The following is a 144,179-nucleotide window of genomic DNA, read 5'->3' on the forward strand; positions in this document are numbered from 1 at the left end:
TTCTGTTGTTAAAGAGCAGGATGGTCCAAGACGTTAGTCACTGGCCAGATGGTGCCAAGTACGTTTCTGATTTGAAAACAAGTGATCCTATCAGTTCAATGGTAGCTCGAAAGCATTTTAATATTTACGTGCATTTGTTTGTAAAATGCTAAGACCTAAAGTCGAGCACGAGTGATTTCTCATAGCTGAGTATCTTTATTCCCTTGATTACTAAATGGAGATATATGTTGGTTAAGTAAAGATACATGTCACAGAGTAACTATGTTTTATGAGTGTAAGGGGTTTTCCACTGAAATAAGTGCACATGGTTCAAACAGCCTCAAGGCAGCCACACTTGTGGCTAGACTGTAATTTCTACATAAGAAACAGAAAGAGGCCATTTGGCCCTTCAAACCTACTCCATCATTCAATAAGATAATGGCTGATATTCCAGCTCAACTTCACCTGCCCACACTATCCTCATATCCCTTAATTCATTGGAGGAGTCCAATAATCTATCTATTTCTGTCATGAATACACTCAACGATAGAGCAACCATACCTCTCTGGGGTAAGAGAATTCCAAACCACAACCCTTTGAGTTAGATTTCTCATCCCAGTCTTAAATTTAACTGGCCCCTTATTCTAAAACTCTTGACACTTGGATTGAGAATCCAGCTGGGCAAAACGTCTAGTGGCATCTACTCTACTGATCCGCTTAAGAATGTCGCGTTTCGATGAGATCACCTCTCATTCTTCGGAACTCTGGGGAATGTTCCATTGAAAAGCACCAGGATAAGGTCAACTAATGGGAAACTTCCACTGGCCTGTGCAGGCAAGCAGTCTTGCAAAGCCTGGAGTGGTGGCTGTGGGCTCTTACGTTGATTCTCGAGGCACCCACGGTAATCATCCCTTCTCATTAGCCTTTTTTTTTAAAAAAAAGAATTTTCTTTCACAGGATTTGGGCATCGCTGGCTGGGCCAGCATTTGTTGCCCATCCCTAATTGCCCTCGAGAAGGTGTTGGCCAGCTGCCTTCTTGGACCGCTGCAGTCCCAGACTCTCCAAACACAGCAACGCTGCCTCCTGAACTTCACTAAGCTGACACCAACCTGCAGTTGCTGTCAGTGACTTTGCGGTTATGTGGACAGGGTAATAAGTGGCTCAGAAGAGAAGCGAGATTTGATTTGCATCTAGGTCCTGAACGCAAAACTGGTAATGAAATTTCTTCCAATTCCAGCATGGCCTGGTACATCTCCAGTCTAATAAATGACGATCCGTTTAATCATTCCAGTTGAAAGCACTGGCTGGCTCGACTTGCAAACAAGGCTTCACTGATTCCACCGATGAAGATATTCTATCAAGCCAATGGCAGGCAGACAGGTGCGGGGGGGAGGGAGGAGTGAGGAGGGAGGGAGGGAGGAGTGAGGAGGGAGGGAGGGAGGGTGTGAGATGGGACTGCAGCTGAAAAACAAAAGCCAAAACACACATTCTTTCCAGCTTCATCCACCAGTTTATTTTCATTTGTCACCATAAGGTACTCATTTAACACTCGGCAATTCTACCAGATCGTGGCAGCGTGTGGCTGTAAACAGCTGACAGGATAGACAGGCGCTGAACAACTGGGCAAATGCTCGGTTACCTCTGGAAAGACAGTTTGTATCTGATTTTAAAAAAAAAATACAATGATCATATCCAAAAAAATTTAAGACACAATTGTCTGGTCGCAGACGGGAGGGGTGGAATACAACAGCTGAGGTGCAGTTAAAGGTGCCACAAGGCTCCTGGCCGGGTGCTCAAATCAGATTCACCTTGATAGCCTGGCTGGGAGGGAAGCAGATTTCAGCAATAAATCCCCAAGACCGAAACCCATTAGGCTGTAAAATCAGAGTCAACAGAACTAGCCATTTATTATTACAGATCCGCAAGTGTGGTATGCCTTCTGGTTCCTGCCTATCATGACACAACAGCAAAGAGGCAAAAAGAAGAAACAACAATTGTCCCTGGAGGAGGAGGAGGAGGGGGGGAAAAAAAACTTGTGCCTGGAAACCTGTTTTACTCTGCCTGAATCCAGCCAGCTGAGTACCGAGCAACAGTAACATCTGTTCCCCCAACTGCGCTGGTCTCCCATCGAGGGAGGACTGCGAGGTTCTGAGCACTTGTCATAGGACAGAGATTTGGGGGAAGGGTCAAAACATTTTGGGGATGGAGTGGCGATGGGGGTGGGGGGGAGAGAGAAAACCGTTTTCAAAACAAAATGAAACCACTTTGGCAAAGACATCAGTTGGTTGTTATATCATTTTCAGACTTCCATATTTAGGATTTATGTAACATTAACAGATTGTGGGACCTGGCTTCTTTGGAGGGAAGAGAAGGAAATTCTTCAACCTACATGTCACAGACTACATGTCACAGAAGCAGTATACACAGAATCTTGAGCCCAGACCTGAACCACATTTTTTTTTAAAAAATGTGACTTACTGATCTCGTAGGAGGAAGACCAATAGCCAACTGTACACACAGCGGCTCTAACAGCCCCATTGGTTTCCTCAGGTAAATTCTACGAGCATTAAAAAATTCCAATTTTATTTCACCGAACCTTGCAGCATATTGGTTGAGGTTGGATACTGAGCTGAGTCGCTGTGCCTTACAGATTGGGAGGGGGAAAGAAAGACTACATCGTTAAGAAAAAAAAAAGATTTGTAGAGTGGCGATTTAGTAACCAAGTGACCAACGATGGGAGGTCACACCAGATATTCTCGGGGTGAGGGGGGTGGGGGGTAGGAAAAAGGCATCATTTTGGAAAACTGCCTATAGGGGAGGGCTTCAATTAAAGAAAAAAAAGAATAAGAAAACTGGTCCGTGAGGGAAAAGGTGCCTACTGGGTTAACAGTGCTGCAGGCCCCAAAAAACTCATTGCCTTCGCTTCTTCACCAAGAGGTTCCAACAACCTATTCCAGAAAGAAAAAATATCATTCAGAAATCAATGCATGACAGAGTAAAGAAAATAGTAACAAGTTTTTTTTTAAAAAATAAGCTATGTAAATTAATTTGTTCCACCAACCAGGGCACCTTTCTCCCCCAGTTGTCAGGGTCCGATGGGAATCTGCTGAATGTTGGTCAAGACAGCCAGGTAGGAGCACGACCGACAGTGGCTGTCACAGATACCAATTTTTGCTCCCTCACTTTGGGGCTATCCACAGTGCGTCCCTTAAATGGGTTGGTCAGGATTGGGGATACTGGGAAACTGCGTACACCAGCACGGACCTGCCATCCGACATTTTGCAACACAGTTCAGAGAAAAAGTCTACGATTCATCCAACGGCAAGGCCAGTTCTGGCGAAAGGGTTCTCTCTCCACAGGTGCTGCCTGGCCTGCTGAGTGTTTCCAGTATTTTCTGTTTTTATTTCAGATTTACAGCACCCGCAGTGTTTTGCTTTTATGTTAGAAATACAGACACTTGGGTTTCCCCATTGCTCGCAGTCTGAAAGAAGTTGGCTTTGCTTCCCCACTACAACATGGGTGAAATTTGCAGTGTGCTTAACGGTTTTTAAACAGAATGCCATCAGTACAATTTTTTTGGAAATAACAGCAATGAGGCACTCTCTCCTTCCTCGCCGCTGTTTCCCTAGCCGACCCCTTTCGGGTCAGAAGGTCCATACGTGGGTTCAAGCCCTTCAAATCAGGACTTAAGCACACAGTTGAGGTTGATACTTCAGTTATGCACTGTCAGAGCTAATTTGCACAAATAGCAGTAAGTGATTTAGGGAGAAATATTGGCCATGGACTCCTCTGCTCTTCGTCGAATTACATCAAACACGGAGCACAGAAACAGGCCATTTGTGCTGCTTATGGCGACCTGCTTCCATCCGCAAGAAAGCCACATTACAGAACCGCTCTCAAAGACCCGCTTAACAGCAGCAGCGTTAGAAGGATTGAGTACGAGAAGAAAACGGCCCTCGGAAGGGAAACGGGTTAAGGAAGAGCACGAACTGAATTCAGCAGCGCTAGGGCAACTTGTTTCACCTGTTAAGTCCGCTTGCCCGATTCTCACAGTTCATCGTGGTCTGTGCCTTCCCCATCACTTTCCTCCTGGCAAAAAGCAGGTGTCGAAAACTCCATCAGGTATTCACAGCGACTGGGCTCCGAGGTGGACAACACAGCAGTCTCTTTGCCACAGGACAGCTTAACCTGTTGGCAATTAAAACAATATCAAAGCCAGCCTCCTGCAACCAGGTTAAAGGTTACACACTAGCGTGCATCACTTTTTAATGTGCCTGTTCACTCCCTGTTGGAGTCAGTTAGGTGCAGTGTCAGCACTCCCACCTCTGGGTCAGAAGGTCCATACCTGGGTTCAAGCCCTTAATCAGGACTTAAGCACATAATTGAGGTTGATACTTCAGTTAATTACTGAACAAGTTATGCACTGTCAGAGCTAATTTGCGCAAATATCAGTAAGTGATTTAGGGATTAAGTGAATATTGGCCATGGACTTCTCTGCTCTTCATCGAATTACATCAAACATATAGCACAGAAACAGGCCATTTGGCCCAACAGGTCCATGTCAGTGTCTGTGCTCCACACAAGCCTCCTTCCAACTTTCTTCATCTAACCCCATCAATACGCCCTTTCTTCCTCACAGGCTTATCTAATTTTTCCCAAATGCATCTCTATTTGTTTTAACTACCCCTTGTGGAGGTCTTATGGCACGGTCGGTAGAGCCTCTGAGCCAGAAGCTCCAGGTTCAAGTCCCATCCCAGGATCTGATGGCCAAGGAAGGTGTGTTCCTAATGGGACCAAACAGGTTGAGTATCAACCTGCAAATCCTTCCAACACATGCCAATGGCAGGCAGTAAGAGCGGAGAGATTCCTGCTCAGCCACGTGATGAAAAGAAAGTCAGGGCTTCTACCATCACTATTCATAGCTGCAGACTACAACATGCATGTAAAAAGTGCACAACAATTCAGACTTCACACACTTCACACACAATACAATCCTTGTGCTACGAAATCCTTTATGTCCACCTAAACAGGCAGGTGGGATTTTGGTTCAATGCCTTATTGTACAAAGCAGCACCTTAATCAGTGGAGATATGCTTCAGTACTACACTGAGGCAATGACCTGCATTATATGCCAAGGTCTTGTACTCAAAACCTTCCAGCCCAGAGACAAGTTCTACCAAATGAGCCGTAGTGACACCCAACTGACTAGCGACAAAATCGTGATTTATTGTTTCTCGTGCACATGGCAAACTATCCCCACACATCGCACGGATTCAGGTCTAGACGCACTTACCAAAGTGGACCTGCTTGGCCCCTGCCAGCAGCCTGTACCATGTTCGTACTTCATCGCACTAAACTTGTTGCTTTCCGGTCCAGCCCACGAGCCCCATAAACTGCGTGCAAACAAAAAGAAAAGAGAAGCTATAAAGGGTCCCTGAATTAGCCCAGTTGGCCAGCCAGCTAGCATGTGGATCAGGTTAACACCAACAGCAAATGGGGGGTTTCGATCCCTGTTCCTGCTGAGGAAGACTCGGGGCCACCTCCTTACCCTACCTGCTGTAGAGGAGTCACAGCAGTCTGCCAGGGTTCAGCGAATAATCACCGTGGACCTGCCTTCGGGCAGAGAGAAGATGACGGCACCTCAGCTCCACTTACCTGCCTTGGTTCCGTAACTCTTCATACCCTCACCCAACAAAAATCTATCCATCTTAGTTTTGAAACTTTCAATTGATCAAGCCTCAGCAGCCTTTTGGAGGAGAGTTCCAGATTCTCACCTCCCTTTGTGTGAAGTGCTTCCTGACAACAACAATTTGCATTTATATAGTATCCTTAATGTCGTATAATACTCCTAGGTACTTCACATTAAGAAAATTTCACACCGATCAACTTAATGATGATATTGGGACAGGAAAGCTAGGTTTCACGGAGCGCATTAAAGGAGAGGGGGATTAAGAGGGCTGCAGGGGGACAGCAGAGCCCAGGGCTTGAGGAGCTGAAGCTATGGTCGCCAATGGCACAGTGACTAAAATAAATACACAAGAGGTCACACGGAGGAGCGCAGGGATCGCAAAGCATTGAAGGACTGGAAGAGGTTAGAGAGATCAGGAGGGATGGGACCAAATAGGAATTTGAAAACAACGATGAGAATTTTAAAACGGAGGTGGTTAACAACCAGGCCAGGAGCCAATGCAGGTCAGCGAGCATCCCTAAACAACCTAGCTCTGATTTTAAGGTTTTGCTCTCTCGTTCTGTTTTCCACCCCATAGGAAATCGTTTCCATCTATCCTATCAAATCCGATAAGGTTAAACATCTCAATTAGATCACCCCTTAATCTTCTATACTCAAGACAAAGCAAACATGGCTAGGAGGGAGCTTTCCCCAAAGGTTCAGTGGGTAAACGCATCACACATATAGTACTGGAACACCAACACACCCCCACCCATGGGATATGGGTATTGATGGCGAGGTCAGCATTTGTTGCCCACCCCTAATTACCCTCGAGAAGGGGGTGGTGGGCTGTCTTCTTGAACTGCAGCAGTGCATCTGGCGTAGATACACCCACAGTGCTGAGGGGAATGGGGTTCCAGGGTTTTGACCCACCGATGACAAAGGAACAGCGATACAGTCCCAAGTCAGAGTGATGTATAACTTGGAGGGGAACTTGCAGGTGGAGGTGTTCCCATTCACCCGCTGCCCTGGATCTTTTAGGTTGGAGAGGTTGCGGGTTTAGAAGGTGCTCTCGAAGGAGCTTTGGCAAGCTCCTGCAGTGGATCTCGTAGGTGGTACACACTGCTGCTACCAGACACAGGCGGCGCATGGTCTGCGCTCAGCTAGCTGATGTCAGCAGGTGTGCAGCACCTGATCTCAGTGCTGAACTGGGGTTCAGTGGGGGTGGTTTAAATAAACCAGCAATGGTTATTGCTGCTGGAAAGTGTTCAAGTGGGTGCTGGGCAATGGCCAAGGACAGCTTGCACCCAGAATGCATTCCATTGTCAGCTGGAATGTTGGCACTGGACGTTTCTCACACACATGGAGAATGACCGCTTGGATAGTGATGCCAGAGCACTGCCAGCATTCGCGAATGCATTTTCCAGCACAAGTTATTGCGTTCAAAGGAGTGGGGGGGATAACATGTGGGGGAAAAAATAAAACGAGCAGACAAAACTCATCTCATCTGGTGTTCAAGATCTGCGGCAGGGAAGTGCTCCTAATTCACTAAGAGTCGCCACCATGTCCCCCTCCCCCGTTTACAACCACCAATCAGAATAAATGTTCACTGAACGTGTTTCCTAGGCCAGGGCTTCCCAAACTATGGATCTCGACCAAGATCTTGGGATCGTGAGCTCAGAGGCAGCAATGGCTGTTGTGGAGCTCAGACTGAGTTGACAGTTGCAAGGCCTCTTTAAATCCTCATGATTTTGTTTTTGGTGACGGGCATGGTCTAATGGGCTTCTTTCTAAGGCCTGATCGCTGCTCCAAAAAGAAGCCAGCAAAATGGTACGTGTTTGTTTTTTTTGTAGAAATCCCGCTTTTTCATCAACTCCCCCAACATTTAACTCCTGTTGTCTGCCAGCACCCCCCAGTCAAGAGCTAAAATCCTTCCTGCCACCCAACGGCCGAAGCCCCGCCCTCCCCGCCCAACGGCCGAAGCCCCGCCCTCCCCGCCCAACGGCCGAAGCCCCGCCCTCCCCGCCCAACGGCCGAAGCCCCGCCCTCCCCGCCCAACGGCCGAAGCCCCGCCCTCCCCGCCCAACGGCCGAAGCCCCGCCCTCCCCGCCCAACGGCCGAAGCCCCGCCCTCCCCGCCCAACGGCCGAAGCCCCGCCCTCCCCGCCCAACGGCCGAAGCCCCGCCCTCCCCGCCCAACGGCCGAAGCCCCGCCCTCCCCGCCCAACGGCCGAAGCCCCGCCCTCCCCGCCCAACGGCCGAAGCCCCGCCCTCCCCGCCCAACGGCCGAAGCCCCGCCCTCCCCGCCCAACGGCCGAAGCCCCGCCCTCCCCGCCCAACGGCCGAAGCCCCGCCCTCCCCGCCCAACGGCCGAAGCCCCGCCCTCCCCGCCCAACGGCCGAAGCCCCGCCCTCCCCGCCCAACGGCCGAAGCCCCGCCCTCCCCGCCCAACGGCCGAAGCCCCGCCCTCCCCGCCCAACGGCCGAAGCCCCGCCCTCCCCGCCCAACGGCCGAAGCCCCGCCCTCCCTGCCAAGCCTTGCCACCTCCCTTTCTGCCTCCCTCCCCTCCAACTTTCCCCTTTCAGCAAATCTCGTACACACTCCCCCCTCCCCCCAAATTTCCACTCTGGGTTCAAACAAAGTCTGAAGCATTCAAAATGGGGTTACATCAGGGTGGGGGGACGGGGAAGAGTTTGGGACGTACTGTTCCTAAATACTGCAACTGAAGCAATTCCATCCCTTGGGCGTCCAAAATCAAACTGTGCGTCTGTATGAACAATTCGGTTTCACGACGGAAGGACTGGAAATGTGACTCTCAACCTAAACCGCCCTAGGCCCACTGGAGAAATAAAACAACAGAAGATATTGCAAAGATACAGCAGGTATCTGATAGGGGGATAGGTGAACATCTTGGGTGCAGACGCTTCTCAGTTCTGGAGAAGGTTCTCAATGCGAGCCATTAAGTAATGCAGCAGAGTCCGGCTTAGGGTCAGGGGAAGGGGCACAAGGATTAGCTTTGGATTTCTTTCGCAAAAGAGCCAGCACAGACGTAATGGGTTGAATGGCCTCCCCCTGTAATGTAAACCTCCACAGTTAACCAGGTGCTATGCGTTATCATTAATTTTCATAATTATAGATTTCAGCAGCTGTTCTTTGGTTCCACTATAGGGCATAGGTCACAATAGGTGGCAACGCTTTTGTCTCTGCACTCGCTGCGGCGATTTGAGATGATTCCAGCCTATTTTTGATGCTTCTGCCTCGCTTTTTATTTTGAAGATAGCATTTAAGATGACAACCAATCACTAGCATGTTAGCACTGGAAGAGCAAAGTGCATCAAAACTAGGCATTCCCTCCTGTAGCATTCAGGGCTCAGATTCTGCATTCATTTCAAAACGTGTTTCATGTAAAGACTCTGCGCTCGAAATACCTAAAGGATTCTCTTTGTAAACAGCTCGAGAGATAATAGATTCTATTACGCATCTTGGAAATCATCCTACACAAGTCAACAGAAGCGGGAAGGAATCATTCAGCTTTAATGATTGTTCAACTAAGGAGTGATTATGAAAGAAAGATATTAAATATTTAACACCTTTTTCAAAGCAATTTTGAGATACCCTGGACATTTAAATGTCAGGGCACTTTTCTTTAAAATAGAGGACTAAAACAGTAGTTGACAGAAAGAAAAATGGTTATTATTACAACAATATAGGGGATTGACTTTCACTCTACTTTGCCAAATATATACTCTATGCTTTCAAGGTTTAAAACAGCCCTTCTCCTTTCAGGCACCTTGGCTAGCACTTGTTATTCATTACATATCACCCGAACGGCAGACAGAACTAGTGCAAATTTGGATCACTGTTAGGTGGGATTAATTAATTTTTCAGTCTCTGCCTGGCTACAGCTCATCACTTGTACAGGGGCTCACGCGGGGACTGCTTTACGCAGTATAGCCGGCAGAGTGGTCCACATTCACAGGGTCTTTCGGCACACTCTCGGGTTATGGAGCCTTCACTGCGTTGCCAGATTTTTCATGGTTTCCCTCCCCTCTTGCTTTTTGCTGAGGCCATTTACACCTCTGGGCCCATCTTTTGCTTCTTAGCAGGAGTAGACCACACAGCCCATCGAGCCTGCTCCGCCATTCAATACGATCGTGGCTGGTCTTAGGTTTCAACACCATTTTCCTGCCCGTGCCCCGCGTTCCTCAATTCCCTGAGACACCAAAAATCTACCCCAGCTTTCAATGTATTTCAACAATGGAGCATCCACCACTCTCTGGGATAGAGAATTCCAAAGGTTCAACAACCTTTCGAGTGAAGGAATTTCTCATCCCAGATCAAAATGATCGGCCCCTTATCCTGAGACGATGCCCCCCGTGTTTTAGATTCCCCGGCCAGCAGGAATAATCTTTCAGTCCCCGCCCTGTCAGACCCCTTCAGAGTTTTATAGGTTTCAACGAGATCGCCTCTCATTCTTCTAAAGAATATAGGCCCAGTTTACTCAGCCTCTCATTATAGGGAACTCCCTCATCCCAAGGACCAATCTAGTGAATCCTCGATGTACTGCCTCCATTGCAAGTATATCCTTTCTTAAATGTGGAGGTTAAAACTGTACACAGTCCTCCAGATGCGGTCTCACCAAAATCTTGTAAAGCTGCAGCAACTCTTTTGTCATCACATCGCCCTGCCTTCCAACTGATCACAGACCTTGCCCTTGTATTGTTTCCCTGACCCTCCATTGTGTAATCGTTTAAAAGCGGTTCATCTCTACAGCACTTCCAGTTCCGATGACAGATCACCGATCTGAAACTTTAGCTCTGTTTCTCTCCCCACCTGCTGAGTGCTTCCAGCGCTTTATTTCAGATTTCCAGCGTCCACAGTACTTTGCTTTCAATGCTTTTGCTTCAATGCCTTTCAGAGGTTTGCTCGACTAATACTTGGAATGGGTGGGTTGTCTTATGAGGAAAGACAGGCTAGGCTTGTATCCACTGTAGTTTAGCAGTAAGAGGCGGCTTGATTGAAACATAAAGATCTTGAGGGGTCTTGACCGGGTGGACGTGGAAAGGTTGTTTCCTCTTGTGGGGGAATCTAGGACTAGGGGTCACTGTTTAAAAATAAGGGGTTGCCCATTTAAGACAGAGATGAGGAGAATTTTTTTTTTTCTCAGAGGGTCGTGAGTCTTTGGGGCTCTCTTCCCCAAAAGGCAGTGGAAGCAGTCTTTGAATATTTTCAAGGCAGAGGTAGATAGATTCTTGATAAGTAAGGAGGTGAAAGGTTACAGATGATAGGCAGGAATGTGGAGAATTCACATCAGCCATGATCTTATTGAGTGGCAGAGCAGGCTCGGGGGTCTATTACTCCTGCTCTTAACTCATATGTTCATATGTTCTAAGCAGAGTACTTTGAGTTATTCCATAACATGGAGATAAATTTGTGCAGTGCTCATGGCTACTGGGACCGCATGCTTGGATTAGAGAATGGCAATGGACGATCAGTCTGGATTGAAACACTCTGATCTACTGGCATTCAGATAAAACAAGCCAATCTCAGGCAGGTTCCCTTCAACAGGGTCGTTCATGCTGATGGCACAATGTGCTCACATACCAAAAACTGCAATGTTCAGTGCCACAACACAACACAACGCATCTGCCTTTCCTCACCACTGGACCAGGAAAGTCTGGGCATGAGCAATTCAGAGAAACCGATGTTCAAATTTTCCACTCACATTAACCCATGCTATTCCCTACATTTAGAAGAAGAGGTAGAAGGAGAATAAATGAGAAAAGAAAGTAATTTGGAAAAAAAAATGTTAAGGAACATCCACTCTGCACATCTATAATTATCTTACCCAAGACTCGTTTCTGACCCTCCATGTTTTGGCTTCTGTGCCACTTTATTGAACGGACAGAGCTTGTAGACGTACCTGTAAGGAATAGAAAACCATCGTTAAATTCCTGAACAGTTTCTAGCCTAGGGGTGTCCACATACCACCCCACCACCCCACTCCACACCCTTGCCCTTAAAGCCGAGGTAACTCGATCCTGTTTTCTCTCCTATTTCTTATTGGCCGATTTGTCCTGCCTGAATTTTGCCGGCCTCGAGGTATGGGGAGGATTGTTTTGGAGCTGAGTGCATAAGTTTTAAATGAAGACACTAGCAAATTAAGATTTACTGTCCACGTTTCCCAATAATTTCATAAAACTAGAAGCTCCGAGGTTCCCTACTGCACGCTCGGGCGACGCACCAACGTTAAAGCCCGAACACGCAAGTTCTAACCTACTCAGGGGTTTCTTTTACAGGGGACTTGAGGATGCTTTAAAATAGGCAGCATTTAGTGACACCCCTATTCCCGATCAGAATGGAGATGATTAGGTATTTACCCCTGTCAATCACACCTGGAGTAACTACACTGCAGCAAGTAAATAATATCCATTTTGTGTACGTAAATTGTATTATGTAATTCTCCTCCACTCACTGCACTTTTCTGGTGGAATAACCCTGCCTATATCGGAAGACTTTGCTGTAGTTTTGCTCATGAGTTGTGCTTGCTGCACAGTAGTTGGTACAGGCTCTTTTTAAAGTAAATAGACGGTTGGGCACAGTTCTCTGTAAAATAGATCATTTGTTGTTGGTCTTGCCCTAAATTCCATCCTGCCCGTGACCCATGGGCTACCTCGGTGATGACCAGCATTACATTAACATAGCAACATAACAGAGACACAACCCGATCAATGCTCTATCAGAACATCCCAGGAGCACTTCACAGAACACAGGCTGGGAAGAATGTTTCCTGCTCACCATAAAAAGGATAAACTTACATTTACATAGCATCTCCCCGCCCCCAGGTCCTCAGGATGTCCCAAAGTGCTTTACAACCGAGGAAGTACTTTTGAAGCACGGTCACTGTTGCAATTCGGGAAACGCAACAGCCAATTTGCACACAGCAAGCTCCCACCAAACGGCAGTGCGATAATGCCCAGCTAATTTTTTTTTAAAAATTGGAATTGATTTGAGGGATAAATGTTGACAAGGAGAACCATGAAAAGCTCCCTCTGGCCTCTTTTGAATAATGCCATGAATCTCGTGCATCTATCTGGCACAGAAGATGGACTTAATGCCTCATTTAAAAGGCAGTGTCAGTGCACACACACACTTATATATGTGCATTATCGTCTCTGCAAGAAGAATGAACAGCCTTCAACAATGAAGCAAATAAAATGCACTTCAGCCACAGAATTTTATTTATGGTGCCAAGAATTGGAAGTGTTTGCACAGTCCCTCTCAGCACTTATACATAAGCACCTCACCTCCATTTGTAATCGCATTTGATCGAGTGTGGCATCAAAGAGCCCTAGCAAAACTGGAGTCAATGGGAAAACTTTCCGCTGGTTGGAGCCATACCTAGCACAAAGGGAGATGGTCGGAGGTCAGTCATATCAGCTCCAGGGCATCACTGCAGGGATTCCTCAGGGTAGTGTCCTAGGCCCAGCCGTCTTCAGCTGCTTCCTCAATGGCCTCCCTTCCATCATGAGGTCAGAACTGGGAATGTTCGCTGATGATTGCACAATGATCAGCACCATTCGCGACTCCTCAGATACTGAAGCAGTCCATGTCCAAATGCAGCAAGACCTGGACAATATCCAGGCTTGGGCTGACAAGTGGCAAGTAACGTTTGCTAGGTCACCATTCGCCATCCTGACTTGGAAATATATCGCCGTTCCTTCACTGTCGCTGGGTCAAAATCCTGGAGCTCCCTCCCTAGCAGCACTGTGGGTGTACCTACACCACATGGACTGCAGCGGTTCAAGAAGGCAGCTCACCCCCACCTTCTCAAGGGCAATTAGGGATGGGTAACAAATGCTGGGCCAGCCAGCGAAGCCCACATCCCATGAATGAATTTTTTTTTTTAAATTACTGAAAATAACGAGAAAATAGCTCCACATTTTTCAAGTAATGTAAACTTTAAAAAGAAACAGCTTTCAAAACCTTTTTTAACGTGTTCATATACGTGTCCTTTCACCCGAAAGATCCAGCTTAAATTTTAATTTTCTCCATTTGTAACGGTGAAATTGAAGAAATGACTTGCCAGTCGCGACACCTCTCCTCCCACTAACAAGCTGTGCCACCATGCTGACTAGGGATATTTAACAGAAATAGATTCATAAAGACATAGCTTATTTTGAAAGCAGAGAAGATTTTTTTTTTTTTATCAAGTGTTCAGGCAGCTAACAAGTTTCCCTGCCTAAGTACAAACGTATACAAGGAGAAGCAAGAGTGAACAGTGAAAGTAATGAGTTACCGGTTACAGCATCCTTCCAGCTTTGAGAGATGAGGGACACGCAGCTAACAAATCCGTTTCAGGTGGGATGTTGCTGAAGGCTGCAGAGGCCGATCCTTGAGAGGCAGAATCTGCCACAAGTGCTGCACATGGAGCGACTAAGTGTCATCATGGGTTGCTGGTTTTTTCTGGCGTGGGTGTCTGTCGCCAAACTGCCGTAGCCAGTGGTCATCACGGTGATGTCTCCATTTTCCTCTGTCGGCAGCTAGTCGACTCCCAGGTGCGATAATCTGGTGTCCGAGGCCTTCGTGGGCACGCCTGCACGCGTCCCCGAAGTGGAGCTTTGGGCATCTACTGGTTGTGAGGCTCCAGCTACCACACCATACACCAAGTCCTTGGGTGTGTGACCGTCTTCCATCCTGCAGGAGTGCCTGAGCCAGTGAAGTCGCCTGTGTGTGTTAACGAGGGCCAACAAGCTTGGGAGCTCTGCCTTTGAGATGCACAGGGAAAGCAGCTCGGGACAACTCACGAAACGCGCATGAAATAGCATCAAGCTGACCCTTGGGGCCGAGCTGATGGTTCATAAGGCCTGTGTACCCCCGCACTTCGCTGTATGGCTGTGAAACATGGACGACTTGCAGCTATCAAAAAAAGTTCTACAATTTCCACCTTCACTGTCTGTGGCGCATTACAGGTAGTTCCTGGCAGGAGAAAATCACGAACGCAGCAGTGCTCTCAAAGACAAGAGCGCTCAATGAGTTACCACAAACATCATAACTTGGTGATTTTGTTCTGTTTTATTTGGTACTGCAATGGCAGGAGTCCTGTAAGGGGATTTTGGTTTTTATTACATGGGTTATGCTAACGTGAATATATAGACCTGGAAGTGCCGTCCAATTGCTTTTCTCCCCCACAGTGAAATTGACCCAAAATCAGCTTAGCAGATCAAAAGATCACAAAACGTTCAACACAAATTGCATTCAGTGCAAGCCAAGTTTGTTTGACCATTTGCGCTAATTTTAAAACTAATGCACTAGAATCCTGCCTTGCCCATAAAACCAGCCATATCCTACACACACACACACACCCACCCCCCGCTCCCTCCCCAGAGGAAACATCTGCCAATGGGAGTTTTCGCCAATTGTCACAAGCCATCAAGATAGCTTAAAAAAATTAAACTGGATCTTTTGGCTGCAAGGACAGAAACAAGAATGTTTTGAAAGGTTTTTGAATGCAGGTTCTTTTTTCAAAATTTACTAAGAAATTGGCCCAACTAGAAAATACCTGCGCACTTTCTTTTATTAAAAAGTCACGTTCAGTCGTTTTAAAACCAGTTTATTCGCAGGTGCTGGATTAACACGACCATTAAAAACGCTCATCTTTTTGTCATAAACTCATTTTCAGCTGTATGCATCTAACGGTGCCAAGTTACCGCTCCTAAACATATCAAGGCCCATTTTTTAAAAGCAACTTTGTTGAAAAGGAGAATTACATTTACAAACACTGCCTGATTGCAATGTTTTCACAGCAGATTATGCATTTGGCGATTTGGAGGGAAAGAAACAAGTTTCAAAATGGACAAAATTTGTGCCCAGATTCTCAATTGTGCCCAAAGCAAAAAACTGACCCCATAAACCCTAACAAATCATAAAACACTAACCTAAAAGATGAGATTTAAGATTGCAAATACGATTGTTTTGAATATTCAAGAAACATATTTCAAAACAACAGTGCACTTGGGTCTAGAGCACTGTGGTAAACTAACATTAAGGAGATTTGTGTCTGCCCTTTATTTTAGCATGCCCAAATTTCATCGATTTAAAATAATCCGAGTTTAAGTCACTGCTTCTCAGGAACACCAGGGTGGTGTTACTGATGGATAGTGCAAGGGAGCTGAATAAGGGCTCTGGGGCCATTATCTAGCGCTGCATCACCGATCATGACATTTCGACACGAGAGATCCCAGATCAATTCTGCTTCCCCCACACCATCAAATGCTAAAGCTCCTCCAAATCAATTCTTCTAATGATACCATCAGCACCAACTGCTGAAGCAAAAGCTAACGGAAATACGATTTTCAAATGGATGGCAAATGCTCCTCTGAAAGAAACTTCCGCGCAATGAACTGCAATAATGAGCTGATGGGCGAGTGGTTGTACGAAGCTCTCAGCTCACGGGGGTTAATGAACCCACGCTGCAAGTGCCGAGAGAGGATTAAACGAAAAATAAAGCAACGAGCTTCTAATCAGGGCACCGATTATCTGATGAGAAGAAATCAATTGTGAAGTTGAGTGAAAATAAAAGTAATAATTCCAATTCTCCTCGACCAGTTTTGAAGTGAGATTTTCTCCTCTCTTAAATGTCTGTATGCACACTACTCTTATCTCAAATATCAAGAAAAGAATATGCAGTGAAAAGCGGCGTGACCAGTTTTATGAGGTTAAATTTATCTGTACTTGGGGAAACTAGCAAAGCCATATTTAATGCTCATCCCTCGTACCCCAAGGTGCTGGTGAGAAGGTCTCTCATTACTGTACAAAAATTTCAATACTTTTAAACTCAACCCTGAAGCTTGCGTAATGCATATATATATTATATAAAAACATACACAGATTAATTGTGAGCAGCATAAGGATCAAGATCAGGAAATGTCACAACACTGGCTTCAAGAATAATTAAAATCACAGGATTCGTTCATGGCTTAAAAATCGTGGAAGATGTGAAAATCTTATGAGCCCCTGAGATTTCTGTTGTTCCACAGTGTCAACACCTATTAGGAGGGGACAGGTTTGGCTGGGCTGGTGGGGGGCGTTGTGGGCTGTAGGGTGTGCACACCAGAGTTCTGAGTCCATCCAATTGACAGGGGCTGAATCACAAACAGTGCAGCACTTTCTACTCCTGCCATCCTTGGCAGAACCTTGTTTCTGCGTAATACTGAAATATGTTTTTTTTAAAAAAAAAGGACCAAACAAAAGGCGATCTACGTAGTGGCACTGTCAATTCAAATGGAGCTAAGCTGACAAATAACAAGAGGTTGGCAGGTGAGGTTGTAACAGGATGGCATTAGCAGAATCCTGTAGAAAAAAAACCCAGCAATCTTCAACCAGCTGCTGTAGATCTAAATACAAGAGTTTCGTTTTGTGCTTTTCATAAATCATGCAATAACCACAAGTGAGCTCTCCTATTAGATAGGGGCGGGGGGTGCAAATGTGATAGAAAGGAGCGGGGAGGGGGAGAAGAGGGGAAAGAGAGGGTTTGACAGTAATTATCTGCTGTTGCCCTTAAGAATTTGCTGCCCGAAGCTTTGGTTGGGTTGCGCTGATCTAAACGAGCACTGCGGAAGAAACATCATTTAAATAGATTCAGCTGCGCAGGCAACACACAAATATCTATTCCCAAGTACCTGCTTCAGAAGCAGCGAGGATGTAAATTCAGCAAGCGTATTTTAAAAAATAACCTTCCAAAACGAGACTGTTATTCCTTATCCCCGACTTGGTGTTAATATGCGCGTCCGGACGTAACTGGCCGCTTTCAGAGTTTGCTCGATCCTGCTTTCAGATGATCAGCTTCAGGGCTCCCCATTCCTTATACACTGCGAACGCTGCACAATACAGAGATCCGGAGGGGGGGGAGAAAATAAAACCTGCAGGATCAGCTGCCCGCGTTTGCTTTATTGAAGCCAGCAGCTTTAACCGAGAAAGATTTTTTTTTGTGTTTTGCAGGTCGCAGTTCCCTGAACATCGGGGTGTTTATCACACCATGGAGTGCAGCCAACCGATGGAGAACCACACATCTGCCATCAGCGGCTCACCTACCATGTTAAATCACCTATGGACTGAGGCAGCTGCAGAAGCTTAGCGTCCGTCACCCGTATGAGGGGCTTTAGAAACTTAACAAATCAAACTTGTAAAATAATCCAGCACCGGTGATTGAAATGCTGCAGTAAAAACGCACGAAACAGGCGATCTCACTGAAACACACAAGATCCTGAGGGGGTTTTGACAGCGTAGATGCCGAGAGGATGTATCCTCCACCCGCCTCCCTCCACCCGCCTCCCCCCACCCCCCCTCTCCCCACCCCCAACCCCAGCATGGGGGAATCTAGAACAAGGGGGCCACAGTTTCAAAATAAGGGGTCTACCATTTAAGACGGAGATGAGGAGGAATTTCCTCTCTCAGGAGGGTCGCTGGTGTTTGTAACTCCACCCCCCTCCGGCGAATAGTGGAGGCTGGGTCATTGAATGTATTCAAGGCTGAGTTAGACAGGTTTTCGATTGATAAGGGAGTCAAGGGTTTTGGGGGCGGAGGGGGTGCGCAGGCAGTAAAGTGGAGAGAAGGCCACATCAGATCAGCCACGATCTAACTGAATGATGGAGCAGGCCCGAGGGACCAAATAGCCTACTCTTTGCTCCTATTTTTTTAATGTCCTTACGTTCTAAAGATCGTTGATACGTTGGGACGATTTAGTACGTTAAAGGTGCTATTTAAATCCAAGTTGATGCTGCTGGTGATGATTGCTTAATGAGAAAGAAAAAAAACCTAGCTCCCACATTCTCCGTAAGCAGTTCCTTCCATTTACCAGGACAGCATGATGATATATTTTTCCCACCTTGACAAAGTTAGGTCCTCAGGATAACGATCTGTTCATCTCAGAACCTTTTACTGCGAACACAAGCAGCATACCAAAAAAAAAAGGTATGGGGAACAAAAGATACCACTCACTCATTTGTTGTCATTTCATAGCACTGGTTGAACATGTACGCAAATTCTCCATCGGCTCCAAAATCAATCGTAAGCTCCTTCTCAAGGCTCCTGTAAAACATCAGCAGTGAAACTGTAAATCAGGTGGTGCTATTTTCTGGGGTTTTTTTTTAAATTGATCACTCACCACAGAAATGATCACAGTATGCTAAAATAATCAGAATCATTGGATCCAAATTCCTTATCTCACTGTCATAACAGCAACCAATCAAAAAAGGTCAAGAATATAAAAATAAAATGTAGGCATCTGGTTAATCAAAGTCGAACTTGCACATAAAAACGACAGCCTCAGCTGTTAAATGTAACTGATCCCGTCACCCAATGCTGTTATCATCACTGGAAAAAACAGCAGCTAACAGAGGTGACTTCTGCTCCTTAGCCAACGCCCCCTTAAAAAATGTTTAGTTTCAGTGTCAGAGCAATCATGAGACTGTTCAGACCATGATCCTCGCTTCCTGGTCTGTACAGATATGGGCAGGAAAAACTCAGCAGGTCTGGCAGCATCGGTGGAGAAGAAATCAGTTAACGTTTCGAGTCTTCATGACCCTTCGAGGGTCATGAAGACTCGAAACATTAACTGATTTCTTCTCCACCGATGCTGCCAGACCTGCTGAGTTTTTCCAGGTAATTCTGTTTTTGTTTTGGATTTCCAGCATCCGCAGTAGCTTTTAGCCTTTTGTTTTTATCAGATATGGGCAGACCCAGATCAAGGTGGTTGACTCTTAACTGCCCTCTGAAATGGCCTAGTAAGCTACTCAGTTCAAAGGTAGTGGATGGGCAACGAATGGTGGACTTGCCAGTGACACCCACATCCTACAAAAGAACAAAAAATAAAATCTACGCCTCATCTGGAGCAGGACAATCTGCTACAGTCAATTTCTTACCTTTTTAAGTGTTTGGGGGAAAAACTCCATTTGGGTACAACACAGGACATTATATACTGCGCATTTATTGCGCACAATGCCATATCTCACCCATTCTATAAATACATTTCAGAGCAAGATGTTGCCATTTTCAGTAATCCAAGTACTTTACAATTTCAATTTTTCAACCTGTGTTGTGCTACTGGTCCAGTTGGGCCAACAGTAGGGGCACTACAATTGGCCTCAGTCGGTGGGTGCAAGGAAGAACATTAAAGTAAAGTGGAATGGAGTTCCGGTGACTATGCAACAACTCCTGCTGGGAGTATACATGCGAATGTCAAGATGGGGACAAGATCATTCCTAGCTGTGATGCCTCATGCGATGATAACAGCAAAGTGGCCTATAGCATGACCAAAGAACCGAAGGCCTGAAGGGGCACTCTCGGAGCTGGGCCCAGGACACAGTCACTACCTTCAGGAGTGAAAAGGAGAAACTTACTGCTTTATTTTAAAGTTTGACACGCGAAGGAGGAGTTTAAAAAATATAGAATTTATGTCAAAAAGAAACAAATGAATTACCCAAATGCTCTTATCTGGTCCATTCTTATATATCTAAATGTTAGAAGCTATGAAAAAAAACGGTATGGTAGGGCACTTAGAAAAATTCAAGGCAATCAGGCAGAGCAAAATGGTTTCCAGAAACATTTGACAAGGTGCCACATAAAGGGTTATCGTAAAAGCTCATGGTGTAGGGGGTAACATATTGGCATGGATAGGAGATTGGCTGGCTAACAGAAGCAGACAGGAGGCATAAATGGGTCTTTTTCTGATTGGCTGTGGTGTGCCACAGGGATCAGTGCTGGGTCCTCAAGATAGGTAGGAATTCACCAAGGCTCATTCGGCAGCACCCTCCAAACCCATGACCACCTCCATCTAGAACCACAAGAGCAGCAGGCACATGGGAACACCACCACCTGGAGGTTCCCCTCCAAGTCACTCACCATCCTGACTTGGAAATATTTTGCAGTTCCTTCACTGTCGCTGGGTCAAAACCCTGGAATTCCCTTCTTAACAGCACTGTGGGTGTACCTACACCACATGGACTGCAGCAGTCCAAGAGGGCAGCTCACCACCACCTTCTCAAGGGCAACTAGGGATGGACAATAAATGCTGGCCCAGCCACCGAAGGCCACATCCCATGAATGAACAATAAAAAACAGACATACGGAGGCTACAAAGGGGCATAGATAGGTTAAATGGGCAAAGATCTGGCAAATGGAGTATAACGTGCGCAAATGTGAAATTGTCCATTTTGGCAAGAACACCAAAACAACATATTATCCAGATGGTGAGAGGCTGCAGAGCTCTGAGATGCAGAGAGATCTGGGTGCCCTGGTGTATGAAAAGGCTAGTATGCAGGGACAGCAAGTAATTAGGAAAACTAATAGAGTGTTATCGTTTATTATGGGGAATTGATTACAAAGGAAGGGAGGTTGTGCTTCAATTATACAGGACATTGATGAGACCACATCTAGAGTACAGTGTACAGTATTGGTCTCCTTATTTAAGGAAAGATGTAAATGCATTAAAAGTTCAGAGAAGGTTTACTAGGCTAATACCAGGAATGGGCGGGTTGTCTTATGAGGAAAGGTTGGACAGGTTAGGCTTGTATCCACTGCAGTTTAGAAGAGTAAGAGGCAACTTAATCAAAACCTTTAAGATCCTGAGCTGTCTTGACAGGGTGGGTGTGGAGGGGATGTTTCCTCTTGTGGGAAAACCTAGATCTAGGGGTCACTGTTTAAAAATAAGGAGTCACTTACTTAAGTGAGAAATAAGGGGATTTTTTTTCTCTTAGAGGATCTAAAGTCTTTAACTCTCTTCCTCAAAAGGCAGTGGAAGCAGAGTCTTTGAATATTTTTACAGCAGAGCTAGAGAGATTCTTGATTAACAAGGGGATGAAAGGTTATCGGAGGGGTAGGCAGGAATGTGGGGTTGAGGTTACAATCAGATCAGCCATGATCTTATTGAATGGCGGAGCAGGCTCGAGGGGCCGAGTGGCCTAATCCTAATTTGTACGTCTGTATGTTCGTACGGCCAGAGTTTAATTTGTAATGGCTTCTCTTCCCACTCCTGCATCATTACCTCTGGCGTCCCCTAAGGATCTACCCTTGGCCTTCTCGTATTTCTCACCTACATGCTGCTCCTTGATGACAGCATCTGAAAGCACAGTGTTAGTTTTCACATGTACGTTGATGACACCCAGTGCTACCGCACTGCCACCTTTCTTGACTCCTCCGCTGTTGCCAAAATATCAGGCTGCTTGTCTTACATCCAGTGTTGGGTGAGCAGAAATTCCCTCCAAATAAATATTAGGAAGATTAAAACTATTGTTTTTAATTCCCCCCTCCAAACCCTAGCTACTGACTCCATCCTCTCCATGGCAACAGTGTGAGACTAAAGCAGTCTGTTCACAAACTTGGTGTCATATTTGACCTGAGATGAGCTTCCGAACACATGGTTCGCGCCTTTACTGAGAGCGCCTATTTATACCTCCGTAACATCGCCCAACTTTACCTGCCTTAGCTCATCAGCTGCTGAAACCTTCATTCCTGCTTTCATCAGCTCTCTAGTATTCCACTGCGATCCTGGCTAGTCTCACGTTTTATCCTCCATAAACTTCAGGTCATTCAAAACTCTGCTGTGTCCGGGCTCGCACCAAATCCTGATCCCCTATCAACCTCGTGCTCCCAGTCAAGCAATGCCTTCATTTCAAAATTCTCGTCTTTGCTTTCGGATCCTTCCATGGCCTTGCCCCTCCCTATCTCTATAACCTCCTTTAGCCCCCACAACTCTCAGGACTATCTGCATTCATCTATTGGCCTCTTGAGCATTCCCAATTTTAATCCCTCCGCTACTGGTGGTCATTCCTTCAGCTGCTTAGGCCCCAAGTTTCTGAATTACCTCCCTAAACCTCTCCGCCTTGCTTTTCTCCTTTAAGACACTCCTTAAAATCTACTTCTTTGACCAAGATTTTGGTCATCTGACCCAGTATCTCCTAATGAGACTCAGTGTCATACTTTCTGCAAAGCCCCTTGGGACATTTCATTATATTTATGCACAATATAAATATAAGCACTGTCGTTGCTCTTGAAGTGTTCTACTGTTATCTAGACATCCACTTCCCTACCACTGGATTTTCCTCATTCAATATTATTAAGTTTCGAGGTTGCTCGTTTCTATCTGAAGTCTTGCATGTGAAATCTGAAATTGAGACTAACAGCACCCACAATTAATTGATGGATGCAAGACATAGAGTTCGAGTATCTTTATTTGGAAAATCTGTGGGCCGCTGAGATTCACCAGGGCATCAATGAACACCTTCTTGGCTATAATGCAATAGTCAGTCCAGTGCTGCAAGTTACTTTGAGTGGCGATTCCCTTATATTTCCTTGCACACAGAACTCTGTAAGCAAAACACGTGAAGAAAAACAATGGAGCTGGACTTTGACCTGACATTTTTTTTTTTAAAAACACACCTGGTCCCTAGTACCTTATATAAGAAAACTTGATAAAAGGTTCATTATACATGGGTCTAGGTTCACTGAGAAATAATGTACAATTCTAGGCCAGCATGGTGGCATGTCATCACAGGTGACAATCTCTAAATGTTGCCAGCACAGGACTATGACAGGTTCTGCAACGTGCGATGATTTACATGCTGCACCCACTATTCCATCTACACTAATCTACTTGCCAATCTCACTCAGACACAACCCTCCCAAACCAAAATACTTATTTCCTTTCAAAGGAATGTTGCCAAAACCACAAAAATATCTAACGACCTACAAAATAATAGGCAGGTTTCTTTAGTCCAGCAAAACCTTCCTCACCTGACCAGCACAGACACGATGGGGCGAATGGCCTCCTTCTGTGCTGTAAACATCTATGAATCTACGAGCAACCACTTCCCTCCAGCAGTGACAATGTATTGGAATGTCACAGAAACAATCCTGGGGTTTTCTGTCCTCGGTAATAATCACCTCCCTTAACAAAATAGAATAATGCCACATCCTGGACTACTTTTTCCAATATGACAACAGAGCTGAGGACAACAATAGCAACGAAAGTACAAAGGTCAGAACATAAAAGTTATTCAGAAAGGAAATCACACCAAGAGGACACACGCCAAGTTATGTGCACTTAAAAGTCTTAAGAGGTTGAAATGTTTCATTATTGGGAAGTCAAATCACAGGACAAAGGCCCTTGACGTACAACACTATCGAAGTGTAGGAGGAGAAAAAAGTAGCAGTGTTCAGGCAAAGTTGGGTTTAAAATAGAAAGGCAAATAAGGAGGTAAGGAGACCCTCAGCGATGAGTCCAGATTTCAAATTAAAAAAAAACGCAAAACAACGAAAATATCTAGCGAGTCTACAGCATCTGTGGAGAGAGAGAGAGACACACACACAGAGTTAACGTTTCAGGTCTGTGGCCTTCCAACAGGACTGGGAAAAGTTAGAAACATAATGGGTTTTGAGCAAGCGAAAGGGAGGAGAGCGGGAATAACAATAAAGGAAAGGGTCTGCAATAGGGTGGACGGCAGGAGAGATTAAATGACAGGAGGTTTCATGGTGCAAAGCCAAAAGGAGTGATAATGGGACAAGTCAAGAAAGGAAAGCAGTGTCTAGAGGAGGTGTAAATGGCAGGATGCTGAATAGCTGCCACCTGAAAGCAAAGTCAGGGAAATGAGAGTGTGAAACCAGCAAAGAAAAACAAAAAAAGAGAATGGGAGCAGAGGTTACTTCCCAAAATTGCTGAACTTAACGTTGAGTCCAGAAGACTGTAAAGTGGGGGGAGGAGGCAATGGTAGAGTGGTATTGTCCCTTGACTAGTAATCCAGAGCCCCAGGGAAATGCTATGGGGACCTGGGTTCAATCCCACCACAGCAGGTGGTGGAATTTGAATTAAAAGTCTATTGAAAACCATTGTCGATTGCTGTAGAAACTAAGAAAGACTAGGGAAGGAAATCTACATCTACAGCAATGTGGGTGACTCGTAAGTGGCCTAGCAATCCACTCAATTGTATCACAATCGCTACAAAGCCTAAAAGGGATGAAACCAGACAGACCACGCTGCATCGACCTATGCACCGGAAACAACAATGGCAAACTCAGCCCTATCGAGCCTGCAAAGTCCTCCTTGCTAACATATAGGGGCTTGTGCCAAAACTGGGAGAGCTGTCCCACAGAACAGACAAGCAACAGCCTGACATAGTCATACTCATGGAATCATACCTCACAGGTAATGTCCCAGGCACCATCATCACAACCCCTGGATACATCCTGCCCCACCGGTAGGACAGCCTGCAGAGGTAGCAGCACAGTGGTATACAATTGGGATGGAGTTGCCCCGGAGAGTCCTCAAAATCAACTCCAGACCTCATGGCACAGGTCAAACATGGGCAAGGTAACTTCCTGCTGATTACCACGTACCGCCCTCCATCAGCTGACAAATCAGTGCTCCTCCATGTTGAACACCACTTGGAGGAAGCATTGAGGGTGGCAAGGGCGCTGAATGTACTCTGGATGGGGGCATCAATGTCCATCAACAAGAGTGGTTGGAAGCACCAATACTGACCGAGCTGGCCAAGTCCTTAAAGACATAACTGCTAGACTGGGTCTGCGGCAGGTGGTAAGGGAACCAACAAGAGGGGGAAACATACTTGGCCTCATTCTCACCAACCTGCTCGCCACAGATTCACTTGACCACAACCGTACTTGTAAGAGTGACCACCAGCAAGTCCTTGTGGAGACAAAGTCCTGCCTTCACACTGAGGATACCCTCCATCATGTTGTGTGGCAATACTAGCGTGCTAAATGGGGTAGATTTCAAACAGATCTAGCCACTCAAGACTGGACAACCATGAGGCACTGTAGGCCATCAGCAGCAGAATTGTACTCGAACACAATCTGTAACCTCGTGGCCTGGCATATCCCCCACTCTACCATTACCATCAAGCCAGGGGATCAACTCTGGTTCAAAAGAGTGCAGGAGGGAATGCCAGGTGCAGCACCAGGCATACCTAAAAAAGAGGTGTCAACCTGGTGAAACTACAACACAGGACAACTTGCGTGCCAAACAGCATAAGCAGCATGCGACAGACAACAGCTAAGCAATTCTACAACCAACGGATCAGATATAAGCTCTGCAGTCGTAAATGGCGGTGGGCAATTAAACAACTCACTGGAGGAGGAGGCTCCACAAATATCCCCATCCTCAATGATGGGGGAGCCCAGCACATCAGTGCAAAAGATAAGGCTGAAGCATTTGCAACGATCTTCAGTCAGAAGTGCCGAGTGGATGATCCATCTCGGCCTCCTCCGGAGGTCCCCAGCATCACAGATGCCAGTCCTCAACCAATTTGATTCGCTCCATGTAATATTAAGAAACAGCTGAAGGCACTGGATACTGCAAAGGCTCTGGGCCCTGACATATTCCAGCAATGGTACTGAAGACTTGTGCTGCAGAACTTGCCGTGCCCCCTAGCCAAGCTGTTCCAGTACAGCTATGACACTGGCATTTACCCTGCTATGTGGAAAATTGCCCAGGTATGTCCTGTACACCAAAAGCAGGACAAATCTAACCCAGCCAATTACTGCCCAGTCTACTCTCGGTCATCAGAGAAGTGATGGAAGGTGTCATTAACAGTGCTATCCCGTGGCACTTGCTTAACAATAACCTGTTCACTGATGCTCAGTTTGGGTTCCGCAAGGGTCACTCAGCTCCTGACCTCATTACAGCCTTGGTTCAAATAATGAAAAAGGAGCTGAACTCCAGAGGTGAGATGAGAGTGACTGCGCTTGACATAAAGGCAGTGTTTGACTGACTGTGGCATCAGGGAACCCTAGTAAAACTGGTGTCAATGGGAATCAGGTTGGAGTCATGCCTGGCACAAAAGAAGATGGTTGTGGTTGTTGGAGGTTAATCATCTCAGTTCCAGGACATCACTGCAGGAGTTCCTCAGGGTAGTTTCCTAGGCCCAATCATCTTTAGCTGCTTCATCAATGACCTTGCTTCCATCATAAGGTCAGAAGTGGGGATGTTAGCTAATGATTGTACAATGTTGAGTACCATTCACAACTCCACAGGTACTGAAGCAGTCCATGTCCAAATGCAGCAAGACCTGGACAATATCCAGGCTTGGGCTGACAAGTGGCAAGTAACATTCATGCCACACAAGTGCCGGACAATGACCATCTCTTCTTGGCATTCAATGGCATTACCATCGTTGAATCCCCCACTATCAACATCTGGGGTTTACCATTGACCAGAAACTGAACTGGACTAACCATGTAAATACTGTAGCTACAAGAGCAGGTCAGAGGCTAGGAATCCTGCAGCGAGTAACTCACCTCCTGACTCCCCAAAGCCTGTCCGCCATCTACAATGTACAGGTCAGGAGTGTGATGGAAAACTCTCCACTTGTCTGGATGAGTGCAGCTCCCACAACACAAGAAGCTCAACACCAGCCAGGAAAAAGCAACCTGCTTGATTGGCACCCTACCTACAGACATTCACTCTCCCCACCACTAATGCACAATGGCAGCAGTGTGTACCATCTACAAGATGTAGTGCAGGAGCTCACCAAGACTCCTCAGACAGCACATTCTAAACCCACGACCACAACCAGCTAGAAGGACAAGGGCAGCGGGTACATAGGAATACCACCAACTGCAAGTTCCCCTCCAAGTCACTCACCACCCTGACTTGGAAGTATATTGCTGTTCCTTCACTGTCATTGGGTCAAAATCCTAGAACTCACTCCCTAATAGCACTGTGGGTGTACCTACATCACAGGGACTGCGGCCGTTCAAGAAGGCAGTTCACCATCACCTTCGCAAGGGCAATTAGGGATGGGCAATTAAAGCTGGCCTAGCCAGCAACGCCCACAACCTATGAACAAACATAAGAAGTGCCCAGTCAAAAGATGAGGTGTTGTTCCTTGAGGTAGCACTGAACAAGCTGAATCTAGATTTCAACACTGCTCAGATGCAAAAAAAGTTAATAAAGCTCGTTCACTCCTATATTTGCTGCTAACTGCTGGATCACCTATTGGCTTTGCCCACATATGCTCAGGACAAGGCAAGTTTCCCTCCATAAGCATTGGTGACGCTGTTGGTACAAGAATGGGGTTCGAATGCTTATGAAGCCCTACCTGATGGCTGAAGTGTGCAGCTTACTACATGCAGCAGGTTGAATAAGGGGCGCACGCCACGTGTATGTCTACGTCGCAAAACAAAGATTCTCAAGAACATAGGATGGAGCTTAATTAGCAGAGCAGAAATGGTCAGATGTTGTGTTGACAACTTCAGATAGGCAGACTAATAACTGAACATGCCCAATGACCATGGAACTGAACTTCCTTCAGCTCTAACCCAGTAAGCCTCAACACAAATGAAGTATAATCCAAAAACAGAATTGGTAATTCTGTTTTTGTTTTGGATTTCCAGCATCCGCAGTAGCTTTTTGTTTTTACAAATGAAGTATAGCCATTTTCAGCGTAATACTGATCGGACTTTGATTAACAAAAGTATGGCAAGATTTCAAGAAAACAAAAAAAAAAAACGTGTTGCTTTGCTCAATTCTTTTTTGAGACAAAGGCGTACTGTAGGTTCCGACTTGCTTATACAAAGGGAGTTTTCCCTTTCAAAAAGGAAAGGCTGCATTCAGTTCAACTGACAAAGTGTTTCAAGGTGAGAAGTGGCTGATGCAATACTCCGGCATTCAGATGCACCTCATAACGGAGAGCCCAAGTGCTGTCCATCGCGTGCGTTTACACTACAGGCAATCGCAAATACAAACAGTGAACCAACAAACAGAAGCCTTAAAAACATTGCATATCTGGCTGGGTCTTTTGTGGGTCAGATTAGAATGTGGCTTTGTAAAGTTTATTCTGTCCCCTTGGGATAGACTCAGCGATTCTTATATCAGCGCAGCACAGCACAAGAATTCACTCGATTCGCAGCAATTATTTAATGTTAATGTTTTTACAAAAAAAGGGTACCTTTTTCATCCAGATCTTTGATGACAGATCAGGTTGGGGAATTACCTCCCAAGTTAACTACGTCAAATGCCTTCAGTTAGTTAACAGCACAAATAGGTTGTAACATAGATCCTTTACGCTCTGCCTTAACTTTTACCGCAGCTCGCCATTATCCTTTCCTACCTCTTCCCTGCCCCCACCGAACACCAATTAGTCCTTATGAAAACAGGAGTCCAACAGTAATATTACCTTCAAAAGGTCATGTGCAATTCCTCAGCTCCAATGGGAAAACTGGCAAAAAAAAAAGGCAGAGCATTCAAGTTTTTGAACTCTTTCAAGCTCTGAGCCCACAGATGCTATTGTGGCTTCTCAGGGAGAGATTTTCTCACCTCAGAGGATGTTTCAGGATTTTTTTTTTTTTGGAAATGTCAGACACCATGCCTTGAATATCAAACAGCTGATTATCTTTTAAAAGATATATCTGAGGTACATTACCCGATCGAATTCTCCACCTCCTGCAGCGATTTCTCGGCTTCAGAGAACTCATTTCGTGCTTTTTCAGCGGCTGAAAATAGAATGAGATGCAGGTAACCAGGAAGTAGGGTTAATACAGCATTGGGCAGGATTTCAAGAAACACGACAACTTTTGTTGTGACACAGAGGTGTAAATGTTCTTGGAAGGCATTGGTCAGCACCCCTACGTAAATAAAGGTGATGATGCCAACGTGAACAGAACGCCTTCCGCGTCAGAATGTCTCAAAGTGCTTTATAAAACGATACAGGTTCTATTACACAATCTGCTGTGATGGCACAAAACACTGACTTATCCGCGTGCTGCAACCAGTTAGACGTCCAAATATTCCAAAAAGGCAGTGAGTCATCATTCAAGCACCTCTCAAGAAACTGGCGGGGGGGGGGTGCACCGCTCCTGGCAGAGGTGTCAAAGGGAGCCACGTGTCTAGCAGTAGCCTGAAATTCTAAAAATAGGAAAAGCTTTCTCCCCCCCTCTTCCCCACCACCTTACGAAACAGTCACTTCGGAAAGCTGAAATTATTTACTTTCAATCTGGCTTCTGCATGACTAGTTTACGAGGCAGCTCCTAGAAATACGGCCGCACAGCTGCATACCGGGAGACAATGAATCCTATAATGGAACTGCGATTATCTAGCATTAATGTGCATGGCTACATACATGCCAGCACCTCTCCGGCAGTCATACTCCTCCTCTTCTCAAGGTATTCTGCTCGATTTCCATCAGTCATAAACCGATTTACATTGCTGCTCCTAACAGGAGGCTGTTTCTGCATTATTCGGATGAGATGTTAAATGCCTTTCTGCTCAGGTGGATGCAAATGTTCCCACCAAACTATTTGAAGTGGGGCAGGGTCGATTTCCTATTGTTCTGGCAAAAATTTATCAACCAACACCAGTAAATACAGGTGATCTCATTGCAGTTTGCATGCAAATTGGCTGGCATGTTAGTCTACAAGTGACTGCACTCCCACGGTAATTTGTTGGCCGTATTGTTAAACATCCTGAGAACATTAAAAGTGCCATGCAAACATAAATTCATGCTTCCTTACTAATGAACATGTTACTGTGCTCCAAACTCAGATCCTATATAACTAGGAATTGCCTCGAGTTGTCTTCCTCCCTCCTCGCTCCACATCAAGTACGTCTCCCTCATTTATCTTGACTGTCCAGCAGTAAGGAATTACACATGGAGCTTCACGCAAAACGAGATGTTTCGTACCTTCTCGCTTGTAAAGCCAAGGGTAAATACGGTTTCACAAGCCAGGCAGAGAGGGGGGGGTGGGAATCCAGTCAGATTCATTAATGGAATGGGACAATGAGAGTTATCAAAAAATAGTCTTGGGGCTGTTTATGCACCAAATTCCATAGTTCTACACACAACAAGAGACACATCAACCAGAATGCAATGCTAGATCAAGTAAATAAGGTTAAGAATTGAGTACTCCCTTGATTATGCACTGGATAACGATGACCCCCTAGTGCAGCAGCAAGGCAGTGAAGACAGAAAATTTCCAGTTGAATTCCCCCCGTCTCAGCTGAGATAGCCCTTGGTTGGAATTGGCTAAGGTTGGGATGCCCCAGCGCCCATGAACTAAACAGGCCAAAGAAACAGCCACAGGCTTCCTCCAGATCACTAGCCACTGGCCCAAGCTGGAAAATGCAGGTTCACAAAAAGGCCTAGCTCAGAAACAATGCCCTCCACTACCCAATGTTCTACTGGTATTCATTGGGTGCGCATATGAAGGATGGCTGCGAGAGTCCAGCAAGAGTTATGGGAAAGGGGAAGATAGATAACTGGCAACAAAAAAACACAGTTAAAGGGTTAGTCACTAAGTTCCTTAATAATATAGCACCTTTTACCTCAAAACTTTCCAAAGCACTTGACAGCCAATCAATTACTTTTGAAATGTCATCACTGTTCTGTAGGCAAATGTAGCTATGATGAATGACCAGTTAATCTATTTTTGATGATGTTGGTAGATGAGTAAGTGTTGATCAGGATACCTGGACAACTTCCATACACTTCCCTGAATAGTGCCACTGAATCATCAATAGCCAGTGAGGAGGGAGGGGGAGAGGGAGGCTCGATTTGATGTTTCACTTGAAAGACACCACCTCTGACAATGCAGTGCCCAGAGAATGTTCCCAAGTCTAGGCATGGGACTGGAACCAATGACCTTCTGGGTCAAGAGGTGAGAGCGTTACAAATGAGCCAAGCTTGGATCTACAGGTGAATGTTATGACACGGACCGCTACTCCATCAGCATTTACCACAAGTCAACAGCAAGTTTCAGAATTGGCAAAGCAACTGAAGTCTTAAGCAAGATGGTGCTTGATGAGGATAATGAAAGTAGAAAATAATTACGCTACAGACTATTGAATGGTGAAGAGGGAACTGGAACCATTCCATATAAAAAAAACTTAGTAGCTGAGGGGTTAAAAAAAAAAACCTCTGTTAAATGGGTCTCAAGTGTGTAACTACATGCTCACAGCAGGGCCAGGCTCCAGCATGATGTGGTGCCACAAAGGCTGCAGCCTTGAGCCGAGAGCCAGCAATTTAGATTGGAAAATGCTGCATTATCCTCACAGCAGGAACTCGCACCTGCTGTCCTCCGAGACAATGACATCAGCTTTAGGCACGCTGACACGGCCACTTACACAAGCACCATCTTCTCTTCTGGGAACACAGCTACTCCATATTTCATGACGATCGATTTTTTTTTTTATTAAAAAAAAACTACGCAAAGAGAAATTTGGGGGATAAAAAACAACAGGCTAAATCCATTTCTTCATATGAAAATCGCGCACATGTGCACGGAATGATTTTTTTTTTAAAAAATGAAATGAAACATTGCGCTGACTGGAAACGGGGCTAAATTCAATAATTAAAAAAGGTTATCTCGTGCATATTATGTTTCAGGAGCAGTAGGTGCCAGGCTGCCTGCCAGTAAAGTGACAGATTGATGTGTCTCACCCCAGGTCATCAACTGGGTCAGAATTTCAGAGAGGGAGAGAGGGAGAAAAAAAAACAGGTTAAGACATAACACTAATTTCACTGTTTGACAGGGAAGCGACTAAATATACCGAGGTCTTCTGTGATTAACAATTTAGATTTTTTTTTTTCCTCTCTCAAGTTGTTCAATTATAATCCTCAATATGGGGCTCCCTCCTCCATCAAACTGCAAGCGCGCACGCAGAGAAGGGGGAGGTGGGGACGGAGATATACTCTCTTCACTGACGGTTGTCAAGAGTCTTAAGGGATTTAATCCAGTAAGTAGAACCCCGCCACACTAATTTGGCAATGTTGCCGAGAAGCTGACGGAGACCAGGTGCGACTCAGAAGTGCATCGTTACGAAAAATCAGACAGCTATAAATTAAGAAAACACGAACATCGGAAAAAGTCAGGCGCGGACCGTCCACAAAACTTAAGTCCTTCAGTAATATATAATTCCTCCATCCCAGAATCTAGCTGCAATATTTCAGTTTCCAAGGCCCTGATTATTTCAAACATCCATCATTCTCCCCTGCTTCGTTTTCACTTCTGTGCTCTTGTCCTATCTTCTCGGCTCACTTTGAAGTAATAATCTGGGTTTAATTTATCTATTGTTGAATATTTTATGCACAGTGAATAATGCCTCCTTAACCACCTTCTCTCCAGCCTGTAAAGCAGATTCCTGAATGTTCCCCACAGCTCATCCCCTCTGCATTCAGGAGCAGCTTTTAGCCTTTTTGGCACGTCTTCCTGGGACTTGTAATAGCTTACAATGCTTGTAAGTTGCTACCTATTTGGAAGAAGTACAAAATAGCCCTGTCATTACTACCAGCGCTTTGCTAATGCAAGACATAATGAAGTAAATTCTTTATGATTCTGTGGCTTCTTTAAAGTAAAACAGGTATTATTCACGTCCTCCATTTCAAAACTAAAACGTATTTAAGATGGCAGCTGTAAACGAAGCCCACAACTTAAGGAGCCTCCACTTTCTTTCCATCGAAAATAATTTTCCATTACTCGGAGATTTGATAGAAACCAAACAGATATTTACAAGGCAAATAAGCCCAAAGCAGAAAGAAAAATTGACTCCTTCTGTCAAGTCTATGTACTTGGATCAAAAAAATTCAGATAAGCTCATTTTGTAGTTTCAGGCCTTGAACTTCACAGAGAGAGAAAAAAAAAAATCTCCTCGGTTCGTCAAATGAATTGGTATCCAGCGGACTTGCTCTGCAAATCTAGGTCACTTTCAGAGATGCAAGCCTGAAAACTATCCTGGTACAAGGATAAGTGCTGGCAGAAAGCTGCTGGCTCAGCCCTGACCCGTCCTTTGATGTGCTTAAAAATGAAAGATAAAGAGGATAAAGCAAGGAAGCAGAAATAAAAAGGAACACTGCCAGCGGTTTTCTGCTGCAGTAACCGCTTTGCTGAAGTAGAACAGTGAGGCCCGCAGTGGCCTCTCCTTGTCCTGACCTCTCAGAACAAGAGTTTGCTCAGCGAGGAAACGAAACGATAGAAAAGCTGAAAGCGGACGCGTTCCCCTCACGTTCTCCTCTCGCAACGTCCGATTTGGAAACCGGAATTTTTGACGAGCGAAATCCAAAATTTCTTCGAAACTACTCTCCGTGCTGTTTAGGCAAAAATAATCCCGTAAATCACACCTGTGCGATCAATTAAAATGAATATCTAACAGAGAGAGGCCTGCACAACAAAGGGATGTTGTTACTGTACACACATTCGCCGTCCCAAAGCTGTCAGACCGCGTGCCTGATGTCCAGTATCGGGTGAGCAGAAATTTCCTCCAACTAAAAATATTGGGAAGACCAAAACCATCGTGGTTGTTCCCTGCTTCAAAACCTCATTTCCTAGCCACCCAACTCCGTCCCTCTCCCTGGCAACAACCTGCGACTGAATGAGACTCTTCGCGATCTTACGTTGCATTTGACCCCGAGGTGTGCTTCCCACCACATACCAACAGCATCACCAAGGCCGCCTGCTTCCCCCTCTGTAACCTCACCTGACTGCGTCCTCAGCTCAGCTCATCTGCTGCTGAAACCCTCATCCATGCCTTTCTCATCTCCAGACTCCAATGATCTTTTGGCTGGCCTCCCATCTACCACCCCCTCCCATACACTTCTCTTTTGTCTTTCCTTCCCCTCGTCTCTGTATTTGCTTAAAACGTGTTACCTCTATAAGTTTTCCCAGTTCTGGTAGGAGGTCATCAACGTGTAACACTGAAACAAAAGCAAAAATACCTGGAAAAACTCAGCAGGTCTGACAGCATCTGCGGAGAGGAACACAGTTAACGTTTCGAGTCCGTATGACTCTTCAGCAGAACTGTTCAGCTGCTCTGTTGAAGAGTCATACGGACTCGAAATGTTAACTGTGCTCCTCTCTGCAGATGCTGTCAGACCTGCTGAGTTTTTCCCAGGTATTTTTATTTTTATTTTGGATTTCCAGCATCCGCAGTTTTTTGCTTTTATCAATGTGTAACACTTGCTTCTCTTCGTGGATGCTGCCTGATCCGCTACACGTTTCCACCATAATCTGTTTTTATTTCAGATTTCCAGCATCCGCAGTATCTTGCTGTTATAAGACCATCTCTTTTCCGACCCTATAATTCTACCCAACACGACTGCAATTGCCAATTGTCAGTAAGTGAGCTGAGGGCCGTCCCTGAGGTACTGATCTGAGCTGCGGCACAGTGTCACGCTCTCCTGTCTAGCTGAACGACATGTCCGAGAGGAGGCAACAGACCACACTGGTGTTGCAGATTCACTCGAAGCCCGGTACAAATTAATCCTGGAGGCTGACCCTGCCGGAAGCGGAGATTCATTTAAAACTGGAGACGAAATCTAGGCCAAGCTTTGGACGACGTTTGATTGGTTGTTCAAACTTCACGGGTTTGGCCCAGGGTTGATTGTACTGGGCCCGCACTATTCCTGCTTTGCTGTCTTCCTAGAAACCCTACTCGCTCACCACAAATCCAAGCTGAATTCGACAGTGATCAGCTTCACGGCATTAAAAGTCAGGAATCTCTTCTGCCTAAGCAGAGCATTTCTGAAACAAACAGTGCAAACATCCAAATTTGGGCTTGATCAACAGCAGCCACATTAACTGAAGGTGGTGATACCCTAAGCGCAAGGCTATGAATTTTCCAATATCAGAAATCTTCATTAGGGACATTCACGACATTAGCTATTGATGGGGTCCAAAAAAAAAACACAGGACAAATTGTTCATTATATTAACTCTGGGCCGTGCCCTAGGCCCAATATTCTTCATGTGTTTCATTTGCCTGCCCTCCACCGTACCATTTGAAAGTGGGGATGCTCGATGATCATTATAGTGTTCAGATGCAATCGTTAATTCCTCATGTAATGAATCAGTTTGCCCGTGCACACAGCAAACCTGGACAACATCCAGGCCATAGCTGATGTGCAGTGGGAATGTTACTTTCTACCTAAATGGACAGAGGTCATCTCCAACAAGTGTGTCTACTAATCTCCCCTTGATATTCAATGGCATTACCGCCATCAAGTCCACCACCATGGGAAGGGCTGTTGGGGGGTGGCGGGGGGGTTAACTAGACAAACCATAGCATCAAGAGCAGATCAGAGGTTGGTCAACTTGTGGCGAGCGATCCAAAAGCTGACCAACTACAAGGCACAAGTCAGGAGTGTGGCACCCCAATATCCATCTTAAACATTCACTTCCTCCATCACCAACCCACCGTGGTCAGTGTTGCAAGATGTGCTGCAGAAACTCCATTTCCTTTTGAAAGTTAGAATCCTTTTTATTATTTAATCACTCATACCCTCCCATATTATCACAGACTGTCCACCATCTATAAAGTACAAGTCAGGAGTGTGATGAAATGCTCTTCCCTCGCCTGGATGAGTGCAACAATGCTTAACAAGCTTGACACCATCCAGGACAAAGCAATCCATTTGATTGAAACCATCATCCATCACCTTCAACATTCATTCCCTCCACTATAGCACACAGTGGCTGCAGTGTACGCCATCTACAAGATGCACTGCAGCAACTCACCAAGACGCCTTCAGCAGCACCTTCCAAACTCACAATCTCGCCCACCTAGAAGAACATGGGCATGGGAACACTGCACCCTTCAAGCCACAGGCCATCCTGACTTGGAAACATATCATGGTTCCTTCGTCGTCACTGGGTTGAAATTCTGGAGCTCCCTCCCGAACAGCACTGTGGGAGCATCTTCACCACACCGACTGCAGCGGTCAAAGAAGGCAGCTCAGCTCTGCTTCTCAAGGGCATTTAGGGGTGGGCAATAAACGCTGGAGCCCTCATCCCATGAGTAGATGAAAAAAAGATCAAGTTGGGCAGCCAAGTGGGTGCCCAAAGCCTGCAGAATTCATCAGTAAGAGGGTACGAAGCAAGTTTCAAATAAGTAATGACATGTGGGCTTGAAACAAAAGCAGAACGCTGCAGATTCTGGAAATCTAAACTGAAAAAAACAGAAAATGCTGAAAATACTTGGCAGGTCAGGCAGCGTCGGTGGATAGGAAAAGCGTCAACGCTTCCCGAAGGCTCACCAACCTGAAACTTTAACTCGGTTTCTCTCTCCACACCTACTGAGCATTTCCAGCATGTGTGTGTTTTGACATGGATTTGAAACTCAGCTTTACTTAGACCATCTATTCTGCGTTCTGGCATTAGGCTGTAGAAGCAGTAAAAAGTGGATGTGAAATCTGCAATGAGTAAAAAAAAAAGTATTCATACACAGCAATGGAGTATCCAACACTGGGTAAAAGGCAAACATTTCTTCAACCCAGTAGGTTAGCTAGCTCATTGTCAACGCCCGTTTACAGATATCATATAAACTGGCCATGGCATATGCCGCCCCCAACAAAAATAGCCAATATTTGAGGGAATGTTAAAGCGTCCACGCGAGAAAGGAGCTTGTATAAGTGTGCGTAAACAAAAAAGATTTAGCAAGTCAATCAGAACCTGAGCTCTCCTGTGTATTTTCAATAGTGTGTTTAATTTCAGCCCTCTCAAAATTCACTTCTTTCTATCATTAATTTGTGCAACATGTTCATTCGGGCATAGCAGCTTCGCAAACACGATGCCTCCGAGGGGGTCTCCGCTGCTAACTTGCGATCCGTAAAAAAAACCCCTAGATACAGGCGTCACCATTTACATGTCATGTCCTGCATGCACCGGGATACAAAGCAGCGGCGAGGACAAAAAAAAAAAATCACACACGCGACTACCATCCTGCATTTCCCTCGCCCACAAGCAGCTTAACTGGGCCGCCTTCTGGGTTCAGACTTCATCCCGCCAAACAGGTCTCAACCTGCAGCAACCCTGGTTTCAGTTTTGTGCTTGCAGTGTGTAAACAAGCACCAGACACCCCATATGAATTAAACGGCGACACACCTGAAAACCACAAAGAGTGAGATAGCTGTAAATAAAGTGGCGCGGCACCTTCAGCTGCCCACTTATCACAGGTATAACTAAAATGTGTAGACAACTTGCAGCCCCCCTGTGGTGACCCTGCAGGGTTTCACCTTGTGTTTTGTTTCTATAATTGCAGGGACATGCCCTCATGGGAAATGACACTTAATTTTTGATGAATTGTCAGTTCTCATCTAAATCGATGTTGTGACTATTACTACCCAAAGGGGATTTTTTTTTTTTATAAAGATGCTGTTTTTACTTCTGTCTAAACCAAGTGTTTTTTTTTAAAAAGTCGAAAAGGTATCCAACAGCCCAGTAAGTAAAAGGGCCAAAGTCTGATATCTGTACAGGGTGATCTCAGACAGAGCAATAACGGGGACATCAACAACTGGCCTCAGCACCAGCAGACTGAGAGAGGAGAGGGAGAGAGAGAGGGAGAGAGAGAGAGAGGGAGAGAGGTAGAGAGAGAGGTAGAGAGAGAGGTAGAGAGAGAGAGAGAGGTAGAGAGAGAGAGAGAGGTAGAGAGAGAGAGAGAGGTAGAGAGAGAGAGAGAGGTAGAGAGAGAGAGAGAGGTAGAGAGAGAGAGAGGTAGAGAGAGGTAGAGAGAGGTAGAGAGAGGTAGAGAGAGGTAGAGAGAGGTGGGGAGAGAGGGGGAGAGAGGGGGAGAGAGGGGGAGAGAGGGGGAGAGAGGGGGAGAGAGGGGGAGAGAGGGGGAGAGAGGGGGAGAGAGGGGGAGAGAGGGGGAGAGAGGGGGAGAGAGGGGGAGAGAGGGGGAGAGAGGGGGAGAGAGGGGGAGAGAGGGGGAGAGAGGGGGAGAGAGGGGGAGAGAGGGGGAGAGAGGGGGAGAGAGGGGGAGAGAGGGGGAGAGAGGGGGAGAGAGGGGGAGAGAGGGGGAGAGAGGGGGAGAGAGGGGGAGAGAGGGGGAGAGAGGGGGAGAGAGGGGGAGAGAGGGGGAGAGAGGGGGAGAGAGGGGGAGAGAGGGGGAGAGAGGGGGAGAGAGGGGGAGAGAGGGGGAGAGAGGGGGAGAGAGGGGGAGAGAGGGGGAGAGAGGGGGAGAGAGGGGGAGAGAGGGGGAGAGAGGGGGAGAGAGGGGGAGAGAGGGGGAGAGAGGGGGAGAGAGGGGGAGAGAGGGGGAGAGAGGGGGAGAGAGGGGGAGAGAGGGGGAGAGAGGGGGAGAGAGGGGGAGAGAGGGGGAGAGAGGGGGAGAGAGGGGGAGAGAGGGGGAGAGAGGGGGAGAGAGGGGGAGAGAGGGGGAGAGAGGGGGAGAGAGGGGGAGAGAGGGGGAGAGAGGGGGAGAGAGGGGGAGAGAGGGGGAGAGAGGGGGAGAGAGGGGGAGAGAGGGGGAGAGAGGGGGAGAGAGGGGGAGAGAGGGGGAGAGAGGGGGAGAGAGGGGGAGAGAGGGGGAGAGAGGGGGAGAGAGGGGGAGAGAGGGGGAGAGAGGGGGAGAGAGGGGGAGAGAGGGGGAGAGAGGGGGAGAGAGGGGGAGAGAGGGGGAGAGAGGGGGAGAGAGGGGGAGAGAGGGGGAGAGAGGGGGAGAGAGGGGGAGAGAGAGAGAGGTGGAGAGAGAGAGAGGTGGAGAGAGAGAGAGGTGGAGAGAGAGAGAGGTGGAGAGAGAGGGAAGTGGAGAGAGAGGGAGAGAGAGAGGGAGAGGGAGAGAGAGAGGGAGAGAGAGAGGGAGAGAGAGAGAGAGAGAGAGAGAGAGAGAGAGAGAGAGAGAGAGAGAGAGAGAGAGAGAGAGAGAGAGAGAGAGAGAGAGAGAGGGAGAGAGATAAGTATAATGCAATAAACCCCTATGCATGTGAATATTCAGTGAGGGCAGGTTGGGCTCAGCTATGATGCCTCCAGCAGTTGAATAATCTGTCAATGTCTGGACAGACATGCACATAAAAAAGGCTATTACAAAGCTGCTATTAGCTATGAAGCTATACCACAGCAGGGGACAGGAGGAGGGAATTATCAAGGAAAAAAGAGCTATTACATCAGTCCCTAAGCACTGGAGCTTAGAAGAATGAGAGGTGATCTCATTGAAACATAAAATCTTAAGGAGCTTGACTGGTTAGATGCAGAGAAAATATCTCCCCTGGCTGGGGAATCTAGAACACAGGATTACAGACCTGGAATGAGGGGTTAGCCATTTGGAACTGAGATGATGAGAAGTTACTTCACTCAAAGGGTTGTGACTCTTTGGAATTCTCCATCCTAGAGAGCTGTACACGTTCAGTTAGTGAGTCTATTCAACAGGGGTCAAAAGATCTTTAGATACTAAAGGGAGATGGGGATAATGTGGAACGGTGCAGCTGAGGTAGAAGAACAGCCAAGATCTTGCTGAATGCCAGAGAAGGCTCCAAGGGCCTAATGGCCTACTCCTACGTCTGAGGTTATGTACAAAATAATTGCTGGAACCTCCCTTTGAAGAACCAGCACAGATTTGTTGGACCGAATGGCCTCCTTCCGTCCTGTACAGCGCTATGATTTATTGACACTCGAGTTGTCCATCGTTCTGTCTATTCACTTTAACAGAATCTTTGCAAGCTGTCGCCTCATGTCCTTCACTAATTGTGCTCTCCTGGTCTTTACTCCCACCACTTCAGTGTCACTCTTCAGCACGCAATCTGCAAATGCGTGAACTCTCAGGCATCCAGCAAGTTCCATTGTTTACCAAAATTTCATCATGGATAACTATTGCGGTTCCATGTTAAAACCGGCAAGTTTTGTTACTTGCATATAATGAACTTTTCACTATCCTATAAATCTGAGATGTTATTGTTTGTATGCAGATCATGAATGAGACAGGCAGGGAAATGCACCCTGTTTATACTGCCACAACATTGCTGACACTGCATTTTCAAGCTGTCCAGGATCATTTTTAATATGGACTTCAAACGTATTTCATTATTACACCCACTTTAACTCCATCGGTCGTCGGATATCCCAAGTGTTAAGTGGGGCCCTCCCAAATCTCAAGAGAGATTAAAATCACCGTACCCAGAGACAGAAAAGTCCCGAGATTTAGTCCCTAGTTTTCCCCGAGGGCTCGGACTCAGCTGGGATGGTGAAAGGCTAGCTGCGCTTTGGCTGCAGCAGCGCTGACATGGGGAAGGGGAAAAACGGACGTCTTTCCCGCTCCGGGCCACTACTCAGGAACCGCAGCTGGAAGGATACTGAGCGAGGGCAGTGCACCAGGTTTAGTACTGATCCCCTCTGCCATGGAGGTTTAGTTGCAAACAACGACCACCTACGCAAGTTATCTGAGGATGACAGTCACTTGTACACTGCACTCCAGCGAAGGGGCCAACACCAAGGAGATGAAGGGAAAAATTACAGGGGAAGATGCTTGTGGAAGGAACGTGAAAATATTGGCAGCTTATATAAAACACTGTTTGCTTTAAGGTCTGTGCGCAAGTGCAGAATCTTGCATTCTTCCTTTAAATTAGTACTCCCACGATTCCCCAATTTGAGAGGCGAGCACACGGCTGGAATGAGTTGGGGGACAGAAACTTGACAAAGAAAAAAAAGATCAAAAACAAGCACGCGGAAACTCTAATTTTTACCTTGCGGAAGGTAGTATTTTCCTACAGTTCCTGCAGATCCTCTCAGGTATTTCCTTTATCATAATTTACATAGCATGGAATCAAGGATATAGCAAGGCTCAAGCCAATCAAAGGGAGGAAGGCAATAAATGACTTGCATTTGTATAGCACCTTTAATATGGTTAAAAAGTCCCAGGAGAGTGTTAACAAGGCAGAGTGGTTTAGGGAGGGAATCGCAGAGCTTAGTGCCTAGGCACCTGAAGGTTTGTGAACCAATGAAGGAACTATTAAAATAAAAGCAAAAAAACTGGGGATGCTGGAAATCCAAAACAGAAACAAAATTACCTGGCAAAACTCAGCAGATCTGACAGCATCTGCGTAGAGGAACACAGTTAATGTTTCGAGTCCGTATGTCTGGCGAAGAGTCAAACGGACTCGAAACGTTAACTGTGTTCCTCTCCGCAGATGCTGTCAGGCCTGCTGAGTTTTTCCAGGTATTTTTGTTTTTGTTAAGGAACTATTAAAATTGGGTTGCACAGAAGGCCAGAATTGAAGGAGCACAGAGATCTCAAAGGGTTTCAGGACAAATAAAAAAAGGCACATATAGAAGGACTTCTAACCAGAGGTTTGTTAGATTAAAGTCCTAAGGCCACCAGTGCTGAGGATCTAAGCTTCAGAGCTGGTAGCTGTTTCAATTCAATGCTAGGTCAATCTGTGGAACATTCCCCCCCACCCCTACCCCTGAGAAATAAGGAGAAAAAACACACTCTTTTCACAAGCTCAATAATGATCTCTTCGGGTAGAGATGGTGAGGTCTGGAACCTGTAATCTCTCAATGAAATGGAGAGGTTTGCTCTTCATCGTAGAGGGGGAAGGTCGGGGGGTGGAAGAGAGGTGAAGGAGAGCGCCTAAGTGGGAACGTCACTCTCAGGAAAATTTATGACAGTCTTTGTCTCAGTTCAAAGTTTTTTAGATCAGTAAAAGGGAAAAAAAAAAGAAAGATACCATCAATCAGAGCTTGTGTCTCTTCATCATATGCCGGCATTTTGTCTTCTTCTGCATCTTGCTTTTCCGGAAAATATGTGGCTGGTTGGTCCTATAAAGAAAAAGGATCGTTACTTGTCCTGGAGACGAACTGACACATCATGTTAAAAGTGGCCAAAGTTCAATAACTAGGTTGTCTTCAGGGAGACCAGAGTTTGACCAGCAATACACCAGGGACTTTGAGTGGTACCCAATCAAGACTGCGAGTTAAGATTGGGAAGTCCAGTATCAAGTGCATTTTACACATGCATTTAAGCAGCAAGTAAATTAAACATTTATAAAAAAAAAGATGCAGTGGGTTTTCAAAAATACTTGGAAATATATTAACAAAATCAGGTTATGTTTTAACATATCTCTTGAATAAACTGAACTTGGACTCCCAACATCTGATAGTGTATTAACCTGGTACATGTACTTTGTGTACTTTTATTGAAAAAAAACATTAATAGGTAACTAAAGACGACTTCGGAGACAGCATTTCCTTACGTAGCACTGAGGCCAAATTGTTCTTCCTCAACTCAAGCTGACAATAGCTAACTGAAGAGAGCAGGAATCAAGCTTGTGGCCTTAAAGATCTGCATAGCTACATTATTCACTGGGAGCGGAAACTGGCAATGCTGTTATTGAAAATTAATACTAAAAAGTATAAACCTACCACTATTGCCGGCAGCATCCATACACACCTGAATTAATTAACGATAACAGCAAGAATTCTTAATTAAAAAGCAGCACGAGATCATGATTATTCTACTGAGATATAATCTTTTTCTCAAGTGAGATGCACAGAAATCAGGTTCACCATATTTTGATGCAAAGTATTTAGACTTGACAGATAAATCAGATCAAGATTCAACATAACGAAACCAGTGGGCTAAAAGCCATGGTACGCACTCAATATTAATTGTCCCAGGGAGCCTCGACATAATCTTTCCTCTCCCTTATTTTGCTCCTCCGATTCTGAAGGTGCCAACTCATGCTGACATGTAGACGCCTGCGGTCTGTCAGTACCTTGCCCTGGTTGGCATTCTTCACACAAAGCGCCAGCAGGTTATCTGAGCACTGAGGATGTCACAGCCCAGCACAGCCTCACCCTGCTCTCACCCCACATTTTCACAGCCGCACTTTTCAACACTTGTTGGCAGGGACGAGCAGAACCAATGAGGGATGCTCCTTATCTAGCCCAAGGACAATTACGCCAATTGTGCCACCTCAGTCGCTCCCCGAAGCAGAAATCAATTCAAAATACTACAGGAGAGTGACTGAACCAGGAACTGCCTGCTGAGTGGCTTGACATCACACTGTACTCTTACCAAATAAGCCACGTGAGCACTCACTATTACTTTAATGGTCTACACTGTATAAAGCCAATAGTTTGCCCCTACGCCCTACAAGAGGAGGGAGCTCTCCCATACTAATCTGTGAATTGGTGGACTCCACTGGCACAGTCACTGAGGTGCTGCAATTGGCATTTCCCCATCAGGGGAGACGAGCGAGGTATACCAGCAAGGAGGCCAGATTCCAATGCTGTTTGGTGTCTTTGCTGAAAAAAAGTGTGCTGGTGGGTGCCTGCGGAGAACAGAACTGAGCTGCACTATGAACAGACACAGACACAGAGAGGCGCGCATCCACAGACACAAAGAATGGCACGGCCCTTCCTTGAGTTTTCGACACGAGGTGCAACTGAGAGTCAGCAGCCTCGAGCCAAGGCAGCGAGGAAATCTGGTCGTGGGGCATTGGCAGGGGTGGGGAGGCGGGAGGGGGGGGGGAGGAATCTGGGTAAACAGCAAGGATTCAGAGTCGAAACATAATTTTCTTTGACAGCTGCAAAGGGTGCAGGGTGAACAGGTACTCAAAAGCTGCCTTAAAATTCGATAAATTTTACTGCTGGCCTTCTAGAGGAAGCACATTCGGGGTTGATGTGGATGAAGAAAAATTATTTCTATTTTCAGAAGAGCTATGCTCCATTTTTAGTTGACAAAACTGAACACGAGTGGATATGGTGAACATTCCCATGGATATCCAGGTAGCTTATGCTAGTCTTTTTTTTTCCTTTTCAAAAGGAACGCCCTCAGGCACTCATTTGAATTATTATATAAAACTGAATTACTGACTGGGAGTGAATTCAAGAGAGATTTTTCAATTCATATTGAACTGTAACAATATCACAATGAATTAGGCGCTCAGGGGATTGAGGTTTATAAGAGAGCCCACTCCATCACTCACACAGTTGGATTTGACGGTAGGTGAGAAAATACTTGGAACTTTCAGCTTTGTCCGCCACCGCTACAGTCATTGGTGAACAGTCATTGCACAAGCACTGAGCTTAAGGTAGAAACAACGTTAAAAACAACTTTTATTTCAGAGCCTCCCATTAAAAATTGACAGGCGTGCAAGAAACAGGCATATTCCTCACAGGAAGGGCAAAGAGATTTCAGAATAATTCCTAGGAATGTGAAGTGACACGACAGCCCTTTTCTTTTTGAAGTGGCCAAATTCCCTATTTTCTCTCCAGGCTGCCAAGCGCCAAGAATTGGAATGGGCAGAGCAATGATACAGGGGGTGGGGGGAGAACAGAACTCTGGTTATTCACCCTCTACCACTGCCGCTAAGCATTTGAAGGAATGCTACAGGATGGGGAGGGAGAAGGGCTGGAATCTGCTCTGTCTGAGGTCCGAGGCTGATCAGAGACAGGACTGACAGAAAGAGAAACAACACTGCGCAGGTGCAATGACATAAAAACAGAAAATGCTGGAGAAACCCAGCAGGTCTGACAGCATCTGTGGAGAGAGAAACAGAGCTAACGTTCAGAGTCCGCGTGACTCCTCTTCAGAGCATCTGCTGAGTTTCTCCAGTATTCTGTTTTTATCTCAGCTTGCCACCTTCCGCAGTATTTTGCTTTTATCACAAGTGCAATGATATTCTTCTCTATCAACAAGTTCCAGCTTAAGAACAGTCCACTAAAGAAATCACAGCAAAGGACGCAGCCGAGGGAACACATGGGTACTTTGTAACTGTCCTGACTGTAGAGAAGAGGTTGCTGATAGTGCAGAGGGGTAAAAGGAGGTAGGAGAAACATCAGGTAGAATAAGAATAAAGAAGAGGTGCTTAAAAAAAACAAAGTACTCAAAGCAGAAAAAGTTGCCTGGTCCAATTGGGTGCATCCTAGGTTACCAAGGGAAGTATGGGTGGAAACCACAGAGTCCTGGGCCACAATATTCCAATATGATTAAGTGTGAGAGTGGTGTTAGAGTACCTTAAGAATTCAAATGCTGCACCGCTGCTTAAAAAAGGGGGAGGGATAGCGTCGGCAATTACAGGCCAACTGGCCTGATGTGGGGGGTAGGGTGATTTTTAGAGGCAATGAGCTGGGGACAAAATTAATTGGCATTTGTAAATGAAAGTCAGCAGCAATTTATTAAAGGCAAATCATGTCTCACTAACTTGATTGAGTTCTTTGATGAATTGATGGAGAGAGTTGGGGCAAAAAAAAAGATTAGCGGCGAACGATTATTCTTCAAACTGGAAGGAAGTACACAGTCGCGGACCCCAGGGTTCGATATTACAGAAATAAAAGTTATTTTTATGCTTTATATATATTTTTTTTTATTTTACATTTATGGCATCGCCCTTGTGGGAGGATGTCAAGGGTTTAGAGGGTACTTGCTGGAACAGTACCAGGAATGAAGGAAAGACTAGAAAAGCTGGGATTGTTTTTCCTCGCAGCAGGGAAGGTCAAGAGGAGATGTTAAAGAGGTGTTCAAAACTATGAACGGTTTTGATCGAGTAAATCAGGAGAAACTGTTCCAGTGGCAGTGGGACAAGTGATCAGAGCACAGAGTTAAGGCACTTGGTAAAAGAACTAGAGACAACAGTGGAAGCAGATTCAATGGTAACTTTCAAAAGGGAATTGGATAACTCCTTGAAAAGGAAAACATTTCCAGGATTATGGTGAAGGGGCAGGCGCGGATAGTTGGATAACTATTTCAAGGAGCTAGGCACAATGGGCTGAATAATCTCCTTCTGTGCTGAAGCATTTTCTGATTCTATAAGCTGCTCCAGTACAGCTACAACACTGACATCTACTCAGCAATGTGGAAAATTGCCCAGGTATGTCCTGTACACAAAAAGCAGGACAAATCCCACCCGGCCAATTACCGCCCCATCTGTCAATTCTCAAGCAGCAGTAAAGTCATGGAAGGGGTCATCAACTGTGCTATCAAGCGGCACTTGCTTAGCAATAACCTGCTCACTGACACCCAGTTTGGGTTCTATCAGGGCCCCTCAGCTCCTGGCCTCATTACAGCCTTGGTTCAAGCATGGACAAAAGAGCTGAACTCCAGAGGTGACAGTGACTGCTCTTAACATCAAGGCAGCATTTGACTGAGTGCGGCATCAAGGAATCCCAACAAAACCGGAGTCAATGGGAATCAGGGGAAAAACTCCACTGCTTGAATTCATAACTAGCACAAAGGAAGATGGTTGTGGTTGTTGGAGATCAATCATCTCAGTTCCAGGATATCACTGCAGGGTAGTGCCCAAGGCCCAACCATCTTCAGCTGCTTCATCAATGACCTTCCTTCCGACATAAGGTCAGAACTGGGGATGTTCACTGATAATTGCACAACGTTCAGCACCATTCGCAACTCCTCAGATACTGAAGCAGTTTATGTACAAATGCGGAAAGACCTGGACAATATCCAGGCTTGGGCTGACAAGTGGCAAACAACATTCGTGCCACACAAGTGCCAGGTAATGGCCATCTCCAACAAGAGAGAATCCAACCATCGCCCCTTGACATTCAATGGCACTACCATCACTCAAACCTGCACTATCAACATTCTGAGGGTTATCATTGACCAGAACTGTACTAGCCATATAAATACTGTGGCTACAAGAGTAGGTCAGAGGCCAGGAATCCTGCAGCAAGTCACTCACCTCCTGACTCCCCAAAGCCTGTCCACCATCTACAAGGCACAAGTCAGGAGTGTGATAGAATACTCTCGACTTGCCTGGATGAGTACAACTCCAACAACACTCAAGAAACTTGACACTCTCCAGGACAAAGCAGCCCGCTTGATTGGCACCCCACCCACAAACATTCACTCCCTCCACCACTGATGCACAGTAGCAGCAGTGTGCACCATCCACAAGGTGCACTGCAGGAACTCATCAAGGCTCCTTCGACAGCACCTTCCAAACCCACGGCCACTACCATCTAGAAGGACAAGGGCAGCAGGCACATGGGAATACCACTACCTAGACGTTCCCCTCCAAGTCACACTCTATCCTGACTTGGAACTATATTGTCGTTCCTTCACAGTCGCTGGGTCCAAATCTTGGAACTCCCTCCCTAACAGCACTGTGGGTGTACCTACACCACATGGACTGCAGGGGTTCAAGGCAGCAGCTCACCAACACCTTCTCGAGGGCAATTAGGGATGGGCAATAAATGCTGGCCTATAGCCAGCGACGCCCACAACCCATAAAAGTGAATTTTTTTTTTAAAAAAAGGACTACCATTTAGCTGACAGTAGTGATGGAGGAAGTACAGTTTTCTTTTTCTGGATCTGTTGCGCAGTGCCAAAGAGGTGTTTCGTTTCTCTGCTGTTGACAAACGAGAATGCTTCGGGGCAGTCGTTGCAAGTCAGCTGCCATGGTTACAGTTAGTGCTTGCTGATTGAAAGAGTGAGTGTGCAGCTCTTAAATGCTGATGGCATGTGGTAAACTAGATCTAGCTGGACCATTATCTCACACAAAGAACATCTATCCTCTGCTGTTCTTGGCCTCACATACTGCGCAACATTCCCAACCGAATTCAATATGTCCAATTCCAAGGCATTTAAATCCTGCTGTGCAAACCAACAACTACCTAGTCTTTCTTTAATTACCTTATAATCTTCTTCGCCTCCATCATCTTCCTCCTCCTCCTCCTCATCCTCTTCATCATCATCATCATCGTGCTCCTCACCACCACCATCGTCATCCTCATCATGGTCATCCTTCCTCCATTCTTCATGCTGTGGCTTAGGATGGCTGTCCTCTGCCTCATCCACAGGGATCTCTGGGGGTGCTGGGCTTTCAATTACTGCCTGCGGAGCAAGGAAAGAGATGCTCTGAAAAGAAAGCCTTGGGTTCAGCGAGGTACCAACAACGCCGTTAAAAAGCAGACATACTAAACGATCATTTTTTTTAATAGCTTGAGTGCCAATTTTTTTTGATGGCACAGCAGGTAAGGACACCTGCCAGCGTAGGATTAAACCATATGAAACAGGACGTTCCAAGTATGACTCCCTGGGTTTGCTGATCTCAGCAGATCTCAGCGCAGCGTAACTGGTCTCAGTGCCTATAATGAGGAAAAAGAAAACTTCCACAGAATTCCCACTCCCAGTGTCAGACGGGAACAAATCAGGCTTGGTTATGAAGCATCCCACATCCAAACTGCTTCCTAACTCTTGCCCAGCTGGACTCCAAGCCATTTGAGCGAGGTACCAGAGGGCAATCAGCATCCAGAGAGCCGTGGCCCCCAACAAGAAAGCTTAATGTCTGCATGGCACACAGAAAATCCAATACATTATATATCTGTAAGAGGAGCATCTTGTATCTAATTTGTAATCAAATGAAAGGCACCCACCTCAGACTTGTACTTGTCCTGGATACCAGCCCAGACAGTCTCCTGGAAGCTGCTGACATCAACCTGACTGACACCTCCCAGCACGCTCTGTGGGAAAAGGATTCACTTTTCTTCAGTTATTGTATGGTTAGTTATTTAATAACCCTAAAAAGAACTGGTCACCTCTGTCGCTATTCTCTTTGCTTGTTTAATATTTCCAGGGCTCAAGTTTGGCCTTATTAAAAGTTACAATTTAAACATCTTTGATCCTTCCCATTCCTTGGAGACATCTGCAAAAGTGCAAAGCACCCTGCAGCTCGCCATATTTCCCGAATTTCATCTTCCAGTACACAGCATTAAAAATTTAACCAAGTCTTTTTTTTTGCAGGTACAACTCGCGGAAGAGAGAGAGAGAGAGAGAGAGAGAGAGAGAGAGAAAGGGAAATTCAGCTCAGAGTGATCAGTCAGTCTGCCAACCCACAGACCCACTCGCCAGCCAATATTGCAGTAGCTCCCTTTGCCACTCTTAGTTTTATTAATCATACACTTGCAGGCTGGCCTGGATGGGTGGGTGGGGGAGGGGGGCTGGCCTGGGTGGGTGGGGGTGGTGGGGGAGAGGGGGCATACATCCGCAGACTTTTTGCTTTGGGCGACGTTGGGAAAAGAAGAGTGCACACAAGGAAAAAACCGAAAGGAAAATAGGAGCACACAAAAAAAAAAAGGGCAGCTATGGAAGAATTTTTGGAGCGGGGGAAGAGGCAAAAAAAAAAACCACCCGATGCATATTTATGCTGGTTAACAATTCTCATAGCAGTGAATGAATGAAGGAAGGAGGACAAGGAAATGAAAGATTAAGATCAATTCCCAACTGCAAGAGATGTGAGCCGACAGGGTGGGGGTGAGGCGGTACCGCTAGCTATAGTGATGAAGACACTCTCAGTCCAGATCCACCCCCTTCCCTCTCCCTATGCCTAAACTCAAGAACAACTGGGTGAAAGGATATAAGAGAATGAAGCTACAGCAAAGCTACAAACACATTTATGATGTACCTCAGCTTCTTGCTCAGATACCACACCATCTGCATCGCTGTCCAACTCTGGATGAGTCTGAATTTCACTTGTCGAAACACTGAAATGGAAAAACAGAGATTCCATTTACTCACTCCTTTTCTTTATACAGGGAAGTTAATCTCGAAATCAACGCGCGAAGAAACCACTCGTGCCTTTTGTTGAAAGACTAAAGCTTATCATGTCTGAACCAAACGTGAGCTCGGTTGAAATAGAGGCAAAAATAAAATTTAAAAATTCGTCCAAATTGCACTCTGAAATTAATTTGATCCAATGAGATTATGGTCTTTAACCTCGGATACTAACTTCACCATCTAATAGGGAAGAATACTGCAAATAAAAGAAAACGCTTTGTGTTTCACTTCTTGAATCCACCATTTCTTTTTGTCGATTCCAACCTTTTCCACAAATTAACTGAATAGGTGGCACAGCAAACCATAGGCTTTTTCTCAAGAATACGCTCAATTTTACTTTCCCATCACAGAAAATAGTGACTTACGTGAGACACACCATTTGCATTTGCTCCTTCTCAATCCAGAACACTTGACATCGATGACAGCACCTCCAAAACCCACAAGCCTCTACTCCCCGAGAGGAAAAAGGCAGCGAGCGCTCATGGGAACCCCACCGCCCGCAAGCTCGCCCTCCAAATCACGCACCATCCTGACTTGAAAACATCATCACCGTCCCTTCATTGTCCCTGGGTCAAAACCCTGGAACTCCCCCCAACAGTAACTGGGGGAGTACCTTCACCACACGCACTGTGGGGGCTCAAGAAGGTGGTGCAGCACCACAGCCTTGAGGGAAGTTAGGGATGCCTTGACAGCGACCCCCAAGTCCCATAAGAATAAGAAGCTATCATCGGCACAGTAGTGCAACACAAGTAAGGGAGCTGAACCACTTGCAATTCATCCAAAGCGTAAGGGAGAAAAGGAGAGGAAGGAAAAAAAAAATCAATATTGCCAGACCATGTTTCAAAAGCATGCTCACAAAGCTGAGGGGTTCTAAGCACGAGTGCCACAGACCCAGGCATCTTTGACTGGCGAGCTTGCTGAAAAGGATTACGCAGAGGATTTGCGAATGCTAAGCAGGAAGAAACACTGCTGTCACTTTTGAGCAATGTGTCACTCAAGGTGGAAACCTTGGGAAGTCAGGGGAGCAGATCAGTAATCAGTGCCAGTAAGTCAGTGAGGACACAGGAGTGACTAATGTATTTAAGTGGCCTTTTTTTTACAATAGAAAGCTGTAGAAAGCTAGCCAGGACACAGGCTGATAAACTCACAAGCCATCTTCATTGTCGTCCAGCTCCTTAAAGGTTTCAGAAGCCTTGGCTTTATCCTTCTCCAACTTACGTACAGCTTGGACCTCTGTCAAAAGAAAAGGGATGTTAAGAGCCACCTCATGTAAATTTGGGAATATGTGGCCAAGACCCAAAATTCTATTATGAGTCAAGGCCACTTCCACCCTATGTTGTTGTTTTTTTTTAAGTACAAGCTTTTGTTTTATTTTGTCGGTTATTGCTAGGGAGGTCAAAATATTGTGTCACTGTTTGGAGTACAATAAATTTGGGTAAGCCATCATAGAATAACACTAAATAAAAGTCTTTTGTCATCATCGGAAGGCATTAATACTCTTTGCTGTGTATTCCCATATCAAGGACATGTAGCGCAGCAACAGCTGTGGCTAACAAAAAAAAAAGCAACAAAACTGAATTGGAAAACACTACAAAGAAAACCACATAAATCAGAAGGAGTTCAAGGCCGTTTTGCAATCTTAGTTTAGATGCTGACTTTAAAACCAATCCACCTCCACTCCTGCAGCTTAGGGTGTCACCTGAAGTACGAAGGTGTCAAATTTTATTTTGTAATGTTCCTGTGAAGCGCCTTGAGGCGTTTTATTATGTTAAAGGCGCTAAGTTGTTGTTGAATGCAACTCCCCCCACCCCCCCACCACCCCCCCACCCCCCCACCACCCCCCTCCCTCCCCAACCCACCCGCCCACCGCCCCTCCAATTATACTGCAACCACGGTGTTTGGCCAAGTATTCATTATCCACTTTTCAGAAACATGCGATCCCACAGTACTAAATCCTATTCTCCTCTCCACTGTGGAGTGACGGTTCACGTTAAAGTTTAAAAATAATTTGCTCACATGAATTATTTATCAGCTGGCAAGCTGCTCCTCGGTTTCTGGAGCACTAGTGGCACGCAAGGATTGGAGGTTTTTTTTTTATTTGATGAGTAAAGAGAACCTCTCACCAGTGACCGTGATTTCCAGACACTTTCGCACTAATGCAAATGGAAATCAGTCACTCGGTTTTGTAAAAAAGGTTTTTCATAACAAAGGCTAAACAGCAGTAACTTGTCACTGCTAAGCTGCATGGACGCACTTTACCAACCAAGCTCTATCCCTTCTCAGTCGTTGACCAGAGCTGCTCAATCAGCAAAAGATGGCTAGCTGTTTGCAAGCTCGCTACACAGCTAAGGCTAAAACCAACAGAGAAACCACAAATAGAGAGTGCTGCAGAGACAAAGAAAAAAAAGGAGAAAGGAAGAGAGCTCCATAAAGGAAGGAGACAAGAGTCGACAAAGAGAGAAAGTGAGACATAGCACGAGAAAGACGGGATCGTGTGTAACCCTGTTTAAGTTTAGTCCTCAATGTCTTTTCAGATCATCCCAAGGCATTTTCAAGTATTTTCTGTATTACGTGAAATCAAAAGGCTCATGGCAGTGAGATTTCTGATTTGCAGTTACTTAAACAGCTATACGTCTGACATGAACGCACACATTACCATTGTGAGAAAGTGATTGGTGGCCCTCAAACAATTTTTCCCCATGCAAGAACATTGCTGTAAGACTGTAATCAAGTCAAGAGCCACTACGGCATAAAAGGGGTCCATTTGGCCCATCAAGTGCATGCCGCCACTCTGTAAAACAATTCAGTGTCATTCCCCACTTCTTTGCGATGCATGTGTCTTTAACATTACCCAGCCAAGTGGGCACAGAAGGGGCTACCAAGATTCTGCCTGCAGCAGACACCCTTAGTCCTTCACACCAAGCATTTTCCATCTCCCGCCCTCAATCAACTTGCTCGACATTGCAAACTCGCCCGGTTATGAAAGCTGAAGGGATGTCAAATGGACACGTCCTGCCGCTCCGTGTATTACCCTACTTGCTGGCAAACGAAGACACTTTGCTGATGTGCCTGCAGTTTTTAAATCAAACGGGGAAGAATATTATTTTGTTGTTGGGTGTCGAGGCACTTTGAAAAACTATACCCAAGAAGGTTTTATCTACAAGGCTGCAGAAGACATTTGCATCTAACTTACACAGATAACAGGACAGGACTGAACGTCAGCTCTGGAGATAAGAGTAAAGTAAGCCACAAGATTATGTCACTGAAACGAACTCATTTGCTATATAGCCTGTGAAGATAGAGGCAACATCATCTGCTAGCCAAGTTCACAAATACACTGACTTTTATCACTGATAAAGAAAGGAAAGATAATATTTTGAATGGTAACATTTAGTCAGATGTGCAAATAGTAGGGTTTAGCACCACCATGTGGCTAGACATGAAATATATCTGGTAAATAAATTCAGCTGATGGCTCCCCAAGTGGCTCAGTAAATGCAGCCAGGGAGTAACATCAGCACACACAAAGCTGGAAAATCCCAGGTTCAATCCCAGTCTAGGCAGTGTTGGTCTGCACACATGACAACAGCAGTCGAGCTGTAACAATTGTCCAGCGGGTCTGAGAGTTGGTCACTCCTGGTGGCTATTCAGCGGCTGCGACTGAGTCAATGCTCGGGACAGGGTTGAGATCAGCTGTGATGCCCTTCATAGTTGAACAGGTTGCCAAGAGTCGCCGCTGAACTCCACATTGGGCACAGTGCTACAGGATAATCCCTATCTGTGGAACCCTACCCCAGAAACCATGTAAGTCTTTAGCAGAAAGGAGGAAGGGATAGCAAAGAAGAAAGCCCAATAAATAGTGCTTAATATTGGACGCCCTGGGGAGTTAAGGGTTAATAGCTGAACTCCCTTGCAACTTGGAACAAAAGGCTTCCCAACATAAACAAAATCGCTTTGGGATGCCAGAGGAGGAAGTAGAGCTTGTCCTTTGTTTCTGATGTCTCAGTATTACCTATGAACACATGAGGGAGAAGTGAAGAGAAGGCTATCTTGATGGGGTGAGATGAAGGGTGAGGGGAAGCCTGTGGACTTGTTGATTGAATTACCTCTTTCTGTGCTGTAAATGCTTCGCAATATCTTGTAAATCCTTGCGCAAGGAAAAGGTGACGGGGAAGACATCCGCCATCAGTGATCAAAGCATAACTTTAGTAACCACTTAGGCAAAGGGATTTAGTGGCAATAGTGTGGGAAGGTAACAGTTAATAAACCCAAGGCTTCGAAGGATGCGAGAGCAGTAATCAGGAAGACTCGAGAGATATATCTTTGAAGTAAACAACTACAACTACTTAAACGAATAGTTTGTTTTCAAAGGATTCAGGAACAGATACATCACGGGGTCTTATCTGTGACATGCACCTTTGATGTACGCAAAATATGGGTATGAAGGAACATAGTTTTCATTGGAGGGCTCAAGACAGAACAAGAAACCAAAAACCAGTTACCCTGAATGCACTGGACATCAATAAAGTCTGCTGTGTGCACTCCACCAACTAGCGTCCTGCGCTCACTCAAAGCATGTCACGGTGAGTCAGAGAAGGAAGGAGTTCAAAAGAGTCACATTCAGCTCGAAACATTAACTCTGTTTCTACCCCCACAAATGCTGCCAAACCTGCTGAGCGTTTCCAGCGCCTTTTTTTTAAAAAAAAATTTCAGATTTTCAACATCCGCGGTATTTTGCTTTTATATCAGAGAAGGGAGGGGGCTCGCTAACAGTCAACAATGAATCAGGCACTCAAGGCAGCAGCTTTTTTGGAGCAACAGCAGATGTTTTTCACAGGCCTGGCGCTTGTGTGGTATTCCAGGGAGCTGTGAGGGTTTCGCCTAAAGGAAGCTGAAGGTTAAAATTTGTGTTTTTAAGATTCCCCACTGAGGAAAGCAGAGGCAGGACACAACTGAGAAACTGCAGTGGACATTTACATTTTGCTTATTTAAAAAAAGAAATCAGCTGCATTCTCAATTTGTATGCAAATACCACGGGATACCTTTAGGTCACAGTAACTCCCTCAATGAACTCGTGGATAAAGACGGCACTAAATCAGATTAACCAGAAGGCCCCATGGTTCAGTTCCTGGTCTGTGGTGGGCAATGTTCCCTTTAAAGTTTTGCCATTAAGCGCAGCCAGCCTCTTCAACGTCAATGTTATTTTTGTGCGCCCGTACATTTAACATGGAACAAAGCTGCATGGTACCTTCCCCAGGCTGCTGTACAGCCAACACACGCATGGAGCTTAGCAGGAACGTTGGCATCGAGTCAGTCAATCGCAACTGGGGCAATAGTCGAGGAGCGACAATTGACGGTGATTCAGCCAAGAATGCGGAGAGAAATCACCTACATCAGATTGCTACCCAGCGATCCCACTCCATGTACGAATGCCGAGCCGGGGAAAGTTTCAGACTGTGCTGCAACACACTCCTACTGTCAGATATCCTACCTCGAATTATGGAAGCAAGTTAGCTCCTTAGAAAAGTGGAGAGCTACTGGTCACCACACAATTACACCGGAGAAACTGGCTTGTTCCCCTTCCAGCAAAGCAGGCCAATATAGAGGATTTGAAAGGGATGCTTCGAACGGTGAAGGGTTTAGATCAAGTATATAAAGAAAAACAGTTTTCAATAGCTGAAGGGTCAATAACCAGAGGTATTAATTTAAAGGCGACTGGCAAAAGAAACCAGGAGTGACATGAGGATTTTTTTTTAAAAAACACAAGGGTGGTTTGCACGGTCTGATAGGTTGGGGAAACAGATTCAGTAGTAGCTTCCAAAAGGGAATTGGATAAATACTTGGGAGGGAAAAAAAAATTCAGGAATACCGGAAAGACAATGGGAGTGGGACTAACTGCATTGCTCTTTGAAAGGGCTGGTACAGGCTGAATTGTCCAAACGGCCTGCTTATGTGCGGTAGTGTTCTACGATTCTATATCTCTGCAAGAGAAAGAATGAAGATTGACTGGTTTAACACGACTACAGTCCATTAATTTTTCTCTTTGCCATTTTTACGAATGGAATTGTTGAGGCTTTACAACAGTAAAACTTGAACTTGTGCAAAATGGTTGAGAATGCTCAAAAACCTGGCTCTCAATCTTGAAACCTATCTAATGTCAAAAACAAAGACAGTGATTCATAAGTCGGTAATGCTGAACACTCTTCTGCGCAGAGTGTTGCTGAGCTAGTTAACAAACAAAAAGCTCCAGGGCAGTGCAACAGGCAGGAAGACTTTACAGTCTGCAGCGAACAAACAGCACCAGCCATTCATTACGCTTACTCACACTAGCCCACAGACTCGCTTATAGGATTTTGCAATGCAGGGTGCAGTAATTAGAAACCAAAGGCAGCACAACAGCCTCTACAGGGTATCTGGGACCAGTGCGAACTGGGCAAGCAATGGTGGGTCTCCTTAATCAATAATCAGATTGAAGAATCCTAACTGAGGTACGCAGAGTCTAAATCAGGAAGTGTACATTAGAATAGTTAATTCAACAGCAAATCATGAATAAATGTGGAAAAGAGTAGGAGGGAAAGGTGGGATTAAGAGAGACAAAAAAGTTAAAACAATTTAACTGTCTTAACTTTTTTTTTAAAAAACTACGATAATTAAAATCTGAAGGAATGGGACCCATATACACCAACTTATCTCCATTCCAGGTACTTCGATGCAGGGTCTCTTAGGGAGATACAGAAGCATCGAGAGCAGCATGGCAACTTGGGCAGTAACTTCCTGATCTCTGTGTTTAACTGTACCTGTGGGGGTTGCCGGAAGTCGCTGTCTGATTTACTCTTGGATAACAGCGAGTGCAGTTAGTCTTAGTGTTCATTTTATTGCAAAATCCGGATAATCACGTCTAAATTAACAGTGCCTGAGTCCTGAGTCGCTCATGGGGAAAATCTATACATGCCATGGTGATGGAATTGAGAAAGTCAACCTCAAGAACAAATAGATCACACTATGGGTGTGTTACACAGCTACTGAATTAGCAGTTCTTAGGAAATGATGAATAACCCACAAAATTAATATGGTCAGTATATAATTTGAAGAATTTTAAAGAACTGAAAATTAAACTGAGTCATGTGGAAATATCTAAGCTGGGTTGGTTGAAGGGTTTAATTAATCATTCGCACAAATGTAAAGGTTTATGATTTGAGGATCAGCGCTTTTCTGGGCAATGGGCGACTGTGAGAATCAGAGCTAGGAGGGCCACACGTTCATGTGGAAGAATAAGTGAACCATAGAGTGGAAGAAACTTGGGTTAGATCGGAATATTCTTGGGTCCAATTATAATATAAAATATCATTATGATTAATGAGTGACGGTAAAATGCAATAGAAAAGTTACCGGAAATGGCGCTTTAGAAAGTGTGCACCATATGCAAAACAACAGTAGCATCGCCCACAGTCATTCCTGCAGCAGAATGCAGTCAACGGAGGAAAGTTACATAATACAAGCAAGTGAAGAGGGCACTTAGTAGAGCACATACCTCCACCACGCTGTATTAACTCAACATTATTACAATTACACAGTTCTTCCTTGAGGCCTTTTCCTGCCTAGTTGATGCTCTGCACTACAAAGCTGAAAAAAAATATTATTTTTACGAAGAGCCTCCATCTCACTGAAGAGGCTTCAAGCCACTGCGCATCCAATAACCTGCTCTGAAAACTCTGCTCACATTTTGACAGCTGTCACAAATTCTACCACGGCAGCTGAGACAATCCACAACATACTCAAATCAAAACCATTCTAAAGCAAACGGCCCAAAACATCCAAAAAATCAATTCACTCTATTCCCCCAATGTGAACGGATCCTTTAAAAAAAAATTCCAGGATCCGAATCTTTGACAAAAACCAACCAGTTTTTTTCCTTGGGCAATACCCTATCTGTGCACTGAGCTTTGCTGAAATCCGTCTGTTAGTTTTTGAGGTATACTGCTTATCTTTAAACAAGCTAACAAATGGGTGAAAGCATTACCTCTGCCTACCTTCAGTGGCAGAGGTAATTATGTAATTATGCTTTGTTAAGCCATATCTCATGAAAGAGAGGAGGAAATAATTGGGACAGCAAAGGGAGGAGTGGTAAACTTTGATCAATCACATTTTGCTGTTGGTCATATGCCAGTCTAACCACACGCTCCCCATTAATTAATGGTAGTTAATAGGCTGTGTATTAATTAAGAGTTTTAGTCATTTGGTAGCATAGAATGTCAGTACTGCTGAATAAAGAGACATAAGCTCTTAACTTGAGTTCCACGGCAATGTATCTGTGGGGCACCCATGCAATGGGAACCACCTGAAAACGTGATTTGAATCACAAACTTCGGATGGTCTTGACTATGTTACGTCAACAGTTACCCAGAGAAAGTTAGAAGAATTAAAACCACTCCTAGCATCTGGGTAACTATCGTACTGACCTCCCACAATCCCCTCCAAGGGATTCCCAACCATCCCACACAGCCCCCAACACTCCCATGAGACCCCCAACACCCAACCTCCCCACAGGGGGCCCCTGGCACCCCACCCCTCGACCCGCATGGGATCTCCCGACTGCCACCCAACCCCTCAATCTGAACCCCTCCACAGGCCTCCCACACCCACCCCCGACTGATCCCTGCACACCCGCCTCTAATTGGCCCACCCCCAACCCCCAACTGACCCGCCCCAAACACCCCTCCCCCCACTGACCCGCCCCAAACACCCTTCCCCCCACTGACCCGCCCCAAACACCCCTCCCCCCACCGACCCGCCCCAAACACCCCTCCCCCCACCGACCCGCCCCAAACACCCCTCCCCCCACCGACCCGCCCCAAACACCCCTCCCCCCACCGACCCGCCCCAAACACCCCTCCCCCCACCGACCCGCCCCAAACACCCCTCCCCCCACCGACTAATCCCCATCCCTGTTGACCCACCCCTAGCCCCCTCCCCACTGACCCACCCCTAGCCCCCTCCTGACTGACCACCCCAACCCCCTCTCTACTGACACCCCCCCAACTCTAGCCACTTACATTATACACTTTCTCCCTGGCCTGGACCTTTAAACTTAGCTGGTTTACGGCAACTAGTGCTATAAAAAAGGGAGCACAGTTTACTTATCTTTCACTCTACAGCCCTAGGCTGTAGGCCCCGGGAGCACACTGCGCTGCATGGATCTCACCTGGCGTGAATCGGAAGGTCTGGCGAGATAGGAGCGCCTGGATTTGAAGCTAAGAAATTATGAACGTAGTGGCAATGGGACTCAGTTACCACCCCTTCGGAAGTTATGGCCCAAGGTAGCAAAGCTTTTTGTCTTGCGCTCAGCAGGATAGATTCGCAAGAATACCAATTGCAAAGGGAACAACAATTTATACTGCATGAGAAGAGAGTGCTAATTGGTTGGCAAGTGGACGCTGATTGGTAGGAGCATTGCCATGGAGAATGCACCAGGGAACAGTTAACTGCCAAGAGAGTTTTCTTAACCACATTCATTGGAGAAGCTCGTCAAAAATCTAACTGAAAAGGGATACAATACCGTCCCAGGCTTTCTTATGAATTTCTTTTGCCTCCTGTTCAGGCTTCTCTGCTGCTTCCTTTACTACTTTCAGTGATTCAACCTCTGCTTCCCAGATCTCCTTCTTCTTCTGTAACTCTGTGAGTGTTTGCTGTTGAAAACACAACAAATAAAAGCGCATGACAATTTCTATTTGGCAAGTTTTGTTTCACCGAAGTCAAGTGATGCCGCTGTTCAGCAATGGGACAGTTACCCACTTTTGGCATCTTTTCATGTAGATACAGCAATGCTCCTCTGGCTTTGTTTTTTTTTTAAAAATGTTCCTTACACATTTCATGACACATTTCAAAGGTGGATGCAAAGGATCCCGCATCACAGTCTGAAGAGAAGCACAGAGCTCCCCTGGTGCCCAAAGAACAATTCATCCTTCAACCAACATCGCCAGAATAGATCAACTTGTTATTATCTCATTGCTGTTTCTGAGATCTTGCTGGGCATAACTGGTTATTGCACTTGCCCCAAATGACAGTGGCTGCATTTCCAAAGTAGGTTTTCAGGAAATGTTGAGGTGCTTGGGAGACGCTAGGTAAATGCAAGGTTTTTTTTTTAAAAACATGCTGCATCAAACCAGGATCATAGTTCTCTCCCTCATTTCCACTCACCCGCAACACTCACCACCTCCATCACATGCAGCCTGCTGAAGTGCATCACCTAGACTTAAACACGACAGTCTAAGAGAAGTCACGGAGGACAAAAAGGCCATGCGGCCCATCAAAGCTCAACCTTTACGAGAAAGACCAAAGATAATTCTTTCTGATGCAGCAGCTTAGTACACAATCATACATAGACAGTTGCCATGCCCGTGAAACCATATATTATAGTGAGTTACCACCCTCAGGTGTTAAGTGGGGCAGGGGTGGAGAGAATTCATAAGAAATAACAATGCAAAAAAAATAGCTAAACCAACAGGTGAAGTTCCCTCAATTCGCTCACGTTCTGGAGCTGCGAGAGAAGTGGGAGGGGAACCAAAGCACTTTTTAAAAATCTTCATAAATAGAAACCATTTCTGACATATTTGTAGCCGCACATGCCTCAGGAAAGGCTATGATAATTTGTGTCTGTTTCCAGTGAATCAAAAGCGAAGTGCTCATGGTTAATGTTAATCCAAATATTAAAGCAAGCTGGTCATGCCTTTCTAATAAAATACCGCACAATTGAAAACTGGACATTTACTGTGCTCATGAGCTGGTGATGTAATCTGGAACTCAACTACTTAGATAGCATTTCAACATCCACACCTCAAAGTGCAACAGGTCAGAGGTGTCGACAGTCACCTATAAAAGAGCTCGAATGCAGAGTGAGGGGCAAACCTGTTTATCTTCCCTGCTTCTCTTTGCTTCTTCGATGAGCTGCTGTTTGAGTCTGAATCCTTCTTTTGCAATTTCCGCCATTTTCTGCAAGGTTTCCTTCTCCTTCCGCCCTTGCTCCCTGTTTTGTGGCAAAGAGGGCACAAAGATTTCTTCAGCTCTTGGGATACAAGGGGCCAACAGCTCAACAGTATTGATTACAATTCTCAGAGACAGGCGTGGACCACAGAAAAGTTACTGAGTTAACGCCCCCAAAGGGCCACAGTTGCCAACTTCTCTAAAATATGAAAGGGGTTTCTATCGGGTTCTGCAATTTGTGTCTTATTTATTCATTCATTCATTCACTCACATGACCTGCACCTTCCTGGAAAGGCCAACATTTATTGTTCTATCCCTTATGAAGGTGGTGGTGAGCTGCCTTTGTGCCTTGTTAGGCCATGTCAGAGGGCCGTTAAGAGTAAACCATATTGCTGTGGCTCTAGAGTCATTTATAGGCCAGGCCAGGTAAGGGCGACAGGTTAACTTCCCCAAGGGTCATTTGTGAATCGGCTGAGGTTTCTGACAATCCAGCAGTTTCATGGTCACCATCACTGATACTAGCTTGCTGTTGCAAATTTATTTTAATGAACTGATTTCTACTCGCAAAATGTCATGGTGGGATTTGAATTCACCTCTCCAATTATTAATCAGGCCCCTGGATTACTAGTCCAGTAACATATCCAATATGCTACTGTACTTAATGGAGTACATCCACAATCAATTTCTACAAATGCTCCTCAGAGTTACATAAGATCACTGAGCTATTCAGGCAAGGGAATCCCCAAACACAATACGCAAAGGCTGCACTGCGCTTGTTCATCCCAACTAAGCCAACCCGTCAGGATGTTTTAATTGACTGTCGCGTCAGTGAGCCAGGGTGGAGGAAAAAATAAAAGATCCAGGTTCTTATTTATCAGGCACACAGTCATTGTAAGTCATTCAACGGGCAGAACTAGGCACAGCCGTGGTGCTTGTCACAGCTGATAAGCTGAGCAAAACACATCAAGACCCAGAAAGCATTAGCCACAAAGACAAGTACCCAAGGTGCTCCAAACAAGGAATCAGCGCCTTCAGGAAAAGGAGGGGACAAAACTGACAGAAGTACAAAGATGGTGAAAAAAGGGCTTCACATTCAAGGTATTGACCCTCCTTAGAAGGCATGTTAACGAGTTAGCTGGGCAAATCAGACATTATAGAGATGACAGAGGTTATGGAAAATCAGCTAATTGAAAAGAGGAAGGGGAAAGGAGGAAAATAAAAGAGTGGGGGGTGCCTTTTGTTGAAAAATATTTATTTTATGCTGGCAAAAACGCGCCTGGAGAGAAAAAAAAACTTGTTCTTAAATTATCTATTTTCTAACCTCCAGGGTCAAGTTTCACTTGTGCCTGGCCACACAATCCTAGCACTATGAGGGCTGACAGCCAGTCTGAAATCAAAGACCTCTTAGCAATCCTGAGGCTAATCCAAGACACTGTCAGTGTGTGTGCGTATATATATACACATACACGCACGCACGTACACACGCACGTACACACGCACGTACACACGCACGTACACACGCACGTACACACGCACGTACACACGCACGTACACACGCACGTACACACGCACGTACACACGCACGTACACACGCACGTACACACGCACACACAGGTCAGCAGCCAGATGGCACTCCTTTGCTGATGAAAAAGCAGTCCCTGCTCGAGCGTCCTATGCCTTTGGCAGTGCACTTACTCATTTCGATTGAATTGGTGTGTATATAAAAAAAAAGTTACCAATAATAATGTAAAGCACTTCACAAAACGATCCCTAAATTTAAAGAACAAAATTTTTTCAACGCTCTGGCACGTTGTGCGCACAGAATTTGGGAAAGTTGCAATGTTATCCTGGTCAGCAAGGGCGAGAACGCAAGAGCTGGCAGAATGGACAGGCAAGGGGGAAATCAATCAGCAGTTTACTTGGGTATGAATCTGACTCATCAGCAAGTTTATCATCCTGAGGTGGTTCCAACTGGTACGGTCGAAAATGCAGAGTTTGGCTGACTTATCGTTACAACAGAAAGCGCCCTTTTGACCAAAACTGACCTCCATTCGTTTGGATAAATGCAGCATTCTTGAAGCCTATCGGAAAATAGGTCCCTTACGCTGTTACTGACAATGACAGATCAACATGGTTACACTCACTTGCAGGTATTTTCACACGAAGCACCACTGTTGTATTCATCTGTAGTATCACAGCAATCTACAAAAGGTGACAAGAAAGGAACACTGTATTTATGCAATGAAAATAATGTTCTAAGCAAGACAACGATCAGGAGCTCTGGGGATTTAAGTCTGCCACAATTTACTGGCGAAGATGCATCAAATTGACTGAAGCCTCATAAGCCGAGCAACAGGCTCCCCTGTCATGAAAAGGACTGTTCGTGCCATAAGATCAGGTGTGATCCAAATGCACCTTCCATTGCACCTTCCAAATGCAGCTCCCAGCCGGGTAAGACCGAGCCACACAGACCAGCAAAACCCAAGGTTTCAGGCTAAAGCACAAATGTAGGAAAAGCTAACTCTCCCCTGATGCTAGTTTTTTTTTTGGCTATGCCCCAAACAGAGATAGATAACATCTCCCCTAATAGGGACGGGGAAGCAGGAAGCATTGCCCAGTAGCTCGCACAGAGGAGATCATCGCCAGGGAACTCTAAAAGGACAGGGGAAAACAATGAATATTAAAAAGGAAAAATAAATAAACGTACACAAGTGGTGGCAATCTAACTTGGCACGAGACGTATGAACATCTGGTCATTTAATCAAAAAACTTGGGTCTGAATAATGAGAAGCCAAAACAACATTAATAAATTAGTTTTCTCAATATTAAAAGGGTAATTTGTCACATCGTAGCAGAGCTGCTACAGTATTTTGCTCTTCCTATGTTATAGCAGGCACCATCCTCCTATCACACAGCCCCACCCACAGCCTGAATGGAGCTACACCCGGGCTTTCTGCAGCTGATAGCTCGGTTTGATACTCCTATAACTGTGCACTTCATTAGTACAAATCACTGGTCTGAAATTCCCCCTCATTTGGAAGAAAATATGAGCTATCAATTTTAGCTATCGGTATGATTTCCATTGTACAAATCTTTGTATCACGCGCACGGCTAAGACTGCAAGCAGCAGATTGGTAAATCCCACGTTCGATGTGGGATTTGTTTTTTTACCCCCTCCCCCTTCCTGGAAAATGTTAATTCAGACTGGTGAAAGATTGCTCAGGCACCAGCACCGAACAGCACTCAGGAGCGGGACTGCTTTCCACTCCAGGGACGATGATTCCAAATGCAGTGCCCCAACTGCTGGCTTGGCAGAGATTAGCTAATTCTGCTCCATGCAGAAAACAAAAATCCAAGATCTACCGCCCCCTCCGCATCGCTTAGTTCCGCACCAGTGGGTGCATCTTCTCCGCCGCAGGCCAGAAAATTGACGATAACAACCTGACTTGAACCACTTTCTCAAAAGCTCTGGAGAGCTTTTACTTTTGCGCTCTTTTCCTTTCTAAAAAAGGAAAAGAAATTCGGACAGCTATGCTTCACTCAGCAGCAAGCGCCATCTATAACCACATCAGCTGGCACTGAACTGCTATTAATCTAACAGAATCACCCCAGCTAGCAAAACGTACAAATCAAACGATTCAACCCATGTCACCGAAGTTCAAAGAACTTGGTAAAGCCAATGCTTGAAATTTTCACTGTATCTAGATTTTACCTTCCTAAACCAGGGTTGTGTCTTCGTCAGGCTATTTTGGATGACATTACACAGGAGTGAAGCACGGGCAGTGGAAGCAGTAGTGTAAACACTTTACAATGTATTTAAGAGTGCCACATAAGCAGCTCACCGGTATACCATTAAAATAAATTCATTTACGTCTTACTTTGGTACCAATATGCCAAATGGCAACATCATTATGTCACTCCAGACAAAGTAGGTGAAAAATCACAGCACTAAATCAAATTCTCACACTAAAGAAACATTTATTCTGATTTTCAAACAAAATAGCTAGACAAGAGGTACATACTTGGACAGTTAAGTCACGAAAAGGATGTTAACTGCAAGAGTGGAAATCAGCATTACATAAATATGTTTCTTACGCTTTATGTATATCAGGATCAGAATCAAATGCTGAATTGCAACTATGGCAGCGTGAGGGGGTTTATATACTGTGATATCATAGCATTTTTATAATTACCAGATCCACGTGGGCAATGTCTCAGCCTTGCAACACACTATCACACTACTTTAGGTGGACAAAAGGTCACCTGTGGCTCAGAGAGAAACAGGGGCAGTTTGAAAAAAACCTTGAGATCCTAACAGGCCACGCGGAGAGGGTGCAGCCTTAACAGCAAAGTGGGAAAACATGAATAGTTAGGAATATTCAAATAGTAACAGTAGCAACAATAACTAAACATCAGCTTATTGGCAACGTGAGCTATGATATCAGATTGGAAAAAATACTGAAGCAAACAAGATTCAAAGATTCCTCCACACCGAGAGCACGTGGTGACGTGATACTCAAGTAGGCTGGATGGGCAGAAAATATAAGTGTCAAGGGCCTTTATTGAATGATGAACAATCCATCACAAGCCATACTTTGTCCAGGAGCACGCCTGCGTCATCACTATCAACGTCCAATTACGCTGAGAATCCCTCCCCACCAATATGGCATCCCTGTATGTGGTTCATCCCAAGGTGTCCCGGCCACAATTATGTTGTCGGTAGTCTAAAAGAGGCGGCCAAACTCGCAAACGTTATTTTGCCAGAACCTAGAAGTAATCAGAATCTTCCCGGACTGAATAATTTTCTAGAACAAGGCCCTAGCACACTACACAAGCTACAAGGGGATGGCCTACCTTAAAAGAGTATCGTGATGAATAAGCAAATAAATACCGTGTTATCTTACAGCTGTACTAAAACACACGACGAAAAATTAAAAGCAGAGAGCCAGTATCGATTCCCATACATGGCAAGCTAGCCATTTCGACAGAGACCCAATTGCAGTTGACCATTGTAGAAGAGCTCTTACCACAAATGCCATCATTCACACGAGAAGATGGAATGTACCGAGGTCTGTGGCCAGCGTTAGTGCAGTGGAAGCTACCATTTGGACAGGCAGATGTTCCTAGGAAAAATAAACCCCAGTCAGACATTACAACAACAACTCTCACTTATCCAGCGTGGTGAACCTTCACACGTACTAGACAAAAGAAGAAACCAGAGACTCAGCAGGGGCTGGTCGCACAGTGAGTCAAGGTGACTAAAGGCATGGTCAAACATTCATTTTTGGGGTTTTTGAAGGTGAATGCAGACATTTCAAGGCAAAGGGATTGCAAAAGGGAATCCAACAGTATAGGGAGTAATGACTAGTTGAAGCAGCGTACAATCAGAATGAAGTGCGAGTTGAGATTTGGGCCGAAGGAGGTTCATGTCAGTAGAAAGAAGAAAAAAAAAAATGTATTTATATAGCACCTTCCATGACCTCAGGGTCTCCCAAAGCAATTCATAGTCAATTAAATACTTTCGAAGTGCAGTCACAGTTGTAATGTAGTATATGCAGTAGCTAATTTGTGCAGCAAAGTCTCACAAATGTGATACTATTTTCCGTGATGTATAAACGCTGGCCAGGAGATCAGAGAGAACTTCTTTGCTCTTTGTCAAATCGCACAATGGGATCTTTCACATCGGCCCGAGGGGCTTCAGTTTAATGTCTCACCCTGTAACTAGCCTATCTCCTGTGCCATCACATATGGGGGCACCCCCAACAATGGAGGCTGTTAGCAAAGGTACACAGGTACAGGAGAATCTAAAGTCACATGGACCGAAAAGCTGGGAGGGGAGAAAGCACACAGCTGGGAGATGGCAAGGACAACATGAAGTGAGCTTGGTAACGAAAGGCAAGAAGAGCAAAGGTTCCAGAAATGATGCAGGAAGGTTAGCAGGTAAGTGCTGAAAAAGTGAGCTCTGTGAAAGCAAAAGCTGACACACAAACAAAAAGTCAGGACAGGGAGCTGTATTGGAAATTCTGTCTGGCTCTTGAAATTCTTCGATGATGTATATATGTTGTTACATTATTAGGGATATATAGTAAGCTTGGGAAGAAAGCAGGAGCCACTGGCAGCTTTTCCCAGTGGTTCTATTTGGCAAACCACATGCTCCTTTGACCTAACCAGAATATTGTGACTTTAGAACACATTTGTGTTCTAAAATCATCTCAGGGAGACACCGAGGGGCAGGGTGACAAAAATCACAGATTGATCCTATAGTAACTTGAAGTTAACTTGGGTATAAAAATGGATTATGAACAACAATATGCTAACCTACTCCTTCACCTAGTCTCTGATGTGAAGTACAAAACAACTGCTTCCTCCTGACTTTTTTCAAAAATTCATTCATGGGATGTGGACTTCGCTGGCTGGGGCCAGCATTTATTGCCCATCCCTAGTTCGCTTGAGAAGGTGGTGGTGAGCTGCCTTCTTGAACCGTTGCAGTCCATGTGGTGTAGGTACACCCACAGTGCTGTTAGGGAGGGAGTTCCAGGATTTTGACCCAGTGACAGTGAAGGAACGGCTGATATATTTCCACATGCAAATCTGACAAAGATTCACTCGACTGGTTCCTATGAGAAAAGTTCGAGTGGACTAGGCCTATAATCCCTAGATTTTAGAAGGACGAGAGATGATCTCATTGAAACATGAGATCCTTAAGGAACTTGATAGGGTTGATGTTGAGAGGATGTTTTCACAGGTAGGGGAGTCTAAAACTAGGGGGTCCACCGTCTCAAAATAGGGGATCGGTCGTTTAGGACTGAGGAGGGGGGGAAATTTCTTCACTCAAAGGGCTCTACCCCAGATTGCTGTGCATGCTCAGTCTTCTGAATATATTCCGGACAGAGATTGATGGGTTTTTGGATACCAAAGGATTAATGGGATAGAGCAGGAGGGGACAGTGAGGCAGATCAACTTTGATTGAATGAACAGGGGAGCAGCTCGAGGGGCCAAATTACCTGCTCCTATTTCTTAGACTCTTAAATTTAATTTGCCTCATTCAGGAGCAAATCAACACACCTGCCCAGTTCTACAATTCCTCTGCACTAGAAACAGTTGAATTTTTCGTTTTGAATCTTTTTTTCTAACATGTAAGGCGACTTGCACACCAGTTATTACGTTGCACAGTCGACACTGAAAATTTCAGAAGAGAATTAAGAATTATGAATGAATGAGCTAAGTACTAACGAGTTGGCACGTGCCAAGCAATATCTCAGTTAAAATGGTTCACAACTATTTGAATTTTGAGCTATCACAACAAAATACTATATGAAGCAGCAAGGTAGTACAGTATTGAGTGCCACAACCACACAATGGCAAGAAGCAGCTTTAACCCCTGGACGGAAAGAAAAAACACCAAATTAAGCCCTGGTATGAAGGGCTTATCCTGTGAAGAAAGGTTGAAAAGACTGGGCCCTACACCCCTTGGAAGAATGACCGGTGATCTTATTAAAACATTTATGATCCCAAGGGGACCTGACAGACTCATGGTGGGTGTGGGGGGGGGGGGGGGGGGGGGGGGGGGGGGTGGTGGGTGGGTGTGTGTGTGTGTGTGTGTGTGTGGAGACTAGAACTAGGGGACACAGTTTAAGAATAAAAGGAGTCCCTTTTAAGTCTGAGATGAGGAGATTTTTTTCTCTCCCTCAGAGGGCTGTTAGTATGTGAAATTGTCTTTCCCAGAGAGCAGTGGAGGCTGGGTCACTGAATTTATTCAAGGCTGAGTTAGACAGGTTTTAAATCGACAAGGAAGTCAATGGTTATGTGGGGCAGACAGGAAAGTGGAGTTGAGCTAGATCAGCTATGATCTTTTTGAATGGCGGAGCAGGCTCGAAGGGCCAAATGTTCCACTGTACTCTTGCTCCTAAGTCCTATGTTCCCATGTTGCTCATTTGTGCTTAAGATTCATGGGTCTTTTTAAACAGCAAGGCCTGGATCCAAGAATGTGACATTTCTTTTAAAGAGGTAAAGATGTATGTTTGCAGTTTACTTCTCAATTTGAAATAAGAGTCAATTCAAATCGCAATACTTGTATACAAAGCCTCCTGCAACACTATTAAAATAGCTTAATTTGCTACTGGATTATCCAAATAACTGAATTAATTAGATGTTGCTCGTTTCTGAAGTTAGGACTGCTGATAGGTAGGTGGCAGCATAAGTACATGATAGGTGACCTGACTCTGTGAACAGCACTGATTGCCCATCGCTCGTGATCAATTGACTAGGCCCACAATCTTACCAACATCCCAGCAAAAATATATGGTTGAACTCCTGCATACGAAGCACACTATAGCTGCGAAATGCCAGCACTTCAAGACGCTGCAGGCAAAAGACCAGGCAGAGAAAAAAAATCACTCGCACCTCCATTATTTCAGCCAACATAGCATAAGTACCGCATGCGATAGGTTAAGTCTAAAGTCGATACAACTGCAAATTTGTGGGTAAATTAAATTTGTTCTTCTAAGCAGTGACAGCCTCTTAAAGCTCCCTTTTGACCTTTGGCTAAAACATAAAAATGCAGCATAGACTTGAAAGGTAACAGCACAAAAGCAGGTTTCCTGGGAGGAAAAGATGGCGATTTAAGTCAAGATGGAACAAATTACTATTTGAGCAAATCAGTTAACCTGACAATGACATCCAATGAACACTTAAAGTGCAACCATGAAATGAAATTTTGCATAAAGGACATCACTGCCCCATCAAGGAAGTAACAGCAGCAGTTTGAGCAATAACGAATCACTTGCCCGAATTATTGTTACCAGTCCAAGTGATGTTAATCTCTTCACCTTCCGTAAGATATGGCAGCTTTTCTCATAGGCTCCTTTACTGGCAAACATGAATTCTCTTTTACATAGACCAATGGAGAGGAGAATTTCTGTTTGTAAAGTTTTACAACCGGTGCCATCTGAGTAGTTTGGTGATATGAGTACATTTTAATTGCACACAGTATAGGAGCAATGCACAGCACGAAGTAACAAACCTGTCTTGTCTTTGGTAAAGGCCCAATGCATTGCAACTCACTAATAAAAACCTGTGCAGTTATACTTCCTCTGGTAGTGCACTAGTTAGCATATTGCTGAAAAAAGAGACTCGTTGAAGCTTTGCACATTTACACAAATGAGTGATGTGGTATATGAATTTCAGTGCCAGTGTGATGCCAGGTACAAAGGCCATACATCCCTAAGACTGGTAGGTCATATCAAACAGCATGTCCCAGCCACTGTTTGCAACGGGCAAGGTACAGACCATACCCAACCAGCCCGTGCTTGCAAAACTCAAAACACATTGTCCAACATTAGACGCAATTCCGCAATTGGACATTTGCTAAATGTTGCTCAGCGTGCTAAGAGTTACGCTGACAACCAATTTAAGATTGTCAGTCGAGCTCACAGTGTGGCACATTTGCGTGTACTGGAAGCTACATATATTAATACACGGGGCCCTGTTCTTTGTAGGCAGAAAGAATATGTACACACATTGTACCTGTTTCAGCTAAACAAAATAAGTGGCAGCCATTCGCTGACTCATTCCTCAGGGGAATGCCTTGACCAATCGGGGTCAAGCTGCCTGGTTTAAATTTCAAACAATGCTTGACAGTTAACTGTCAGTCAACATCACAGGTGCATTCTCCATCCCAATGCCTCTACCAATCAGAGGCCACTTGCCAACCAATCAGCACTCTCTTCTCATACAGTATAAATTGTTGTTTTCCCCTATATTATTATTCTTAAGTGTCCTGATGAGTGCAAGACAAAAAGCTTCGACACGTCTCTTTTTTCAGCAATACTCAAGTTCTGTGCTACCAAACGACTAGTTAGCATATTTGTGGAAAATTCCTTTGGGCCCTATTTTAAACAGGTTAATGACTACAAAATAGCGCACATAGCCAGTATAATGCAACTGCATTAACCGAGAAGATGAGACAAGAAATGAAACCTTCCTCCTGGTTAATGCAGAAAAAAATAACCTTCTTATTTTCAACTTTATCTCACTTTAAAAAGAAATAAATATACAGTAGAATGCAAAACACTGCAGACGCTGCAAATTTGAAGGCTAGAAAGTGCCGGAAATACGTGAGGTCAGGCTGCAGACGCGGGGAGAGAAACGTAGATATGTAAGAAATTGGAGTCTTTAATAAACGGGTATTTTCTAGATTTTATGGGATTAGCTAAACAACCTTGATTTTCTCTCTGGAAAGAGGATTTCTAAACACTTTGACCTCTGAACAGTCTTAGTTCAGGCTGCCATGTTGACATTCCTAAGCTGATAAGGGGGTCCGCAAGACACCATTCTATCTATGCAAGCGTTTAGAAAGGGCCAGGATATGACCCTCAGCAAGATGTAAACTAAAAAGCTGACCTCGAGCAGGGTTACCCACAAGATGGGTGGTAACCAGCCTGACTTTCTGAGTGCCTATCCTGTATCCATTGGTCAGAATAGTTAGACAGATGATTGACACTGGGTAAGCTACCAGCCCCCTGAAAAAGGATATGTATAATCGGTGTCATACTGACGGTGGGGAGTGGCTGAGGTGCTGGTGAAGTGACAGTGCTTGTTGGGCAGCTGCCTTCTCCAGGTGGAAGATAGACAAGAGGAGGAGGAGGAGGAAGATCGAGGGAAGAGTTTCCTAACACTTCGACGAGAGAACGGAGTGCTGTCATGGGCTGCATACATTAACTAATTAGGCAGAAAAAAAGTATCATATCTGAAAAGTTGTTTCTTAATAAACCATATTAAAATTACTCATGAGTAGTCAAATGCCTATTTAGGGATCAGCAAAACACTGCGGATGCTGGAAATCCGAAACAAAAATTGCTTCTTCAGTTCTGAAGAGGAGTCACACGGACTCGAAACGTTAACTCTGTCTTTCTCTCCACAGATGCTGTCAGACCTGCTGAGTTTTTCCAGCAATTTTTGTTTGTGTGCCTATTTAGGTATCTGTGGCCCTGAACCCTGAAATCTTAGTTAATGCTTCAGGCTGATGACCTGGAACATTAACCCGGTGGTTCTTTCTCCACAGATGCTGCCTGCTGCTTACACTTAACAAGTTGTTTCCAAAAGATGGTGGTGGGGGGGGGCGCTGTTCGAAAAAATAGCGGTGCTGCCTCTGGTGGTAAATCAAGAAATAGCCTTAGCAGCTCCCAAGCTAGGATTCTGACCTGGTTCATCCGAGCCATCCTTGCAATCACAGTAGTCGTCATTCACCTCGTCAAATAGAATGGTTTTGGAGCCGTCCAAACATGTAAATGGTTTGGTCTCATCATAGAAGTGTCGATCTACAAGGAAAGGGATGAGTTATTGGTTAAAAATCAGGATCGCACAGATCTTTAATTTTAATTCAGCTCATCTGAATTGCGATGTAGAATTTACAGCACCAGCCTAACTGACATCTGAATGGTGTTGATGCTCCACACCCACCTTTTCATTTCACTCTATCACATATTCTATTCCTTTCATGGACTTACCCAAATTCCACTTAAATGCATTTTAAACCTCTCCCCTCCCGCTATCTAAATCTATTTTCATGCATTCGATGAAGGGAAGCGTTGCCTGAGCTTGTTTTGTTCACACCTGGAATGCAATTACTAAGACACAGAACAGACTTCACAATTGCAGTATTTAAAGGCTATGCATCCATTAGCTTTTCACACATATAAATCAGTAAATACAGTGCATTTACAAAGCACAAGCTTATTGAACAACCTACTGAACTGTCTGAAATAGCTAATACATTTAAATAAGCACCACTTTTGTAACGTGTAGGTGTTCAAAATCAGGAAAGGTCTGGAGAGTAGGCAGGGAGAAACAGTTCCCATTGGCGTGGAAGGATCAAGCATTGATTTAAAGCGAATAACAAAAGAAGTCACCGTGGCCCGAGGAAAAACTCCTTTTTTTATTATTCAGCAGGTGGTTAGGATCTGGAATGCACGCCTGACATTGTGGCAGAGGTAGATTCAATCGCCGTTTTCAAAAGAGAATCAAGACTATTCTCTGAAGAGAAAGCGTTTGCAGGGCTGGAGGGAAAATGCAGAGGAGTAAGACTGAACGAGTTGCTTTTGCAGAGAGCCAACACAGACCCAATGGGATGTACGACCTCCTCCTGTACTGTAACCATTCCACGATTCCTCTGGTACCAGCAGATGATTAGTGCCAAAATAAAAACAAAAATACCTGGAAAAACTCAGCAGGTCTGGCAGCATCGGTGGAGAGGAGCACAGTTGACGTTTCGAGACCGCATGACCCTTAGAGTCATGCGGACTCGAAACGTCAACTGTGCTCCTCTCCACCGATGCTGCCAGACCTGCTGAGTTTTTCCAGGTATTTTTGTTTTTGTTTTGGATTTCCAGCATCCGCAGTCCTTTGCTTTTATCTCTGATGGTTAGTGCCATCTGCCTGAAAGAGACTGCGACTCAGTGATAAGCTTGAACAATGATAAGTGGTGGGCATTGTATTTTTGAAGTGGAGTCATTATTATAACAAAAGGAACCACATCAGCCAATTGATATACGGCAAGGTCCCAAAACTGCAAGGAGATAGAGACCAGATAATGGAGACACAAAATGCTGAAAGACTCAGCAGGTCTGGCAGAGAAAGAATGGACGGTTCAGGTCGATGACCTTTTATCAGACTCAGTGATCAGATAACCTGTTTTAGTGATGTCAGTTCAGGAATAAATATTGGCCAGGACACCTGGAGAATTGCCCTGCTCCTCTTTGGAATAGTGGCTTTTGGAATCAAAAACGTGATTTCTAAATCTGCGGACATCATCAAATTGGAGTGGATGGTCAATACTGAGGAGGACTGTAACAAATTATAGGCAGACATTAATAAACTTGCAGAATGGGTAAATAACCAGCAAATGAAGTTCGATGCAGGTAAATGTGAGGTAATACATTTGGTAGGTAGAATAGGGAGGTCAGTTATTACTTGGAAAGTGAAAGTTTAGGTGGGGCAGAGGAACAAAGGGAACTCCGTGTCCAAACACATCAATCACTAAAAGTTGCACCACAAGTTAACAAGGCCATATAAAAAAAACAAGTCAAGCTCCTTTTTAGGTTCATTTTTAGAAGGACAGAATCGAAAACAATGCTAAGGTTGCATCAAACCTTGGTTAGACCAGGCTTAAAGTGTACTCTATACAGGTTCTGGTCACCATATTATAAAAAGATATAGGGACACTGGAGAGGGTGCAATGACTTACAAAGATGCTACCAGGAGGACTTGGGTATAGTCCAGGGTGGGGGGGGGGGGGGGGAGGAAGAGAGAGAGAGAGAGAGAGAGAGAGAGAAAGAAAGGAGGAGGGGAGGGGAGAGGGAGGAAGGAGGAGGGGGGGGGAGAGGGAGGAAGGAGGAGGGGGGGGGAGAGGGAGGAAGGAGGAGGGGGGGGGAGAGGGAGGAAGGAGGAGGGGGGGGGGGAGAGGGAGGAAGGAGGAGGGGGGGGAGAGGGAGGAAGGAGGAGGGGGGGGGAGAGGGAGGAAGGAGGAGGGGGGGGAGAGGGAGGAAGGAGGAGGGGGGGGGGAGAGGGAGGAAGGAGGAGGGGGGGGAGAGGGAGGAAGGAGGAGGGGGGGGAGAGGGAGGAAGGAGGAGGGGGGGGAGAGGGAGGAAGGAGGAGGGGGGGGAGAGGGAGGAAGGAGGAGGGGGGGGAGAGGGAGGAAGGAGGGGGGGGGGAGAGGGAGGAAGGAGGAGGGGGGGAGAGGGAGGAAGGAGGAGGGGGGGAGAGGGAGGAAGGAGGAGGGGGGGAGAGGGAGGAAGGAGGAGGGGCGGGAGGGGGAGGAAGGAGGAGGGGCGGGAGGGGGCGGGAGGGGGAGGGAGGGGGAGGGAGGGGGAGGGGGGGAGAGGGAGGAAGGAGGAGGGGGGGGAGAGGGAGGAAGGAGGAGGGGCGGGAGGGGGCGGGAGGGGGCGGGAGGGGGAGGGAGGGGGAGGGAGGGGGAGGGAGGGGGAGGGGGAGGGAGGGGGAGGGAGGGGGAGGGGGAGGGAGGGGGAGGGAGGGAGGGGGAGGGGGAGGGAGGGAGGGGGAGGGGGAGGGAGGGAGGGGGAGGGGGAGGGAGGGAGGGGGAGGGGGAGGGAGGGAGGGGGAGGGGGAGGGAGGGAGGGGGAGGGAGGGAGGGGGAGGGGGAGGGAGGGAGGGGGAGGGGGAGGGAGGGAGGGGGAGGGGGAGGGAGGGAGGGGGAGGGGGAGGGAGGGGAGGGGGAGGGGGAGGGGGAGGGAGAGGGGGAGGGGGAGGGGGAGGGGGAGGGGAGGGGGAGGGGAGGGAGGGGGAGGGGGAGGGAGGGGGAGGGGATGGAGGGAGGGGGAGGGGAGGGGAGGGGGGAGGGGAGGGGGAGGGGGGAGAGGGGGGGGGGAGGGGGGAGGGGGGGGAGGGGGGGGGGGGGGGGAGGGGGAGGGGGGAGGGGGGGGGGGGGGAGGGGGGAGGGGGGGGGGGGGAGGGGGGAGGGGGGGAGGGGGGGGGAGGTGGGGGGGGGGGAGGGGGGGGTGGGGGAGGGGGGGAGGGAGGTGGGGGAGGGGGGGAAGGGAGGTGGGGGAGGGGGGGAAGGGAGGTGGGGGAGGGGGAAGGGAGGTGGGGGAGGGGGAAGGGAGGTGGGGGAGGGGGAGCGTTTACTCACTAGAAAGGGAGACCCCCTGGGGCCGCTTCACCTCCACGGCGCTGTTCAGAGGGAACAGCAAGAGGCCCAAAGTCGCCAGCATCGACATCAGCACCGCCATCCAATCAGCGAGCGAGTTCACGGTTACCGAGGTCCAATCGGAGAGCGGGTCTAACACGGCCAATCAGCGAGTACCCGCCAAACGACCGTCGTCCAATCAGCGAGCGTGTTCCAGTCGAACGCTGTCCAGTCAGCGAGCACCCTCGCGGAGACCGGCGTCCAATCGGCGAACCAGCGGCGACGGGCCTCCAATCAGCGAACGGGTTGGATTCGTGCGGCGTCCAATCGGCGAGCGCGTTTCAGCCCAACGGCGTCCAATCGGCGAGTCCGCAGCGACTGCCGTCCAATAAGCGAGCGGGTTGGAGTCGAAAGCCGTCCAATCAGCGAGCGAGTTTCCAGCGGCGGGCGAACTGCACCAACGCACAGGCAATTGGAAGAGAGATGGAGCGAGAAAGGAGACGTCGGAAAAACGGAGGCAGGAGTTGAGAATGAAATTAAATAGAGCTAAACTTTAAAAACTTTTTTTTTAAAAATCCCGAAATGAATTGGAGCGGCTGTCTCCCCCCAGCCCCTTCACACAGCTCCGGCCCCGCGCGACGATCTGGCTCCTCAAGACTGACCCGATGCCCGGGTGACGCGTCACCTCAGCCGCAGCCTGCTGATTGGATGGAGGGTCGCGGCCGCACCGCGCATGTGCCAACTTCCGACCACACCCCCCCTCCCGGTGCATTCTGGGAGTTGTGTTCTTCTCCTCCAGTGACTCATTCAAGAGTGGGAGGCAGGGGCTTCTGTGCTCAGGACTGGATTGGAGGTGCAAGAGTAGGGGGAGGGGGGTGTAAAGGGGAATTGCAGGGCAAAGGGGAATTTATTTAAGGGAATCGAAGTTCATGTGGAAATAGAAGTTTAGGAGCAAAAGGGATTTAGGGGAACAAGTGAGTTAATTTTGGGGAAAATGGATTAGAGGGGGTTTATGGGGAAAAGAGGTTTAGGGGAACAGGGGAGTTTATCTTGGGGAAAGAGGTGAGAGATTTTATGGAAAGGAGGGACTTAGGGGAACAGGGGAGTTTAATTTGGGGGGAAAGGGATTCGAGAGGGAGTTTATGGGGAAATGATATTTAGGGGAAAAAGGAGGTTTCGGGGAACGGGGGTTTATCTTGGGGAAAAGGGGATGAGAGAGTTTATGGAAAGGAGAGATTTAGCTGGGAAGAGGGGAGTTAATTTAGGGGAAAGGGGGATTAGGGAGTTTATGGGGAAATGGGATTTAGGGGAACAGGGGAGTTTATTTCAAGGGAAGGTGGATTAGAGAGTAAGGGAGTTTATGGAGAAGGGGGGAATTGGAGAAAGGGGTTTATGTGGAAGGGGGAATTTAGGAGTTTAAAAGGAAAGAGGTGGCTATAGGGATTGGAGGATTTGATGGAGAGGGTTATGTTGAAAGGGGTTAGATTATAGTGTCACTTTATTGTTAGAAATAGAAGCCAAAGAAAAAAATCTGACACCAGGATTAAAGTTATCCTTTACTAGTTTACATCTGTGTCTGCTTGTCCTAATTTTGCAGTTAACTTTATACCGATATTCCAGATTTGCTTTTTCCATATCCTTAACTCACATGATCACTTAACTTCACCTTGAAAAGCACAAGTTTCCCCTCATTATTTGGTCTTTTAAACCAGGAAGAACGCTTGTGTTTCTTGTCCATACTGCATCCAGTTCTTGTGTTGTCCCACATGTTTCTCATCTCAGTGTAACGGTTTTACCAGAGAACATTGTACAGTTTGATCACAACTTTTTCCTGACCGTATTGCCATTCCATATCCTACACGCTTTGTTTTTCCTTTTATTATTTCATGGGATGTGGGTGTTGCAAGGTCAGGAATTGTTGTCCGTCCCTAATTGCCCTTGAACTGAGTGGCTTTCTGGGCCACTTCAGAGGGTAGTTAAGAGCCAACCACATTGCTGTGGGTCTGGAGTCACGTGTAGGCCTGACCAGGTAAGGATGGCAGATTTCCTTCCCCAAAGGGACATTAGTGAACCAGAGGGATTTTTTTTAACTACAATCGATTATAGTTGTCATGGTCACCAATACTGAGAATAGCTTTATTGATAAAATTTATATTCCACCAGCTGCTGTGGTGGGATTTGAACCTGTGTTCCCAGAGCATTAGCCAGGGCCCCTGAATTTCTAGTCCAGTGACATTACCATTACACCACAATCTCCATCGATTGCTGTTCTGAATAGGTCAGAGGCAAGAGTACAGAAATTGAATTTGCTAAAGGAAAATTTTCACTAAGCATTGAACAGCAGTATCTTTAAACAAATAATTCTGCTTTTCTAGAACAATACAGGACAGAAGGAGGCCATTTGGCCCATCATGCCTGAACTAGTTCTGTGAAAGAGCTATCTAATTATTCTCCCACCACCACCCTACTCTTACCCCATATCCCTGCATATTGTTCCTTTTCAGGTATATATCAAATTCCTGATTGAAAGTTGTATTTGAATCTGTTCCTATCACTCTTTCAGGCAGGCCATTTGAGTTCATAACAACTCACTGTATAAAAAAAAACCTTATCCCCTCTGTGATGCTCTTGCCTTGAATCTGTGTCTTTTGGTTACTGACCAGTGGATACAGTTTCTCCTTCTTTACTATAATCAAAATACTTCATAATTTTGAACTATTAAATCTCCCCAGGAGAACAATCCCAGCTTCTCTCGTCTCTCCGCATTGCTAAAGTCCCTGGTACCATTCTGGTAAATGTCCTCTGCATTCTCTCCGAAGCCTTGGCTTCTGTTACAGAGTTGATCTTCAGACAACTTTTCTTAGTGGAAACATTTAACTTTATTTATAAGACAGCAGCAGCAGCAACTACATGTGTGTATCAAACTCCATAACGAAAGAAGAACTCCACTGTAGAGGTTCCCCGTGCTGCTAACACATTAGTTTACACAGATCATGTGATCTTACAACACAGGATTATTCTTAAAGCTACAGTCCTACATTTCCCAAAACTACAATTACTACGTTCCTCCTCTACCTTTTCTGCACATTTTGTATTTATAAAGCTATTTATTTCATGATGTTACACTATTTACACAGGTCATGAAATTACAAGTTCAGTCTTTCTGGTGGTTTCCTGATCCGTGTGGAATGTTGTAGCTCCACGACTTCCGATTCTTTTGTAGGAACCACATTCTCTGGAACCACATTAACATCAGGTACCTAATTAGGCACAGGCAGTTCAGTATCTTCCACTCTGACAGAGACATCTGACATGTCTGTCCTTGATTGAGCAACTTCAACAGGAACCACAGGCTCAGTAATGGTTACAGGTGGAATATCATTTTGTTGGGGTAGCTCCCTTTTTCTCAAATGATCCACATGCTTACAGGTGATCCAGCCTTCCACTTCCACATGGTACGACAATGGTCTGGTCACAGAGCTTACTTTACCAGGTAACTACTTCGGTCCCCCACCGATACTCTTTACATACACTGCTTCTCCAACAGGAAATTGTCACTCACGACGATGCAAATCATGAGGTCGCTTTTTGGTTCCCTTGACTTTTCTCTACCTTCTCCTCCAAATTGGGAAGTATCAGGCTCAGTCTTGTCCGAACACGGCGCCTCATCAGTAACTCTGCATCTTCTTTCTTTTTACCACAGAGTTTAGTCTCAGCCTTCTTGTTGACTTCACTGTCGGCCAGACTTCCCTCAGATGCAGTCTCAACTTGTCTTCGTTCAGTCGTTGAGCTACCCATGACTTCATTATCTACTCGCATCTTGGAAAATTCTTCGACTTTTGCTTTCAAAGACTCTTTAGCTTCATTTAGCTGATTCTTCAGCTCTTCTGTCTCCTTCTTACATCTGTTGGCTTCCTCCTGGGAACTTAAACATTGCTGAGTCTTCTCTGCCAACTGGTTCTTCAGTTTGTGCAGAGAGGTGTTAAATTCTTCCTGTTTCTCCTCATACTTTTTCAGAGGCACAGACTTTGACCTGAGGGAATCTTGTCATGTGTGAAGGTCTTTCAACAGGTTCTCCTTTTCTTTGCAAAGCTCACTCACTTCATCACTCACCTGTGAACGTTTTCAACTTGGCAGATGTTCGTTCCAAATTTAATTGGTGATCACTTCTATTTAAATATCTGAAAGTGTGTTCTCTTATTACTGTGGTAGAAGCACCCATGTCTGCTTTCATTCTTAATAGTTTACCATTCATTTGCACTGTAACAAATATTGGCTCTGTCTTCCCAACTTTCATGTTGAATAATGAATAAATGTCAGAACTGGTTGTTTCTGGCTCTTCTACACTATAGACTTCAATGGACTTCGATTGTTGTTTGGAGGCCTCGCTTTGCATTGTCTCATTATGTATTCACTTCTGTGACAAAAAATAACATTCTACTTTTTTTAAATTGCCAATCGCTAGAAGACTGATTGTTTCCACATCGATGAAAGTTATTTTTCGATTTAGTTGCTAAGCTGCTTCCTCTCATCTTTTGGTTAGCTTCGCGATGGAGTCCAGGCTTTTCACTCCACTTTCGGCTGACTGTTCGGGCCCCACTAGGAGAACATTTTGCCCCGCCTTGAATTGCTTGTGCATCCCTTACAGCGTTTTCCATCGCCAGTGCTGTTTCTAACACTTTCTTAAGATCAATATTCACTCCAGCCAGCAATCTTCACTGAATAGTGTCTTCCTGCATGCCACATATTAAACGACCTCTGAGCATGTCATTCAATTCAAATCCAATTAATAAAACCTGGAACTGACCATGAAACTATCACCAATCGTCGTAAAAACCCATCTGGTTCATAAGTGTCCTTTAGACAAGGAACCTGCCCTCCTTATCTGGTCTGGCCTACATATGACTCCAGACCCGTCTATTTTCTCTATTCTCTATTTCCTTAGTTCTGTTGAAGAGTCACACGGACTCGAAACATCAACTGTGTTCCTCTCCGCAGATGCTGTCAGACCTGCCGAGTTTTTCCAGGTATTTTTGTTTTTGTTCTAGATTTCCAGCATCCGCAGTATTTTGCTTTTACCACAATGTGGTTGATTCTTAACTGAAGTGGCCTAGCAAGCCACTTAGTTCAAGGATGAGCAACATATGCCAGTGATGCCGCTTTCCCATGAAAGTATTATGAAAAATGCTCCACATGAGCCTCCTCCCACACTACGTCATCTAAACCCTATTAGCAAATCCTTCTTTCGTTATGTACCTATCTTGCTTCCCCTGAAATGAAGGTTGCCAGTCCTGTAGGATTAGCCTGGTGTCTCCAGGAACTGGAGGTTAATCTCCAGAGCACTGCAGCGGACAATTCAGGAAATTAAAACGACGTTTTTAAGATAATTTTTGCAGCTTAATCTTCAATTCCTGCAGACCCTGGAGGATTTGGCGACCCCTAACTTAAGGGGAAGCTACATTTTTTTAAAAAAGAAGTTTCAAACATTTGAACATATTTACAGATACAGTGGAGATGGGGGCGTGGAAAGACAGATTGACACTCAAGCATCACCCCATTGGCTAATGAAGTTCCGTTTTGCTTCCCAGTTGTCTGGGGAAGGCATGTTGTGCGACCAATGGGGGGTAGTGTGGGGCGGGCCATGTAATGAAGCCTTCCAAAAATATGCTCAGAGTTGGCAACTCTACATCCTTAAGTGTATTTAGGGAGCAATATTCCAAACTTGGACCCAACCAGAGGACTTATAAAAGTTTAGGATAATTTCCTTTGCTTTTATACACCAATTTGGGATTGGGGGGAGGGGGGAGCTTGAAATTGGATACATTTCAACTATCCACGGGAAATTGCTACTTGTGAACCAGGAAGTGAATCAGTTTTGAATGAGGATGGTTGAGATTTTACTGCATGTCCTGAATTCATTCAGTGGTGTAGAAAGCAGGACAGATGTGACCAAGGGTTGGGGCACCAGGGATCTGGGGGCTTGCCTGCTGCTGGGGGAGGAATCCTGGGGCAAAACCTCCCTCCTCTTCCTGGCAGCAGCCACAGCCGCTGGCCAAGAGGGCAGGCGGGTGCTCTTCCTGGCCCCCAGCCCGGTGCAGGCGCTGCCCTGGCCGCTTCTCGGCCTGGAGCCCGGCAGCCTGCGGAGGATCCAGTTCGCCTACCCCAGGTCGGCGGAGGAGCTGCTGGGGGCGGTGGCGTCCTTGCACGAGAGCCCCGGCAGCCTGCCCTCCCTGGTCCTGCTGGATGGGCTGGACAGGTACCTGCGGGGGGCCCCCGCCTGCGGGCGGGACATGGCTCAGCAGGTGGCGCTGATCGCTGCCTTGCTCCGGGACAGCGCTACCTGGCTCAGTGAGAAGCTCCGATCCAGCGCACAGATCATTGCAACGCTGCAGGTGGATAGCTCACTCCCAAACTGACAGGCTGCATTTCCTTCTATTGTAATAGAATATTTAAATGTCCCATTGTCACTATAGCATTAGATGGAATTATAGACGGACAATTTATTCTAACAATTTTTAACCATTAAGTGTTCTAGTTTTATTTTATTCTAAGAATATTTTTACCATTGTTTTTATATATTCTAGTTTTATTTTATTCTTAAGGTTTTTTCCTATTGTTTTATATATTCTAGTTTTATTTTATTCTTAAGGTTTTTTCCTATTGTCTTATATATTCTAGTTTTATTTTATTCTCAAGATTTTTTTCCTATTTTTATATATTCTAGTTTTATTTTATTCTCAAGATTTTTTTCCTATTGTTTTTATATATTCTAGTTTTATTTTATTCTTAAGGTTTTTTCCTATTGTTTTATATATTCTAGTTTTATTTTATTCTCAAGATTTTTTTCCTATTGTTTTTATATATTCTAGTTTTATTTTATTCTTAAGATTTTTTCCTATTTTTATACTAGTTTTATTTTATTCTTAAGGTTTTTTCCTATTGTTTTATATATTCTAGTTTTATTTTATTCTCAAGATTTTTTTCCTATTTTTATATATTCTAGTTTTATTTTATTCTTAAGGTTTTTTCCTATTGTTTTATATATTCTAGTTTTATTTTATTCTTAAGATTTTTTCCTATTTTTATACTAGTTTTATTTTATTCTCAAGATTTTTTTCCTATTGTTTTTGTATATTCTAGTTTTATTTTATTCTTAAGGTTTTTTCCTATTGTTTTATATATTCTAGTTTTATCTTATTCTTAAGATTTTTTCCTATTGTTTTTCTATATTCTAGTTTTATTTTATTCCAGGTTTTTCCTATTGTTTTTATATATTCTAGTTTTATTTTATTCTTAAGGTTTTTTCCTATTGTTTTTATATATTCTAGTTTTATTTTATTCTTAAGATTTTTTCCTATTGTTTTTATATATTCTAGTTTTATTTTATTCTTAAGATTTTTTCCTATTTTTATATATTCTAGTTTTATTTTATTCTTAAGGTTTTTTCCTATTATTTTTATATATTCTAGTTTTATTTTATTCTTAAGGTTTTTTCCTATTGTTTTTATATATTCTAGTTTTATTTTATTCTTAAGATTTTTTCCTATTTTTATATATTCTAGTTTTATTTTATTCTTAAGGTTTTTTCCTATTATTTTTATATATTCTAGTTTTATTTTATTCTTAAGATTTTTTCCTATTGTTTTATTGTTTATGAGGGGAATAGATAGAGTGGACAGAATAAAATTGTTTCCCTTGATGGAGAATTCTAGAACCAGGGGACATAGATTCAAGATAAATGGCAGAAGGTGTAGGGGGGACATGAGGAAGAACTTTTTTGTGCAGAGGGTTGTGGGTGTCTGGAATTCGCTGCCCACGTTGGTGGTAGAGGCAGAAATTTTAAACTCTTTTAAAAAGTACCTGGATCTGCACCTAAAGTGCTGTAAGCTGCAGGGCTATGGGCCGGGTGCAGGAAGGTGGGATTAGAAAGGGCACCTGGGTGTCCTTGGGCTGGCATGGACAAGATAGACCGAATGGCCTCCTTCTGTGCTGTAACTTTTCTATGGTTCTTTGGTTTTTATATATTCTAGTTTTATTTTATTCTTAAGATTCTTTTCCCATTGTTTTTATACATTCTATTTTATTTTATTCCAAGAATTATAATTATTGTTTTTATGTATTCTAGTTTTATTTTATTCTTAAGAATTTTTTTTACCATTTTTATATATTCTAGTGTGATGTTGATTGAGAGGTAATCATTGGTCAGGACACCAGGGATAACTACCCCGTTCTTCTTCGAAATAATTCCACCCGAGAACATAGATGGGGCCTTGGTTTAACGTTTAATACAAAAGACCACACCAAGCCCTGCCCCGTTACCCCTGTGCTTGTTGATCTAGATGGGGTCCTGATCTGGCAATGCCTCAATCTTAAAATTCTCATCCCCGATTTCGAATCCCTCCACGGCCCCGCTGCTCCCCAATTTCTGTAACCTCTTCCAGCCCTACAACCCTCCCACACCTCAGTCTCTTCCAGTCCTGGCCCCTTGCAAATCCCTGATTTTCTTTGTCCTGTCATTGATGGGTTTTAGCTATCTAAGCCCTAAGCTCTGGAATTCCCTCTCTAAACCTCTCCAGCTGTGTGAGCGCGTGCGCATGTCTGCATGTGCGCGCATGCATGTGCATGTCTGCGTGTGTGTGCCTGCGTGTGTATGCCTGCGTGTGTGTGCCTGTGTGTGTGATTCTGCATGTGCGTGCATGTCTGTGTGTCTGCATGTGTGTGTGTGTCTAGGTGTGTGTCTCTCTCCTTTAAGATGCCCCTTAAACCCTCCCTTCTTGACTAAGCTTTTGGACACCCCTCTTAATATCTCCTTATGTGACTTGGTGTCAAGTATTGTTTGATCATCCTCCTATGAATGCTTTTAACCACATTAAAAGTGCTATGTTAGCGCAACTTGTTGTGGTAATATCCTTTAGGAAATGGAGAACCCACTTAGCCCCCAGATCTGACTCCAATCCACGTGACATGGTTGATTCTGGACATGCTCTGCAGTGGTTTAACGAGTTGTTTCATTAATCTCCGGATTATGTTACAGCGAGCTTGATCCATTTTACTCCAGATGAGAGGTTTCCATAAGGTTTGTTGGATAGTGCCTGGTGAGTGGGAGCTCTTGCCAAAGTCTCTCTAACCCAGGGAGGAAAGGGGTCACTAATTCCAATGCCCCTGTACCTGAGTTCAGCTAATGCCGCACAAAGCAGAGATCGACCCCAGTTCTTTCTCCATTTGTATGACTCAACATTTACCCACTTTACAAATGAAGAAACCCTTGCTTGCTGATTTTTTTTTATACTAACAGATGCATTGACTGATGAGGGCCTTTCATTTTATGCACTTTAGACGCTAGATCAGGAGGAAACTGCAGTGGACTTGGGTCTGTCTATAATTGAGCGCTATTTCCCAGTGAAGTGCATGGTGAAGGAGGAGCCGTGTAAACTGGAAGGGGCCCAGAGTTATCTCATTTCGTTCGCCGGACTGACGAAGAGTGAGGCCAAAGGGCCTTCTACATCGCAAAGCATGGAGGACTGTACCTGGGAGCTGCTTTATGAGGCTGATCATGTGACAAGGATCCACCGTGTGACAAGAGAGAAGAGGGAAAGTGAAGAGTCACGGGACACTTGGGGATCAGAGGAAGGAACTTCCAACTAATTCTTAATCTGCTTTCATAAGTACCAAAGAACAATCCTAGCTCATCATTCCTTTGGTGTTCCAACCGCACTTCCAATGCAACTAACGTCTTTATTTCCACTATTCTACTCAGCACGTTATTCAAAATGCTGTCGGAGCTGTCACCCACTGGATGTGATGCAAAGTCAAGGCCCTGTCTGCCCCTCTCGGGTGGCCAAGAAAGGTATCGGTCAAGGGAAAAATGTTCAGGAGCTTGAGGGGAGTCCCCTGCTCTTCTTCACCTGGCGCCTCTTCTTCAAATATTGCATCCACCTGAGAGGGCAGGTTTAACATCACATCCAAAGGACAGCGCCTGGGTTGGATCACGTGCTCACGTCTCTGTAACTCTTCTGAGTCAAACAATTAAACTAGATTAGCAAAATCGGGGATAAAAGTGAAAGGCAGCCCAGTGAAAGGGAAACTGCAAAAACAAAGACAAAATTCCAAGGAAACTTACCAACATTAAATCAAAATGTGATCAAAAGGGTCTGGAAGTGCCCTAGTCCCCGCGGTGAGCATGGAAGGCCTCGACGGTGCCAACAGACACCAGTGGGGCTTGAATCTATAATCTTCTGACTCAGAGGTGAGAGTGCCAGCACTGAGCCAAACCCTCCCTCTTCTAATTTCCAGCCTATGCCATCATGGAAGACGTGTGGCTCCCTTAAACATATTGACGTTTATCTTAACAATACAGGGGAGGGATCGTAAATACATTTAGCAGGTTACCCTCTCTGGTCAGGGAGGCTTCCAAAGGTCAACGTTTAAAAACTAAGGTTGATTGTGAGGAAAAATGAAATAAGCCTATCTTTTTTTATTTTTCACAGTTTAGCTCTATGAGGAAAGTGTCCCTAACTTCAGGAAAGAAAGTACTAATTGGTGTCCAGAAGTTAAGCCCAGACTGATATCTCACGGCTAGCCAAGAAGGTCAGGCCTGTGGAGTTTGGAATATAGGACGATTGTTGGGAGAAATGTGGTCACTGATGAGCCTTTCTGGACAATGTAATCAAAACAGTAGCAGTCCGATTGCAATTGGATTTTATAATTGGAGAGTGAGGTTACAAGAGGGAAGATCTTAAATGAGCCAAATGGCCTTTCCGCTGACGCTTTTTATCCCACAGTTAAGAATCGAGAAGATACACTGTGCTGAACATTAAATGTTGCTTATCTCAGCTCCCACTGGATGGAGCTCTGCTTTCTCAGTTGACTAAGGACCCCACCTGGGAGGTAGAGCCAGCCCCAGTGCTGGTGCTGGAATGAGACCTTAGCTTCAAGCGAGATAAGGGAAAAGTCTACATTTTTGGGGTGCTTTCAGCTCTGAAAGTTTGCAACTTGGACATTCCCTCCCAACGGGGCTGACTTTTATACGTCCCCATCAAGCTCCGCCATCAGTCTGAATAAAAATATATTAGCAGCAGAACACCAAAGGAAATCAAAATGGCTTCCAAAGGTCATAGGTAGATGAATGAGCGCGATAGGCACCACAGTGCCCTAGACCAATCATTGGCTTTGAAGCCCAAGAACCAAAAGGTGCTATAGAATAACAAATTGTTGTTCATTTTTATAACTCGGCCTCCATAGCTCTTCTCCACCTCATTTCAAACAAACAAGGATGAGGGTAAAGAGAGCATTTTACCCTCGGCCCTTTGCAGTCAGCCATAAGGATAAGCCAGTCACTTATCTGTCTCCACTGTTGGGAGTTGGCTGACCAAGGTCAGGACTCCATTGGCCCCAGTTTAACTCCTCTTGCCTGGCAGAAACCAGGATTGTGGGTGGGGGGGTGGTTGTGTGGGTGTAAGGGGAGGAGAAACAACAGTTAAAATGGGGGCAGTCTCTGATTCCCGCTCTGATCCAGCTACATTCCGTCCCTGCCCCGATCATGAGAGGGATATCCACAGGAGGTTTGTGGGGTCTTTAGAGATAAGGTCCTATCCCAGCGCCGTTACATCGAGGCTGGAGTGGGGGAGAGGGAAGCAGTGCCAGTTTCTCCGTCAGGTTCGGTCTGTCGGGAGGCGGGTCCACGGGTTGGACGAGGCCCCAGTAGATAAGTTTAATCTTAGATTCGGTAAGTGCTTACCCAGGCCTGACAGAAAGGCCTTGGGCATTCATGGGGCCGGGCTCCCACCCCACTCACCGATTACCTCATGAAGCCTTCTCCCCCACCCCACTCTGACTCTTCCCACACATCCTCGGATGAGGCCCATCCTGAATCCCCACTCCCGCCCGCTGGCCTTGTGTTGGATCCGATCGAGTTCCAGCGGGACTCTGAGAAAATTTACGGCAGGGAGGCTCAAACAGGTCCCCGGACTCCCCCAGGGTTTACCACCCATTGTTGGGGGTCGTATGTGCCATATTCTCCCAGCCACCCCCATTTAAATTCAGCGTCGTTGTGCCAGTGATTGGTCAAGGCAGGTCTGGGCCTTGTTGTTCTGTAGCCAGCGAGCCAGTGGACATTATGCCATTCGAGCATTCATTGCTGTGAATTGTTCCCTTGACCGTGCAGATGTTTAACTGCCCCCTCGCTGGCTGCGTGAGTTCCCCCTTGGTCAGTTCGCTGAGCTGTACACTTTAGGAAGGCCAACAGGTGATCTTGGCCCTGTAAGGGTGGGGGTGGGGGTGGGGCGGAGGAGTGAGATGGGACAGCAGTTTCCCTGGGTTCTGGAAGGGTAAAATTGCTTTGTGGTTTCTGATTGGTCACCGGTGATTCCTGACCGGAAACGCTTGAGCTCATATATCGATTGAGAATGTGCTCAGGCGGGGCTGTGACAGTCCTACCCCACCCCGGTCGAATGGCCTACTGACGCTCAGTATCCAGGCTCAAAGATGTATAGCGGCGATTCGGATGTCGTGTGGGAGCGAACCAGTCAATCCCTTCAAAGGGGGAATTAACTTTTACTGTTTTCTCTAACCTGATGTTTGAATGGAAACAAAATGAGTTACACTTTGGAAACGTTCTGAGAATCCTTGTTACGGAATTGTTTTTTTTGTTTGTTGATATTATTGTTTAAACAGAGGCTCCATACGGTATAAAAATGCGTTGAAAGTCGTTTTCCGCCTGTGTATTTGTCAATATGCACCTTGCCCTCTTTGCTGGGGGGAGGCAGGCTCCAGGGAATCCTGATGCAGGAGGAACATCCTCTCAATACAGAGGAAACACAGATCGGTCTCGCCTGCCACAATTCCCTGCAACGTACATCGCTAGAGGTTGGGAACCATCACTGGATCTCTGGTTCAAATTGATGCCGTTACTCTGTACCCATCGGAGACTGAGGTAACCTTTAGCTCCCTTTCTGAGGTGTGTCCCTATGCACAGGTGGAAAAACTCTCAACCCCCAAGGAATTGGGTTTACAATCCCACAACCATTGTAACTCTCACCGTGTCCTGTTCGTCCATCACTCACTCACCTACATTGGCAATGCCTCAATTTTAAAAGTCTCATCCTTGGATCCAAATCCCTCCATGGCCTATCCCTGGAATCTCCTCCAGCCCCACAACGCTTGGAGATATTTACGTCCCTCTAATTCTGGCCTCTTGCACCATCCTCGATTTTAATCGCTCCACCATTGGTGGCTCTGCCTTCAGCTGCCTAAGCCCTGAGTTCTGGAATTCTTGCTCTAAGCCCCTCTACCTGCAAAGGGATATAGATAGCTTGAGTGAGTGGGCAAATATTTAGCATAATGTGGGAAAATGTGAGGTTGTTCACTTTGGCAGGAAGAATAGAGAAGCAAAATATTATTTAAATGGAGAGGGAGGATGAAAAATACTGTGGTACAGAGGGACCTGGATAGTTTGTACATGAATCACAAAAAGTTAACATGCAGGTACAGCAAGTATTAAGAAGGAAAATAGAATTTTGGCCTTTATTGCAAGGGGAATGTAGTATAAAAGTAGGGAAGTCTTGTAACAACTGTACAGGGCATTGATGAGACCACACCCTGAGTACTGTGTACAGTTTTAGTCTCTTTACTTAAGGAGGGATATACTTGCATTGGAAGGAGTTCAGAGAAGGTTCACTTGGCTGATTCCATGGAGTGAAGGGTTGTCTTATGAAGAAAGATTGAACAGGTTTGGTCCATACTCATTGGAGTTTAGAAGAATGCGAGGTGATCTTATTGAAACATACAAAATTCTGAGGGGGGCTAGACAGGGTAGATGCTGAGGGGGTGCTTCCCCTCATGGGGGAATCTAGTACTAGGGAACACAGTTTAAAAATGAGGGGTTTCCCATTTAAGATGGAGATGAGAAGGAATTTCTTCTGTCAGAGAAGCTTTTGGTCATCATTCCTAATGTTCCCCTCACGTGTCAACGTTTGCTTGATAACACTCCTGTGAAGTGTAATGGGAAGGTTTGCTGCATTTCAAGGAGCTGGATGAATTCAAGTTATTAATGACCCCATCACAACACCACATTGCCTAGGACTCGAACAGTTAAACTGCAGTGGCATCATTGGAAGCATGTTTACCAAGCTTACTTGGGCAGCTGTAATTATTAATGTGGAGATAGGAATTTATAATAGGAAATATGTATGGCTGTAAAATGGGGGCTGAATTAGTCCTGTGTGCCCCCGATCCAATTAACCTCAGTTCACCTGAAGATGACCTGTGGTTTTGACTCCCCAGGTGCAATGCCACGGGAGGTTGACTAATGCTATTGCAACCGTGGCGCTGGGTCAGAGATGAGATTTGGACACAGGATCACAGAATCGCACAGTGCAGAAGAGGCCCTTCGGCCCATCGAGTCTGCACCGACACGTGAGAAACACCCGACCTACCTACCTAATCCCATTTACCAGCACTTGGCCCATAGCCTTGAATGTTATGACGTGCCAAGTGCTCATCCAGGTACTTTCTAAAGGATGTGAGGCAACCCGCCTCCACCACCCTCCCAGGCAGTGCATTCCAGACCGTCACCACCCTCTGGGTAAAAAAGTTTTTCATCACATCCCCCATAAACCTCCTGCCCCTCACCTTGAACCTATGACACTTCTCTTCTTTGTGTCTGGCCAGAAGCACCAGTATACATGATTTTCTCTGGACATGGTCTCCTTTCGCGCCATATCTGTGTCAGTAGGAGTGTGTGGAGGAGCCTCTAATCTTATTGCCCTGATGAATTTGGCTGTGTGTGTGTCAAATATTTGGGCGAGAATGTCAAAAGTCCAGAGGGAGATGAGCTTCCTCTGACTAGAAAGAGATAAACTTATCGTGCGTACTAACAAGAGTTTCATCTTGGCGCCCACCCAAGTACAGCCTGTGCACAACAGATGAGAGCTCTCCAGCATTGAAAGCCCTTGTACAAAACACTGCACACTTAAAAAGATGGCACAGTCTCATTTCTGAATACACACGTGCACGTGGTTTAAAATTCTTACCCGTTTTTAGGTCTCATGTTCGGCCTGTACACAACATTGGCTGCAACCCAAATTATCTGCATTTTCTTGATTTCTGTGCCTGAAACTGAAGATGGTTGATGAGGAGAAACCAGCTCCCAGGAAGGGAGCCAAGAAAGCCTTATAAGAAACCGGCAGCAAAGAGCGGCAAGTGGTTGAGGAAGGAGAGTTACCCCATCGACATCTACAAAGCGATGAAGCAGATTCACCCCGACACCGGCATCTGCTCCGAGGCCGTGAGCATCATGAACTCGGTCGTGAGCGATATTTTCGAGTGCCTCGCGGGTGAGGCTTCCCACCTGGCCCATCACAACAAACGCAGCACCGTTAGACCTCTGGAGATCCAGGTCGCCTGCGCCTGGCAGTTGCCCAGGGAAACTGGCCAAGCACGCCGTGTCAGAAAGGGGCAAAGGCGGGTGACCAATTACCACCAGCTCCACTGAACCAGAGAACACTTATCCCAACCGGGTGATACTCCGGGTCAGCCATTGGGAAACGTGGCTGAGGAGGAGGAGGAGAAATTTCTTGACTCCTAGCGGGTTTGGGAATCATTGGAATTCTCTAAGGGCTGTGGGTGCTCAGTCTGTGTGAGTTCATTCAAGACTGAGAGCCATAGATTTCTGGACATGGGGATATGGGCGTAGGGTGGAAAGTGGAGTAGAGGTAGGAGGCTAAAATTCCGGGCTCCAGTCAGGAATGGTGGCAGATGAGGCACGTAAACACTGGCAGCAGCTGATGTGCTGGTTTCCCCTCACCCTTTACTGAGGTCAGTTTGGGGCTGGCGGGGCTGCTAGCTCCCACGAAGCAAGTAACTAATTCGGCTCATCAAGAACCTAAAGTTAACTTTAGCTAATGGAGGCTGACTGGGATTTTCCAGTTGGCCTCCAGTTTCCTAACCTGTTTAAGGCGCCTGGAGGTAAGTACCTAGCAGCAGGCCGGGGGAGCCAGAGGTCCAGGCAGGCCTTCAGCCACCACCTCCCCCCACCTATCTGGGGCCTGGATGGGGATGCAGCCAAAGTCCACCCCTTAGGGGGATTCTAACACCACCCTCCCCCCCCAACCCGCCACATTGGTGAACTCGTTGCTGTTCCTGTTTTTTTTATTAATTTTAAATACTGTTGCTGAGAGGGCACCTCCATGATGAAGCACCCTCTCAGTCACTTACCCTCTACTGCAGCCTGCTGCTCCTCTCCAGCTCTTAGTGGGCCTCTGAATGGCCTTCTGGTTTCAAAAGCCTGCCAACCGCCCTTCATTGGACAGGGAACCCACCTTCATGCCAATTAACGGGGGTGTTTCCCAATGAGTGACAGTTATCCTGCCAGGGACGGGATTGGGACCTGGAAACAGGCCCAATTCCCGTTTCCCACACCCGAGGTGAAAATCCAGCCCAGCAGGTCAGCCATCATCTCATTGTCTGGTGCGACAAGGGCGAGGAGCTTTATGGTCTATTCTGCTCCTGTTTCTTGTGTGATAAAGAAGCCTAGTTCTCTGAATTTTTATTGAAGCTGCATGTGGGTGGGAACTGGGTTCCCCATTGAATGAGCGATTGTACCTGACTCCAAGTGAATGGAGCATTCGTTACAGCCTCACGATTATCCCCCCCAACCCACCACTGCCTTCGCTGAAAGGGGGCACTCCCATCCGGACGGCTCTCTGTAGGAATCTTACTGATGTGCAATACCTCGACAAAGTGACTGCTCCTTGTTTGTGAGTCCAGGAAGTGAGTGCTGGTGATCGATTTGACCATTGTTCAACCGACTTCCCCTCTCCAACGGGAGAAGCTGGCTGTTGGCCGTTTCTCCCTCCCTAATTGAGGAGCCAAACTATCTAACTACACCAACACCAACATCTGTTACCAAAACATAACAAAAAGGGAACCAGAGTAAACCATGCAACCTGTCGAAACTGCTCAGCCGTTCAATGGCTAATCTTTTGCCTCCACGAACTCCACCAACCCAATCACTTTAGGGGCAGGTGGTGGCAAAGTGGTATTGTCGCTGGACCAGTAATCCAGAGACCCAGGGTAATGCTCTGGGGACCCGGGTTCGAATCCTGCCAGGGCAGATGGTGGAACTTGAACTCAATAAAAATCTGGAATTAAGAAGTCTAGTGATGAACATGAAACCATTGCCGACTGTTGTAAAAACACATCTGGTTCACTAATGCCCCTTGAGGGAAGGAAATCTGCCTTACCTGGTCTGGCCTACATGTGACTCCAGACCCAAAGCAGTGTGGTTGACGCTTAAATGCCCGCTGAACAAGGCTAATTAGGGATGGGCAATAAATGCTGGCCTATAGCCAGTGATGCCTACATCCCATAAATGAATTTTAAAAAACTCCCCATATCCCTGGCCTGCCTGAGAGACCAAAAATCTATCTATTCCCAATGTTAAATAGATTAAATGATGGAGCATCCATAACCGGGGTAGAAAATTCCAAAGATTGACGATCCTTTAAAGTGTGGAAATTTCACCCCAGTTCTAAAGTGATTGACCACTTATCCAGAGACTGTGCCCCTGTGTTCTAGATTCCCCAGTTAGTGGAAACAATCCCTCCGTGTACCCTGTCAAGCCCATTGGGAATTTTAATTCTAAACTCCATAGAATATTGACCTAATTTACTCTGCCTCTCATCATTGGACAATCCTCTCATCCCAGGGATCAATCTAATGAACCGTGGTGGCTGTGCCACCTCCAATACAAGTATATCCTTCCTTAAATATGGAGACCAAACTGCACACAGTACTCCAGATTTGGTCTCACCAAAACCCTGTACAATTATAGCAACAGAGTAGGCATAAACGGGTCACTTTCTGGTTAGCAGGATGTGACACATGGTGTAATCACAGGGACCAGCGCTGGGGCCTCAGCTTTTTACGAATTATATAAATGACTTGTATTAAGGGACTGAAGTTATGGTTGTTAAATTTGCTGATGAGACAAAAATAGGTAGGAAAGCTGTGAAGAGGACGTACAGAGGCTACAAAGGGGTATAGATAGGTTAAGTGAGTGGGCAAAGGTCTGGCAAATGGAGTATACTGTGCGAAAATGTGAAATTGTTGATTTTGACAGGAAGGGAAAAAGGAGCTTGTTATCTAAATGGTGAAAGATTACAGAGCTCTGAGATGCAAAGGGATCTGGGTGTCCTAGTGCATGAATCACAAAAGGTTAGTGTGCAGGTACAGCAAGTAATTAGGAAAGCTAATAGAATGTTATCATTTATTGTGAGGGGAATTGAATACAAAAGTAGAGAGGCCATGCTTCAGTTATACAGGGCATTGGTGAGACCACCTCTGGAGTATTGTGTATTTAAGGAAGGATGTAAATCCGTGGGAAACAGTTCAGAAAAGGTTTACTAGACTAATACCAGGAATAACTCAGCAGGTCTGGCAGCATCGGTGGAGAAGAAAAGAGTTGACGTTTCGAGTCCAATGACCCTTCAAAAGAACAGTTGAAGGGTCATTGGACTCGAAACGTCAACTCTTTTCTTCTCCGCTGATGCTGCCAGACCTGCTGAGTTTTTCCAGGTAATTCTGTTTTTGTTTTGGATTTCCAGCATCCGCAGTTTTTTGTTTTTATACCAGGAATGGGTGGTTCTGTTCTGAGAAAAGGTTGGACAGGTTAGGTTTGTATCCACTGGAATTTAAAAGAGTAAGAGGTGACTTGATTGAAACATATAAGATCCTGAGGGGTCTTGACAGAGTGAGTGTGGAAAGGATATTTCCTCTTGTGGGAGAATCTAGAACAACGGGTCACTGTTTAGAAATAAGAGGTCGCATGTTTAGGACAGAGAAGAGAACTTTTTTCAGAGAGTGGTGAGTCTTTGGACCTCGCTTTCTCAATCGGTGGTGGAAACAGGGTCCTTGAATATTTTTAAGGCAGAGCTAGATAGCTTCTTGATAAACAAGGGGGTGAAAGGCAATCGGATTAATGTGAAGTTGAGGTCGCAATCAGATCAGCCATGATCTTACTGAACAGCAGAGCAGGATTGATTTTATTTGTTCATGGGATTGTGGGCATTACTGGCTATTTATTGTCCATCATCCCTAATTGGGGGAACAGTTAAGAGTCAACCACATTGCTGTGGGCCTGGAATCACATGCAGGCTAGATAAGGATGGCAGATAAAGGGGACATTAGTGAACCAGATGGGTTTTTACAACAACGGCCTGGTCATCATTGGACTTAATTCCAGATTTATTAATCGAATTCAAATTTCACACCATGGAGGGATTGAAACCCAGGTTCCCAGAGCTCCACCCTGGATTTTCTGGAATACTAGCCTAGTGATAAGACCACTATGCCACCACCTCCCTTTGATGGGTAGGTGAGTTGAAAATCTCTAGAATTTGCTGGTTGGTTGCTGTTCCGGGCGGAAATGGCTTCTCGCACTTCCTGTTCCCATTATTTTTAAGAGCTTGCTGGATTCTCACATTAATTACTCATTCAACTCACCTCAGTAAGTAAGGACCCATAGCTAACAGCGTAAGCATGAATTTCATGGTGTGATCATTGTTGATGCCAAACAACCTGGCCTACAAATGCAATTGCTTAATCCAGTCAGTCACAATCCTACACGAAGTAAACTGTTGATTTAAAAGAGAGTGAAACGCATTTTTTTTTTAAATAAAAGGGTCACAAAAAATAGATGCGTATAAAATAAATCAATCCATTTTATTTATAGAAAAACACCTGACCAAAAGAGGAGGCAGTCGCTTAAAAAAATATACAAAATATATATAAAACTTTTTAACATTGTTAAAAAATAATTTTGGTAAGAATAAAATTTTATGTACATCGGTTTGAGTATTTTACAGTGAAATAAAAATAAAATATGGCAGAAGGTGGAAATCTGAAATAGAGACAGAAAAGTTTCTCCCACTGACGATCTGAAACATTAACTCTCCACGGATGCTGTGTCCACCCTACAGGCTATTTTCTCTCTTTATGTTTTACAGTAATGTGAATTCTAAGCCAGGTGGCTCTCTAGTTAATGACAGGAAAATGTACGGTCACTTGAGGGGGCTGGTATCACGGCAGTGATAAAACGCACGGTTAGGTCAGTTTTACTTTACCTCACAACTACGGGACATGACTTATCTTGTTTTGCAATGACAAAGTTGAGTTTCTTGTTCCCTTCTGCATAGCATCCCAGCAATTGGTCTAGGAACCCCTTAGTTATAATCGTGTGAAACTTGTGAAAGGAATTGCACGTGTGATATAACATTACAAAAACTCATCGCACCTTCTCCACCTCTTTCCAGGGCTGAATGGTTTTTACCCCCATTCTTCTTTCTACAATCTTACAAGAACTTTTAAGACCAAATGGAAGAAATTTAGCACAGAGCGGAGAAACTTTCCTTTCCCCCACCTCCCCACCGCCCAGAAGGAAAAAAAACAGTTCGGACCAGTACTCTTATTTCCCAGTTTTTACTGGTGTTCCATTTTAAGGGAGACAAGAGCAGTTCGGACCAGTACTCTTATTTCCCAGTTTTTTACTGGTGTTCCATTTTAAGGGATACAAGAGCAGTTCGGACCAGTACTCTTATTTCCCAGTTTTTTACTGGTGTTCCATTTTAAGGGATACAAGAGCAGTTCGGACCAGTACTCTTATTTCCCAGTTTTTACCGTTTTCTTCGACCTGGGCACACAAAATGCTGTGAGCCTCTGTGGAACATGAGAAGGTTGCCTAAATGATCCAGCCAGCCGTGCTTGGGATGGGGCAAGCTTAAAAATGGTATCGTTTTGAATGGTGAGGTTTCACCAGGGTGGAGTCCTGCCACATTGTTGATAAGTCTCCAGGAATTAAAGTGAGAGGGGTGTACGTTCCAGTCACATTAATTTGCTGCAGCAGTGATCATGGGTAAGTTTAAAATACTTTAATATCAAAATTGGGAACAGGTTTCACTGTACCCGCTACATCAATATAAAACACCCAACTGCAGTGAGTGTCCAACGCAAAAAAAATAACATATTGGACAAAGTCATGGCCTACCCAGCAAAGGCCCCTCAAAATTCTTTGCAAATAGCCTGTGGGTGTGTTGTGATTTGAAGAACACACCATTCATTCTCCCTTCTCTATCCACCAACACAGACTCTGGTACTGATACTGTCTAGTCATCGATGTGACAGCACTTTTAAGAACGATAAGCTGTGCGGTTTATCCAGAAATTCATTTGTCTCATGCCATTCAAGGGGTGTTCCTGTCCTTGCTAACGTTTAGTCCTCCCTTCCTCTCCTGAAGGCATTGACTTTTCGCAGACATCCAGCACCTCACTGAATTAGTCCTTATTCGTATTTTGTGTCGTGACCACCCATTTGAAGCCAGCAACCATCACAGTTGAGTGAGAGTCCTGGCATCTTTGCATATCTAATCAAGTCTGGAGAGCAAAACCATTTTCCCCTCCCTAGTCCAGGATCACCAAAAAAAAAGACTTGCATTTATATAGTAACTTTCATGTCTTCAGGATGTCCCAAAATGCTTTACAGCCAATTAAGTACTTTTTGAAGTGTGGTCACTTTTGTAATGTCAATCAATTTGCACACAGCAAGTTCCCACAAACAGCAATATGATAAGGACCAGATCATCTATCCTGGTGATACAAATTGAAGGATAAATATTGGTCAGGACACTGGGGATAACTCCCATGCTCATCTTCAAAATAGTGCACTGGGGTCTTTTACATCCACATGAGAGGGTAGAAAGGGTCTCAGTTCAATGTCTCATCCAGAAGGTAGAAGTTGCTTAGTTCTGCACTGGAAGGTCAGTCTGGATTTTGTGCTCAAGTCTTTGTGGGACTTGAACCTGTGACTTTCTAACTCAGAGGCACCATGGGGTTAGCCTGAGGCTAATTAGACACTCCTTATCATCACTTCAACTGAGGCCAACTAATGCTGTACAGTCTGCAATGAAACTTGGGAGACTTCATGATCAGTGTGGCTTAAGGCACTAGGTGAACCCCAGTAAAGCATCAGGTGGCTTTTCTTGTCTGTCATATGATTACTAAGTAAGATTTTTGTCATAACTGCTTATTCTGTTTATATGCAGAGAGATTATGACTCTCTAAGTTCACCTCACTGTGGCATAATGGGTTGGAGTCCTTACTTATCTCTACGGTAAATGTCCAAACATTGTGTTGTTCTTCAAGGTGAACTTCAATTTCCTAGTCTTCACCTTAGTCATAGTGAGTCTCAACCATCTGGCTTTCGCCTTCACGCACCACCAAAAATCAGACAGGCATTCTAGCAATAAGTGGCTAGTGTTTGGATCGATGTTCTGTTGCTTCTTCTTTGAACTGAACGTTTCCAATTGGCTGACCTTCTCACCTTTCCTATTTGTCTGCCATCAACCCACCTGTGTGTATATGTGTGTATATGTGTGTGTGTGTGTGTGTGTGTGTGTGCGTGGTGTAATATGTGTGTGTGGTGTGATATATGTATGTGGTGTGATATATATGTGTGGTGTGATATGTGTGTGTGGTGTGATATGTGTGTGTGGTGTGATATGTGTATGTGGTGTGACGTGTGTGTGGTGTGATATGTGTGTGTGGTGTGAAATGTGTGTGTGGTGTAATATGTGTGTGTGGTGTGATATATGTATGTGGTGTGATATATATGTGTGGTGTGATATGTGTGTGGTGTGACATGTGTGTGTGGTGTGACATGTGTGTGTGGTGTGACATGTGTGTGTGGTGTGTGTGTGTGGTGTGATATGTGTGTGTGGTGTGTGGTGTAATATGTGTGTTTGGTGTGATATATGTATGTGGTGTGATATATATGTGTGGTGTGATATGTGTGTGATGTGACATGTGTGTGTGGTGTGACATGTGTGTGTGGTGTGACATGTGTGTGTGGTGTGTGTGTGGTGTGTGTGTGTGGTGTGATATGTGGGTGTGGTGTGCATGTGTGTGCATACACAATCCCGAATCTCGAACATCCTCAAATTCCTCATGGAATAAGACCGACGTTCTTTCTCAGAAAGAACTGGCTCTTCGCAATCAGTACCCATCTCCAAGTTGCTGCATTGACATCAAACCTTCTTGAGCTGAGTAACGGGGCTTTGTTTGGGTTCAGACATTGCTCCTGATCCAGATCCTGCTGCTTGCTTATCTACAGCTTTGTGTGGCATTATAAATTATTAACCTTGCACGTCGATGGATTTGCTTGCTTCGTTCCTTCCACTCAAATGAAGCAGGCGATGGAATACATTACCTCAAGTCTCTACCAAGATGAAATTAGCTGCAGCTCACCTCTCTTTCACTCACAAAAGTTTTGAAGGTAAGTGAATTTGTAAAAGATTCTGAGTTCGAGGCATGTATGCACTCTGGAAAATCTTCCCTCCTGTAAAGGTTTGTGTAAGCGCCTGTATCCACTGTGTTCCTGCGCGACTGAAATTCTGTGATGCTGAAATCAGCAGAAACCCCAGAGTCCGACATCTGAAGGTAAGGATAATATCTGTCTCTCTCCAGCTTGACTCTTAATGGATTCAGGTAAAGCAACTGCCCTCCAGAGTCACACTTGGCGTAGTCAAAACATGTTAGTGTCACTGGACTTCCTTGCTCTATCCCACTAGACAGTGACGACTGACGTGATATTGAGGCATTCTGCAAAGAGTCTTCCTCTCTGGTGGAAGACTTATCCTCCTGAGAACTCATTCCAGAGCTCTCAAACAACAATTGCAAAGGCATCTCTTCGTCCGAGACATCATTGCTGTTCTGAGCGAGACTACATGCATCAGACAGAGAGGTGTTACCTGATAAAAAATTCTGATTCAAGACAACATAGGCCTCCCTGTTGTCAGACGCCACCTGCACTCTGGCAGGCAACTTGCCTTCATCCATCAGGGTCTCTTGCTGCAGCTTAAGCGGGTCAAATTCAGGGACCAGGAAGCTTTGCTCGTCCAGGAAGACTTCCTGATGTTTGATTTTGACCAAGTCTGGTGGAAACGTCTTTATCTCGGACAAGATCTCCAGGGCGCTGGCTGGCTCGTTGGTGCTGAAGAATTGCAGGTTCCACCAAATTTGCACACTGCTTCGGCCCAACCATTCCTGCAAATTACAAACGAGATTGTTACTCTCGGTACCAGACCTGCCAAACAGATTCTGATGAGGAAAGTCACTCAAAAGAAGGCTCCCTCATCTAACAACTTCTTAAATTACTCCAAGGTTCCTCTCAGCACTTCTTTATTCAGGGCTCTATCCTACACGTAGGTTCTCCTTGTATAAAGGACTCATGTTTATCCAGTGCTTTTTATATCGGTGGGACATCCCAAAGCGCTTTACGGACAATTAAGTTGTATTTTGAAGTATAGGCCCTGTTGTGATGTTGAGAACAGGGCAATCAATTTGTGCACAGCAAACTCCCTTAAACAGCAATGAGATAATGACCAGATGTTCTGGTTTTGTGACATTGCTCAGGACACCGGGGAGAATTTCCCTGCTCTCCTACGAAATGGTGCCACAGGATTTATTACCTCCACCTGAGAAGACAGACGGGGCCTCGGTTTACCGTCCCATCCAAAAGACCGCACCACCAACAGTGCAGCCCTCCCTCAGTAGTATGCCCTCAATGGAGAATGAGGTGAGGGATACATTCACCTGTGTTTGTTGGAGTCAGGTGAGGGAGAAATGGTGACACTGAGGAACCTCCTTATGTTTCTTTGGATAGTGCCTTGCGGCCTCAAACGTCCACCAGACCACTGGAACAGCCAGATGTTCCCTGGCAGATCATTTCATCCAGATGCCCTTCTCATCCGATGGACAATGTAGCTCTACCTCTGTACTGCGCTGGAGCGTCAGCCTAGATTATGCTTGGTTGAACTCCAAAACTGCACCAGAGGCAACTGTGCTACCAAATGAGCCAAGTGGAGATACAACAACATAACCTAACTTACACTAATGTAAAGACAAACAAATATGTTCTTGATCTTAATGTGTCATTAAACCTTCAATTAGGGAGCAGGAAAAACCTAACCATCTTGAGTCCCCAAGGAGAATATTTGAAATTCTGGCTCAGTAAAAGACTGGAAGATTTATGTTAAAATGAAACGACAGTTGCTCCCCTGTCAGAGACTTGGCACTGAGCTGAAACACTCAGTCCAAGTCATCTTCGGGAAGGCTTTACGATGATCAACAGCTAACGAGCTTTCCTTGATGATTGAACTTGGCAAACTCAATGTTTCATTCAAGATATTGCCATTTTTTTGTTTGAGATTTAATTAATTTTCAAAAGGCATTAACTCAATGATAATGTCAACAAACTCCACTGATGTTACTGTGGAGGTCGTGGCTGTCTTCAGGAACAAGTGCATATTTGCAGTTCACGGCCACCTCAAGTATTCCTGCATTAGGCCAGGGGTAATGCCTGATGGTGTGTGTGTGTGTGTTGTGTGTGTTGTGTGTGTTGTGTGTTGTGTGTGTGTGTTTGTGTTGTGTGTGTTGTGTGTTGTGTGTGTGTGTTTGTGTTGTGTGTGTGTGTGTGTTGTGTGTGTGTGTGTTGCGTGTGTGTTGTGTGTGTGTGTGTATGTGTTGTCTGTGTGTTGTCTGTGTGTGTTGTGTGTGTTGTGTGTTTGTGTTGTGTGTGTGTGTGTGTGTTGTGTGTGTGTGAGTGTGTTGCGTGTGTGTTGTGTGTGTGTTGTGTGTGTGTGTGTTGTGTGTGTGTGTGTTGCGTGTGTGTTGTGTCTGTTGTGTGTGTGTTGTGTGTGTGTGTATTGCGTGTGTGTTGTGTGTGTGTGTTGTGTGTGTGTGTGTTTGTGTGTGTGAGTGTGTTGTGTGTGTGTGTTGTGTTGTGTGTGTGTGTGTTGTGTGTGTATGTGAGTGTGTTGTGTGTGTGTGTTGTGTGTGTGTGTGTTGTGTGTGTGTGTGAGTGTGTTGTGTATGTGTGTTGTGTGTGTGTGTGTTGTGTGTGTGTGTGAGTGTGTTGTGTGTGTGTGTGTGTTGTGTGTGTGTGTATGTGTTGTCTGTGTGTGTTAACTCTAGAGGTGCGATGATTTTTTGTCTTTATTTTTCCCTGGCTTTTTGTAGTAAAACAGCTGATTTTCTTTTTTTCACTTTTCTCATGGGGAGTATGGAAGAGCCCAGAATAACCTGTCAAGTGGATTTGGTCATTGTGCGGGTGCACATCTAGCTGAAGAGATTCTCATTACCCCAGTCAGACGCTGGTCTTCCTTTGCCCTGGCACAACAAGAACTTGCATTCATCGAGTCAAACCACCGCAGCGCGTCACAGGAGCGTTATCAGACAACTTAAATCATCAAGGCCCCAATTAGGGGCAATTTAGAGGGCTCGCCGAGAGCTCACCCGGGGCCAGTGTAGCCCCTCCGCCTCCCCTCTCACCTCCCCCCTCAGCATGGGGTGGCCGCTAGTTCAACGAAGGCGGGGGGGGGGTTCTCCCTGCGGCAGTTGTTGGGGAGGGGGTGGGGTGGGTATGGTATTCCCTCAAAGGGGGAGGGGAGGGTCCACCAGCAGCAAAGGCAAAGGCACAAAAGCTTCCGCCAGAAGGTTTTCTCCTCCAATGGGAGGAGCCTGCCTGCTTGGACCCTCTAAAAAGTAACGTAATGATTTTCACCCCTCCGAGGGCTCCCTCATTTTCAGGCCCCCTCACGTTCTCGGACCTCCGTCCTTTCCCATTGGGGCTGCCCCGAGGCTCTGGAGCTGCCAGCCCTCTGATTGGTCTGGTAGCACCGGGTACCCACCTGCATGGTGTTGGGGGCATCATGACAAACTACGACTTCCCTCCCCTGCCCAAGATCCCATACGCTTTGCTACCTACTGCTCAAGGTGGCAGCAGAGGTCCCAAACTAAACTAGAAGTATTGAACGTGGTCACGGAACCATATTCTAATACGATTCTTCACAAGAGAAGACTTTTTTTTATAAGTCTTATGGATTTGAACGTAAAGTCAATAAGAATGCAGACTGCAACGTGATTTATAAAGCTATGTTTTACCTGGAAGTTCCCCCTGTACACAGTGAACAATCCATCGAACATGTTCTCAGGGGAGGGCACCAGAGGCCAAATCTTTTCCTTTATCACTCTGAAAATGAATAAAAAGGTCCAGTTGGTGTTGAGTTGAGATAAATATGTTATTATCAAAGGGTTTCAAAGGTGTTTCTTTGCGCTGATCAAATGAAGAGTTCAAAACGGAACTCTTACCCATCTTCTGTCGCATCGAGCACCCTAAGATGAGGTATAGTTCAGTCAGATGCTCTCCCACTCATTCCTACTGCACAACAAGACTTTGACTCCTATCTGTCGGGCAATGTGCCCATCCAGCCATCCAGGTGGCCTGTCCATGTGAGACTGCCAATCGGTTCTACATTGTGGGCAGCTCTGATCCTTGGGCACAGGTCAGAGTTCAGGAGATGGTTCTATGGCCACTTGGACCCGTGACACTGGCAAACAGATGGTGCACCACAATGGTCTGTGTCACATTCCAGGCCGGTCCCACAGATGAAGGGATATAGCTCCCATCTCCCTGCTCAAATCTCCAATCCTCACTAATATTTCATTAAAAATGAAAAAGACCAAGGGGCAGGATTTTGGGTCAAATGGGGGTCCTAAGCCTGCCCTGTGTCAGGAACAGTCACCCACCCGTCAGTGACTTTCCCTATTAGCGACCAGAAAGTGAGCTTGCCGTCCAAGTAAGGATGGTGGGTGGGTTCTGGAAGCTGGGGGGTCAATAGGAGCTCCTGCAGCACAGATGCCAGTGTAGGGTGAGGGAGAGCGAGAGGCGGGGTGCCTCCATCTTGAGGACCTCCTCTCAGCAACTCTAACAAATGGGAATTGAGAAATGGCCACCTCTGTTGGGCCACCATTGTGGATGGGGAAATCCCTTCACAGGGCAGCCTGTGGCCAAGTAGGCAGTGGGGTGGGGGTGGTGGGGGGGCATGTTGGAGTATTGGCTGGCCAGTCTGCCACCGGGAGGCTGTCGCCAGGCAGTTGGCCTGTTCCTGACACTGTGGAGACCCGCAGGCCAGGTGGAAAATTCCACTCTGCCTCGAGTATTTGCCCCCAATTGGTCTTTAACCCACCTCCGATGGCTAGTCGCCACTTGCAGGTGGGTAGCCCTCCCAGCCATCATCCTGCCTCAGGGGAAGTGGCCCCAGGGGCCGTGTGAAATTATGCACTCGCCTCCGTCCCATAATCGGGGCAAAAATTCAGCCCCAACTGTCTCAGTGCGACAATTATCCTTCAGTCGATTTCATTCTATTCCATTGAATTCACCTTAAATATTACTACCAGCCCAGGAATTCGCAATCATAGAATTTGGCTGTCTATTCCTGCTGGTAAAGGTTAAACACCAAGTCCAAATATAGATACTAACTATAAGGTAAGTTTTTTAAAAAAATACTCGACTCCCTGTGCTCTTAAAGTTGGGAAATGTTATAAATGGGGTGTCGGGGAGGGGGAATAACTGTTATAAATGGGGTGTCGGGGAGGGGGAATAAATGTTATAAATGGGGTGTCGGGGAGGGGGAATAAATGTTATAAATGGGGTGTCGGGGAGGGGAAATAAATGTTATAAATGGGGTGTCGGGGAGGGGGAATAACTGTTATAAATGGGGTGTCGGGGAGGGGGAATAACTGTTATAAATGGGGTGCCGGGGGTGATTGGAATTTTTAACCAATTTCATGATTCTGCCATTTTTTCCACGGAAACTGTAAACCAGTTTTTAAATTATTATTAAAGAAAGAACTTGTTATTATATAACACCTTTGATGACCCAAGGATATTAATGCACTTTACAATCGGTCTAGTCGCAGTCATAATATAGGAAACGCTGCGACCAATTTGTGCACAGCAAGCTCCCACAAACAGCACTGTGGTAATGACCAGGTAATCTGGTTTCGTGATGTTGATCGAGGGATAAATATTGGCCAGGACATCAAAGAGAGCCCTGCTGCTCTTCAAAATAGTGTCGTGGGATCTTTGACATCCACCTGAGAGCAGACAAAGTCTTTGTTCGATATTTCACCTGAAAAGCAGCACCTCTGGCAGTGCAGCACTACACTGGAATGTTTGCCTAGATTTGTGTTCAAGTCACTGGAGTGGGACTTGAACCTACAAATCCCAAGGCAGCCATGCTACCAACTGAGCCACTTGTCTTTATCACTCATGCACTTTTCCAGAACCGTTTCATCCAATTCAGGGCGGTGGGGAGTTAGTCTATCCTGACAGGCAATGGGCACTAGGCAGGATGCCAGTCCATCACAGGGCACACACTCACACACACACACACACACACTAAGGGGCAATTTACTGTAGCCAATCCACCTAGCCAGCTCGTCTTTGGACAGTGGAAGGAAACCAGAACACTCAGCAAAAACCCACACAGACATAGGGAGAACATGCAAACTCCACACAGACAGACACCCAAGGTCAGTTTTGAATCCAGGTCCCCGGGGCTATGAGGCAGCAGCGCTAGCCACTGCCCCACCTCCCCCCCAACCCTTATCAGTGTGCGGTGAATTCTTAATTCTTTCTTTCCATTTGTACCAGAGTTGTGCTATACAACAAGTTGGTGGGAAAGGTTACATTAACTCTGCCAACAGAAAGGTAGAATACCTGTGGTTGGTCATGAGGAGAGTCAGAAACAGCAACATAATGATCATGACAAGGACCAAAGACAAGCTTAGAATCAACGGATCCAGGTCTGGAAAACAGGAGAATATAGGAATTCAGCAAAGTTCTTAGAGGTTTCTCTACAAAGCATCATCAACACATTTTTCTTAACACGAGCCCCATGAAGAACCACTCGAGGAATATGTTTTCCAACACCCCATGTGCGGACCGATTTAAAAGGGCAATACTGCCGACTTGAAGGTTCACACCAGATAAAAACTTCCCCTCATTGTAAACACTGCACATAATTCTCATGATAGTTATATGATTTGCATGGCGCCAACATTTCCATTTCCTGGTGGTTGCCATGGTGTCCAGGTTTAATGGAGCTCTTTCAGTGCCGAAGCCATTTTGATTTGCTATTTGTCCATGCGCACTCTCATGGCCATTTTGGGTCATCTCTCCAGGACTGGATGTCCGCTGGCCTGCTCTTTAAGCTCAACTGCACTTTGAACTCCCCTGATATTTTTGAGGTGGTCTTGTGGTGCAGTACATTCTCGCGTACTTGATTCTTCTGTGAGTCATTTGGAGCCAAATTTAAATGGCCAGTCTCATTTAAATAATTTATTAATTATGATCCCTGATGGTATGGTAACATAGGGCAGAATTGTGAGCAGGGGGCGGGGCCCACTCGCCGATGCGTAAAATGACACGGGATGACATCAAGGGGAACTCCCGATGTCACCCCGCCCCATTCAAATTTTCAGGAAGGCGGGGGCACAGCAAAATCAGCTGTGGGCCCGCCGACCTGTCAATGGCCAATTGAGGCCATTGACAGGATCATTTAAACAATTAAAGGACCTGCCCGTCCTTAAGGTTGGCGGGTCGGCCAGGAGCCCCGGCGGTAAATAGAGAAAACATGAAACCTCATCCAGCGGCGGGATGAGGTTTCATGTAGGGTTTTAAACAGTTTAATAAAGTTTTACTGTAATTTATGAACATATCCCATCTCATGTGACATGAGGGGGACATGTTAAGGATTTTTTAAAATTTCTATTTTTAACGTTTTTAAAAGTGTCAGAGATCAAGAGACAAGTTTTAAAGAATGTCTGAAAAGGAAGAAAGGGAGGCGGTGAGATAAAGAGAGAGTGAATTCCAGAGCTTAGGGCCTAAGCAACTGACGGTAGAGTCACAAGTATGGAGTGATTATAATCAGGAATGTTCGAGAGGTCAGAATTGGGAAGCACAGGGTTCCAACAGGGGCTGTAGGGCTGAAAGAGGTCATAGAGATAGTGAGCGGGATCTGAAAACAAGGATGGGAATTTTAAAATCCAGAGGTTGCTCAACCAAGAGCCAACGTAGGTCAGTGAGTGCCAGGGTGAGAGCAGAACTTGATGCGAATCATGACATGGGCAGCAGAGTGGATGGTAGAATGTGGGCAACCAGCCAGATAAAAAGCAGGTAAGTTGCAATAGACAGTGGAAAATGTCAAATTTGCATGAGTAATTTGAGAGAGGCACCTTTTGCATTTATGTTCTGCCCTTTTCTGCTCCAGCGGGTGCATAATAGATGATTTATTTCAGAACAGCAAGGTATTCCCAGCCATCAGAATCCAGTTAATCGTCTATTGTATGTCCAGCTTTGGTCATCAAGGCACAAGCCCTAACATCAGAGCAATGAAGAGTCTCTGAAGCTTAGCATTGGAGGTCTGAGTTGTTAATGGTATGTTAATTATATTGTTAAGATACAAAGGTAAAGTACCAGTGCCTAGTTTCATACTTCACCAACTGGTTTGGGATTAACATTTGTAACAGACTTGAATGGAGTTAACAAAATGGGTACATCAAAGGAATGTAGGGTATAGGAAAGGTATATTCAGAAGAATAATTCAAGTTAAACTGAGACAGTAGGACAAAGGAACACAGGTGTAAACTCCCAACACTGACAGGAAGCTCATCTTCACTTGCATGGACCATAAATGCTGGCATAGACCTGTTGGGCTGAATGGCCTGGTACTGTGCTATAAAGCTCTATATAATTCCATTTAATGTTAAAGAAAAACATGAGCTTGATTTATGGGCAGGACTGTAGACCTCAAAAAATCCAGAATAATTTTAGAAACAGACGGACTCCACGATGGGGGGAAACTCTTGCCTTTTCACTGCATGGATGAGCTAGAAATGGCTGAGGGCATATCTATCTCCTAAATTCTGGTTATTTGTCTTCTGTTTCTAACATGAACATTGATCTTCCCAATGGAACTTGTCTGTGTCACAGTGTTAGATGATACACTGAGTGGCACATGGTTTGGAGAAATCCCACTCCATAAACTCTAATTCTGCAAAGGGGAAGAATGTCTGGTCAGAAAACACAGAGATAATTCAAGTACCTGAATCTGTAACGACAGACACGGGCTTGGACCATACAGTCCAATAGCCATCTATGGAGAGTCCATCGGGTTTCGCACGGATACTGACAAGGTACTCAGTCTGGGATTTCAGCTTCATAATGATGCATTCTGTCTTCTTTTTGATGGTCTCCACCTACACAGTCAATAGAAGGTAATATTGATACATGTTGCACAGTGGCTAAGTTCATGATAGTCATTCATGCAGCAATTTACGGGACTTAGATATTGGTTTAGCAACAAAACATACATAGCGTGATAGCACTAGTCGCAGCTAGAATGGAGATGATTGGTTAAGTTCCCCCAGCCAATCGTGCCTGGAGTCCGCACTGCTGTAAGTGATTGCGATCTATTTTTTACCCTCCTAATTTGTGCTATCCTCCACTCACTGCATTTTAATGGAGGCATCACCCTGTTATTATCAGGGAAGATGCTGCAGTGTCGGCCATGAACTCAGTTAGTTGGCAGACTCTTTTTCAATAAACTTCATAATGCTGAGTAAACAATCTCTGCTTGCTATAAAATAAATGAGCCCTGCTAAAAGTCCCTCCCTGCCTACTACTCATTGGCAACTCACCAGCTGGCAAAGTGTTTCAAAAGACATTCTCAACATAAATTGGGACCAGCCTCATCGAGTGCCAGCACACATGTGATGAGGAACAGGAACAATCTTTGGACTTTTCATCTCTAGGCCAAGTAGAATCATGCAAGCATTGAACTGTTACAGGACAGAAGGAGGCCATTCGACCGTGTCGTGTCCGTGACAGCTCTCTGCAAGAGCTACTCAGCTAATCCCACTCTTCCCGCCTTTTCCCCGTAGCCCTGCAAGTTCTTTTATTTTCAAATAATGATCCAATTCTCTTTTGAATGCCTCGATTGACCCTGCTTCCCCCACACTCTCGCTCACTGCATTCCAGGTCCTAACCGCTCGCTGCGTGAAAACTTTTTTCCTCATGTCCCCATTGCCTCTTTAGCCAATCATCTTAAATCGGTGTCCTCTGGTCGCCAATGGGAACAGCTTCTCTCTATCTACTCTGTCCAGACCCCTCATGATCTTGAACACCTCTATCAAATCTCTTCTCAACCTTCTCTAAGGAGAACCACCTCAGCTTCTCCAATATATTCACGTAACTGAAGTCCCTCATCCTTGGAACCATTCTCAGAAGTCTTTTCTGCACCCTCTTGAAAGCCTTCACATCCTTCCTAAGATGCAGTGTCCAGAACTAGAACCAACGCTCCAGTTGAGGCTGAACCAATGTTTTACACAAGCTTATCAGTATTAACACCTAGACTCATGAAGCAGGCACTGCTACTCATGTAATGAAGCATGAGTTCTGTTACCTTGTGTACATTGGAACCAACTGAAGAAAAGTTGACTTCATATATTAATGAGTTTTCCAGATACTTCAACTGAGGTGCTGACCACTTGACATGAAGCTGGTCAGGTTTCCCAGTCCGCTGCACTGTGACATTAGATGGTGGATCTAAAATAACTGAGGGAAGAAAAGGAAAGTCAAGGTTGAGATCTTTTTTGCTCTAAGCTGTGAATGTAGGAACAGGAGGAGACCATTCAGCCCCTTGAGCCTGTTCCACCCGCCATTCAATGAGATCATGGCTGATCACAGTGGTTAAAGGAGACATTAAACTGGGGGTCAGCTGGATCTTACATAACCGAAGGCACCTGTTTGAAGAGGAACAGATGTTTATCACGATGTCCAACATTCTGTCCTCAATCGATGTCAACATTGAATAGATGAGCAGGATAGGCAATGCAGTACCATTTGTGGGACATTGGTAATTCAGAATGGCCCCTATTTATGGCACAGCAAAAGTCACTGCACTTCAAAAGGTAATTCATTGTAAAGATTTACCTGCACGGGTTGAGAAGGCTTAATGTGAAAGATGGTACATAGATGTACGTTTTCTTATAGTACAGAAGCCATTGCCTTAGTCTCAACCAACCCCAACTTTACATGGAGCTTCAATGGGATCTTTTTTTATTGACCTTCAAAGTAAAGTATTGGAAGTCTGTATTATGAGGTCTGTATTATGAAAAAAAGATTTGCTCTTCTCTCTGCATCTTTCACAACCTCACAATGTGGCACTGCACTCTAGAGCCAATGTGGTACATTTGGAGCATAGCCATCATTGTATTGTAGGAAATACAACACAGAAAGCAATGTGATAATGACCAGATCCTCTGTTTTTGGTGATCTTGTTGAGGGGGATTTGGCCAGGACCCCGGACAGGACTCGCCTGTTCTTCGAACAGTGCCATGGAATCTTTTATGTCCACATGACAGGACCCCGGTTTAGCGTCTCATCTGAAAGACACAATTTCTGACAGTGCAGCAGTCACTCAGTGCTGCGCTGGAGTGTCAGTCCGGGTTATATGCTCAAGTCTTTTGCGTGGGACTTGAATCAACAGTCAGAAGTGAGATTGCTACCCACTGCACCATAGCTGCTGCCATAGTAAGCTCATAGGTTATACTCACCTAACTTGTTGATGTAGATGTCCTGTCTGCTCGTTATCACACTTGAATTTAGTGACACCTCGATTTCCAGCGGAGCAAACAAAGAAACATCCATCATTGGAAACGTACAGATGTATCGGGTCATGTTGGCGCCAATCCTTTCCATGGATAGTGGACATTCTTTCTTCTCCCCATCATCCCTGTAGGATCAAGAAACATTGCAGAAAGATCTAGATTGAGTGGGGTAGGAGTCCATAACCAGTGAGTATAGACTTAGGGTAAGAGGTAGGTAGTTTAAGAGGGGATTTGAAGGGGAATGTTTTCACCCAGAGGGTTATGGGGATCGGGAACTCACTGCCTGTAAAATTGGTAGAAGCAGACACCCTCACAATATTAAAAAAAAACCTACTTGGATATGCACTTGAAGTCCCATAACCTGCAAGACTATGAGCCTGAAAGTGGGATTAGGCTGGGATGATTCCTTATCAGTCAGCATGGACATGATGGGCCGAATGGCCTCTTTCCATGCTGTAAATTCCTATGATTCTATGATAAGAGCTGCTTAAAATTGAAAGTAGGGACATTGGTGGGTAAGTCACCTGGTCGATTTTAACATGCCTCTTCATCGGGTTTCTAACGTGAAATTGGATTAAAATCAATGCCCTCGGGTCATTCGTTATTTGTATGGTATTGTGCAACAACAACCTGCATTTACGTAGCAACTTCAGTGTTGTGAAACAGCCCAAGGTGCTTCACAAGAGAATAATCAACACAAACTGCCCCCGAGCCACAGGAGGAGAAGCTGGGACAGTTGGACCAAAGTTTGGTGAAGGAGCTTCTTAAAGCAAGGGTCGAGGAGCAGAGGGGTTTAGGGAGAGAATTCCAGGTTTCAGGGCCCAGGCTGCCCAAGGCTCGGCCTCCAAAGGTGGAGAAGTTGAAATCGAGATGCGCAAGATGCCAGAAATGTAGGAAGGCAGAAGTCTCAGGGGGTTGTAGGGATCAAATTGCTACAGAGGTAGGGAGAGGAAAGGCCGTGGAAGGATTTGAACATTTTGATAATCACGACATGCATGAAAAAAGTCCAGAAAGATTGGTTGATGAGAAAGAAACAGAACAATTTATTTTCAGCGATACCACACACAAATGACAAAAGTTGTGCATTTTCAAGCAGAAAGATCTTGCAGCACATTTTTCATGAAGACACATCTCTATTGAGTATGGAATCCAGGCAAAAACAATGGAGCCTTTAGGAAGGTTTGTATAGTGGTCTTACGTGGGGCGATGGTTGCATAGCGGTAATATCACTGAACTGGTAATCCAGAGTCCCAGCCTAAAGCTTTGGGGACACGGGGGTTCAAATCCCACCGCGGCAGCCGGTTAATAATAATTAATAATATTAAAGATAATAAATCTGGAATATCAGTAATGGTAACCCATGACAACTATCATCAATTGTTGTAACAACCCATCTGGTTCACGAATGTCCTCCCTTTAGAGAAGGAAATCTGCTGTCCTTACTTTGGTCTAGCCTAGATGTGACTCCAGACCCCCACAGCAATGTGGCTGACCCTTCTGAAAGGGCAATTAGGGATGGGCAACAAATGCTGGCCTGGCCACCCACATCCCATCAAGGAGGAAAAAAAAGAATAGATAAATAATTGACAACGTACTGGTACAGGTACTGGTAGGACAATCTGTATTGGTTGGTGTTGCGGCCATCCCGTTCATCCCAGAAACAGAAGAACTCTTCCAGCGTTTTAGTGAAGCAGCTCAACGATTCTGATCCTCCTACTGCTACCAGATGCAATAGATAAAAAAAAAAGACTCCATCAGTCACTTCAAACAGGTGGTGCTTGGGGGGCTGGCTTAACCCAGGGGGCTGTGAGCTGACTGACTGATCGCTGTCAACCCTCTAGAATAGGAGCGTGCGGTGAGACTGTTAGACTCAGGGGGTGGGGAGGTCTGAGTAATGGTCTGTTAGCATTGTACTTAGATACTTATCAACATCGGCTGAATCTCGAGAACCTTGAGTGCGCCACCATTTATGAGTACCCAATTGCTTTTATATTTTGGATTCCTTGACTTTGCTCCTGCTCCCAGTGTTAGCTTGGCTCATTTGCAATGCTGTCACCTCTAAGCTTCAAGTCCCACTCCAGGTGCACGAGCACATGATTCAGGTGGACCCGCCCGCGCAGCACTGAGGGAGTGCTGCATTGTTGGAGGTGCCATCTCTCAGACGAGACATTAAACTGAGGTCTCATCCGCCCTCTCAAGAGGAAGTAAAAGATCCCACGGCAATTTTACAAGAAAAGGAAGGGAATTCTCCCAGTACCACAACACAAGTAAACACCACGTCCCACACACTTCAAATTGAAGGCTGGCAAGTACTGATTGACGACATTAGCACAGAAAGGCCATTCAGCCCATTGCCCTGTGCTGGTGCTGGCTTTACAACTGAAGCTATCTACTTTATTATTGCTGAGAGAAGAGATATACTGTCAAAGGTTTTTGTCCTGCATGCACAAGGAAAGACCCAAGAATGCCAAATTTCAAAGGGAGGAAACGATTGTTCCCTTTGAAATTTGGCATTCTAGCGCCTGTCCCGATGAGTGCAAGATGAAAAGCTTTGACAGCATGTCTCTTTTTCTCGGCAATATTCAAGTTCTGTACTACCAAACAACTATCGACTTTAATCTAATTTCCCTGACCTTTTTCCATAACCTTTTATTATTTTTCCTTTTCAACGACATAACTGATTCAATTTTAAAGAATGTTACAGTCTGTACCTCAATACCACATGTGGTAAAACAGTATTTTTCGATAACCCGACCTTCAAAAACCAACAATTATTCTCCTGGAACGATCCTCAATCTATATTCCCATGTCAATGATTTGTCAAATAGTCGTTTGGTAGTACAGAACTTGAGTATTGCGGAAAAGAGAGGTGTCGGAGCTTTTCATCTTGCACTCATCAGGACACTTCGCAAGATTACCAATATAAGGGGAAAACAACATGTCTATGTGAAGAGAGTGCTGATTGGTTGGCAAGCGGACTCTGATTGGTAGAGGCACTGCCATGGAGAATGCACCAGTGATGGCAGATGACAGTTAACTGCCAAGCATTGTTTGAAATTTAAACCAGGCAGCCTGACCCTGATTGGTCAAGGCATTGCCTTGTCAAATAACAGGGACAATCTTTTATTGTTTACTCTCTCTGAACTTCCTAGAAGTTTGTGAATCTCTATTGGATTCCCATCCACAGCCCCTCCGCTCTTCCAGTGAAAATCACCACCAATTTAGAGCGTTCTTTCATAACAATGGGATCCTATTATATGATCCTATGATATCTCTGCTTATTGAGCTCGCTTCTAACTCTTTTATTTTAACTGAGTCAATTACCCATTTTAAAATAAACTGTGTTAACACCTCAGTTAAAAAGCAGAGAGCATAATTTGATATAGGCCTCTTAATTGCTCACATTATCAACAACCAGCAAGGTAATTTTCCAGTTTAAGATCCTCGATAAAAGGCTGGGAATCAGATGACCAACTGAAATCGCATAATATCTGCTCCACAAATGTTAGGCTTTGGTCTATGTTATTTAACCCCTAACTTGGCCCATGTCTTTGAAGTCACTGATCAGGTCCCCCTTGTTGTTGTAAGAGTTTCTTCAGTAGGTCTCACAAAGAGGTCCAGAGGTTTGTAAGGTTGATCAATCGTGTTTATTGGTAACACATAACTATTTACATATATGCAAAGTATAGCCCAGACTATGAGCTAATTCCATGCTGACTTCTACACAGGTCTCTGCATACTCTTAGACTGACCCAGGTCCTGTCCCACATTAACCCTTGCTATGCCAAACACCCTTATGCTACGTTTGTAGAAAGTGCTTTACAAAGGCACATCCTGAAGCCAATTTTAGGCTAATTATTGTTACAATCGAAAGTGTTTCGAGATTGACAATAGTCCTCTTTGGGAAGAGGTCAAGTCACCCCAAGTTATATCAGTCAAATGCCTGACCTTGATCACAAAGTCAGGAAAACCAGGAGGAAACGGTTAATCTTCTTATCGTATTATAGATTTGTTTTAAAGAAAAGAATGTTCTGTTGTGATTTATTGGTGCTTAATATAAAATGTGATAGCTAAAGTATGATGGATACCTCTCAAAATTTTTTACACACACACGCACACACACACAAGAAGACTTTCATTTATATAGCACCTTTCCTGACCACAGGATGCTCCAACACTCAATGAAGTACTTTTATGAAGTCTAGTCACTGATGTCATGTAGGAAACACAGCAGCTAATACTTATCCCTCAATCAGCATCACTCAAACAGATTACCCTGTCATTATCACACTACTGTTTGTGGGAGTTTCCTGCGTGCAAATTGGCTGTCAGGTTTCCTACATTACAACAGAGACTACACTCCATTGGCTGTAAAGTGCGCTGGGACATCCTGAGGTTGTGAAAGGTGCCACAGAAATGCAATTTCTTTTTCCCAGATAATCAGTGAGAGGTCCTGCCCTGCCATCCAATCCCTTACATTCTGACCTCGCACGTTATAATATTTACCAAGCTAGGGGACAGATCCACCAGATGACCTTTGACCTGCTGCTCGCCGGCTGACCAAACAGGAGCAGAGGTCACGGAAAAACCCGTACAAAAATTAAAGGTAGCAGAACAGGGGCTGCAACCTCTGTTGCTGCACTCATCTCTCTAGTTTCACGGTGACTGCTAAACAGACAAGTGGTCATGGCATTGGTAACGTGTTGCTAATCTTCAGGGAGTCGCTTGAAGTGCCAATATTTCGTTTCAGTCTGAGCAAGTGTAGATAGCGGCTTGCCAGTCAGGGCAGGGCTTTCGGGCCCTGCCGAGGTCAGGAGTGGAGGCGGACAGGGCGCGAGAATACTGGAACCAACCAGTGTGCCAGTTTCCCGACCCCACCCCCAGTGTCAGCCATTTTGGCCAAGCTAGGGTTTGCCAACCCTCCAGGACTGGCCTGGAGTCTCTGGGAATTGAAGATCAATCTCCAGATTGGAGGAAAATCATAGGGACATTAAAAAGGTTGTTTTTTTATCGTCATTTTTTGAGAACGTTTTTCTTTACTGGATAAAAAAAAATACTTTGAAAATAGGGAAAGAGAAGGTTGTTTGGCCGACAGTCAAGGATCATCCAATTAGGCGATGAATCTTTTTGCTTTCCAATTGGCGTAGGAGGGCAGTGCGTCACAAGGATGGATGTTTCGGCCGACTAATGGCTGGAGCGCGGGGGCAAGTCATGTGATGAAACCTCCAGGAATCCATTTAATCACAGTTGGCAACCCTAGCCAAGGCAGGTTGGGGGCCAGCAGGGCAGCCTGCTCCCACAAGGCGGCAGCCAATTAGGCGTTAAAGCAAGTTTGGGAGGATATTCCATGCAGTCAGCAACTTATTTCCCGAAACGACGAGGAGGGAGCTCAACTAACCTGGAGGTGGGCACCCGGTGGTAGGCTCGGGGAGGGGGAGGCTGGGGGGTGGGGTGGGTGCAGCAATGGGTCTCCCTGTAAAAGGCCACCCTCCACTGCCCACATTGGTGACCTCACTACTTTACAGAGTACTGAGGGAGGCAAGGGAGGAGATTGCTGAGGCCTTGACAGAAATCTTTGTATCCTCACTGGCTACGGGTGAGGTCCCAGAGGACTGGAGAATGGCCAATGTTGTTCCATTGTTTAAGAAGGGTAGCAGGGATAATCCAGGAAATTACAGGCCGGTGAGCCTTACGTCAGTGGTAGGGAAATTATTGGAGAAGATTCTTCATGACAGGATTTACTACCATTTGGAAGCAAACGGGCGTATTAGTGAGAGGCAGCATGGTTTTGTGAAGGGGAGGTCGTGTCTCACTAACTTGATCGAGTTTTTCGAGGAAGTGACAAAGATGATCGACGATGGAAGGGCAGTGGATGTTATCTACATGGATTTCAGTAAGGCCTTTGACAAGGTCCCTCATGGCAGACTGGTACAGAAGGTAAAGTCACACGGGATCAGAGGTGAGCTGGCAAGATGGATACAGAATTGGCTTGGTCATAGAAGACAGAGGGTAGCTGTGGAAGGGTGCTTTTCTGAATGGAGAGCTGTGACTAGTGGAGTTCCGCAGGGATCAGTGCTGGGACCTTTGCTGTTTGTGGTATACATAAATGATTTGGAGGAAAATGTAACTGGGCTAATGAGTAAGTTTGCAGACGACATTAAGATTGGAGGAGTTGCAGATAGTGAAGAGGATTGTCAAAGGATACAACGGGATATAGATCGGTTGGAGACTTGGGCAGAGAAATGGCAGATGGAGTTTAATCTGGACAAATGCGAGGTAATGCATTTTGGAAGGTCTAATACAGGCAGGAATTATACAGTAAATGGCAGAACTCTTAAGTGTATCGACGGGCAGAGGGATCTGGATGTACAGGTCCACAGGTCACTAAAAGTGGCAACGCAGGTGGATAAGGTAGTCAGGAAGGCATATGGCATGCTTGCCTTCATTGGCAGGGGTATTGAGTATAAAAGCTGGGAAGTCATGCTGCAGCTGTATAGAACCTTGGTTAGGCCACACTTGGAATATTGCGTGCAATTCTGGTCACCACATTACCAGAAAGATATGGAGGTGTTAGAGAGGGTGCAGAGGTGGTTTACCAGGATGCTGCCTGGTCTGGAGGTTATTAGCTATGAGGAGAGGTTGGAGAAACTCGGATTGTTCTCACTAGAGCGACAGAGATTGAGGGGCGACTTGATAGAAGTTTACAAAATTATGAGTGGCATGGACAGGGTAGATAGTCAGAAGCTTTTTCCCAGGGTGGAAGAGTGAATTACTAGGGGACATAGATTTACGGTGAGAGGAGAAAACTATAGAGATGTGCGGGGCAAGTTTTTTACGCAGAGTGTAGTGAGTGTCTGGAATTCGCTGCCAGAGGAGGTGGTGGAAGCAGGTACGATAGTGGTGTTTAAGAGGCAGCTTGATAAATACATGAATAGGATGGGAATAGAGGGATATGGACCCCGGAAGTGCAAAATGTTTTAGTTGACGGGCAATATGATCGGCGCAGGCTTGGAGGGCCGAAGGGCCTGTTCCTGTGCTGTACTTTTCTTTGTTTGTTCTTTGTTCTCTACTTTTTATAATTGCTGTTTTTTTTTAAAAAAATGGGTTCAAGCAGCAACTGGACATTTCCAGTGAGTTACAGAGAAAGAGATGGAGAGATGAGAAAACCGGGGCTGAGATTTTTCCAGATAGCTGATTCGGCCTGAAAAGCCTTCAGATCCAAATCACTGTTATCATGTGGTGGACATTTTGAGGGAGTGAGCGGCAGACACGGCGGCTGGACAGAAGTTCTTGAGTCCAACAAGGAAGACCTTGCGTTAATCTGGTGCCTTTCACGACCTCAGGACATCCCAAAGCACGTTGCTTTTTGAATTGGAGGCACAGCAAGATCCCACAACTGCCGCATGACGTTGACTGAATAAGCTGGTTTCCAGCAATGTTGGTTGAGGGACGATAGGACACCGGGTAGGACACCAACTGCCCCTCTTCAGAACAGTTTCTCCAACCGAGGGGCCCTTGATTTAACATCCCATATCAAACCTTGAATTCTTTGTAGTAAGTCACGGCGGGGGGAGAGGACTTGTTTATGTTAATGGCTGGTGCATGTGCTCTTTTTGAAAAAAGTTGGGGCAGAATGCTAATCTTCTTCAACCATGAATCTTGAATCAATAAATTACACCACGCTGCACAAAATGCCCGCTCTTGGCCCCATCAATTGAAACACATGTTTGGAAAGATAAGGCACACTCCTAACATCACTGCTCGTAAACTCTGTGATAAACAACAAGGTCAGCTGACATTTTGTACCATGTTTGCGCTCAAGAAATGTTATCTTGAGGTACCTGGGCAAAAACAGCTTTTGCAAACCCAATGGTTCTGAATCATCCAAAGAGACTGGACGTAAAGTCTTTTTTTTAAAGTTAGATTTTACAACTGCACTCCGGAATAAAATGTCAGCTCGTTAAATAAATGCAACTGCTTCACTGGCGAAGGCTGAATCGTGCTCAAGCCTACGGAGCCTAACTGTGAATATAAGCACTTATACGGCTTGTTTTATTCCGTTCAAGGGACCATTCAGAGTCAGATCAGCAGAGAAGGAGGCCACTCAGCCCATCGAGCCCATGCAAGGCACTCTGCCCATCAATCCAATGCTCTCGCTTCTCCACTCTATCCATAGCCCAGTAAGTTTATTTCGATCGAGTGCCCATTTATTGCTTTTAAAATCATTGATCATCTCCACTTCCACCACCATAAAGAGTCAACCCACATGGAGGCCAGACCGGGTAAGGATGGCAGATTCTCACCTCACCTGGGTGGTCAAGGTCAGTGAATGGATCTTCAAGTGACATCCCCTACCCACCATCACCAACCTCTCATTCCGTCCAATGCACCACACCCCCATCGCTCACTAAACCGCAATCAGGACTCCATTCAACCCAATAGCTAACCAGCTATTCGACCACGGCAAGCACAGCACCCAAATGCAATCACTGTCATTCCTCCTTCTCTCTTGAAGAAGGAGAGGGGTAACCCACAACACAATGGGACAGGCACTTCTGCATCACCTGAGCCCTCTGGAAGAGATCAAAGGCTGGATTTTACACTCCTCCCGTGCCCACCCCCCGCCCCCCCCCAGCCGCTGGCAGGCTTGAAGGTGGGTGGGGGGCGGGTCTCGGAAAAATCCAGTGGGTGGCCTTTTCACCGCCTACCCACGCACCCCCATCCTGGCTGAAATTTTACAGAGGGCAGGGGAAGCGTTGGACAGCCCATTCACCCTTGGGTCGATTGAGGTCCTTAAGTGGATAATTAATGGCCTCTTACAGGCCTCCCTCCACTCCCACTCTCTTATCCATGGCAGGAGAAGGTCCGCACAATGTGGGAAGCCCAGCAGCTTTAGCTGCGCAGGTTGGTGTCAGGCAAGTTTGGGGGGGCTGGGGGCCATCGTTCCTACCCAGCGTCATACCTGCCCCTTTACTCTCCCTCTTGGCCTCTCAGACCAGGTCTCCACCCCCTCACCCATCCCCTTACCAGGGCCTGCCAGCTAGGCCCTAGCGATGCCCCAGAGTTACCTTGGTGTCTAGGCTCCTCTTCTTTGGGGGTCCAGCAGTGGCAACAGCTCCTGCCTGGCACTGTTGGGACTACAGAGCTGACAACCATGCAATTAAAGACACTCCCGTCCATCCAGTCTGTACCACACAATTGCTTGGGCTAATAATGGGCAAGTGACACAAGTGCCAGGCGATGACCATCTCCAAACTTGAGAGAATCTAACCATCTCCCCTTGGCATTCAACAATATTACCATCACTAAATCCCCTACCAACAACATCCTGGGGAATTAAACAGAAACTGAACTGGACCAGTCATATAAATACCGTGGCTACGAGCAGGTCAGAGACTGGGAATTCTGCAGCAAGTAACTCACCTCCTGACACCCCAAAGCCTGTCCACCAGATACAAGGCAACAAGCCAGGAATGTGATGGAATACTCCTCCATTGCCTGGATGAGTGCAGCTCCAACAACACTCAAGAGGCTCAACACCATCCTGAGCAAAGCAGCCGCACTTGATCGGCACCCCATCCACCGCCTCTACCACCGACGCACAGTGGCAGCAGTGTGTGTACCATCTACAAGATGCACTGCAGCAACTCACCAAGGCTCCTTCGACAGCACCTTCCAAACCTGTGACCTCTACCACCTAGAAGGACAAGGGCAGCACATGCATGGGAACGCCACCACCTCCAAGTTCCCCTTCAAGTCACACACCATCGGGACTTGAAACTATATTGCCATTCTTTCCCTGTCGCTGGGTCAAAATCCTGGAACTCCCTTCCTAACAGCACCGGGGTGTACCATGGACTTCTCAAAGGCAATTAGGGATAGGCAATAAATGCTGGCCTAACCCACAACCAGTGAAAGAACTTTTTAAAAATGATTCTAAGATTTGATATAAATTCCAATAAATGTATGTCTAGTTCAGTCAATTTGAAAAAAAAGTGCCACATTTGTCAACAAAGAAAAATGAATAAATTGCAGGGTTGTTAAATCACTTAGCAATGCAACTAAAGATCAGCAACATAATTCCGGGTCACAATATTGAAATATTTATGCTGTAAATCTCTCGAAAGGACAGTTGTCACACTCGGGTGAGAAGCACAGGCTCCCACAGGTTACAGAAGGCTCAGTATATCAGGCAACTCATGTCACTTTACTCACAGTAAAGCCAATTATATCTAAAAGTAAATAATCAAAATTATGTTTTTCTTCAAAGAGCATAAGAGCTGGAGTTGGCCATTCAGCCCCTTGAACCTGTTCCTAAAATTATCAATAAATGTCAAGTCCTTTTTTTGCTTACACAGTATGCATAAGAGACTTGTGACCGAAAATCTTAAACAGGCGCAGTAATAAACATAGAAAGCCTTACAGTTGTCTTCCAAATTCAATGATCTTGCTTTAAGGACAGCAGCAGCGCTTAGTACAAAGAGGTAAGATCCTATTTTCTGATGGCAGTGAGGATGAACCATGGTGCGAGTTTTCCCAGTTGTGAACGTGAAGTGTGCCCGATAACTCCTGGAAGTGTTCTGAGACCAGTAAACACACACCAACGTGAGGCTGCTTTCGTTAATCTTACAAGATCTGGCGGGGGAGGTGGAGAAAAGCACAGTCACTTCAATCTATTACCAAGGTCTTTGGGAAATAGCCTAAACACACTCCCACAGTGGTAAAGCCCGTATGATTGGACTAGTCAGCTCCTGTCTCAATTGGAAGCCAATACAGTTAGTTACATTTTTCAAACCTTTTTTTTTCTGTTTAGAATGAACTTGCTCCTTTCACCTCCTCAGCACACCCCAAAGCACTTTGCAGCCACTGAAATGTTTTTGAAGTGTAGTCACGGTTCCCTGACATCGGGATCGCCAGCAGCCAGTTTGCGCAGAGCCAAGCTTCTACAAACGGAGATGTAATCGTGACCAGCTGTAATCTATTCTCCTATAAGGTTGACTGAGGGATCAACATGGAGCGGGACACCGGGGATAACTCCCCTCTGCTCTTCTTTGAAATGGTGCCATGGGATCTTATACGTTCTGGGCAGCCAGAGGCCGGGGAATGAATTTTCGCCCGCACTTGGCCAAAACCAGACCCTGTGCGCTTTTGGCGAATCACAAAATGCGCACGCGGCCCACACGCGACCTTAGGCGGGATTTTTGTCTTTTCGCGCAGGGCTCGGACTCACAGTGCATTTTGCAAGCCATGGTGGTATGCGTGTGAGGAGCGTGGGGGCAGAGGCAGGCCCGTGCAGAAGGCCCACCTCCCTTCTTCCAACACCGCAGCCCAGCTCTCAACATCGTTTAAAGGCCCCTAAACCCCCCACCCACACCCTATGCCTCCTCACATTCCCCATGTCACTTCAATGGCCCTAATGTATCATCCGTAGCCACTCACCCAGTGTACACTAAGCACGGTTCTTGGGATCCATGCAGCAGCAATGGGAATTATTTTAAAATAATTGAAAACCTCTAACAATCTAAGAAAGCCCTGAATTCAACCTCACTCTCATCAATACCGGACCAAAAAGCCCAAAGGAAAAAAAAAGTTGTAATCCTTTAAGTGCCTATAAGGTGTGTAAAAAAAATGAGAAACCACATCAATGATGTATTCTGTTTTTATAGACTTGTAAGAATGTCAATAGTTCTTGGGTCAATAGGACCACCTGCTGAGATGAAGCTTTTGAAACCCAGCCAAGCATTCATAATGGATTGGCTGTCATAACAAAAGCTTCCAGCTACACTACAGAACAGATATCCATTCCCGTTTCAAAGCAGAGTGCCTGTCAATCAATGGAGGGTGAGCAGGTGCCGACCATTTTTTCTACCTTCACAAGCAGGTTTTTTTTTTAACAACAGTTAGACCTGCCAGTCCAACTAAATAAGTGCACAAAAACATGACGGCAGTGGACTTTTTTTTTCACACTGCCCAATGCATTATAGTACTTTTTCCATTGGAAAACTACTGTAATGCATGTGAACAATTATACAATACTGGTTGACATAAGGGTCAACTCACCTTTGCAAGACAGATCTCTATGATGAATCATTGCATTAAAAACACATCAACATTAGCATACAGCATCTAATAGTGACATGTAGAGGTGTCAAAATATTTTACACTGACCTTTCAGAATGTTCCTGTCTCCCCAGCAGGCTTTCCATTTTCTTTCCAACGTCTCAAACCTGGCATGTTTTTAATGGGCTTCCAGACCCCATACCACTAGATAATGGTGTGCAGGAAGAAATTTAATATTCGTTCCCCCATTTAAGATGAGGAACCCAAGCTCAGCAGTGCGTTTTGCATACTAGGCATTCCCAACCCACAAAAAGGCCAGAGGAAAATGGCGCAGGGTTGGGAATGTGGGGGAAAATCAGATTTCCTCCAAAAATAAACTAAGTGTGATCACTCGCGCACCGAATCACACCTCTGGGCAGCCAGACGAAAATTCGGCCCTTGGTTTAATACCTTATCCGAAAGATGGCACCTCTGATGCTGCAACACTCTTACATTCACCACAAAGCCTGTCCACCATCTACAAGGCACAAGTCAGGAGTGTGATGGAATACTCTCCACTTGCCTGGATGAGCGCAGCTCCAACAACACTCAAGAAGGTCGACACCGTCCAGGACAAAAGTTGACTATACCTGCAGTATTGCATTCAGTTCTGGACACCACACCTCAGGAAGGATATATTAGCCTTGGCAGTACAGACTCACTGTAAAGATCCTTAGGCTTGGCAGTGGTATATTACAGCTCAATCGGGGAGTTCTAATTGCTGTGGAAACGTGCACTTTTTGCAGGTATGTTGTAGTTTGGAGCTGTGGATAGTGATGGTAGAGGCTCCATTTTTCTCTCCATCAGGAATCTCTCCCACTCTTACAGCCTCCCATTGGCGTGTGTGTTGGAAAGATTTGCAGATACCAACCTGTTTGGCCACATTATAAATGCACCTCTTCCCTGGCCATCAAGTTTTGGGGTTGGACTTGAGCCCAGAGCTTCTGGCTCAGAGGCAGGGATGCTACCCACAGCACCACAAGGGTTGGGGTGGTTAAACTATGACGACCGGTTGCATAGGCTTGACTTGAAGTTTAACAGTGATCTAACTCAGATGATTAAGATGATTAAAGGAGTTAACAGAGTAGATAGGGAGAAACTGGTGGGGGTGGGGGGGGTGGGAAAGAGGGTATGGGGGGGAGAGGGGCAGGGTGTTGGGGGGGGGTTGGAATCCAGAACAAAAGAGACATAACCTTAAAAGCTCGAGCTAAGTCATTCCGGGGTGCTGTTAGGAAGAACTTCTTCACACAAAGGGTAGAAGGGTAGTGGAAATCTGGAACTCTCCCACAATAAAAGCTGGTAGTCAGGGGATCAACTGAAAATTGAAAATTTGATGGGTTTTAGGTAAGGGCATTATGGAATATGGAACCAAGGAAGGTAAATAAAGTTAACATAGAGATAAGCCAAGATTTAATTGAATGGGAGAGTAGGCTCGAGGGGCTGAATGGTCTACTTCTTTTCCTATGTTCCGATTGAAAGAGCTTTTCCCCTCTGGTTACGAAGGATGACATTGGTCACTAGGCCGGCACATCGTGTCTCAATGGTAATGAACCCTTGTGGGTCCTTGTTCTACCTCAACTGGCTAAGATTCTCATTAAGCAAAGACCTTGCAATCGGCAGCCTTGGAAACTCCGCTTCGATTGAGAGTGAATGTCATTTCAAACAGGGACAATAAGAGAGAGTAAAATAACAAACTGAAGTTACCGTGTGGTGAGTGAAATGACCTGAGCTTTGATGAAAGACAGGAAGCTGTTTATCTTGAGGCAATGGGTGGGGGTGGGGAGGATGGTGGTGGTGGGGGGGAGACAGAGAGAGAGAGAGAGAGGGAGAGACAAAGAAAGTTGCTCTCGATAATTCAATAGGAGTTAGAGATAAGATGTTGAAGGACTATGCCTGCACTCTCTGATAGTCCATCTAGCTCATTCAGCACAAACATGGAATCATAGAATGGTTATTGCACAGGAGGCCATTCAGCCCATCATGTCCCTGCTGGCTCTCTGCAAGAACAAATAAACTAGTCCCACTCCTCAGCCCTTTTTCCCATAGACCTGCAATTTTATTTTCTCTTCAAGTTCTTATCCAATTGCCTTTTTGAAAGCCAGACTATCTATCTTCATACCCATCTGGCAGTTTAAAAATCATCCAAACGTTCTTGAAGAAATGTTGTGCAATCAGCACCATTAGCTTGAAGCGATCTCATTATATATCTGCCTGGTGATGCACTCTCACAACCCTGCCCCTATCCTCATACCGTGGATCAGCAGGAATCCAATGAACATGTTAGCAACCCACTTGATTGGCACCACCTTATATGTGCACTCCCTCCTACACCGATGCCCAGTGGCAGCGGGGTGTACCATCTACAAGACGCACTGCAGAAATTCATCAAGGCTCCTTCGACAGCACCTTTCAAACCTGCAACCTCTAGCGCCCAGAAGGGCAAGGGCAGCATATGAATGAGAACACCACCACCACCTGCAAGATCCCCTCCAGGCCGCGCACTGTCCTGACTGGAACTATATCACCACCTCTTCACTGTCACTGGGTCAAAATCCTGGAACTCCATGCCGAACAGCACAATGGGTGTACCCACATGTCAAGAAACGATCATATTTTTCCTCATATTCCTGCGGGATATTTTGAAGTAGGCTTGTGTGTGTGCGTGGTTGTGTGTGTGGCTGATTTAATTGGGCTGAAGATGGGTAGACTGGAAGGTTTAAGTTACCAAAGAGGTGAGGTGTAAAACAAGCGTTTAAAATGAAGACGAGTAGAGCTAGGGTGAGGTCAACAGATACAGTGTGAATGATATCTGCATTTTTAGATAAGGTGGATAAGTGTTTAATTTTCAAATGGGACATGGAAGATTTTTTACGGCTGGCCAGATAAATAAGGCAAGGTTAGCACGTTGATTATGGCCAGCACTTTTGGGAACAATGATAACATGAACGATTTTTATATTCTGGGAAAAGTAACTTCTAAAATGGAAACAATGGGATTTACAAATCAAAAGGGATAAAATATATTTAAAGAAGGATGGAAGGCTGTGTGAGGTGTGGCTGTGTGAGATCTTGAAAGGTGACGGTGTCAAACAGCCTTGGGAAAAAAGCCTGTAGCCACCCTGCAGAATTTTGCTGCTCTTGCAGCCAAAGTTGTGTTAAAAGCCTTTGGAAGTCCATTCTCCAGTGGGTGCTTCTGGTAATATGACTGGATGACGTTATAAATTTGGTATCTATTTGGACTGTTGCCTTAAAGGGGGTGTGTAGTTCGGAGTCTGGTTAAGTAGGAATTCTGGGAACTGTTATAACTAAGTAATCTTGTGTGTGTTTAAGTTTATCTTTAAAACCTCTAAAAGGTGGTAGCGGACCCATTACTTCTGACTTCAGTGCACAAGCCTTCTTGTAATAAATACAAATTGCAAAACAGTTGCGATGGCGTGGCCTAGTTTCCCGTGTGGACTGGGTCAGCAACTACCACCTACCATATCATAACGCCGCACCACACGGACTGCAGCGGTTCAAGAAGGCAGCTCACCACCACCTTCTCAAGGGCAATTAGGGATGGGCAATAAACGTTGACCTAACAGGTGATGCCCACATCGCGTGAATGAGTAAATAAAAAATAAAATAAAATAAAGAATAAAAACAAATTTATTGAGATTTATTTCTTTGGTTGAGCACTGCACATCATTCTTACACAGTGGGAAAAGAGCTGATCTGAAATATAGCTCACAGGTTCTTTCAAACAATTGAATTTAATGAATGCTAGACAATCTCCCATGAGGAATCAGCAGTTCAGCAAAATTGATTTAAATTCTGAAGAAAAATGGGAACAATGAAGTATTTTTTGAAGCATTGGCACTGTTGTAGGTCTTGTGGTGCAGTGGGTATTGTCCCTACCTCTGGGCTAGAAGCTCTGGGTTCAAGTCCCACTTCAGGTACTCGATTGTCATGGAAATTATGTTAATAACGTGGCCAAATAAGCTCATTTTAAGCCTGTAAAACCATCCAATGTGCCTGATGGCAGGCGGTAAGAGGGGGAGAGTTTCCTGGTCAGCTGTCCTGCAGAAGGCAATCGCAAACCACTGCAGTGATTTGCCAGGTGTAATCATGGACCAACCCTATGTGCGTCCATAGTAGCTAATGCTCCCTTAGAGCATGTTACCTTAAGGACTGGGTGCTTAAGAAAGCCAGCGTTAAGGGGAACTTGTTTGGGGCATTGATATCAAGGGAGCTTAAATATTTTGGATGCATGATGCGAACAGGAGGGGAGTGTTTGGAAAAAGAGGCGATGCAATGTGAAACATCTGGAAAACGTGCACAAGGAAGACCCAAGATAACCTGGGTAGATAAATCAGAACATGGACTGGCCTCCCTATGGGACAGGCAGGGAGGGCTGTGGAGAAAGATTGTTCGTAGTGTGGCCAACTCTCGGAACGAGGACAGATGCAAAACAGGACAATCTGAAGGAGGAGAAGTAGCCAAAATCCACGGTGCATAATTCCACAAGCAGCAATGTGATAATGACCAGATAGTCTGCAAATTGGCCAGGATACCGGGAACAACTCCCTTGCTTTTCTGCAAAATGACGCCATGGGATCTTTTACACCTACCTGAAAGCAGGTGGGGCCTCGGTTTAATGTCTCAGCGAAAAGACACCTCAGCACTCTCTCAGTACTGCACCGGAGTGTCAGCCTTGATTTTCACTCAAACCCTGGAGTGGGACTTGAAACAAGAACCTTACGACTTAGAGCCAAACATGCTACCAACTGAGCCATGGCTGACACAAACGTGAAAGCTGTCTGGTTTTACGGCAATGAGTGTCATTTTGTTTTCAACATGACCAAACAGCCAAAGTGAAGACCAAACATAATCTTCTGGTGAATTGGGAGTCAGAAGGTGGGGTATAATTGGACCAAGCTTGGCATACGAATGTAATTCATACCCTATTTTAAACTCTTCCAACTTTCATGTTTTACTTTTGTATTTTATTTATTTTTTGGACATTTAACCTCCATACGAATGGACAAGACGAATAGTATTTCCCTGCCCTGTTCCCAAATCCCTTCAGAATCTTTTCCCACATCTACCTATCCAATATAATCTTGAATATTGCCATCCCTTTAGCCTCAAACACCAGGCCCATGAGTGAATTTCAAGGCCTCACAGTTCTGTGGGGAGAGTTTTCTCTTGCCCGCTTCCCCCACCCCGCCCATTTTTTACATTTCAGGAAAAATAGACAAAAAAGAAAAGAACATAACGCAACATGAAAGAAAAACACAGCATAAACTGAAAGGGAAGGGGCCCAGTCAACACTCGGCCCTCATTGGCCATTTATCTGTCTTAGGGATCTTGATGATGCTGTTCTTCAACATTGGTAGATCTTCAAAGGGAAACAATATCATTCGCTGGATGAAGCACTTCGTGGAAGATTTGCAAAGATTAATTATTAGGAAAACAAAAACAAAAAAAAAGGACAAATAAAAGGAAGTGAGATAAAATAAAGTACATAACGCGGCAAGATACTGACCGTGCTGGTTTTGAGGACATTTATCAGATCAGCCCAGCTGGCCTCTTCTCATATAAAAAGCAAAATACTGCGGATGCTGGAAATCTAGAACAAAAACAAAAATACCTGGAAAAACTCAGCAGGTCCGACAGCATCTGCGGAGAGGGATACAGTTGACGTTTCGAGTCCATATGACCCTTCATCAGAACTGAAAAATATAGAAATGAGATTAGATATAAGCTGGTAGAAGGGGGTGGGACAGGAGAGCTCGACAGGGGGCCAGTGATAAGTGGAGGCCAAGAAGAGATTGCCAAAGATGTCATAGACAAAAGGACAAAGGGATGTTGACGGTGGTGATATTATCTAAAGGATGTGCTAATTGGGACATTAAGGGTAGCAAGCAGGACAAGCTAGTGGCAGATGGCCCTAGCGGGGGTGGGGTGGGGTGGGGGGAAGGGATCAAAATAGGCTAAAAGGTGGAGATGAAACAATAGATCGAAATAAATTTTAAAATAGGTGGGAAAAGAAAAATATATTTGTAAAAATATTATAAATTATTGGAAAAGGGGGGGGATCGGAAAGGGGGTGGGAATGGAGGAGAGAGTTCATGATCTGAAATTGTTGAACTCAATATTAAGTCTGGAAGGCTGTAAAGTGCCTAGTTGGAAGATGAGGTGCTGTTCCTCCAGTTTGCGTTGAGCTTCACTGGAACATTGCAGCAAGCCAAGGACAGACATGTGGGCATGAGAGCAGGATGGGGTGTTGAAATGGCAAGCGACAGGGAGGTCTGGGTCATGCTTGTGGACAGCAAAGATCTTAAAGAGAGAAAAGTGAAAAAAAAAGTGAAAAGCAAAGCGGTCACCCAGTCTGTGTTTGGTCACTACAATGTAGAGGAGACCGCATTGGGAGCAGAAGGTGTTCCACAAAGCGGTCACCCAGTCTGTGTTTGGTCACTCCAATGTAGAGGAGACCGCATTGGGAGCAGAAGGTGTTCCACAAAGCGGTCACCCAGTCTGCGTTTGGTCTCTCCAATGTAGAGGAGACCGCATTGGGAGCAGAAGGTGTTCCACAAAGCGGTCACCCAGTCTGCGTTTGGTCTCTCCAATGTAGAGGAGAGCGCATTGGGAGCAGAAGGTGTTCCACAAAGCGGTCACCCAGTCTGCGTTTGGTCTCTCCAATGTAGAGGAGAGCGCATTGGGAGCAGAAGGTGTTCCGCAAAGCGGTCACCCAGCCTGCGTTTGGTCTCTTCTCATGGTGTTTGACATTAAATGCACCTCATCCATTTACCAACATTGGACACAACAACAATAACTTGCATTTATATAATCGCCTTTGATGTAGATAAACATCCTGAGGCGCTTCACAAAAATGTTATCAAACAAAACTTGGCACCACAGTCACATAAGGAGATATTAAGACAGGGGAACAAAAATCTCATTCAAAGAGGTAGGTCTTAAGGAGCACCTGAAGGGAGGAGAGGTTAAGGTAGGGAATTCCGGAGTTTAAGGGCCATGGCAGCTGAAGGCACAGCCGCCAGTAATGGGGACAATTAAATTCGGGGATTCTCAAGAGGTCAAAATTGGAGATTGTTGGGGGTTGGAGGGCTGGAGAGGATTACAGAGATAGAAAGAAGGAGGCCAAGGAAATATCCTGACACCATTAGCAGATGTCTGCTAGCCAAGAAAGTAAATCTGAGGTAAAATGTTCATCCATAAAAATAAACTTTTGTCATTATCTCCCACGGTTCAAAGTGTCAAAGTAAAATAAAAGTAGTCATTGCAGTTCTGGTACATTCATTTTCATCCCCTCCACTTTTCCCTTGCAAGCTTTTCCCCCACAATGGAATTCTATAGTGTTATCTTTCACCTTCTATTTTCCTGTTCCCATAGACTCATGTAGCACAAAAGGCCATTCAGCCCATCATGCTTGGCCTGGTTCTTTGAAAGAACAATCCAATTAGTCTCACTGACATTTACTCTTTTGTAATAGCCCTGCAAATTTTTTCTTTTCAAGTATTTACCCAATTCGCTTTTGCAAATTAGTATTGAATCTGCTTCCACCATCCCCCTCTCCCCCTTCCATAGGGGTCGCTTTCCAGTGTTATAGGGTTTGTGTCAGAGATAGGGCTATAACACTGCTGCTCTAATCAGCCAGCACACACACTCTGAACACAGCTCCTCAATTGGAGTGTGGGATCACAGAATTAGCTCTCACAGCCAGTGTTGGGAGGCTTGGTGCATTTAAACAACAGGAATAGAGAGGAAATGGCCAACCCGTTGCCATTTATAGAGAACTTTTCTCCCTTTAAGATCTTATAATTAGAAATTTACAACCCTCTAAACCTTCTATCTCTTACCCTAAATCTAAACCCCTGGTTATGGACCCCTCATGCAAGGTGAATAGGGCCTTCCTATCCACTCTATTTAGACCCCTCATAATTTTATACACTTCAATTAGGTGTCCCCTCAGCCTCCTCTGTTCTAAAGAAAACAACCCCAACTTATCCAATCTTTCCTCAGAATTAAAATTCTCCAGTCCAGGCAACATTCTCGCAAATCTCCCTGTATCCTCTCCAGTGCCATCGCATCTTTCTCATGATACAGTGACCAGAACTCCAGCTGTGGCCTACCTAGTGTTTTATATAATTCCAGGTATCTTAGCAACACAGTAGCCCGAACGTCCATAACCGTTAGCTGCTGTTAGAAGTCATTCTTGACAGGAGAGAAAGCTATGCTTAATCATTAGGCCTGAAATCCTGTAAGAAACCTCCAATCGATGAACTTGTCTCACCAAATCACGATTGGCCTGTACCTATATTTACTTAACAGCAATTTAGCAGTACAATAATACTGCTCTGAACTGTATGTCACTGCAACACAGCCCTAAAGCAATTGCCCATCTGACTTACTAAGAGCAGAATCACAGTGTCTCAGCTAAAATATATATTATAATGTGTCCAGTGTCAACGGGCTAATTCTGGGCCCCACACTTCGGGAAGGATGTCAAGGCCTTGATGATGGTGCAGATGAGGAGAGGTTTAGGGAAGGAATTCCAGAGCTTGGGGCCTGGGTGGCCGAAGACTTGGTAGGCACGGTTCCAGCACTTCACTTATGTGGAGAGACTGGAGAAGTTGGTGTTGTTCCCCTTAGGGAGTTGGTTAGGAGGAGATCAGGTAGAGGTCCTCAAAATGGTGAATGGTATTTGTTGGAGAAAATAATAAGAAACTGTTTCCAGTAGTGAAGGATGGCTAACTAAAGGGCACCGGCGATAGTGAAAGGATCGGAGGTGAAAGGGCAATGGAAGCAGATTCAATAGTAACTTGCAAAAGGGAATCAGATAAATACTTGAAAAAAAAAACTTGCAGGGCTATATAAGAACAGAGGAGTTGGACTAATTGGGTAGCTCTTTCAAAGACCTAGCACAGGTGATATGGGCCAAATGTCCTCCTTTTGTGCTGCATCATTCTATGATTCTAGTGTCCATCCATCACGTAGGGTTGCCAACCCTCCAGGATGTTATAATTCATGACTTCATTCACTGAGTAAAGGAAGGATCTGGAGCCAGTCTTTTCTTAACATTGGGTTTTGTGAATATACCTGAGGGCATGGACACAGGCACAGTTTCCCTTCCCTCCCCCACAATCACAGGTGGAAACCGGTTCTTAAATATACTTAAGAATAATGCCCTCGCCCTCCCCCAATTAGTAACAGCTGATCTCACTTACAACTAGAGGAGGTACTTCAGTGTGACAGGATTGCAACATTAACACAGCATTGTCCTGGAGTTTCCAGAGATTAAAGATTAATCTCCAGGCGCTGCTGCAAGAGACACCTGGGGGAAGTATCACAACTACTAAAAAATACAGTGTTATTGTTTTTTTCCTTTAGTTTTGAACACTTCCATTTCTGAGATGAAAAAGATCGATGATGGAAGAAAGACCATTTGGCCTCCCACCAGGGAGGACCTAATCAGCCAATGGTTGCTTTCCAGTTGACTGCAGGAAATTGGCACGCCACAACGATTGGGCAGCCAATGACGGGGCGGCTGGAGGTCACGTGATGAAACCTCTAGGATTACCCCCAGCTAGAGTTGGCAACTCTATCGCCAGAGCTGCCGTCTAGCTCAGCTTGTTTGTTTGTTTGTTGCTCATCTTCACACACACTTTATTCACTTTGGGGATGAGTGGGGAAGCCTTGGAAGGAGTAGCAGCTTGGTTATCCTGTTTGAGCCCCATCATTAACGCTCCCCCTGTGGCCAACAAGCCCTGGGAGTGGGACTTGGGTCCAGAGCTGCTGCCTTAGAGGCAGGGGGCCCTACCTGGGCCTACATTGCTCAGTATCATGACAAGTCACTGGGCCATGGGCCTGAGTGGGGCAGGGGGGTGGGGGGGGGTGGTGAGGGTGTCTGTGGGGAAGGTCTTGTCACTTGAATCATTGCAAAGAACATGAAAGACTGCAAAAATTAAGGCGAACGTAAGTGTAAATGGTCAATATTCTTTAAGATGAGAGATCTCAGGGATAATTTGCAGCAGGATCAGTTTGGCAGATCAGGCATTTGTTACAGGAACAATCCAGGATTGCTTCCTACTGATTCTGATAAGGAAGGCACGATTGTTCCATCGACCTGACTCTCCGATGGTGAGCGAGTGGTAACGTCCCTCTCTCCGCCCCTTTCGAGTTTTGAAAAGGGTTTCTCGCTCGGCAAACATCACGTGGACTTGCCGCAACGTTCTGTTGTTAAAACAACGTCTTGTTTATGTAACTTTTATTTTTGTTTTGGACTTGTTGATCGGGCACCTACGGCGGGCGTGAGATCTTGTATGCCCGTGCGAGGGTTCCTAAGAGACCAAGGCGCGAGGAGGAAGGGGGAGGGTATTGGGACTGAGGCCCTCACTTCTCCTTATTTATGATGGAGCAGGTCCTGTGGCTTTGGCTGGTGGCACAGATAAACACAGAAAACACACATGGCCAAGGGCGTCACAGTTAACCACAGAGCAAGCGGCACACTCAATCCCTGTGTTTGTCCCCCTAACAGTGACAGCTTGTTGTAATCAGTATTGAACAGAACACAACAGGGACTCTAGGTCAAGCAGGAGGCACAGTCACGAAAAATTAACGGAACAAAAAGAAAACACAAAAATCCCCTACGACAACAGCAGAAGCTCTTGTGAAGATTATCTCTCTCTCTTTTTAAAAAAAAATTCAGTATAATTTCCCGCCGAAAATGCTCAGTCAGGCTACGCTCAGCTGACAACCTTCCTGTACCTCAGCCAAGCCGCCATCTTTCACACCCGACCTCTGACAGCAACTCATCGAGCCAAACCCTGGGGCCTTGCAAATGAGATTGCGCCCACCTTCACCCCCACCCCTCTGTCCGCATACAAGCACTTTCAAGGAAGGGAGGCGGTGGGGGGAGGGGGTATTGGAGGGCAGGTGGGTCACTGTGGGTAGCAGAGAGGGAAAGAGATGGTGGGGGAGCTGAGGGTAAGAGCCAGCCTTTTTTCCCTCCTTGCTATCCCTGCAGCCGTTGCAATGATCGGCCATACCGCTGGATTGAATTGGACTCTTCCCTATCTTATCACAGGCCAGAGTGTCCCCGGCTTCTCATCCCACCCCTGCACCGTTAACCCTGCAGTCCCACAAGAATCTGTCCTTGGCCACCTCGTCCTTAACTGTGCACTGCCTTTTGGTCACGTCACCTGAAGGCAAAAGATCAACTGGCAATGCCCAACTCTATCCCTGACCCCTCACTGCCTCTGTATTGTCAGAATGTTTACATCCTATTGCATGCTGCACACCAGCCTCCTCCATATTTCACCTCATCCCATCACCATACCCTACTATTCATTTTTCCCCAAGTTCTTATCTAGCCTTCCTGTAACTTTACTCTTCCCACATTCAGCCTTAGGCGAGCTGCAATATCCTTCAGTTAAACACTGGGATGACCTATGTCTTTGATCTCAGTCACGTCACTCTTTCCACAATTCCATTATTTTCTTCAGCTACTGTCTCAGTTGACCGTTCATAACCACGGTGCCTCTACTTGACCCCCCCAAGCTGAGCTTCCGACCTCAAATCCTCTCCCTCATAAGCACCGCCTGCTTTCACAGCCATTATATTGCCTGCCTCAGCTTATCTGGAATCTGGTTGCTGTAATGGGGGGGGGAGGAAAAGGGAGTGAGAGGTTATTTCTCAGTAGATGGGCCAAATGGCCCTTGTCATTGATGATGTAAAACGTGTCAGGGCGATGGAATGTCTGGCATTCTTGTGCATGTCACCTCCAGTCCTAACTATTCCAACGCTCGCCTGACCGAGCTTCCAACCAACCACAGTAGTTTGAACGCAACGGGTTGCTTAACACACAGCAAGATCCCACAGACAGCAGTGCAGCGAGCGTGTGGTTTAATTCCTGTTTGACAAACTCTGGACGATAAAAAAGGTGCCGGGCACAGGGACTGGGTGCAATCCAGAATCGCGCCAAAACATAAAAAAAAAACCATTCGGCCCATCCGCTCCGAGATACTCTCCCAAACCCCCAACCCCAACACAGCAACCAACCCTTTCTGAAGTGATTCCAGGGCTTTTTCCCTTTTCTTTCTGCTCCGGGTTGTGGTGTGGAGAGGGAGGAGGTTCCTGTCTGGTCAAAGTTATGCCTAACCTGGCCTTGTGGTGTCCCTCACACATGGTCTTTGGCTTTTGAGTCATTTTCCAGACTGACCTCCCCTGACAAACGCTGCAAAACGGCGATTGGGGGTGAAAGAAGGGGTTCAATGAACTGAATTTGATCCCCAAACTCTTGGCATTAAATATTTCCTCCAGGCTGTTTACACCTTTTCTTCCTCTTTCTGGTCCCCCTTTTTTTTTTGTTTTATTTCTGTGAACCCCTCAGGCCGGCCTTGGATCTGGTCAAGACGGTTTTTCCCCCAGCCGGGTGCACCAGGCAGGCGCACTGGTCCTGATTTTCTCTCGGAGGAGCTAAATTCCCGAGCGGCACACCTGAGAGGGAAGGGGGTGGGGGCGGCGCCTTTAAGGGGGCGGGGCCAGTCACACATTTACCTGCGAACGGTGACGTGGGCGTGTGGCTTGTCTCGCCTGAGAAGCAGGAAGAAGGAAGCTGCCCTTCTGGTTGGGAATCTCTGCAAAAGTTCTCAAGACACTGAGGCAATGTCAGCTTCTGCAATCTTTATTCTGGATCTTAAAGGCAAGGTAGGTGTTTAATTTGACTCACACAGACAGACAGGAACAACAAAAATATAACATACCAGGCTTAGGCTGGCACAAGGGGTATAAGCTTCCCAGCCCAAACTGCCTAATGCCGTCCCAGAGATCCCAAGGCGACGAGGGGGTAAAAAGTAATCCAGCCTGATCGCCTCGAGTGCCACCAGCAACTTTGGCTGGCTTGACTCATCTTAAGTTGCAACTAAGGTGGATCTCCACCGTGGTTCAGGAAGTTAAGACAGGGCAGGGTCGCCGTATCCTAATGGATTTTGTGCCAATGCAGAATAACGCTCAGCTGAGCCCCCCTCAATGTATGGCGAGGCCTGAGTGGCGTCACATCTTTACCACGCCTCCATTCAATCAAAAGCGGGCGGACGGCGTGAATTTGTTTATCTATTTTGGATTCTAATTTCGTCCCGTTTGACTTCTTTTGCTCCTGAGGGTGAATTCCTGTTTCCAGTTGCCCCGGGCACCCCCTTGGTGGCCTGGGTCAGACTCCTGAAACCGGGCCCCTGCACGGGGTCTCACCAGGTCGATGATGCTCGTGCAATGCTTTGTGGCTCAGTGGGTAGCTCTCTTGCCGCCCCCCCCCCCCCCCCCCCCCGATTCCAGAAGGCTGTGGGTTCAAGTCCCACTCCGCCATCCTGAGCGCAAAGGTCTCGGCTGATGCTCCTGGTGCTGTTGGCGAGTGGGGGTGGGAGGCTGCGTGAGATGCTGGTCTTCAGATGTGGCATTAAACCCTATCTACCCTCTTGGATGGATCAGATCCATCGCATGGCACTAGTTTGAAGAAGAGCAGGGTCCCTGGTGTTTGGTCCAATGTTTATCCCTCAATCAGCATCACAAAAAACAGGTTATCTGGTCATTAATTTATTGCTGTTTGTGGGAGCTTGCTGTGCACAAATTGGCTGCTGCCTTTCTCATGTTACAATGGTGACTATATTTCAAAAGCACTTAATTGGTTGTAAAGTGCTTCGGGACATCCTGGGATTGTAAAGGGTGCTATAGAAGTGCAAGTCTTTCTTTGCGTGTATTGTGAGGAGATCTCTGCTTGACTTTGGGTTGAGTATTGAGTGAATGTTTGAGGTTTCCAATGGTTGCACTCTTTCAAAATCTGACTGAGTTAAACAAGGCAGGTTGTATTAAATTAAAAAACAAAAACAGAATTACCTGGAAAAACTCAGCAGGTCTGGCAGCATCGGTGGAGAAGAAAAGAGTTGACGTTTCGAGTCCACATGACCCTTCAGCAGAACTGAGTGTAGTTAGGAGAGGGGTGAAATATAAGCTGGTTTAAGGTGGGGGGCGGGGGGAGAGAAGTTGAGGGTGGGGTGGTTGTAGGGACAAGCAAGCAGTGATAGGAGCAGATAATCAAAAGATGTCACAGACAAAAGGATCAAAGAGGTGTTGAAGGTGGTGATATTATCTAAGAAAAGTGCTAATTAAGAATGGATGGCAGGATACTCAAGGTACAGCTCTAGTGGGGGTGGGGTGGAAAGATTGACAAGGTTTTAGTTGTAGATTTAAAAATAATGGCAATAGGTGGGAAAAGAAAAATCTATATAAATTATTGAAAAAAACAAAAGGGAGGGGGAAGAAACGGGGTGGGGATGGGGGGAGGGAGTTTAAGATCTAAAGTTGTTGAATTCAATAGTCAGCCCGGAAGGCTGTAAAGTGCCTAGTCGGATGATGAGGTGCTGTTCCTCCAGTTTGCGTTGGGTTTCACTGGAACAATGCAGCAAGCCAAGGACAGACATGTGGGCAAGAGAGCAGGGTGGAGTGTTAAATTGGCAAGCGACAGGGAGGTTTTTTGTTTGTATTAAATGAAAACCCACTCTTCTCCCCACAAGGTGTGTCTTGCAGTATAATTCCTTTTGGCGGAGCTCCCTGGTCGATTAGTGGATTGTGTAGGTAAAGGGTGATCTGATCAGCTCGTGTGGAGCCTAAACACCAGCGAGGAGCAGTTGGGCCGAATGGCCTGTTTTTTTGCCCTGTAGAAGTTAATATGTTTGACATCTTCAGGTCCATCTAGGTTAATGGAGATTGGTGGCTCCACAACTGGCCTCAGTGCCCGAGGGAGTTTTCTTTCTCAAAACACCAGTTGGAAGTGGGGATGTGTGGGTGGCGGGCGAAAGACTCAACTGTGATGCCCCACGTGTGTGAGCAGCATGTCAACACACCCACCAGATCCTCTGATGAGGTTCCCCAATTGGATGAGCAGCTGGATGCTAGACAGTTCCCGAGCAACAACTTTTAGGGAGGGGGCTGGAAGAAGGTATTTAATTTAGAAAAGGGATTCCTTTAAGGGAGTGATTAGAAAGGCAAATGTAATGTTGGCTTTTATTGCAAGAGGAATTGAGCATAAAAGCAGGCAACTATTGCCACAGCTATGCAGAGCCTTAGTTAGACCACATCTGGAGTACTGTGTACAGTTTTGATCTACTTTCTTCAGAAGGAAGTAGTTCAGAGAAGGTTCACCCAACTGATTCCCAGAATGAAGGGGCTTGTCTTGTGAAGAAAGGTTAATTGGGTTGGGCCTATACTTGTTGAAATTTAAAAGAATGGGAGGTGATCTTATCGAAACCTATAAGTTCCTAAAGAGACTTGACAGAGTGGGTGCTGAGTAGATGTTTCCCCTTGTGCAGGGAGTCCAGAACAAAGGGACACAGTTTAAAAATCAGGGGTCTCCTATTTAGGACGGAGATGAGGAGAATTTATTTTCTCTCAGAGGGTATCTCGTCTGTGGAACTCTCTTCCCCAGCGAGCAGTGGAGTCTGGGTCATTGAATGTATTCAAGGCTGAGTTAGACAGGTTTTTGATTGACGAGAGAGTCAGGAGTTACGGGGGACAGGCAGGAAAGTGGATTTGCGGCCACAATCAGATCGGCCAGAATGGTGGAGCATGCTCTAGGGGCCCTGCTCCTAACTCTTGACTCCTTGTGTTTAAGAAGAATAACAATGATACAAGATAATTTAGACAGCGATAGGAGGAAAAGACAGTTTGCAAATGGACAGGAGCAAAGAAAGGTAGCGACAAAATTATATTTGAAAACCATTCTTCATTTAATTTTTCTTAACTTTGAAACGTTGATGCACTGAAAAGCAAAACACAACTCCCCAACACCTAAGGATCTTTCGCCCCAGTGATAACAAGAGATTGTCCAGGGAGCTGCGACTCTATAATTCTCCTCCTCCATTTCTTGTGACTTTTGGCCATTTCACTATCATCTCCGAGCCAGAAGGTTGTTAGCTCAAGCCCAACTTGAGCAAAGAAACAAAACCGAGGTTGACACTCCCAGTGCAGGACTGAGGGAGTGCTGCACTGCCCAAGGTGCTGTCCTGCGGGTGAGATGTTAAAACTGAGGAGCCATCTGCCCTCTCAGGTGGGTGTATCAGGTGCCACGCCACTCTGTGGGGGAAAGAGCGGGGCAGTTCTCCCCCGGTGTCCTGGCCAACTTTTCTCCCTCAGTCGATCGATGAGAATGTGGAAATTGAAACACAAGAGGATCAGCCATGATCTTATTGAATGGCGGAGCAGGCTCGAGGGGCCGAATGGTCTACTCCTCCTATTTCTTATGTTCTTATATCAGTTGAACAGGTTGTTTATTCTCATTGTTTTTTGCGGAAGGTTGCTGCTCTCTGAAGGCTTGGCGATGTTTGAGTTTGATAAGGCATGTTGGCAGGTTATGTATGAATTTTCTATTTCCATAGAACCATAAAATGATGCAACACAGAAGGAGGCCATTCGGCCCTGATGTCTGTGTCAGCCCTTTTGAAGACCTATCCAATTAATCCCATTCCCTTCACTCATTCCCCATACTCTTTTTTATTTAAATCTTCAAGAATGTCTATTTCTCAAAGTTGCTATTGAATCTGCGTCCATCGCCCCTTCAGGCAAATCGTAATAACTCGCTGTGCTTTTAAAAAAAAAAGTTAAATGACCAATTACGTTAAACGCCTTGCCCTTGGATTATAAACCCTTCCTCCACGAGAAACAGGTTTTCTCTATTTTCTCTGTCGCACCCGTTCATGATTTTGAACACCTCTATCGAGTCGCCGCTTAACTTATCAAATCTTGTCGGTTTGCCGTGCAAAACGGGCTGCCGCTTTCTAATGCTTTGTGTCGAAGGCCGGGATTTTCCAGCCTCCGTTGTGGGTGGGACCCACCGCGGGTGAGGCAGCCCCCAGGCCAGAGGTCCATTGACTCGCAGCGGGACCGGAAGAGCGTGGCAGTGGGCGGGCGCGGAAAATTCCACCCCAAAGCTTAATAAGCTCAGCCCCTTGGCATGCAGTCTGTGTCCTTCCAACTCTGGGCTCTTCCTCACCCGCTATTTTAATTTCTCCAGCGCTGATTGCTGTGCCTTCAGACGCTTTGGCCCTGAACTCTGGAATTCCCTCCATAAACCCCTCTGCCTATCTCCCTCTCTCTCCTTCTTTAAGACCCTCCTTCCAAACTCTTGCTCCTACCAACCCTAATATCTCCTTGTGTCAAATGCTGTTTGATGACACACCTGTGGAGGAGGTTTTAGTACTCTAGAGGTGGTACATAAATGCAAGTTGTTGTTATTTAGGTGGAGAATAAAATAACGCCTTTCAGAATTTTAAAGATCAAAAATTTGCTGAGCTCCGTTTAATTGACAACCCGGTTGGAAGTCAATGAGTTGCCAAATCAGCTTTTGTGTTCAGCTGATGCCACAGGAATGTGGGAGCGAATCAAAAAGGGCAGAGTTCAAATTTAAAAGAAGAGCGTTTTGTAAGTAAAATTACCAAAACTTCAAAGGCCGGACACCAGTTCTCTTCGCATTTTTTTTTAGCGTGGCCCTGAACACAAAACTGACTTTGTTCAATGGTGGCAGGCCCGCCATTTTGAAATCTGGTTTCCATGGCCACTGTGCCCTCTGCCAATGCACGTTAGCCACAAAGATGGCCGCCAATACATGGCTGCGTGTGCGCACTGGCCCACGGATCGCACAGAAAACCGATTACGCTGCGGCCCAGGTTATGGCTTAGATTTATTGCACATTCTGAATATTTAAATACTTTGTACCAGGGCAATTAAAGCGCAAACTGCGGATGTAGCGCAACGAGGGCAGCGTTGTGCCACACAAGCCTCAGAGCTCTGCTTCACAATCTAATTGGGCCAGAGCTTCATCAGTTTCTGGAATAATCCATTTTTCCCCTTGTCACCAGCCTTTTGGACACCGATACAACCAAATATTATCATCTTTATCCTGTTGTCACATTTAACAAGAAAGAAAATGAGGCATTTTGGAGTTTGCAAGGGAAGATAACCCTGCATTCGGTTTTTTCTTGCTTTGTATTCATTACCCTCTAGTGGTGCATAAGAGGGCAGCTTGCTACTGCATAGCTGTCGGGAATTGGATGAAAATTAGATTAAGTAAGGGAGTGGTATGAACTTTTCAACCAAGATTAGATAATTTAAATTTGAATTGCTGCAAGTTCAGTTGTGAAAAATAGAGAAATCAGGAGTATTTTTTTCTTTGTTCTATCATGGGGTGTGGGCGTCACTGGCAAGGCCAACATTTGTTGCCCATTCCTAATTGCCCTTGAACTGAGTGGCTTGCCACACCATTTCTGAGGGCAGTTAAGAGTCAACCAAGCTGCTGTGGCGCTGGTAGGCCAGACCAGGCAAGGATGGCAGATTTCCTCCCCTAAAGGGGCATGAGTGAGCCAGATGGGTTTTTTACGACAATTGCCAATTGCTTCATGGGACAGAATTTTGCTCTCGGTGCGCGGGATCGGCGGGGGCGGGCAGTCGGGAAGCTGACCACCTCCCACGGTCAACAGCGCACCGCGATTTCATGCTGGCCGGGCCAATCACACCCAGCATGATACACGAGCGGCAGCGCTCAGCGCCGTCAGTGCAGACAGTCGGGGGGAAGAGGGCAAGCAGACCGAGCGCAAAGCGCATACACGCGAACGAGCGCTGAGTAACCTCCCTGAGGCACAGAGCTGCCTCAGGGAGATGAAGAGTATGGTGAAAAAAAGTATTAAACAACAGGAAAATGTTAAGAAAACATGTCCATGTCATGTGACTCAGGGACATGTTTTTAATTTTAAAAAAATTAAAGCTTTTGTTTCATTTGGTATTTGGGTTTGGAAAGCTCACCCCGCCTGTGGATGGGGTTTCCAAAATAATGCAAAGGCCGCTTGACCTGCCCGCCCACCATTCGGTTGAACAGGCAGTGAAAAACGAAGGACAATTGATAACTTAATGGCCTTAACAGGCCTTTTAATTGTCGGAGGGCGCGCTGTTGGCTCCAGCGCGCGCCTGCCGACCGAACTATCGTGTGGCTGCGTGTTTGGTGATGTCAACCCGCGCCATTTCACGCTCGGTCGGGCAGGGTGCGTGTCGGCCTGCTGAGTGAAAATCACTGCCCGTGGTCACTGTTACCAAAACCAGCTTTCAATCCCAGATTATTGTTTGAATTCTACTTCCACCAGCTGCTCTGAACCCTTGTCCCCAGAACATTAGCCTGGGCCTATGGATTACTAGTCCAGTGACATTACCACTACACCACCATCTCTACCCCCTTCCCCCCACAGACATCACCAGAAAATGGAGCCCGTCGCTCGCAATGATGTCACGCCTCTGCCCACGGAGGGGAGGTGTCAGAGGACCTAAGAACAGCCAATGTGGTTCCGCTATTTAAGAAGGGTTGTAGAGATAAGCCAGGGAACTACAGGCCAGTGAGTCTCACTCCAGTGGTAGGGAAACTATTGGAGAAAATTCTGAAGGAGAGAATCTATTTCCACTTGGAGAGGCAAGGTTTGATCAGGGATAGTCAGCATGGCTTTGTCAGAGGGAGGTCATGCCTAACAAATTTGATTGGATTTTTTGAGGAAGTGACCAGGTGTGTAGATGAGGGTAGTGGAGTTGATGTAGTTTATATGGATTTCAGCAAAGCCTTTGACAAGGCCCCATATGGGAGACTTATAAAGAAGGCAAATGCACTTGGTATACAGGGTAATTTGATAAGGTGGATTCAAAATTGGCTTAGTTGTAGGAGGCAGAGGGTGATGACAGAAGGATGCTTTAGTGACTGGAAGCCAGTGTCCATTGGCATATCACTGGGATCTGTGCTGGATCCCCTATTATTGTTAATTTATATAAACGACAGTGATGACTATATGGGGGGTAGGATTAGTAAGTTTATGGATGACACAAAGATTGGCCGGGTGGTTAACAGTGAGGTTGAGTGTCTTGGGCTACAGGAAGATATAGACGGGATGGTCAAATGGGCAGATAAGTGGCAGATGGAATTTAACCCTGAAAAGTGTGAGGTGATTCACTTTGGAAGGAGTAATTTGACAAGAAAGTATTCAATGAACAGCATGACACTAGGAAGTTCTGAGGAACAAAGGGACCTTGGCGTGTGTGTCCATAGATCTCTGAAGGCAGAGGGGCATGATAGTGGGGTGGTGAAAAAGGCATATGGGACACTTGCCTTTATCAATTGAGGCATAGATTACAAAAGTAGGGAGATCATGTTGGAGTTGTATAGAACCTTGGTGAGGCCACAGCTGCAGTACTGTGTGCAGTTCTGGTCGCCACATTATAGGAAGGATGTGATTGCACTGGAGGGGGTGCAGAGGAGATTCACCAGGATGTTTCCTGGGATGAAACATTTAAGTTATGAAGAGAGGTGGGATAGACTTGGGTTGTTTTCGTTGGAGCAGAGAAGACTGAGGGGCGACCTGATCGAGGTGTACAAGATTATGAGGGGCATGGACAGGGTGGATAGGGAGCAGCTGTTCCCCTTAGTTGAAGGGTCAGTCACGAGGGGACACAAGTTCAAGGTGAGGGGCAGGAGGTTTAGGGGGGATGTGAGGAAAACCTTTTTTACCCAGAGGGTGGTGAGGGTCTGGAATGCGCTGCCTGGGAGGGTGGTGGAGGCAGGTTGCCTCACATCCTTTAAAAAGTACCTGGATGAGCACTTGGCACCTCATAACATTCAAGGCTATGGGCCAAGTGCTGGTAAATGGGATTAGGTAGGTAGGTCAGGTGTTTCTCACGTGTTGGTGCAGACTCGATGGGCCGAAGGGCCTCTTCTGCACTGTGTGATTCTGTCAGTACAACTGTGCATGCACTGCACTGGCAGCAAGCGCTGCCTCCCATGGCAGCTGTCTCTCCCGCAACGTATTTGGTTTGCCACCTGAATAACTTTTCAGTCTTTAAAATAATCGGTGTGCGAAGATTAAAAATCAGATTGCGCGTGCTGGAATTAAGAGAAGGGAAACGCTCACAGACTCTCCATCCGGGGGTTGCCCTGGACTCTCCAAGGATTGCAGGTTAATCTCCGGGACACTTCTGAGAGCAAAAAAAAACCTGGGAGAAAAATCATAAAGAGTGTTCTCAAAAAAGAAACCACATTTTGTTTCACTTTGTTCGAACACTTTCATTTACTCATTGTAAAAATAGGAGAACTGGGCCCAAAGACAATTTCACTAACAATGAAGAATCATTCAATTGGATGCCAGGGTCTGTTCCCATTCTCATTGGTTGTGGGAAGTGGAGCGTTATGAGGATGGACCAATGGTGCGGGGGTGTGGGGCGGGGTGCTTTGAGACAGGAGGCCCTACGATATAACCTCCAGGGTAAGTCCAACCAGAGTTGGTCACCGTAGCGGATTCTATTGTTTAAATTTAGGATTTATTCACCAATGAGGAAGTAGCCCACTCCAAACACCGAGGTCGACAAAATGCCAACTGGACAAACCAATCATTCAGAAGCATAAGTAGAAATAGGACTGAGCTGCTTGTGTTCCAAGTGCTACAACAGGGAGTGGTTGAAGTGACTAGTATCAATGCATTTAAAGGGAAGTGAGACAAGCAAAGGAGAGAGGAGGGAACAGAGGGTAGATTTAGATGAGGAAGAGATGGGAGGAGGCTCAGGCGGAGCATAGAAGCCAGTTGCGAAGGAGAGTCACATTGGACTTGATACGTTAACTCTGTTTCTTGCGCCACAGCTTCTGCCAGACCTGCTGAGCTTCTCCAGCACTCCCTGTTTTTCTTTCCGCTCTCCTCCAGCATCCACAGTATTTTGTACAAATGCCAGCATGGACTGGTTGGGCCAAATGGCCTGTTTCAGGCTCTATGTAATCCTTTGTATGTAAGGGCTGATTTCCCAGGCCTTTGGAAGGGGTGAGACGGGAGTTGAAGCGAGGCCTACAGGTTAGGCATGCCTGAATGAAAGGAGGAAAAAAAAGTGCAAGAGTTGGGTCTTG

General features: G+C 45.7%; 4 protein-coding genes across 6 annotated transcripts in view; 2 read left to right on the top strand and 2 right to left on the bottom strand.

Moving 5' to 3' along the window:
• Positions 1–1,466: 1,466 nt before the first annotated feature.
• On the bottom strand, positions 1,467–76,234 carry prkcsh (PRKCSH beta subunit of glucosidase II). Its single transcript, XM_078531452.1, has 17 exons — positions 75,556–76,234; positions 72,113–72,229; positions 65,939–66,034; positions 63,056–63,113; positions 60,837–60,954; positions 59,488–59,617; positions 51,081–51,165; positions 49,781–49,859; positions 48,753–48,839; positions 48,010–48,210; positions 42,083–42,173; positions 29,082–29,151; positions 18,646–18,735; positions 11,495–11,569; positions 5,273–5,372; positions 4,003–4,167; positions 1,467–2,927 (listed from the first exon to the last, which is right to left on the bottom strand). Exons 1-16 carry the CDS (start codon positions 75,653–75,655, stop codon positions 4,027–4,029), a joined length of 1,638 nt encoding a protein of 545 aa, XP_078387578.1. The 5' UTR covers positions 75,656–76,234; the 3' UTR covers positions 1,467–2,927; positions 4,003–4,026.
• Positions 76,235–81,193: 4,959 nt separating this feature from the next.
• On the top strand, positions 81,194–88,272 carry swsap1 (SWIM-type zinc finger 7 associated protein 1). The gene is made up of 2 exons (XM_078531431.1): positions 81,194–81,944; positions 84,889–88,272. The coding sequence occupies exons 1-2, from the start codon at positions 81,432–81,434 to the stop codon at positions 85,195–85,197; spliced, it is 822 nt and encodes a 273-aa protein (XP_078387557.1). The 5' UTR covers positions 81,194–81,431; the 3' UTR covers positions 85,198–88,272.
• Positions 88,273–95,252: 6,980 nt separating this feature from the next.
• On the bottom strand, positions 95,253–120,761 carry epor (erythropoietin receptor). 3 transcript variants are annotated; one of them, XR_013573570.1, is made up of 9 exons: positions 120,538–120,760; positions 111,710–111,833; positions 110,061–110,239; positions 108,908–109,059; positions 107,549–107,702; positions 105,163–105,250; positions 102,543–102,630; positions 96,226–99,644; positions 95,253–96,095 (listed from the first exon to the last, which is right to left on the bottom strand). XR_013573570.1 is itself a non-coding variant. In XM_078531461.1 (8 exons), exons 1-8 carry the CDS (start codon positions 120,635–120,637, stop codon positions 98,832–98,834), a joined length of 1,695 nt encoding a protein of 564 aa, XP_078387587.1. In that variant the 5' UTR covers positions 120,638–120,761; the 3' UTR covers positions 96,115–98,831. The 3 variants fall into 3 exon arrangements, 2 of the variants coding, with proteins under 2 accessions (XP_078387587.1, XP_078387586.1); XM_078531461.1 differs by lacking the exon at positions 95,253–96,095 and having other exon boundaries at positions 96,115–99,644; positions 111,710–111,830; positions 120,538–120,761; XM_078531460.1 differs by lacking the exon at positions 95,253–96,095 and having other exon boundaries at positions 96,115–99,644.
• Positions 120,762–134,831: 14,070 nt separating this feature from the next.
• Positions 134,832–144,179, top strand: part of LOC144668957 (AP-1 complex subunit mu-1-like) — a 39,359-nt gene continuing 30,011 nt past the window's right edge. The window contains 1 exon segment of the mRNA XM_078531462.1: positions 134,832–134,923. Coding sequence (XP_078387588.1) covers positions 134,882–134,923 — 42 coding nt within the window. The 5' untranslated portion in view covers positions 134,832–134,881.

Source organism: Cetorhinus maximus, chromosome 28, assembly GCF_964194155.1.
Source record: "Cetorhinus maximus chromosome 28, sCetMax3.hap1.1, whole genome shotgun sequence".
Lineage (NCBI taxonomy): Eukaryota > Metazoa > Chordata > Chondrichthyes > Lamniformes > Cetorhinidae > Cetorhinus > Cetorhinus maximus.

Bases quoted from the DNA above. Each gene is read 5' to 3' on its own strand.
- epor (XM_078531460.1), bottom strand. From the start codon at position 120,637: ATGGTTCATCCTCACTGCCATCAGAAAATAGGATCTTACCTCTTTGTA. The intron at 105,251-107,548 runs GTACTTGAATTA...CCTGTTTTCCAG, and splicing joins GTCTGTCGTTACAGATTCAG to ACCTGGATCCGTTGATTCTA. The intron at 102,631-105,162 runs GTATTCTACCTT...ATTCATTTTCAG, and splicing joins CTCCTCATGACCAACCACAG to AGTGATAAAGGAAAAGATTT.
- swsap1 (XM_078531431.1), top strand. From the start codon at position 81,432: ATGAGGATGGTTGAGATTTTACTGCATGTCCTGAATTCATTCAGTGGT. The intron at 81,945-84,888 runs GTGGATAGCTCA...TATGCACTTTAG, and splicing joins AGATCATTGCAACGCTGCAG to ACGCTAGATCAGGAGGAAAC.
- prkcsh (XM_078531452.1), bottom strand. From the start codon at position 75,655: ATGGCGGTGCTGATGTCGATGCTGGCGACTTTGGGCCTCTTGCTGTTC. The intron at 48,840-49,780 runs GTACATCATAAA...CTTTTCCCACAG, and splicing joins TATCTGAGCAAGAAGCTGAG to AGCGTGCTGGGAGGTGTCAG. The intron at 18,736-29,081 runs GTAATGTACCTC...GATGTTTTACAG, and splicing joins GAGGTGGAGAATTCGATCGG to GAGCCTTGAGAAGGAGCTTA.